Source organism: Haliotis asinina, chromosome 4, assembly GCF_037392515.1.
Source record: "Haliotis asinina isolate JCU_RB_2024 chromosome 4, JCU_Hal_asi_v2, whole genome shotgun sequence".
NCBI lineage: Eukaryota > Metazoa > Mollusca > Gastropoda > Lepetellida > Haliotidae > Haliotis > Haliotis asinina.
Genome location: NC_090283.1, coordinates 42,626,657 through 42,770,835, shown reverse-complemented (window position 1 = coordinate 42,770,835; position 144,179 = coordinate 42,626,657). Strand labels below are relative to the sequence as shown.

The 144,179-nt window shown below is 40.9% G+C and overlaps 2 protein-coding genes and 1 pseudogene across 7 annotated transcripts; all 3 read right to left on the bottom strand.

The window, feature by feature from the left end:
• Positions 1-22,725: 22,725 nt before the first annotated feature.
• On the bottom strand, positions 22,726-48,518 carry LOC137281578 (sucrase-isomaltase, intestinal-like). 4 transcript variants are annotated; one of them, XM_067812897.1, is made up of 25 exons: positions 48,360-48,518; positions 43,560-43,707; positions 43,279-43,362; positions 42,366-42,582; positions 41,600-41,760; positions 40,561-40,729; positions 40,236-40,332; positions 39,672-39,790; positions 38,880-39,005; positions 38,160-38,291; positions 36,582-36,719; positions 35,700-35,819; positions 33,091-33,175; positions 32,395-32,524; positions 31,470-31,606; positions 30,454-30,488; positions 29,967-30,098; positions 29,379-29,527; positions 28,598-28,682; positions 28,275-28,331; positions 27,719-27,843; positions 27,262-27,350; positions 26,495-26,544; positions 24,254-24,412; positions 22,726-23,476 (listed from the first exon to the last, which is right to left on the bottom strand). In XM_067812897.1, the coding sequence occupies exons 2-25, from the start codon at positions 43,697-43,699 to the stop codon at positions 23,414-23,416; spliced, it is 2,799 nt and encodes a 932-aa protein (XP_067668998.1). In that variant the 5' UTR covers positions 43,700-43,707; positions 48,360-48,518; the 3' UTR covers positions 22,726-23,413. The 4 variants fall into 4 exon arrangements, 3 of the variants coding, with proteins under 3 accessions (XP_067668998.1, XP_067668997.1, XP_067669000.1); XM_067812896.1 differs by lacking the exon at positions 48,360-48,518 and adding an exon at positions 48,298-48,353; XM_067812899.1 differs by lacking the exon at positions 48,360-48,518 and adding an exon at positions 44,497-44,655.
• Positions 48,519-60,391: 11,873 nt separating this feature from the next.
• Positions 60,392-81,846, bottom strand: LOC137281580 (amine oxidase [flavin-containing] B-like). 3 transcript variants are annotated; one of them, XM_067812905.1, is made up of 14 exons: positions 81,813-81,846; positions 72,160-72,229; positions 71,713-71,807; positions 70,164-70,301; positions 69,711-69,815; positions 68,843-68,934; positions 68,131-68,272; positions 67,671-67,820; positions 67,053-67,212; positions 66,536-66,680; positions 65,895-65,952; positions 65,618-65,715; positions 64,863-64,974; positions 60,392-62,660 (listed from the first exon to the last, which is right to left on the bottom strand). In XM_067812905.1, exons 2-14 carry the CDS (start codon positions 72,206-72,208, stop codon positions 62,463-62,465), a joined length of 1,542 nt encoding a protein of 513 aa, XP_067669006.1. In that variant the 5' UTR covers positions 72,209-72,229; positions 81,813-81,846; the 3' UTR covers positions 60,392-62,462. The 3 variants fall into 3 exon arrangements, with proteins under 3 accessions (XP_067669006.1, XP_067669005.1, XP_067669007.1); XM_067812904.1 differs by lacking the exon at positions 81,813-81,846 and adding an exon at positions 81,012-81,088; XM_067812906.1 differs by lacking the exon at positions 81,813-81,846 and adding an exon at positions 72,698-72,741.
• A 5,330-nt stretch (positions 81,847-87,176) lies between these two features.
• Positions 87,177-95,635, bottom strand: LOC137280957 (uncharacterized; annotated as a pseudogene).
• Positions 95,636-144,179: the final 48,544 nt, after the last annotated feature.

Sequence of the window (144,179 nt, the reverse complement as noted above, 5' to 3'; positions counted from 1 at the left end):
CCAGCAGACCGGCCAGACAAAAGACAGACCAAGATCGTGAAGACCGAGGGTTACCACTGAGGCTGAAGATCGCTACATCCGACAGATACATCTCTGGAACCGATTCGTCACGGCGACGTCAACAGCGGCGACGGCACTCGGCCATGTCATCAGTCCCCGAACAGCACATCGACGACTTCGGTTTACGAGCTTACCGCCCCTTCCATGGAATGGCCCTGACCCTTTTACACCGTCAACGCAGAGTGCGATGGGCACGTACAGTACGTCGGTGGCAGCGACGTGTTTGGTCGAGAGTGCTGTTCACAGAGGAGAGCAGATTTTGTCTCTTCAGGAATGATGGCCGAGTTCGAGTTTATCGACGAAGAGGCAAACGTCTCGCGCCAAGCTGCATTAGAGAGGTTCATCCGTTTGGAGGCGGAGGCATCATTGTTTGGGGCGGGATCTGTGGTCAAACAACGACCCAGCTGATCGTATTGCGAAGTAATCTGACTGCCCACAGATACATTGATGAGGTACTGAGACCAGTCGTCGTTCCTTTCCTCCAACGACAGCCAAGAGGATCGATATTGCAACATGACAATGCACGACCCCATGTTGCCAGACTTACAAGAGACTACCTCGAGAACGCTAACGTCACTGTCTTGCCATGGCCAGCCAACTCTCCAGACATGAACCCTATTGAACACCTTTTGGATCACCTTGACCGTCATTTGAGATAGCTGGTGCCCCCTCCAGGTAACCAACAGGAACTTGAACAAGATCTGATCAACATTTGGAACGGGATCCCTGCTGACGTCATCCGGCGCCTGACGACATCAATGCGGAGGCGTGTTCTTGCGTGTATTGATGCCCAAGGTGGTCACACTCGCTATTAATGACTCAACTCTGTGATTTCTGGGGTTATTGTGACTTTCCATGGACATGCCAGCTGACTCCATATTTGTGCAATTTTTTATTTTGACCCCCCTCTCTCTTAAATTGTCTTTTGTGGCCAACAGAGTGCCGATATTTTGATGTTTATTTCAACAGAATATTGGAAAATGATTTCTGTTTATAAACCAATTGTCAGAATTCTCATATTTGTGTTTGTTTTTATTTTATTGACTCGAGAATTGGGTGAAACCTTTCTTTTGCCTGTTAGTGTATGTAATTCATTTCAAGATATCAACACTTTCTTTCAAGATATCATGAATATGCTTCATAAAATTCTTAACTCATTTCGCGATATTATTCATTATGGAAAATATCAATAATCATCTCTATTCTATCTTCACTAAAAATTCATCTTCAGTTCAATTCAAGATATTTTACTTTCTTGATTAAAGTGTGGAAACAGCTTCCATGCTGATGCTTTATTCGTCTTTCGTAAATTTCCACCAGACACACTTTATCAGAACCAACATCCCAGAAGTTATCACAGATTGCCTTTACAACTGCCGTGTTATCCGATCTGAGATAGCCCCAACTAGCCGAACCTGCCAGATTCTTGGACCGAAAATAACCCACAAGGTCTTGAAACAACGACCAAAAAGGCGAATTAATGTCACCAGTGAACACGTTTTGAAAATTTATTGAAAATATTATGCAACATTAGGGACATGTTTCGTAATCCTACATCCCAGGGCTGTTAGCGTTCGCCAATTTATTGGAGACAGGGTCAAAGGTTGTCTTAATTGTGTTTAGACTTCAGGAATTCATATAAACATTCTTTTTTATGAGCATCATAATGGGGTTTTATCGCGTGTGCAATATTTCTGATATGTTTCCGCAGACATGATCAGCTAGACAGTTTGTTCGTAGGCGTCAGTGAAAATTATCACCTAGGAATAGTTACATTTCGAATGTCACGCAACATGAAAAATGTATCTATCAATCCAAAACATAACGCTACTGTGTTGCCAATAAGGGCGTCGCTGTGATGTTTGTTTCTACCTTCTCGTTGCAAAACATTCATCTGAAAATATCCATGAGAACACGGTTTAAAGCTGTTTTTCACTGAAGACGTGAATATCTGTTATTTTGCAGGTTGTCCTAGTACAGCGGAGTGTTCCCTTCTAATAATGAATAGCATTTTTTCTCACCAACAGCTTTCCGTGCAGCAAAGACCGTTTTATAATACAAGGCGCGTATTCCTGATGTACCACACTTTTTAAACAAACGTTTTACGTAATGTACAGGTCAGAATGAGTATAAACTACTATGTTTTTAAGTGACGGCACTGATTGTCTGACACGGCATCCAATATTTTGTACTCTTGAACCACCGCTGGGTGGTTGAAGGACAATAAAGAATTCATTAAGTAAAGTGGACACTGAATCTCCAATCAGCTCACAGTTACTGGGCCGTGCTCCGCTTGTAATTTGCATCGGCGTAAAATGCCAATTTTCCCTTAAGCTATTTTTTCACATTGGAGAATGTCAAATTTACATTTCAATAACCTGAAGAAAAATCTGTAGAATTACCAGCATATTCGGTGAAGTAAACTTCCCATGTTGCAACGCTTAAAGTCTCGTAACGTAGTTTTGCGTGTACTGAGTGACCTCAGTGACCTCGGAACGTGCAGCATCCTGACTGATATTGACATGACCCTGACTGATATGACCCACAGAAGGTGACATCAATTAATATAGGTGTACGTACCCCTGGACGCTGCATATTCTTGTGCCTTTCTACACAATAACGAAGTGTTGCAATGGTAACGAATGGATTTACAAAATATGGTTACACTTAATGTATATTATTGCAGATCTGTTGTCAAAATAGAACTTAATATTAACAAATACAAAGGTTTAACGGCATGTTGATAAAACATCAAAACTGCTATGTAATGTGCACGACCTCAAGCAACATCCAAAGAAGGCATTAATTTTCCTGTGGCCTAACGCACCATTCAGCAATATTCCAGCAGTCTTGCGACGTTCTGTAAATAGTCGAGTTTGGACTAAACGATCCGGTGATCAAGATGATGAGCATCTATCTACGCAGTGTAGGTACCATGAAAAGTCAGAAGGTCTAGCTCCTGATCCCGCTAGTCGTCTCTTACAACAAGCACAGGTTGCTGAAAATCAGTTCGAACCCAAATCTGTCCGCCACGCCGGAAATCCGGGTCCGATTCCCCACACTGCCGCGAAGTTCGAAGCCCTTGGTGGTGTCCCCAGCCTTGATATTGCTTGTATTTTGCTAAAATGACGTAAAACTAAACTCATACATTCACCAGATTGTCTGCCACGTGTATATGTGAGAGAGAACGATATCTTTCTCTATTCAAACACTCAGTGACCGTTGTGGTGTTGGTCACAGCCCGAGAAGCTCTGTCTGTCGCACACCATAATCACTTCCGGCTTTGTACATAATCACGCACACCATAATCACGAGCCGTGATCTCGGTAACTCCCGATCAGGTCTCGCGAAGCCGGGTTAGATGAGATTTAAAGCCAGTAAGTCATTTGCTATTTAGGCATGAGTTCTGCAATTCGAGGCGAGGTTGTGGTAGTTGATGCGAATGGTAATGTTTTGGGCAAGGTGAGGGAGGGGGATTGGCTTGCGGCCAAGAGATGAGGTTAAGCTTGAGTCACGTCCGCGAAAGTCTGTCACGCCATAATGATCGTCTCAGACCACGTCCGTCCTCGAATGTTTGTCGGGGCCCGCCAAATTTTAATCACCTTGTTATTGTAAGGTTCTTTATGTGAAACATCAAAGGCGTAAAAACAACAAAACATAATTGAATCGTTGGCTTGCTTAAGAGTGGCTTGATTTTTGACAAATTGGTCTTTATGTTTTCTTTAGGTAAGTCATATGCGTAGGATAGGGGAGGAAGAGAGATGCTGACTCAGCATTTTATTTTGCTGTGCAGACCAAGGATGATTGATTGAGTGAGTGAGTGAGCACATTGTGCCCATGTGGAGAATGGAGCACCTTAAGCAACAGACTTCCCCACATCTGAATATATGTCATCGTGACCTGGCGACGTTGATCGTTGTTAACGCTATCGGCCGCTTATTTACCTTGCACAAACTGCGGTACAAACTGTCAATAACTGCTGGCATCATAGTCAAGGGTAAACACGGGTGCTAGGGATGTCCAATATTGCAATGATACAAAAATTTGCGAATTAGTTACCGTCTTTTTTCCAGCATTTCAGACACTGATGTATCCTAACAACGCTCCAGCAACATGTTCATACAGCATCGAAACAACCACATACAATGTCCAAACAACCTCCCTACAACGTCCCCATAAATGTCCCCACAACCTCACTACAATCTCCAAATAAGCACCTTAGAACACCCAAACAACCTCCCCATGAAGTCCCCGGAACGTCCAAATAATCCACCTTAATGTTCTTACAAGCCATATAGGGCAAAACAAACTAAACGTATCACCGCAGTTCAGCGCATGCCGTTATGTATCACTATACTGTTTCATAGTGTATCTTGTAAATCACTTACCAAACATAAGCTTCACATAAAACCTGTTGTGTTGTGTACTCAGACGAAACTATATTTTCACTTCTTATTCTTCTTTATCTTATTCTTCACTTGCAGTGTCAGGTCCAGACTCGATTAATTACGTTAAAAAAGTAGTCCGCCTACCTGTGTTCTCGATAACTAACGTTTGAAAAGCTTCCATGTCACTTGAGGGAATCATTAGCAAAGTCTTATCCAAAGTTTCAAATATGTGGGTAATGTGGTTAACGAGATATTAGTCATCACAACATATTGGGGTATAATATACTGGACAGAATAACTTGGGGATATTGCTATTTTTATGACTCATGTTTTATCAGTGCGTCAATGACAAACTGCATCATGATTCAAAATTTCAACATTTATATATACACCTAACCATCTGTGTCAAGTATATTTCTGACAAAACTGCAGAAAATGAAAAACGATCTGTCACTGGGGTGGAGGTAGAGTTTCCGAAACAAACTCAGTCAGTTAATTTGGAGTCACTTTAACATGTGGATGTCGTTTCCAATTTATTGCTTTTAACGTGCTTTAATATCTATTATGAGAGGTGTGATGCTATATCGCAGTATCGATAATCGTGCTACTTTTTTGGATGATGAATATATCGATACTTTTATTCGCATCGTGATACGTATCGTTTACCTTAAAATTGTTAATTTCCAATAGAAATTGGGGTTTATGTCAAAATTTACACTGTTTCATGATATCAAAACATGCGCTTTTAAAGAAAATATCTAAAGTTAGCATATAGTGATGTGAATCGAATCGTATGATATCGTTCCAAGATATCGCGATAGGTATCATGTCGTAAAGTGTCGGTATCGTCACACCACTGTCTGTTATATCGGTGTTTGATTCTAGCGGACTTCTACTCATATCAAACACACAAAACGTTTCTTGCATGTTTGTTTTGTGATGTATTTATTGCAGCTTTTACTTTTTTGAGGGGATTGGGTGGGGGTTGGGGAGGGGGAGAGGGGGGTTACGAAGGTAAAACGTCAAACAAAATGGGGATCGTGAGTCTGGAACATACTATTGGCAAAACCCAGTTCGTTTGATGTTGAAACATAATATGTAGAAAAATAAAACATAAAACAGCTGCATTTGTATCATTTTCTAAGTGAGGCTGATAACCTTTTGAACCCCGCTCGGGCTATCGGTCTTTATACATCTGGAATATTGTTTAGTGCAACAAACAAACAAGCAAAAAACAAACATGTCTGTAATAAAATGTGTATCTTCAGGGATAATATTATATACTATTCTATGCAGCAGAGTGGCGCACTGGCAGTTGAAACAGTTAAGGAGTAACGAACTGACACATTTAATGTGTAAATAAATGAAGCAGTTAAGGTGTAAATCAATGATTCGTAATTCTTTCCGTTGTGATTTTAACCAAGTCTGACATAATACAAGTGAAATGTACAACCACTGACGTAACCACACCACACCACGTTGCACCCTGGCAACAGCGTCCCTCCTAGCAACTCTGCAGATAGTGGAACTCCCTGTTTCCTACATGGTGCAGCGCACCCTTCACAGCATGCGTCAGATTTGGGATTAAAGGACATGACTTTTTATTGCTTTAAAATGCACTGATTCAATTTACGCTAATTGATTTATATATCCCCTTCAAGGTGCGCCATGCCAGGGTGAACGTGTGTGGCGGCAGACGCCGGCATGTGTGGTGGTCTGGGGTACGGTGCGACGACACTTGAAGCATATTTCCGTCAGAAGTAAAAAACCTGTATTGGTTAAACTGACCCTGTTATAGTGAACGGTCCGATATAACATGTCTTAGTCGACGGTCAAACTGAACCTGTTATCGTGAACTCTCTCATACAGCTAGTCTCAGTTGACGGTCATGCTAAGCGTGTTATTGTGATCACTCTGTGATCACAAACTAATCTCGAGTCTGTGTTCTTGTTAATCGCCTCATATAACTAGAGCTAGTCGACGGCCAGCCTAAATTGTTGTATAGTGAACGGTCTTATATAACTAGACATAGCTAAAATGGATAGAGTTATCATTTAAACGCCCGCACGTTATCAAAAATGAGCGGGCCTCTGTAACTTGACAATGCCCGCAAAATGCTTGACGACGGGCCATTATTAACCTCGTTTGAACAGGGTTCATTTTTGACCATATATCTGGCTCACATTCGTCACATGTACCTGTGCTATTATGCACTTTCCCACCTGTGCCAGCCATAACAATTGTACCATAAATGATAACATACAGCAATGAAAATATCGACTTGAAGTCTAACGTTGTTCATCACTGAAAACAATGGCGGCTGGTAGTATGGGCAAAGGTCAAGGTCGAATGGCGTCACTCTCAAGAGTAACGTCATCTGTGTTGTTCTATGAAGTGTCTATATTTGTAAAAAGTGTGCCAGTGACCTCCGTGGTTTGTTGTTGGCAGTATATGCTTCTAAACCGATGGCCTTTTTACTCTTGTTTTATTACAAATTCTAGTGCTCTGTTGTCTCGTTATTAAGACCTCGGGCTTCTGCAAATGACAATGGCAATGAAAAATAGCGTTACCCTTATATTAGTCAACGGCCAGAGTGAACCTATTATATATATAATGAATTGTCTGATATTTCTAGTCTTAGTCGACGGCCTAAGTGTTGTCAAAGGTTTGATGTCTGCCGTCTACCAGAACCATTCTCATAACATTTACAATGGTAAAGTCATAATCATAATTGAAAGGTCGTTCACATGGTCTGTGGAGCCTGTCTGAGTAACAGCCTACGAACTAACAGAACCAGTATAACAGAAAAGTTCACTGAAAACAGTAAAGTCAAAATCATACTTTAGAGGTCATGCTCCTCTAAACAATTCATTCACATGCTCTGTGTACTTTGGTGACTCTTGTAAAATTCGACGATCTTATTGAACACTTCACAATCAACCATTCTAAGATTATTATTATTGTTATTTACAGTGCATTTACAAGTAAACAGTCCATCTCAAACACTGCATATTTCAGTGATCTGTGTAATAGAACCGGTCACATTCGACGATCTAATAGAAAAACTCACGGTCAGCAGTTAAGCAGAACCTGTGATACATGCAGTCCAATAGAGCAAGTGAGCAGCATCGTCGGTATGCAAGTCTAAAGCAGTCAAATATGCGGCGGAACTTGTACGTTGGGTCGTATAGTTGAATGTATTTTTGTCCAGAGTTTTTTGCCGAAATTTTTTAGTGCTTTTTTGTCTCGTTAGTTCCCCTTCACATCATAATGCTTTCACCGAAATCAGTTATGTGTTTTTTAATACTAGCCTGCAGTATCTCAAATCCGCTGAGGCGGATACACACAGCTCCTTGTGCAGTTTCCATGGTGGGCGAAAGAAATGGATGAGGCAACTGTATTCGCCTCGATACTGAAACGAAAGGAATCACTGCCCAGACACAATAATCACCTCGCTACTTTGATAAAAGGGAAATATTTAAGGAGAAACAAAACATCTTATGACCTCATCACTAGTGATAGGCAATTAGACTGAGCTAGTAAGGTTTGACGCCACCATTAGCGGTATTCAACTTCAATTCCATGTTGGGAACGAGAACAATTAGTTCACCTGTAAGACCTATAGGGAAAATCGAACCCGAGTACTTCGACCTACCGCTGGGCTAACCAGCCACGAGTGGAGACGATAAGAACGGATCCATGGCTAAGATGAAAGTCGATTCAGTCTCTATGTTCAGAAACGATAGCAGAGTTTCGAGGTTTTCGACTTTACAGTAGAGTGGCGCCACACTGCGTTCATGATGTTTATCCGTTCGAGGGAGGAGGCGTCATGGTATGGGGTAGCATTTGCGGCCAGAGAACACCAAGGATATCATTCGAGGAAGTACAGGTATACAGGGATGAAGTATTGAGATCTATTGTGGTGCCTTTATTCGAAAACAGACAAGAAGAGTCCGAAAACGCAAGGCCGTATTGCTCTAGAATACCCACACAACGTTAACGTCAACGTATTGTCTTGACGCCATTGCACATCCATGGGATCATCTTGATAGTCAGCTGAGACAGCGTGTACTACTTACAGGACAGGATTTTGAACAGACTCGCTTCGACTTATGGAACAAGGGCGGTAGTCCATTGGCCAAAGTGTTCGCTCGTCACACCAAAGATCTGCGTTCGATTCCCCACGCGGGTACAATGTATGGAAGCTATTTCTGGTGTTCTTCGAGTGATATTTCTGGAACATTACTAAAGGCGGCATAAAACGTCACTCACTCGTCACAATTCTTTCGGAACAGGAATCCTGCTGACGTCATAGGAGACTTTTTGAATGAACTATGATTTGTGTATTTTTTCCTTTTAACCCTTTGACCCTTTCTTTATGCATCGCAGTAAGTGCAAGATCTGCATTACACTTTTCAGTCAAAGTGTTGGAACATGATTTCTATTTGTAAAATGGTCATCATAATTGTCCTTTTTCTCTATTGTTTGCTCAAGCGAAGTCAGTGATACCTATCGTCTTGCCTGGCAGTTTAAACTGTCATTTTGGACACTGAATCCACAATCAGCTCACGGTTACTGGCATACTGAGGTCCTGTTAATCTGGCAATCATCGCCTAAGCAAGATTGCGAGGATATATCTATACACTTCGTTCTATTTATTTGGAAACTTTAATTTTACATTTCATTAGCCTGTAGAAACATCTTCATAATTACCAGAATATCAGCGTCAGAAAACAGGCCTGCTGACAACCTGACGTCATTGTAATGGCAGGTAATTACCTGTGAATAACAGAATATGTTAATTGTGGAAGGGGGCCTGTCTGCACGTGCCGCCACATCCCAGGGTGCAGTGAGCGTCGGTGACAGCACTTCCGGTCTCAATTAGTTTTGATTAATTAAAGCGGAAACCGGTAAATGATGTGGGATAAATCGGCAATTATGCAACAGATGTACTTCCATGTTTTCTTTAAGGAAATTTCCTTATCGATTGCCAGCGCATTTGTATAATCTAATCACTGGATCTGTGCGATAAAGTTGAAGGATGCTCTCATCTCGCACCCTCTTGCAGATTCCTTAGAACAGGTGGCCCCTCATTTTATGCTTCGTCTCTGAAAATCTAACATATTAATAGAAAGCAATTTATTTGAATTATAAAGAAAATCCAAAGAGATACTAGATTCAGAGAGATCCTGTGAGATATGAGTTCCAGAAATCTAGACTCGCTTCATTAACGGCCATTACTTTATAGAAAAGGACTGTGGAAGAAAAATAGAAACTAATGATAAAAAGTAAATACACTAACCTGGCCTCTTGTACACTCGCTGTAATTAGAGATATCGTGGAGGAATACTTTCTGCAGGCAAATGAGCCAACATTAGTCCCATTTGTGTCTGGGATAGCGTCACTATTGCTGAATACCAGAAAAGATATTCAAGGAAATATACTCACATTGAGCCGTTTAATTGAATCTTCTCTGCAATGTTATCTCGACTGAGAGACGTGTATGTAGGGGTCTGGGGATATTCTCTGTAGTGGAATCTCGACGTGAAGATGTATACTTGGGGGTCTGGGGATATTCTCTGTAATGGAATCTCGACATGAAGATGTATACTTGGGTGTCTGGGGATATTCTCTGTAGTGGAATCTCGACGTGAAGATGTATACTTGGGTGTCTGGGGATATTCTCTGTAATGGAATCTCGACGTGAAGATGTATATTTGGGGTTCTGGGGATATTCTCTGTAATGGAATCTCGACATGAAGATGTATACTTGGGTGTCTGGGGATATTCTCTGCAATGGAATCTCGACGTGAAGATGTATACTTGGGGGTCTGGGGATATTCTCTGTAATGGAATCTCGACGTGAAGATGTATATTTGGGGGCCTGGGGATATTCTCTGCAATGGAATCTCGACATGAAGATGTATACTTGGGTGTCTGGGGATATTCTCTGCAATGGAATCTCGACGTGAAGATGTATACTTGGGGGTCTGGGGATATTCTCTGCAATGGAATCTCGACATGAAGATGTATACTTGGGTGTCTGGGGATATTGTCTGTAATGGAATCTCGACATGAAGATGTATACTTGGGTGTCTGGGGATATTCTCCTGAATGGAATCTCGACATGAAGATGAATATTTGGGTGTCTGGGCATATTCTCTGCAATGGAATGTTGCTTGAAAGACATGGACTGGGAATCTGGGGATCTATTCGGCCTTGGCACCTACACAGAAAGACATCCAATGTCTAATGACAACATTTTGGTGGCAATAAATATTGAGTACATTGGATAGGCATAATATGCAGAACTACTTCCAGTCACAAATATTGCGAATCTCGCTTATAAAAGCAATATGAAACACAGCCGTACAATACTGTGTCACTTCATTACATGGATGACTGAAATGGAGACTTCAGTATTATTTTCAAACCAAACACTCACTGCACATGGAGATATACTGAACATCATTGAAAAAGCACCACCCCTAAAATTGTGGATTTCTAAGAGCAGAAGTGAGCAATCTATGTAAATTTTACATATTTGTGTAGACCAATGTTTGATAAAGAAAAGAAGCAAAAAACAATCAAGCAAAACAGTGAAGATTTAATGCAGCTGACAATGAAATAAAGATGGGGTCAAAATGGAAAGTCAGTAGCGTGTATGACCCCCGTTAGCAGCAACACAAGCTGTGCAACGTCTCCCCATTGAACGGATAAGTCTCTGAATAAAGTCCTGAGGCACTGCATTCCACTCTTGCTGCAAGGCATTGTCGAGTTCCCCGAGGTTGTTGATCTGCGGACGACGTGCGTGGCGTTGGCCGATGTAATCCCACAAGTGTTCGATGGGTGACAAATCTGGTGACAATGCAGGCCAATGAAGTAGAGGAATGTTGTTGTTAGCCAGATACTGTATCGAAACACGTGCAGTGTGGGCTCGTGCATTGTCATGTTGAAATGTGTGCAGATCTTGATGCTGGTGAAAGAAGGGAACGACGTTGTTCTGAAGAATGTTGTCACGGTAGTAAACGGCATTCACTCTGTCACGACAAACAATCAGAGCGGTTCTGTGGTGATAACTTATCCCTCCCCACACCATAATGCTCCTCCACCCCACCGATCGGTTTGCACAACACAATCCTGATGATAACGTTCACCCCGTCGACGCCATACCCGTAGACGCCCGTCAGCATTTCGCAAGTGAAAACGCGACTCGTCGGAGAACACCACACCATGCCAACGTCGTAACAACCACACACGATGCTGTTCAGCCCATTGTCGGCGTTCACGGCGATGCCTGTCAGTCAGGATGGGTCCAACGTAAGGGCGTCGACAACGTAACCCTGCCGCACGGAGACGGCGTCGGACGGTGGAAGCGCTGATCAAACCACGTCGACCCTGGACAGCGTTGGCGGTTCTGGCAGCGGGCAAGGTTCGATCCCGAATATGGCGCCGTACAATGTCTCGATCTTGACGAGGGGTGGTAACACGTGCCTGACCTGGGCGTTGCCGGTCCCTGCTGGTTCCTGTTTGTTGGTATCTGTTAGCAAGCCTCAGAATGGTCGAATGATGACACCCAAATCGTCGTGCAATGTTTCTGTTTGAAGCGCCGACCTGCAACATACCCAAGGCCTGTTCTCGTTCCTCTGGTGACAATCTTGGCATGGCGAAAAAACTTTACTTACGAAAGTACTGCGAAAATGAGAACGGTTTTGTGCCGAAGGTCATTTATACCCCTGAACAGCATGCTTTCTGCATGCAATTTGTGCCCTTCGTGTGTGATGTGCATGAGTTTTGTTGTTTTCATGTGATGTGTTCGATGATGTGTTCGAACGATCCGTTTTTTACTGTAGAGCGTTATTTACGATCTAGTGTGTTATTATCAAAATTCCCACCATTAATTTTCCATTTCCAAAAGATTCTACTTCCTTATTTCAAAATTTACAGGTGGTGCGTTTTCAATGATGTTCAGTATATGATAAACACTTACAATATGTTATGGATGTCAAAATGGGGTACACAGCTACTTGCCACTTACAAAGTTATTGAATCATAAAAAAAGCAAAAAAAAAATTTTTTTAATTCGTTTTTAACTTTAAATTTGGGGTGAATTAAAAATGACCGGGTTCTGCTGGTGTTCGAAGGAACCAAACCCAGACATGACTGAAACAGTATCAATCACATAAACCTTTGGTTCTGCAACACATACATAGGCTGAATTTGCCAGTGGTGCATTGAATGGTCAGACATATACATGCAAGTGTACTACGGTTTCCAACTACGGTTTACCAGAACGGTCCAAGTCCACCAGTATACGGGAATCGTAACAGCGTGCTATCAATATACTTTTAGCACAATATGTGTATCGCCTACACTAGTCCTCCTAAGAACTACAATACTGCTACGTTACGCTGAGATTTGCCACGTTACAGTTTCCGTTGAGCAAATATTTGCGGTTTAGTATTTTTTACAATTTATTGCCTTACTGTGAAATGCTTACACATGTAGAGAATCAAACAGGGTAATGATTTAACTATGTTGATTGAAAGAGGAAGCGAGTCCTACAATTCGTCCTTGCCTGCTGTGAGGAGATTAGGAAGTGCGAGGAGTTAGGATGTCCGCGTCGTGGGGTGACTGGGTTCGGGAGCGTGCAGCGCAGTGGTATGGCCAATACCTCATATATGAGGCCTTATTATGGCATGCTTTGGAAGAGATAATTAAGCCTCAACGACCTGATCATCTCGAGGAGAATTTTATTATCTATATCAGCTTAGGGGAACCGTTTTAATGTTCGACGTTCAAATGAGTTAGGTGAAGAATTTGCCTTCGTTAAGCTCTGTTCATATTAATGAGGGGAATGAGCGTGTACTGACTTCTTGTAAGAGGATGCAAGCGCACCGTGAAATAACTTTTGAATATGATGAATATGAATATGTTTTGCATTCCATAAACAAACACTTTAAAGAAAGAACATCTTTGAACAAATAGTTTCCTTTTACTTTGCAACCAAAGTGATACCTGGCGTTTCCATGGTGATGCAGATGTTATAGACAGCATCATATTTAGCGGTCGTGTGCAGTGAACTTGTGTTTACATTTTAATTTTAGGCAAGCTTTTTCATTCCATGATAACGTATGTCTCATAGATCAATTAAGACTATTTTACCAAATTATCTCCATCAATCTATCAAGAGATATTTAGTCCAACATACGTAGGCATGATGACTAGACCAGATGAACATGGCCCGGAAGTCGTCAAAATGAAACCAGTACCCAGCCCTTCACCTTGCACGTCTCCAGTGCGTGTTTTCTGTGGCACTCCTGAGAGTGAAAGCTTATGAAGTAATAGATTGCAATGATCTGTGAATCTCATCTGTGAAAACCAGAATGATTATTTCATTAATTCACGCCCTTTGTTTGGAGCAAAGGCCCACGTACATTTAATATATTATACACTAACATGGATAAACACCTGCATCTCTTGGAAGACAGGGTCGATTGCAGTGAAGTACCTCTAAAACGAACTGATATAACGAACTGTTTTGGTGTTTCTTTTGTTGTTGTTGTTGTTGCTGCTGTTGTTGTTGTCTCGGCCAATGATGTACCTATAAAGAACTATATTCAACAGTGAAAGAAACGCAACATTGTTTTGGTCAAGTTTTTAAATAGACATAAACAAGAACGCTTATTTCTATATGATATCATTTTTTTTTCAAAACTTTTCTTTCACTTCGTTAAAACTCGTCTGCTGTAACTGCTGCTGAATTTGAACATTAAGGCCGCATACTATGGATTATATGTACAAGTACAGCGGTGGTCACATGTGTTGAAATACCACATGGGCAGTGAGATAGCACAGTGGTTGAAGCGTTCCTCCTCACGGTGAAGACCCGGGTTGGATTTCCCACATGGATGTGTCAAACCCTTTTCCGGTGTGCCTTGTCGTTATACAGTTTGCATATCCCAAACCAGGACTCACTCACTCACTCACCTCACTCACTCACTCACTCACTCAGACCGTGCTGACCACACGGACTTAGTACAACGGTAATATTGTGTACAGGTCAGCTTGTGTGCACTGTAATATTACTGACCACGCATCTGTGTGGCACGACTGTCATATTTCTGACCACAAACAGTTGTGGACAGCTGGTGTGCTGCTGGACGGTGTGACATAACGGTATTATTTCTCACTGTAATTACAGGTTGGCACATCTGTAATAGTGGTGGCTGGTGTAAGCGTGGTTTATACGTATCGGTGTGGCAGAACTGTAATACTGACGATCACACATCGGTGTGTTATTACTTACATATTGCCCGCCTCAAATTGGCGTGGTATGTCTGTAATATTGCCCTCAACAAGTCGATGTGATATCAATGTAATATTGTCGACTACAGGCGGGAGAGATATATGAGAGAAACAATGCTGATTACATTGCGGCATGGTTTTAATGTACACGTCGGTATGGTATAACTCTTGTATTGCTCTAACTGTGATATTTCTGGTACAAGTGCCATATTGCTGATAACAGGCTCGTGTGGTTTAACCATAGTACTGCTGACGACATGGTATAGCAGTCATATTGATAACATGTTGGTATGGTTTAACCATAGTACTGCTGACGACATGTCGACATGGTATAACAGTCATATTGATAACATGTTGGTATGGTTTAACTATAGTACTGCTGACGACATGTCGACATGGTATAACAGTCATATTGATAACATGTTGGTATGGTTTAACTATGGTACTGCTGACGACATGTCCACATGGTATAACAGTCATATTGATAACATGTTGGTATGGTTTAACTATAGTACTGCTGACGACATGTCGACATGGTATAACAGTCATATTGATAACATGTTGGTGTGGTTTAACTATAGCACTGCTGACGACATGTCCACATGGTATAACAGTCATATTGATAACATGTTGGTATGGTTTAACTATAGTACTGCTGACGACATGTCCACATGGTATAACAGTCATATTGATAACATGTTGGTATGGTTTAACTATAGTACTGCTGACGACATGTCCACATGGTATAACAGTCATATTGATAACATGTTGGTATGGTTTAACTATAGTACTGCTGACGACATGTCCACATGGTATAACAGTCATACTGCTGATAGAATATCACAGAAAGTGCTCATTAACCTTGAACACTCTAGTAGCATATTCTTGTGTGCATACAAGGAGCTAGCTGGCTATTGTCTCTCATAACACATTACAACTCAAGTGACCAGGGGACCAGCATTGTGCGTGATTATTGTTGGGCTGTGCAACATAACCGCTTTACCGCTATTTGCCGTTTCAGACATCAAAACAACACACATTGAGATTTACTCACCGACAACCGGTATTTTACCTTGCGTTCGGAAAACTTCGTAACATCCGGAGATTTCCATGTTTCATTTGTGCCAAATATTATTTACAGTTTTATGATATTTTTGTCGTGATCAAAACTGATCAAGCATTGTGATTTTGCTGTGTTTTTGTCCTATAAATCAAACATTAACATGATTATAAGTAGTTTGTTGTTTAAAAATTACTTCATGCAGTTCTGCAACATATATCGCAATATAGACTTCAACATCGCAATATGTCGCATTAGGAAACTTCTCTTCAGTTTCTACCCCTAGTGATGATCATGCCCTGAGTAGCCCTAGATGCATGTTTGACTATTGTTGGTGGGTGAATAATACTCTCATTGTTTCTATTGCTCTAATGTACTGACAAAAATAGTCAGGGATATTTGTAAATTTCGAATTTATGAATGATGATGCTTTTCTTCATTGGCATACTGATGAAATGTCAGTCATAAAAATTCCAATATCCCTAACTTATTTTGTCCAGTATAATTACCCTTGCATTGTACCTCCTCAGAGGCTTACTCCCATATACCTCTGATTTTCCAACATAGTATGTTTATCTTCTTCTTGGAAGTGTGTGCATTTCGCATTCAACGACTCCACGACGGGAGACTTCATTAAATCTACAATACAACACATTCATGCCACATTACACTTCCAGTGATAGCATGGCAGGCGCAAGGGTGACCTATGAAGCTATGGACTAGGAACCCTATTTCAGTCATTTTCTCAGTGCTGACTACAACTGACGTTTGGTCAAGTTCATTTTGCACAGATAGAATACGTCAGCACATTAACTTTACTACCTCTTCACTGGATTATATCAGTATTGGTTCCCCCATGTTCGTGGAGAAATTCATCTTCGATACATATAATTGCAACTTCAAACCTTATGCAGATGATCATGCGTCTAACTCATGAAAAGCATGTGCAAATATCGTGCATGTGAACAGCTGCGTTTTGGTATAAAATGTTGTTAATTCGCCCATTTTCATCGAGTTTTATCATTTATTGAACTCATGACAATAATCTTTTCAATGTTGCAAACTTGTTTCACAATACATCAGTTCAGGTGAAAACAGACCTTGAAACAGGATGGAATATTTTGCAAAATCTAGTTTTATATCAGTTGACTTGAATACATGACACGTGTTGTGGATAACACACTTTTCATTCTTTACACGACGTTTCAGAGGTAACTCTTGCTCCTACATCAGGCAATTATGACAACATAATTACAAGAATGTGCAAAGATAACAATATATTTACAATAATGTGCAAAGATAACAATATAATTACAATAATACACAAAGATGATAACAATATAATTTCAATAATATACAAAGATAACAATATAATTACAAAGTCAATAACACTGGATTTATGTACAAAGAAAACACACTGTATCATAAGGACAAAGCCAAGAGAGGGAACGGGGTGCGTTGATGGTCAAAGTAAACACCATAATGGAAACCAATAAGATGAGATTAATGTACAATGATAACAAAATAATGTAAGACAAAGCTGACAATTATAGGACAATAGAGTGTACACTGGGAAGGTAAATGCCTTGGTCCCGGTTCATGACTGGCTTTTTTCTCTGGATTTCGATGCTTTCTTGAAGTTTCCTCTTTTGGCGGTGATTGATGTCGGTGTGTAGAATCTTGGTTTTTTGCCAGGAAATATGGTGGCGGGGATTATTCATGAGATGTTCCGAAAGAGCAGATTTCATGTCAGACTGTCTCCATAGGTCTTGTCTCCTTTTGTCTTAGTGGTTATGGGGCGTGAGGTCTCTCCTAAGTACGTGTCTGCGTTGGCTTGTTAGCTTAGCTAATCTTTGAATACAATCGTTAATTACATCACATAGTTTTATCACAGTGACATTTCAACATGCATCAGTATGCGTAAAATAATTGTTTGCGTATGTATGTGGTTATACATTATGCACAATTTAATGTTCAGCCAAATGACCCGTGCAGATCATCTCTTCAGCAAGCCATTACGGGATAGTGTCTTAAAGATCTTTACCTTGGTTGATGCTTGTCATTTGCACATATCAATACTCATGATATCAATCACTGGATTGCCTGGTGCACACTCGGTTAATTAGATACCGACATCGAGTAGCTGGGAATTGCAGACTATGGCGTCAAACCACAACAAACGAGTACATCTGAGATTAGAGTCTGTATTAGTCCTTTTTATGCACCATACATAGTAATTACTGATATCAACCCAGCCACTCTCCTCCCGCCCATTCCAGACACAAGTACGCTCTGTGGGAGAAAATATGACGGGACGTGAGGATGGTCAAGTTTCATACAGCTCTAAACTTGAGGTCCTGCTACTGTGTCTCTGTTTATTCGTTACTATGCATATGCATGTCTGGAGGGGAGGTGTGGTCCATCTGCAGTAGAAAGCTGAGGAAACAACACAAGCATATACAGAAATATTTGTGATAATATATCGAATGTCGATCAAAAAACAAATACGGGTTGAACCACCTCACCCTGCTTGTGTATACATACGGATCCAAAAACGAGCCACGTCAGGTTCGCACGTGCAGCATGTTTCTCGAGACTTCACAGCTATTTGTAAATCAAAAGTAGAAACGTCCTTCAGATGCAGTTCCACAACCCAGGCTTCTTTTAAGGTAGGCACTGAGCATGCACCCACCACCACCACCACCCCGGCCTCACCACGAAAAGCAAATTATTTCATAACAGTTACGTTTATTACACATTCCAAATATCACCTCTATACCAATATCTGGAGACATAGGCCTAGATGTGAGTGAGACGCTACACAGTGATAATATTTTCCACCAGCATCACGTCAAAATCGTCTACTCCCATTCGGTGGCCGAATCGAACACAGTGCATGGAAAACAGTAATTGACTACAAGAATTACTAACCTGTTTTCATGCAGGACAAGCTATTTCATAAATGAAAAATGATTTTTGGTACGAGAGGTGAAACGGGCCATAGCATTGTTTGTAAAATTGTATTTAGTATGTGAGCACACGTGTGTACCATGATATCGTGGGAAAATAAATACAAAATAGAGTAAATCATCACGCTCAAGACTAGGGTGTAATTCTTCATAAGGGTACAATGTAAACAGATCAGACACAAAGACCATTTCTGTCACCCCCAGTTCTAGCATTTCTGGAATATTGCTAAAAGTGTAAGACGATATTCATTGATTTACATGCTGATGAGCAGAGGTCACACATACCACTGGACGAATATCATAAACCTCCGAAAACAATGTATGAGGTTACAAGAGGTTTGTAACGTGATGCAACCTCGGATTCCATGGCATGTTCTGGTATGTCATCACACAATTACAGTCTGACTGGCGGGTTGCTGTACGTTCATTAATTATTGCTATGAAGGTTTGTTTCCACAGACCACATGGCGCAAATATTTGACGGGTGATGATGCATGGAACAAATGTGCCCCAACAACAACAAGCAAACAGGCCCTTGATTGAGGAGCATACTCTTTGCAGGTATCTAGGTTATATAGAGAATGTGTCCAAATCAGAGATCGTATATATGGTCTCTGGTGTCAATGATTTTCACTCATCTGAGAGAAGACAAGGGGAGGAAACATACATACAACTCTAGCTGTGACGTGTGGGATGTTACACAACCGGAGTTCAAGATGTGAAATGTTACCCCACTGAAGACACAGGTCTAGATGTGAGATACTACATCAAGGAAGACACAGGTCTAGATGTGAGATGTTACACCAATGTCGACACAGGTCTAGCTGTGCGGTATTACACCACTGTAGACACAGGCCTAGATGTGAGATATTACATCACTGTAGACACAGGCCTAGATGTGAGATATTACATCACTGTAGACACAGGCCTAGATATGAGACGTTACACCACTGAAGACACAGGTACAGATGTGAGAAACCAATGTAGACATAGATTCGTGACGTTTTTTCCTTAAGAAAATGTTTTTATTGGTTCCCGAGATTATAATATGACCGATATACAACGCCGTGATGCTTATGGCTTTAAGTCATACAACTACATGATGCACGGGTGAGATATCAGTATATTAGTATATTCATGAACATGCATAATTCATTGAATAGATAATGTATAGGTAATGTCAGGTACAAATCAATACAGTTTGAGTCATCTAAGTACCTGGAAGAGAAGGTTCCATTTAAGATGAAAATGATTTATTTTCATTTTTTTTTTGTGTGAGTGAGTGAGTAAGTTAGTTTAGTTTTACGCCGCACTATACGGCGGCGGTCTGTAAATAATCGAGTCTGGACCAGACAATCCAGTGATCAACAACATGAGCATCGATCTGCGCAACTGGGAACCAATGACATGTGTCAACCAAGTCAGCGAGTCTTATCACCCGATCCCGTTAGTCGCCTCTTACGACAAGCACAGTCACCTTTTATGGAAAGCATGGGTTGCAGAAGGCCTATTCTACCCCGGGACCTTCACGGGTCTTTTTTTTTGTGTGTGTGTGTGTGTGTGTGTGTTTATGTTATATGATTTTCCATAATCAACGTTTATTTTAGAGGTTTTATATATAACGTTACATTTGGAAGCATATTTTTATAATGCGATGTGAGACCTTACACTAATATAGATAATGTCCATGTGCCAGACGTTACACCGCAGATACATCCCCTAGTGTTGAAGGCGGTGAAGGGGAAGGCGAACGTCGAGGACGATTCCCTACATAGGTGTAGCAGAATCACAATGAGTGAGTGAGTTTAGTTTTACGTCGCACACAGCAATATTCCCGCCATATGACGGCGGTCTGTAAAATTAATAATCAAGTCTGGACCAGACAATCCAGTGACCAACAGCATGAGCACCGATCTGCGATTGCAACCGATGACATATGTCAACCAAGTCAGCGAGCCTGACCAGCAGACGATGGACTAACGTACGGTGTACACTGGAAATAAGATAGATTATGAAAACGACCAAGACGATTGGGTGCAAACTATCCGTACAGACGTAATGCTAAGCATGGAAAAATATTTCATACACTATAAAACCTTAGATTGAGATACTTGTTGCCATTATTTGTGCAAAATAAGATAATCATACTTGGACAACATTTATATTCAAAGCAATTCACAACGCCTCGTTTTGTAGTTATTTAATGTGATATTTGTTTCAAAGGGAATATATGTATATAGATGAACTTTCCGTTTACCAGCTTACTATACATACTTGCTACCCTGACAGCATTAGTTACTAGTGACTTATTTAATATATGTTATGTGTTTTAAATTAATTATTTTATGGCTACACTAGATGTGATTAGAGACCGTTTAAGATAGTTTACTAACCTGATGAAAATTTAGTAGATGGCTAGGCTTTGTCTGTCACACAAGTTTTGCCAGTCGTGTCTGGTGACTATATGACGTGTCGGGGTGCGGGATGTTCATGCATAGAAAAAAGCATGCAGGTTTGAACGGGCCAATTGTATCGTGTTGTCATGGTTAAACACTATTGATTTTATTATTGAAACCAAGCAATTAAACTCTATGAACTCTGTGAACTGCTGATATGATCTGAAATCAAGAATGTGTTTAAAATACACAAATTATTATCTATTTTAGTTAGCCACTGTAGTAAGCTGAAATGAAAGTAATATATTAAGACATATTTGCATTTTCATGTTTCAGCGTCTGTTGGATGCTGAAATAAATATGGAGAATTAACGGTTATTTACGATTCTTCAAATTAATAAAGCTATCTAATTATACCTACAGACATACAAATGCACAGACATACAAACGCGCAGACATACAAAGTATGCCCCTGTCACACAGGTACAGTATGTGAAGCCTATTTCCATTATGATATTGCTGGAGTATTGCTACAAGCGGCATAAAACGAAACTCACTCACCCTTCCGATGAGTAATGTGTAATCACTATACATGTACATAGAAGAACGTCCCTCACAGCTATCATCATGAAAGTTTTTCCAATTGCGTGACAATATTGTTCATGGGCGTCCTCTGGCATCAAGGCAACGGGAGTGACCTCCCTTAAAGGAATAGGAGGAGGTGGAACTTTTACGGCCGCATTCGTTCGTACTGACAGACTTGAGGACGAAGCAGTGTGTGTGTGTGTGTGCGCGCGTGCGAGCGTGCGTGTCTGTCTGTGTGTCTGCTTGCACAAATAAGAACAGTAGTTCAGTCCAGAGATCCTTGAAAGAACCATTCAACATACTGCGAGAGAGGCCCTAACCAATACTTTGTCATTGGCCATCACAGCAAACGCCCAACTGAGATAGTCGGCACGATATTGTACTCGTCCAAGTGTCACTGCACGCGTGGAACCGGTGGTCAAACACACACATCTGGATATACTGTAAACGGTATCACACACCATACCGACGTGTACATTAAAACCATGCCGCAATGTAATCAGCATTGTTTCTCTCATATATCTCTCCCGCCTGTAGTCGACAATATTACATTGATATCACATCGACTTGTTGAGGACCCGTGAAGGTCCCGGGGTAGAATAGGCCTTCAGCAACCCATGCTTGCCACAAAAGGCGACTACGCTTGTCGTAAGAGGCGACTAAAGGAATCGGGTGGTCAGGCTCTATGGCGTCAGCCTGTAATTAATCGAGTCTGGGCCAGACAATCCAGTGATTAACATCATGAGGATCGACCTGACCAACTGGGAACAGATGACATATGGCAAGCAAGTCAGTGAGCCTGACCACCCGATCCCGTTCTTACAAAGGCACTATATCGTCCCAGAAGGGAAAAAAAATAACATTTCAGCTCAGTAAGAAAGAAGACCAACCCACCAAGAAAGAACAGTATACTGATGCATCAAGAAATACAGCAACAAGTCCGCAACAACTGGGTCACCTTTTCTTTGTGTAAAACTAGTTTATTGAAATATGTTACAAAGGAATGTATAAACCAAATTACATTCATGCGTTCCACATCCCTGGCTCAGTTAAACGTATACTTAACAAAACAAGTGTGTTATTCCAAACATGAGTTTATGCCTGTATAAGCATTTTGACGCCGTGGAGAGGTTTGATCGGTTGGACATAAACAGATCTTTTACAGGTCAATTTATACCTCACAGAATATCACAATATAATCACCATCTATACGTACATCCGTCAACCAATGTCTTGTTGCATAAAGTTGTATCAGATACATATATACTCTTCAAAAAAAGATACTTAACATTCGAACAATATGAATTTAGGAACGCGTTTTTACACAAACCAATCAATGATGAATACCATGTCTCCACATGTTGGGATTCAGCAAGGACTGGTTTGTGTAAGAATGGTATGGTAAATTAACTCAAACACACCAAGAGAAGTTTCTTATCCTAAGAGTATATCTATGATAGATCACTTCAGTAATGCATGTTAGCATTCCATTTTTTTCAGTACAGGCGAGGCATGAATCACTGCCTGAAAGAACGCTGAAAACAGCTTTGAGATCTGGCGTTACACATCAGGCGCTTCCGATAATGAGGACATCACTGATTGGCTGACGTTTGCCGGAAGTGAATCACTCGTCTATCTGACTGGCTGCTACGTCCACGTGATAGTGTGGTTGCTAGTGAGGGTCATGTTCAGGTTCAGTAACGAAGTAATCTGTGGATAGACATTCTGGATCAAATTCCTGTATCATCTGAGAATGAGGTTATAGTTGCAAACTGTTTACCAATGTCTTGATTTATTTTGTATGCCATGTTATGCCAACCAGTATTAACTTTAAAATTTGTAGTGACAAAGTTGATTCCAGAAGTTAATAAAATATTGTGTATTTGTGATCAAATAAATCAAAATACCATGTCGTTTTTGGTCCGTTTCCAGCCAAAACCATCCATTAGTGTACACATTACCTTCGTGCAGTTTATATTTAGCTCCCTTTAGAGCTCCTTCCGCTCCAGATGTTGGAACCAGATTTTTTCAAAACCGTTACAGCACTAAATTTGGTGTGTGTTTTCCAGACATAAATGCCTTCATGCGTGTCGAACACGGAAACGGTGCTACAATTTGTTACAGATTTATGGCCCTTGTATGCAGTATGTATTTTCAGGTCATAAATACCTTGATGGAGTTACTTACAGAGTTAAAGCCCCTGCCATGCAGTTCTTGACAGTGCTTGTTGTCCCCAATGGAAACAGTTTTTCTCAGTAATCATTACTGATAGTGAAACCAAATGTATGTGTTTTTTGGACACGAATGTCGTGGTGACATTTAGAAAACAACAGGAACCAAATAGAAACAGAACGCTGTGGCGAGGGATATTGATGACCATGCTTTTTTGTTTATATTTGATCTGGCTTAATTAAAACTAGCAACATACTAACATTTACCCTCATAGTTTACTATATGGGTAGTATAAATAACTTGCGTGGGACTCACCGCGTAGGACTGCCGTATGTTGTCGACGGGCACCACGTGCCCGTCCAGACTGACGGACAGTGGAATGGTCTGGAGGCCGTAGATGTCCAGCTGGTCTAACGGCGGAGGCGGCGGGAACACTGACACAGACCCTGTCTGAACCACGTGTAGCTCACCGTACTGCAGAAACAAACAGGCTTGGATTGAGTCTGGACTCAAACACATACTCAAAGCTAAATAGTTCAGTCCTACTGTTGACTCGAATACAATGTGTTTTGGGTAAATCTTAATTGACAATAGTTACCGCACTTAAGATTATGCAAGACAGAAAAGAATCTGGACCAGACAGTCTGGTGAATATTATAATTAGCATCACTCTGAGAGAATCAAATGAATCAATACGAATCAAATCAACGAGGCTATCAGTTACTACCCTAAAAGTACCGTTGGGAATAGGAAAAAACCTGTTTTTTGCTGCTACTCTGTATCCCTAAATTTTACACAATTGCAAATAGCATATGTCGAAATAATCCACATCGGCCTAACTGGCATCAAACTGTAGATGGCACTTAGGTCTCTCAGCCAGGTATGCCGAAGGTCTGTCGACTCAACTAGCATCAAATGCACGTGCTACCTACGGACACATGAGTCCATTGGAAAGCTTAATTTAGCCATCTTATTAAATGCCTTAAAATAAATAGATGTCCTGTGTGCCTCCTTCGCACTCTATTTTACATAAAGTCATGGTACGATCTAAATAAATCTCTTTGGAAAAAACAAACAAACAATAAAGAAAAAAAGAACCAGCATTGCTCATTTCTGCAGTAATCTCACCTCAGTAAAATCCTTTTTCTACGTTCACTCTTCCCCTACCACTCAGACTATAGTTAGGCCGAACGAACAGATAGTTCACACTTTCACATATTAACTACACCAAATGAATTCCGACAGTACTTTAAGTTGCTCGATAATCATAAGTTTCTCAAAATCAGTTCTAACCCAGAACTATTTTGTTGATGAGTCAGGCGGTGGCATAGTTCAACAAAGACTGGCCAGACGTAGGATTTACTTGATGTAGAGGTTGTTGATTGAAGTTGAACTATCACAAATGTAAGAAAATATACAGCGCCAATAGATGGTATATAGCATAAATAAAAATGTACTCTTGATGTTCAGCTATTTTAATGAGTTATCAAAGTTTTCTGCCGTGAACAATGGATTAAGCCAGCAAGCAAAGACTCTTTTTGTTTTGAAAACATGCTAGAAATGTGATGCCCGTTTAACAAAAAAAATACAGATATAACAAAAATAGAATGTCTAAATTATTCAAAGTAATACTTATACAATGTTTCCAAGCGACATCATATGTTCACATTGTTCTATACTCCTAAAAAAAGTAGGGGAACTGTACTTTCAATGCACGATTGTCGAAACTGGGAGATATATGGGATTGAATCAGTGCTGATACAATAATGGGTGTTTTGAGATTGCATCACCTCATGGATTTCATTCAAGGCAAAGCTGTTCGTTCAGTTATCCCCCTTGTTAGGTGACTGGAGTATGACATGAAAGTTTCAGGTTTACAATTTTCAGTAAGTAGTGTGTGATGTCACCCTGAAAACCCTGACCATGCACAGATGCAAGAAAATTATCGGAAAAATGGCCTGCAGTGATTTATCCACCTACCTGAAAAACGCCAAGATTCATAATGACACCCCATGCGCGTGAATGAGGCTCCCACGTTGTGCACGTGCTTCTCATGCATTGTGTTTGCGTGTGGCGATAACGTGAAATGATGAATGTCATTGTCACGTTCCTCAATGGGTTTTCTTTCTACCAGACTTCAAAGTTCAGGTTGCCCTACTTTTTCTGAATAGTATATATATATGATACCGTCACCTGATCGAGTTATGTGTGAATTACGTTCCAAGTTGTCAGCAAAGATGTCCAGCTCCGAGATTTTACTGGAGCTTCGCAAATTATGTTTCTTTGAATTGTTAATGGTCCTCGGTAGATGTATTTCCAAGCTGTTGATGTCATTGTACTGTGTTCGAAAACTCATTTGGCTCTCCATGTCACTCACAGTGCAGAGTGTTGGGGTAGTCCAGTGGTGAACACCACGCCAAACACCCGGGTTCGATTCTCACTCACTCATTCACAGTGCCCAGCTATACACTTATGACTCCGTATCCATGAGCAGAGATTTTATGTTCTATCTCAGATCCGCTGACAAATAATATTATTGTTAAATGCTGAGCTTACCTTGGGCATGCGGAACTTGATCAATAAATACTGGTCTGTTTCGTAGGTATCTGGAAAAGTAAATACATGGTCTGGTTGCATGGATCCTGATCACGAAGTGTTTCATAAATTCTTTGTTTAGACGTACTCACGTAATGTAGACAATTTATAGCATGGTCGGTACTACAAGTTAAACTTGGAGTGAGAGACCTTACAAAGTATGTCCCTGAAGTATCAGGACAATCGGTATAGCCCAGTGATTAAATCCACTTTCGACGCTACGACATTAATTAATTAACATTAACTTACGACTATCTTAGCGCCATGAGAGCTTCGAAATGTAGCCCCCAGGATTTCATTTCCCGCACGGGCAAAATGAGTACGGATTGTGGCATAATTCAATGTGCAGAGTTCTGTCTCGGTGACGCGGAATTTCCGCGTTTGAATCCTAGATTCGCACTGATGATGATATATAGTATGCTCCTACCAGCCGGATGCCTGTTATTTTTTTCGAAGTGGTATAGACAGCTTATATATACAACAATTTGGACATTTCTGACGTTCTGCGATTAACCTAAATTCATTAACCCAAAAGTCATTATGTTCTGTCATTTGATTGGCTGAGAAACATGATCAAATGGTATTAGAATCCCGGAATATTCCTAAAAGCGGCGTAAAATCAAACTCACTCACTTCCCGATCATCCCATAATGGCCTCACCTATTGCTTCCCGATCATCCCACGATGACCTCACCTATTGCTTCAGTATCAGACAACAATGACCTCACCTATTGATTCCCCATCATCCCAGAACAGCTCGCCCTCTGCTCGACCCTCTTTATCCAGGGCAACAATGGCACCCATCTTGTTCTTTCGACTACAATACAGAATGAAGTTACGAACAGCACAAATAAATTGGTAGATAAGACAGTGATGCAGGTTATCCTAAGCATTCAGTTATTCACGCCTGTCTGCCCAAATGTGCATGTTTGCGCGCCATATGTGTACAACCTATCGACCATTTCTTCGCTTTGCGTTGCACCCTTTTTGATAGCTTGTATATTTCAGCACTGCAAAAAAGTTATCTATTTGCTGCAGATATAACGCTCTGTAATTGTCTTGTAATCTGTACCTATGTGTATCTGTTACTCTCTGTTCACTCACTTTGTTTATCTATATCTAAAACATGCATCCCGACACATTTGTTGCTATAATCCGGCGAGCTGGTCCTGAAGACCTACCTACCTTGAGTTAGTTGTGCTAGCCGGCACCTGCCATGGAATCACGTGACCACCCCTGACGTGAAGGTTGAACTTCTCCAAAGGCGTGTCAAGGTCAAGGTAATCCTTGTTTACCGCAACCGTTTCACCCTTTTACATGCAACAATAGGGATGCAGCATTAAACCCCTTTCCCGGGAGGGCATGCATACTTTAATCTTCAACCAACTTGTACCGTTACCATTATAATGAACATACTTCAACAATGGAACAGCGAACGCTCAATGAGTAAGCGACCATCCCAAGGCACATGTGTACAAGACCTACGTGTTCGAGAAGCCTGAACGTGGGATAATGGTTTCGACGGTATACCAGTTTGGGAATATTGGCATATTCCATGCTCAAAAGCTTACGGAAATGAACGAAAAGGGACGGAACGATGACGGACACACAGGGACGTTTCAGGTACCCATATGGTTGAGTGACTGCAGCTGGAGGAGATCGCGCATCAGCACACATTTTATAGAAAGTTGTCAGGAAGTTGTCAGATGACAAAAGGTCACCAGAAGATATGCTGACTCACCTGGAAGTAGTCATACCAACGGCCTTCTGGGAAATATGCTTTCACGGTTGTCTGCCCCTGGAGAAATGACAAGTCAGCTTTCTCTATTATATGCTTTGAAAACATATTGCGTTTGGGTATTTTTCTAAAATATGCTTAAACAATCGCGGGAAACAAATGTGTGTTTTAGCAGGATCATGGCTAATATTTCGTTTTTAGGTGAATATAACTGAAATGTTAACTGGTCTCTACAGAAAGTCAGAGAGCACTATTTTCAGTGTACACTGTATATGTTATTGGTTAATTGATCAGGTACAGGACAGGTTGGCGTTACATGAAGTCACCTTGTTTAGGACTGGAGACACCAGCAGTGCAGGTCCCAGCAGGAATTGTTCATCAACACTCAGACAGACAGGGTCGTTAGGGAACCTGTGGCAAATACAACACTCAGACAGACAGGGTCGTTAGGAAACCTGTGGCAAATACAACACTCAGACAGACAGGGTCGTTAGGGAACCTGTCTAAGTGAGTGAGTTTGAATGAATAAAACGTGTTACATTTATACTTACTTTGCCACACTGTGTCATTGCAGACATTCATTTTTCAATGATTCATAGATCTTTGAAGCGAAATTAGGAGCGCCTTCACCGTCCAGTTGTCTAGGCAGGCAAGTATCAAAGTATGTCAGGGACCCGCTGCTCTTTGGACATGGACAGTCGTAAGTCGATGTTAAGGTATGGGGGTTAAGATTACATTACCTATACGACAGCTTTCATAAGCGGACCCATGGTAGTTGAAATCCTTTCGTACTGGCGCGGGTAGTTACAATATTCATCTGTAGGCGTCCGTTTCAGCGCTACGGTTGTCGTAATTTCAAGTCTTGGCGTTACGATAGTGGCAGTGCAACAATCACATATGAGTATCTGGTTCATGATCCATAAAACGTCCATAGCGCTACGACATTCGTAAGATAATATGTTCAGTTACAAGTCATAACATTACGAACGCTTTGTGGATCGTGACCATGTCTAAAGGCTGTAAACAGGAATAAACTAGGGATACCACCACTCACTCGAGAGAGTGAGTGAGTTTAGTTTTGCGCCGCGCTCAGCAATAACCACTCACTCGAAAAGGAGGGGCCTCATGACAGTGTCTCCCCGCGCATGCGCATTGTGCATGAGGGTGTACAGGTAGGGTAGCAGCTTGTAGCGGGTGATAAGTGCCTCTTTGGCAAGACGGACGAATCGGGCGTCCCAGGCAGCGGGGTCTTGTGGCTGGAGAACAGAGAACCATTCCAGTCTGTCATAATTTGTCGTTGAGCAAATCTTGACGCAAAATATTAGCTTTGTCCCGTGATGTACATAATTATGTGTGTCTCACGAGGACAGAACACCTGTGTAATCGACCGTTTTGTGTCTATCACATCATCACAAAAATGTAGAAAAACGCGACACCTACAGAATACATGTCCGATAACTATGGTCATAAGAAAGTTGATGTACTCTCCAAACATCCATTATTATCATCTCAACACCGATTGACACCAACATGACCAAATTTTTCAAAAGTAAATTAAAAATGAAGTTTTACAGACTATTTCATGTTTCTTAAACATTTTAAAAAATACACGAAATCTTGACAATGTCTCGCAATACCTATGTTCCTGAATCTTCTGGAAGGAATACAGGAAGACAGTCCCTGACCAATACCCACCTTGAAGAAGTCAGGAGCGTCCCCCAGAGCGTTGTGGTTGCGGGCGAATGGGTAGAAAGCGCCCAGCTGATGCCACCTGACGCACATCTCGTACTCCGCCTCGTACCAAAACCCGCAGATGTCGGCGCCGTTCTGTAAAAACAAGGGGAGATAACTCACGTGGAGAAAATCTGAATGGCCGGATTCCTGATACTTATTCATGTCACTTGCTGCGGTGAGTAAATAAGTTGGTATAGGCCTCTCCGGCGTCCGTGCAAAACGCCCATCCCGAAGGTCACTTCAGACGCCAGAACATCGACGTTAGTGAATGAGTGAGTATGGTTTAAAGCAATATTTCACAATATCTCGACAGGGACACCAGAAATGGACCTCACACACTGTACCAATGTGGGGAATCGAAAACGTTGACTAGGTATCTTTTACGTTGAACAGGTAAACGTGTGAACGTATGGAAGAAGACATGAAAGTTCAAACCAAAGGTACTCACCAAGGAAAACCCGAAAAGACCGAACTCTAGGATTCCTGAAAATCATAACAGGGCATCAAGTACAAGAATCCGGTACTGGTAAGGACTGGCAGAGAAAGGATGGGGAGTGTGCCCATCAATTACGTACATCTAATACTGTAAACATCGGTACGTTTCATCCTACAAGTTAGGGCTGAATCAGCTTGTGATGTACAACCAGCCTATCTAAAGTGGACCCGTGAAGATTCGGGTTAGAACTGGTATTCAGCAGCCCATGCTTGTCGTAGGAAGCGACTTTTGGTATATGGTGGTCAGACTTGTTGATTTGATTGACACATGTCAGCGCATCCCAGTTGTTCAGATCGATGCTGATGCTGTTGACCACTGACCACTGGACTGTCTGGTCCAGACTCGATTATTTACAGACCGCCCCCACATAGCTGGAATATTGCTGAGTGCGGCGTAAAGCTCAACTCAATCACACACTGTCTGGTGTCAAGTTTAATAAATACATCGTTGATATTTAAATCTTTGATGCCGAGGCAACCTCTCCGATTTCACGTATAACAGATCGTTGGTGGTTATATTTGCGACGTGCGACTAGTTCATCAATGTCACGTATAACAGATCGTTGGTGGTTATATTTGCGACGTGCGACTAGTTCATCAATGTCACGTATAACAGATCGTTGGTGGTTATATTTGCGACGTGCGACTAGTTCATCAATGTCACGTATAACAGATCGTTGGTGGTTATATTTGCGACGTGCGACTAGTTCATCAATGTCACGTATAACAGATCGTTAATGAAACAACCGATGATGTACAGCCCATACCATCCCATAACTCACGGCTACCCGCTTGAACTGGTAGCATTTGATTTACCATTAAATACTTAAACCTCTGTCATTCGACTGGTCACGGATATGTCAACCTGTGACTTACCACCAGCGAGTTTAAATCCCCAGTACGTATGTGTATCCCGACATATTTCACAGATTGAAATATTGGGTTGCGACTTGTTGGGTTGTGACGTACCCACAATGGACCACTTCATCTGTTCCCAGCGAGACTGGTTGTCCCCCATCCACTTTGTAGCATACTTCCCTGTCCCCGCATAGGATGAACGGGTCATCGTCCAAGGCCGCTTGCCGGGGAATATGTTCTTCAGAGCACTGCAGGAAACATCACACACGTACTGGAGGACGGACGTACTTGACGGTTACGGATGTTTAGACTGTGAGCTGTTTGCATCTACATCGAATCTACATTGTGCGAGTGAGCGAGCGAGTGAGTTTCGTTTTACGCCATATAGCAATGTTCGAGCTATATGGCTGCGGTCTGTAAATAATCGAGTGTGGACCAGATAACCCAGTGATCAACAACATCAGCATCGATCTGCGCATTTGGGAACTGATGACATGTGACAAAGAAGTCAGCGAGCCTGACCACCCGTTCCCGTTAATCGCCTCTTACGACAAGCATAGTTATCTTTAATGGCAAGCATGCGTTGCTGAAGGCCTATTCTACCCCTGATCCTTCATGGGTTACATTGTAGGAAGACCTTACATATCCGGTCACATAAGCCTGGATGAATTATTAGTGTTTGGAACATAGTACTGACCGTCAGTCTCGTTACGTGAAGTCCATTTCTGGTTTCCCTTGCCGTGATATTGCTGGATTATAGCTAGAGGGACGTAAAACTAAACTCATTCACACTCAGTCTGATTATGTATAACGCCAGCCTCTGTGTTTATATCTCTGTATATTGGCGTGCCCTGTGAACTCATGTATATGTATGGATGGATGGATGGATGGATGGATGTGTGTGTGTGTGTGTGTATGTATGTATGTATGTATGTATGTATGTATGTATGTATGTATGTATGTATGTATGTATGTATGTATGTATGTATGTATGTATGTATGTATGTATGTATGTATGTATGTCCCGTGTACTCACTTGTATGTCTGTATGGCCTGTGTGTGGGCATACAAACTGTGTACGTCGTAGTGGCTGCCGAGATGTTGTATGGCATCCATACAGAGAGTCTTGTCATACATGCGCCCGTCCTCCCCTCGACCCAGGATATCTGGAATGGCACATTATTACCGTGTCACCGAGAACAAATAATACGTCATACACAATTGCTAACATCGCCATTCGCCCTAATATTTTTGGGTGCTGCTAGACGACTTCTTTCATCTATATGGGGAGTATGACGCGTTGTTCCTCTTATTTGGAATGAATGGCGGGTTGGTCCTCTTTCTTGGGATGCATTCTGGGGTTTTCCACTTACTTATAGTCGATATATGGAGGGTTGCTCAACTTACTTGTGGTGTATGGCGGGTTGTTCTACTCAGATGTATGGCGAAATGTCCCACTTACATGGGGTGTATGGCGGGTTGTACCACTTACATGGGGTGTATGGCCGATGGTCTATTTACCTTGCGGTATGTGGCGGGTTGTACCACTTACTTGGGGTGTATGGCCGGTGGTCTATTTACCTTGCGGTATGTGGCGGGTTGTACCACTTACTTGGGGTGTATGGCCGGTGGTCTATTTACCTTGCGGTATGTGGCGGGTTGTACCACTTACTTGGGGTGTATGGCCGGTGGTCTATTTACCTTGAGGTGTGTGGCGGGTTGTACCACTTACTTGGGGTGTATGGCGGGTAGTTCCACTTGTTGTTCTCACAGCCGTCTACAGATCCGGGGACAAAACTTGCAGGTTCGTTCATGTCCTGAAGAAGACATGGGCATATCAGTCTCCAGGGCACAATCATAATTCAAGTAACCGACTCATCTAAAGGTAGGAGATCAGATGGTGGACACACAAACACTTGCAGACTCCTCGTTGCAGACATATACTGAGTCAAAAAAGAAACTTCACAAAATGTAATTTTTAAAAATGATGAATAATGTTTCTATGATGGATGATACATCTATGTATCCGAAATGGGATACCTATCTTTCGACTCATGGAAAACGTTAACAAAACCCACTCAAACCCATCTATTCGTCGTGCAAATGACGTTAGTGCCAAATCAGGTTTTGCACGTTCGGTCGATCACGTTATTTTCGCCTCGAAGTTTTCTTCATTGGCACGTGTTTGCATTTGCCTCAAGAATTGACATAAACACTCTTAAACCACAGTTCTAATGGTACTTTAAATGTCACGATTGTCAAATGTGCAATGTGAACGCGCTGTTGACATGTTGCAAGCGGGAAGATCAGTTATTGACATCGCAAGAGCAATGGATGCAGCCGTCGTACTGTGTATTACTTGCGAGGTCGTCTACAAGAAACTGGCACCACTTCTGATCGCCTAAGGTAGGGACGTCCACGTGTGACGTCACGAGCAGAAGACCGCCAAATCGTCCTACGTCACCTACGTGACAGATTGCCGGCTACACGAACCAGGACTGAGATGTTTAGAGGTCGACTGTCCTTACATACCATTCGTAATCGGTTGCGGGCTGCCAATCTCCATTCTCGACGTCCATATCGTGGGCCAATATTGACGCCGTTTCATCAACGTCAACGTCTGCTGTGGGCCCAACGTCACCTCCGATGGACCCCGAGAGAAGAGACTGGAATCGATCTAACGTGCATTGTCACTGAACAAAGTACTGTGTCGACCCAGTTCACTCAGCAGCAAATGTGTACCTTCTAACGATGTGTCGGTGTGACAGCGGTGCTTAACATGAGTTGTATATACCCCAGGGAGCTGATTTGTTAAAATAATTCATGAAAGAAAGACATCCGTTGATGAGGGGACGCTCAAACGCATTCAGCATGCATTGCGTGGAAATGAGCTCTACACCAATGCCCTGCCCTGCCCTTATCTTATCATATCCACCAACAACAACAACTGACGCCAAATGAAGCTTCAGGAAGCCCGAGACATACAGAGACAACACCATGATCACCATGCACGTTTAGCGTATCACTGGCCTCCTCATGTTGTCTTTTCAGCATCATTGCATTCTTTACCCAATCATTGCCATGTTATGTTAGTGCATCACTGGCCCCCTGATGTTGTCTTAGTGTATCACTGGCCTCTTCGTATAATTGTGCTATAGTCCATGAAGCCAATTACCTTACCGTTTCAGTACATTGCTGGCCTCAAGTCTGTATTATACCCTTTAGTCTTCAACGTTGGTAAACATGTTTTCTTTGCAGCGCCTCGGTATATATACCCCGCTTGGTACTCCCACTATTCACCCGATGAAGAAGCAAGCATACCAACCCACCCACCCACCCCCCACCTTTGTTTTTTCCACAATAAAGAAGTTATAAATCTGGCTTTTCGTAGGCTACGATCGTTTAATTTGTGGAACGCTGTCCATTACCCCGTTTCTTAACGTGATCGTAAGTCCTAAGTCCAATACTTTAACATAGACTTACGACTATCGTAGCGCTAAGTTGTTCGTAACCCCCATACTTTAACATAGACTTACGACTGTCGTAGCGCTAAGTTGTTTGTACCCCCCATACTTTAACATAGACTTACGACTATCGTAGCGCTAAGTTGTTCGCAACTCCCATACTTTAACATAGACTTACGACTATCGTAGCGCTAAGTTGTTCGTAACCCCCATACTTTAACATAGACTTACGACTATCGTAGCGCTAAGTTGTTCGTAACCCCCATACTTTAACATAGACTTACGACTATCGTAGCGCTAAGTTGTTCGTAACCCCCATACTTTAACATAGACTTACGTCTATCGTAGAGCTACCATTGTTTTGAGGAACAGGAGTTTTCTTTGAGGATACAAGAGATTTCTTTATGATCTGTGTCAGGACGATGGCCCTACATAGTACCTACTACGTGGGCAGTATCTATGTTGATATGATCAGATCTTTGGATGGTCTCTTTGAAGTCTTTACCTTCAACGAGTCTCAACGGAAAGAAATACGACAAAACCAACACACGTGGAGTAATGGTTGACGTCTATAGTCAACCGTTTAGCAAAACCGTTTTGCGCCGCGACCAGTGCAAAACCGGTGCAAAACAATGTACTGGTCGCTTCCAACATACTTTCTTTGAGAAGATGACTTATACTCCCAGAACATATAGAGATCAAACAAATAATTACCACTTGAAGGAGTGAACGAGTGAACGAGTAACTTTGTAATTTCCTTATATGAAGCATTACAAATATCTGTATGTATCTACCTTCTTGAGCTATCATTCGGCAGGTAGGACACATCTGAAGGTCAAGTAAGGTCACTGACCCTGTTATGAACTAAATTACTCACGATCCAGAGGGAATCAAACTCGATACTCTCGTTGTCATGGAAATACCGCGCCCACTTCTCCCACCAAGCCTCTGTAGCCGGGTTTGTGAAATCGGGGTACCCGGTAGTGCCTGGCCACACCTGAAACAACCTCACACAAGTGTTCACCAGGTATTACTAAGGTCGGTAAATAATGACCAGACAGGAGAGATTTGTGGTTGCTATTGTGAACATCGTCCCTCCTCATCTCAGGTTGACGTACCAGCAACTGTCACTGGTAACATCAGTGAAAATTCGGGTTAGAATTGATTTTTCAGCGCTACATGTTTGTCGTAAGTGGCAACTAAGGGGATTGGATGCTCAAGCACGCTGACTTGGTTGACACAAGTCTCCGTATCCCAACTGCGTATATGGATGCTCATGATGTTGATCACTGGATTGTCGCACCGACGCCATGCAGCTGGAGTAGCGTCAAACAAGAAACAAACACATGGCATTCTGGTCCATTATTGTCGCCTCTCACGACAAAATGTAATTTGGACCAGGGTTGCATCGCACAATGCAGCTTCGGGGCTAAGGAAATCGTTCGTAGCGTCAAAGGGGTGCAACCGGGGTGGTACGCCCAGCTGTGAAACCGTTTGCTCGTCACGACGAAGGTCACGGTTCTATGAGTCAGATGGATGCAGTATGTAAAGGCCATTTCTGTATTTTTGCAAGCAGTGGTTTTGCTGGAACATTGGTAAATGCGGCATAAAACACAACTCACCTCCCTCTAACCTGAACATTATCCTCACCTAACATGGCTGAAAGGGTGTTCGACTATCCCTGTCGAGAAAGATAGGGATCAAAATTGGGACAATTGTTGCTCTCAACCACAAGTAATTGACCTTTCCAAACACTTACTTCGGCTACGATGGGACCGGAGTTGTTCGGATTCATCACCAGCACTCCCTCTCTGGAACCATCGTCGAATACGTCGTAACCTGGACTGTTGTGTTTTATGAGGCTGCTGATGTTTGGGTCGTTGCCCAAACCTGGATCCTGTATTGCAATTGCAGGATATTTAGTGTGGCCCATGATGATCCAGGTTAGAATAACTGTTGATCCTCAGCAACCCATATTTGTCGTAAGCGGCGACCTAGTGGCCTGGCTCGCTGACTTAGTTGACGCATGTCGTATCCCAGTTGATATCCTATGACGGGTCGATCAAGTCGTCGAGCCTGACCACAAGATTCCTATAGTCGACTCACGACTAGCATGGGTGACTGAAAAACATTTCTTACCAAGATCTTCACCTGTCAACTCACAAAGACAAAACTTTCACTCAGGAAGGTCACAAGCCTACTCATTACCACACGTGTACTCACTGCGTCAACACTTGAGCTCACAAAATCTACACGTATTCCCATCACAACTGCTCGTCCACTCCCAATCATGCCAAACTACACGACTACTCACCTCAACGACACGTGCACTCACATCCTCCACACGACTGCTCATCACGGTTACACATGCACTCACATCCTCCACACGACTGCTCATCACGGTTACACGTGCACTCACAACCTAGACACAATTACCCAGTAGGACGCTACGTGCACTCATTTCTCCACATGACTATTCATCATGATGACGCGTGCACCCACAACAAGCTCAACACGACTTCTCACCTCAGAGACAAGTGCACTCGCAACCTCTACACGAATACTCATAACAATGTCACGTACTCACACCCTCCACACAATTACTCACCAGGGCGGTAGGTGCACTCGCAACCTCCACACAATTACTCACCAGGACGGTAGGTGCACTTGCAACCTCCACACCATTACTCACCAGGACGATACGTGCACTCACACCCTCCACACCATTACTCACCAGGACGATACGTGCACTCACACCCTCCACACCATTACTCACCAGGACGATACGTACACTCACACCCTCCACACAATTACTCACCAGGACGATACGTGCACTCACACCCTCCACACAATTACTCACCAGGACGATACGTGCACTCACACCCTCCACACAATTACTCACCAGGACGATACGTGCACTCACACCCTCCACACCATTACTCACCAGGACGATACGTGCACTCACACCCTCCACACCATTACTCACCAGGACGATACGTGCACTCACACCCTCCACACAATTACTCACCAGGACGATACGTACACTCACATCCTCCACACAATTACTCACCAGGACGATACGTGCACTCACATCCTCAACATGACAACTGACCACATGACTACTCACAACAATGACACGTGTCCCCACATTGTCCACCATATTATTCACCACGGTGACACGTGTTCTCACATCCTGCACGCAACAATTCATCACGATGACACGTCCTCTGACAACCTCCACACGACAACTCATCTGGACGACACGTGCACTCACATTCTCCTCACGACAACTCACCAGCATGATACGTGCACCCACATCCTCCACACAACTACTCACCACGATGACAACAAACTTCTGGTCGTGGTCATGAAGGTCACGCACAAGATCGGGGAGTCCCGGGAAGGTCTCGCGGTTGTAGCTGAAGACGAACTTGTTAAACATATATTCCAGGTCGGCCCACTGAGCGTCCTGTAGGAACACAGATTGTTTAAGCAATTTGTGACATTTTCACATATGGATCGAACAGATATCAAACCATTCACGTTGATATACCTTCTAATAATAACCACTTTACACAGTAATACCCGTGAAGATCAGGGTTAGAATTGATCTTCAGTAACCCATGCTTGTCGTAAAAGGCGACTAATGATATCTGGTGGTCACACTCGCTGATTTGGTTGACACATGTCATCACATCCCATTAACGTCAATTGATGCTCATGCTGTTGATCACTCAATTGTCTGTTCCAGACGCGACTGCCATATAGCTGGAATATTGCTGAGTGCGGTGTTTAGCAGCAAACTTGCGAACACACACCAACAGCTGTTGAGGTCACAATGTCTTCATCATCCGAATGGTAGTTTTACACCGCATTCGCCAATATTCCTTAACAACCCCATTATCAGTAGCATCACTATCACGAATCCATTAATGATGATCATTTATATAAACATTGTTTTTATCAATAGAAACAACAACAGCACTACTTCTATCATTTATATATTATTATTGTTATCGTCGTTGTTGTTATCATCGTTATCACTATGATCACTCACATATGGTATCCCGATTTCCCTGTTCCGGTCGATGACCATCCTCAGATCGCTGATGTTGGTGTAGCCCCAGCGGCAGAGGTGGAAGCCCAGCGTCCAGTAAGGGGGCATAACAGGCCTACCGATAGCCTGTGGACATGGAAACATCATATTGTACAGCGAAGCAAGCAGTTATATACAATGAAACACTTATGTGAATCCATGCAGCCTCATCATACACTGAGCATATTTAGTTGTACGCCTCTAGTAGCTATATTCCAGTAATATCAAGCCCGGGGAAGCAAGAAATGGGCGTCACACATTGTAACCATGTAGGTCTTCAACGAACCTAGGTGTTAGGCGTGGTGAGCGATGTTTTAATCACTAGACAGGCCACGCGCTCCCCTCCCTGTGGAATATTACAGAGTGTGGTGTAACACTAAACTCACTCACACATTTCAAAAGCAATATTCGGAGATCGAATCACACATCTGATGATTGTGAAGATTTGAATTGGTGTTTTCTGGATGACAACCCGTGAGGACGATTGGAATGTATCTTCAGGTCCATGATTGTCGTAAATGGTGTCTAATTGGATCGGGTATCGGGTGGTCAGACGCGCTGGCATGTCATCGGTTCCCAAGTGCGCAGATTGATGCTGATGATGTTGATCACTGGATTGTCTGGTCCAGACTCGAATATTTACTGACCGCCGCCATATAGCCGAAATATTGCCGAGTGCGGCATAAAACTCACTCACTCACTCACGAGACTGTTTTGTGTAATCGGATTAAAAACACATTTAGGTTTAGTTACCGCCGTGTACTGTTGAACCGCCTCCCCGGGGGAGGACCCGAGGAAGATGTAGAAGTCGAGGACGCCGCCGATGGTTCTAAAAGTGATGGCTGGATGTGGAGATGGCTGCAGGAACACCTCTGTTTATAAGGAAGTCAGACATTGTACTGTTAAACAAAGAATAGGTAAGTAATTCCACCTGATATACAGTTTTCGACATGTGGAATTGTACCTGTGATCGATAGTATGAGCACATACGTTGGATCAGTCATGATAGTACTAGCAAAAGTAGATGTAATAGGGGATATATGGAGCATATATTCTTCTTTTCCAACACATCTGAACATTTTTTCATGACAAAATGTTATTTTCTTTGAACATAAACTAATATTTGGTACTACCACACGTATATCGTGTTTATCATAATGACGAATGCGTCGTTTTTCTCAGTAGAGATGTCTCATTAACAAAACATGTCACAGTACAAACTACTTATATCCTGATATCAGAAGCACTTTGGGGCTTCAGAAGACTTCTATTTGCAGGGCGTAATCATATCTATCACTGGTTGAAAATGTGTCTCACCCATGGCGTTGCTGTTCTTGAGGAAGACCATGTGGGCACTACCGTCGTCCTCCACGTTCATGTAGGTGGGGTGAGCGCCGTACAGGTTCCACTCGTCCTGGAAGTAACTTGTTACATTGTATTACTACACGCATGTATTATATCGAGTCAAGCGAGTGAGTGATTGAGCTTAGTTTTACGCAGCAGTCGGCAATATTCCAGCTATGTGTACATGATCGAATCTAGACCAAACAATCCAGTGATCATCAGCTTGAGCATATAATTAAGCAACTGGGAACCGATGGCATGTGTCAACCAACTCAGGGAGCCTGACCACCCGACTTACAACAGGCGCCACATCTCGGGTGAAGATGCTCCACGTCTTCCAGGACAGGTCATGACGGAGCTGGCGATGGTTGTGTTCACCGAAGCCGTATACGTTGCTGGACGCCAGTCTCGTAGTCAGCTGCAGGTACTGGCCGGAGTAGATGAACCCTGGCAGGGAGGTGTTGAATCTGAAGAGCGAGTGAGAGTGGTTTTACGCCGCATTTAGGAACACTCCAGTAACATCACTGCGGGCAACACCAGAAATGGAACTCACGCATATGGCAAGTCGAACCCAGGTGCTCATCGTAAGGACGAACGCTTTACCCGTTAGGCTATCCCAATGCCTGACATTAAGATATTTCCATTGAGTAGTGCGGCAGACATGTTCATTAACCTGTGGGTGTATAGTAACTGTCACAATGACATTTAAATATCCACAGTTAACGCTGGGTGTTTGCCATTAATACCTCAGTTTAAATGGAATCAAGTTGGGACGTGTTGCGAAAGAACATGGACTGAGTGAGTTTAGTTTTACGCCGCACTCAGCAATATTTCAGCTTAATGGCGGTCTGTAAATAATCGAGACATATCAGACAATCTAGAGATCAACAGCATGAGCATCGATCTACGCAATTACGATACGATGACATAAGTCAGTCAGGTCAGAGAGCCTGACCACCCGATCCTGTTAGTCGTTTCATGCGACGAAAATGGGTTACTGAAGGTCAGATCTAACGCTGATCTTCATGGGGCGAAAATAACAGCGTTTGTATGACACGTAATCAAACAACACAAACACGTGTACAGGATATGTATAGGTTAATCACCCTTTCAGGGTAGTTATTTAAATAAAATCTGCGACGGTGGTAAAATGACTTACACCATGAGAACTTACTTCTCCAATACGTCTATAACGTATTAGGCATGATGTAGATTATGAAAATAGATGCATTTCGGTGGGTTTTTTGTCTAAATAGAAATGATTGCCTTGTGTCAGCTAAACAGTGCCCTTAGTCAGTCAAGAACTTTTCCTAGTGGCGTAACCCAGGTTGACCTACATTGTCTGGTTGTTGGACACCCGGGTGATGATAACGCCAAACACTGGAGTATCCACGATGGTTACATTGTACAGCCGTGTCGTCTCGCTGGCCTTGCTGGGAGACGTTATGTTCAGGACGCTATCGGGTATCTCCCATCTGGAGTCGTTCTTGGGATAGAACTGGGGAAAATCACAAGTACATAATACTTATAATGGGAGTACGCGATGTACTTTTAACATGTTTGGTGCAGGTGGTGAGCTCTCGAAATGGTTGGTTTCGTGGTGTACTCTTGAAATGGTTGGTTTACGTGGTGTACTCTTGAAACAGTTGGTTTAAGTGGTGCACTCTTGAACGGAGTGGTTCACGGGACGAACTCTTGAAAAGGTTGGTTTACGTGGTGTACTCTTAAAAGGGTTGGTTTACTTGGTGTATTTTTTAAATGGAGTATTTACGTGGTGTACTCTTGAAATGGCTGGTTTACGCGGTGCACTCTTGAAATGGCTGGTTTACAGGACGTACTCTTGAAAAGGTTGGTTTACGAGCTTAACAATTGAAATGGTTGCTTTACACTGTTTACTTTTGAAATGGCTGGTTTACATGGCAGAAAAGAGCTTTACTGCATGTATATATTTATAACCTTTCAAAGACGGTTTCACTATGCAATTTATGTTATGCACAGTTACTTTTTTCCGTTAGTATATATGTATGTCACCAATGCGTGCTAACGATGTTCACGGCCATTGATAACTAATTAGAAGTGTCACTGACGAAACCGTCAACATACCCTTAATCTAAGGCGGGAGTCGGTGTGGAAGTCCACGTCGAGGTATATATTATCGAAAGACGCCGAGCGGATGAGATACTGAGGATGCGATGTGCGCTCCAGTTCCACGCGCATGCCCATTGGTGTGTCCATCACGTCACCCACCATTCTGTAGCCATATCCGGCGGGGAATTTACACCAGGGGGCGCCCTTGTCAGATACCGGAGACCATAAGCAGCTGTACCAAAGCAGAGCTCATTTTGATTATGTGTGTTTATAGATGAATGAATGAAATTTCCTTCAGTAATTTTACAATTTTACTGATAATATAGCACCATATGCCCCATCGTCTACAAATAGTAAAAACAGTCATCTTCTAACGCATATATGTTTAGTGTGTTTCAGAAAGTGATGTACCTGTTCAGTATTTTCTCTCTGCATATCCCCCTATTCTATTTTTCTCATGTCCTCATACCCACCTTCCTTTGCACTTCTCTCTGCATACCACTTGTTCCACGCACTTACTCTGTACATAACAAGTTTTCCTTTTTATTTACTTCTACATAGCAGTTTCATTGCAATTCTACTCTCAACATACCCATGTTTTTACGCTTCTCTCAACATACATATACCCACCCTTCTTTGCACTGCTTCTCTTTACATATCCTCTTTCATTGCAATTCTACCCTCTACATGCCTTTTCAATGCGCTTCCTTCTTCATACTCCGTTCTTTGCAATTCTCCAGTCTACATACCACTTTCTAGTTGTACATCTCCATTCTACATACATGTACATCTATCTACCTCCCTTCCTTGCACTTCTCCAGTCTACATACCACCTTCTAGTTGTACATCTCCATTCTACATACCTCCCTTCCTTGCGCTTCTCTTAGCTACATACCACCTTCTAGTTGTACAGCTCCATTCTACATACCCCCTGTCCTTGCACTTCTCCTCTGTACCGTCAGACTCTGGGTGACAATCAACGATGACATCAGAGCGCTCGCCTAAGCTGGAACTAAACAGCGAAATACACACATTGTGGAAGTCATCTTTCCCGAAATATTTTAAGGAGTTAATGAGAGAGATAGACAGAGAGAGAGAGAGAGAGAAGGGGGGAGAGAGAGAGAGAGTAGGGGGTCGAAATAGGACGGATACGGGGAGGGAGGGTATATACTGGAAACACCGCGAAACACACTACTGTAATGCACGCACACTGGTGAATTTTCCTTTTCCTTGTTGAAATGCAAGACGAGCCCCACAGTCAGCGAGATAGCCAAACACACAATCAAGAAAAAGGCAAAGGCAATTTTCCTCTTGGCCGTGGAACTCCCAGTAACAGCATCGGCAGTCATATCTCAGTCTGAAATATAAAACAGTGAAAAGTTGAGGTTGTAGTTAGATATGGAGAAGTATCATTTGTACTCAAAAACGACCAGCCATACAATTCCATCAGCAATTTACAAGGAAGACCAGTGATACATTTCCATCGGTAAAATATAGGAAAAAACAACTGTATGAGTTCATTAGCAATATGCAAGAAAGAACAGTTATATAAAAGTAAGAGCAGTTGTACAATTCCATCAGTAATATATAAGGAAGACCAGTTATGCAATCCCATCAGTGATATACAAAAAAGGCTCAGATGTGCAATCCCATCAGTAATATATAAGAAAGGTCATTTGCAATATTCCATCAAAAAAGACAAGTTGTGAAATCCCATCAGTAATATACAAGAAAGACTAGTTGTACAATCCCAACAGTAATATACAAGAAAAGTCATTTGTAATATTCCACCAAGAAAGACCAGTTGCAAGACCAGTCATGTCACACATACTTTAAATGTATTTGGGTCAGATATACGTCGGATCTGTATGTTCAGATTGGGGTTGATACACACCCGTGGTGAAGTGAATAAAGCGTCTGCCCGAAAAACATAAGGCCGTCGATCGATCCCCTTTTGCCCCTTGTCACAAGATGTTGGAAGGCATCTTGGAAGTGGGGGGGGGGGTGGGGGGTGGGGTGGGGGTGGGGGGGGGGTAGTGCTTAATAACATGAATAAGTACTGAAGGATTCAGGGATCCATATTAAACTGCAGCATTGTATTTCCTTGGACAATCACAATGAAACACACACGCAAATACAAAATCACCTGGACTCTCAGCCTCCTTATTGTCCAACCTCACCTCACGGTTGTAGTAATGTCATTTCACCTAGGGGTGGTTGTGTGTTCGGAGAGCACCGTTACAACCGCATTTGTGTTAAGGTGGCGGGAGACATTACTCATCTCGAGAGACTTAACTTCAAATATAAAAGTCAGTGGCGTAACCTAGTTTCAGAGTTAGTTCGTCACGACAAAATATATCTCTCGCCGTACATGAGCATTGCGCCATTAGCTATGCCATTGCTAGGATATTGTGAAACGCGGTACACAGTCATCATACTCACTGACGTACAGTCGGATCACAGTATCTCGAACTTGGCTCCAACAAATAAAGAAAATATATGTTACACCACACACGAAACCATATGATTGTTCTTTGTAATATATTGTGTATTATTTGAAGGAATTTACTTTTGTGTCGTTGACAAACTGTGCCCGGTTGCGATTTGATTTGATTTCTGTTCAATGTAAACAGATAATTACACACTATAAAAACAGAAAGAAAAAAACACTAAATCACTTGACTCCAACTGTTAGTAACTCGAAGATGTCAGGACGTTTGAGATAGCTCACAACGTGCATAGCTTTAAAAATATTAAAATAGCTTTAAAAATATTAAAATTCAAAACTTCGAGGACAAAGTACAAGATTCCACATTCGCCCTTCTGCTATGGATGACTCAAATCAAAAGCCTTATTTTCGCTTTTCAGTTCAACAAAGCTCAAGTGCAGTGGAAAATGTCTTTCATACTCTGTCCTTGAGCCTAGCTGCGTCACAATGAAAACACCAACACGAAATGTGCATACAGTAGACCAGTATAATATACAGTGTCCAAACTTAGGGTTTAATGTCGCCATTAATCTTAGCGTCTACAGGCAACAGCATGTGTTTGACGACTTTTGTTTTTGTAAAAAAAACCCCGAATATTGTGTCTCATTTTAACTATTTACTATATCTTATTTTAAACCGAAACTTGCACAAAGATACGATAGAGATCATATTGTGTCATGAACCGTGACTAACTGAGTGAGTGCCCCTGAGTACCGCTTTGGCTGTGTTATATTTCATGTAATTTGCATGTCCTTTTGTCTATAACTTCTATCATTATGTGACACTTAAACGAGATTAAAATAGCATGTGATATTAGAGGAAAATGTGTTATATGCGCTAACGACGAATTGACAGTTATAACGCAATATTTACTGTTCCGTATCTGAAAGTCGAAATACGACGGGTACATTATGTGCGATTAGGGGAAAGAGTAAACATGTGTTATTGAAAATACTTAAAAATATGCAAACACAAGTGTAGATTCAGTTAATAGTGTATTACTCAGATGTAGGTGAGTCAGCATAGCTTTGCTGACATGCATACAGTTATCTCAGTCTTGTCAAGCAGTGAGATCGACATTATTTACAGTCGCTCATTTTTTATACGGGTGAAGTGGCTCTAGTTATCTGTGTCAAGGCCGTTGACGTGGAGGTTGTGTGTGTACAGAGACGACGTGCCTGAAGAAAGACATGGGGATCGTATACCTAGCACTCGTGGTGCCAGCAAGTGAGAAACAGGTTTCCGCGCACCTGTGCCACATTTTTATGCTTCAAATACGTATTACATGGGTAAAATAGATCTTCGACTTGCTGACAATCGACAAGATGAATGGATGTTGCTATGGCACAAGAGAGTTCTCATATCAGCACGTCTAGTCTTCTTTAGTACAGGTCTCGGTCCCGAGTGAGTGTCTCTGAGTCCGTGGGTGTATGCGCATGCGACGTGGATGCGTCCAGTTCTAAATGCAGATCCGGATCCAGAGTGAATGAATGCACGTGCGTACGTGCGTACGTGCGTACGTGCATGCATTCAGTCCAGAAGCTCGGATCTCCCAACAACTTTAGTCACAGTGATAGCGGATCGTGATATATTTTCATGACCGACAGGAGGTCAACATTGTTTTCTCACAATTGATCAACTAGCCCATAATTGAACTGCAACAACAGAGGTGTCTAAATAACAACTAAGAAAAACTTGTATGAAGAATATCAACACGAGCCAGTTACAACACTGATCAGATCCATAGTCCATTCGCTCATTTCTCCGATTCGTCACTAGGATTTGTCACTAGGATGTGTCACTAGGATTTGTCACTAGGATTTGTCACTAGGGTGTGCCATTTTTTATTTTGATTTTTGAATGGACGTGCTAATAAACTATCGAACTTATACCCTTAAAGCGTTACGGTGTTAAACGGTCAAACTGACCACACAGCACTTCAGAGATGATTCATGCATGGAAATTTCCAAGGGGTTTTCTCAGGAAAGTGGAATTAATCCGTCAGTGTTAAAGTCACATCAAGAATTCGTGACGTCAACATCAGTCTTACGTTCATGTGACTGAATGTGACTCACCTATCACCTGATGGAAGAGATAATTATCGCGCAAACCTCGCTCCAAAAATATTTGCTTTTAAATGCCAGTTGTTTCGTTTAATTTAATTTAGTTTAGTTTAACTCCTTTTCTGAAAGTATGCATGCATTTGTTAACAATCCACCGAGAGGTGTGTGTGTGGTGGAACGGTCCTTCTGAATCGCGTGATTGAATGTAACACTTGGGATTGCGCTCTCGTAGTAAATTACAGATTCTTGTACATTTTGGGGTTGAGTCCCATACGGGGATTTGGATTTGCCCCCTTGGAGTCAACGATCTAACCCACTCAGCCACTGTGTGCGGACAACTGGTGGACTAAATCACATATTTTGTGTACCCTTCTGACAAGCTGAAATGGGCATGGCTCCAAAGTGGTTGGCAATGTCATATTTGGGATTTCACTTCATTAAGCATTGTGTAATCTGCTTGGTTGAAGAACTATTATTTTACTTGAAATTTCATAGAGTGAAATAAAGTTCATGTTTAGCCTCAAAATTGGTTTTCCGTGTTGGAATGACACTCCATATTCATAACTAGAGTGACATGAGCTAATACTAATAAATCACAGTGATATATTGGATTTTGACATTTGCCAGTTATGAAATAATAGGACAGTTTATTGTAGCATAGTATAAACATGTGTCATTAGATATCGCAATGATATATTGGAGATTTTCATGTGCCAGTTATGGGATAATAAGGAGAGCTTAACGTAGCATAGTATAAACAAGTGATATTATATATCAAAGTGATATATCAGAGATTGACATGTGTCAGTTCTCTACACATTCGATGTGTTATCGTGACATTAGAACATTGTGAAAAGCTGTCGTGTTTGATGGCTTGCATATCTGAATGGTGCAACATATGTCATATTTGGGATTTCACTTTCTTAGTAAAGTACAAATTCCACTGTCGGAAGTCGCGGTGGCTGAGCGGGCTAGGCGGCTGACTTTGTGTGCTGGCGATTAGGTGCCTGACTCTGAGGGTGCGGGTTCGAATCCCGGATGGGACTCAACCGAAAAAAGTACTAGAATTTGTACTTTACTAAGAAAGTGAAATCCCAAATATGACATATGTTGCATTTGACCACTTTCTAAATGGCATCGTGTAATCATATCTGAATGGTGAACATAACTATGTATGTTGTAGCGATGTGGTGATCAAACAGTCGTCCTGTGTCCTTTCTGGTATTTGCAGAAGCCTGAGGTCTTTCTTTAACTGCGAAGGGAGGCAGCTGACAAGACCGAGGGCTCCTACAAATGATAATGCCCTGAAAAGCAGCCTTACTGTCGTTATAGCTAAATGCATGGAATGTGTAATTAAATTGTAATAAAAACAACGGTTGTCAGACTAGTCACGTACCTGAGTGTTAATCTGCCTCCTATGAACACAGACCAACTAGTTGTATCAGATTAGTCACTTACCTTGGTATAACGGCTGTATTTATCGGGGGTGAAGAGACCGGACGGAATACCTTTCTAACTCCGTTTTGTAGCCTGCGTGATAGACAGTGCACTTACTCCCAAACCCAGCGTGTTTGTCGGTAAACATGGCTTGACACTCGGCCCTTTAGCTAGTGCTATGGGAGTGGCGGTGTACATCTATATTTATGCAACGCTGCTGTAAGATACATTGTATCTGCAGCTGTTACCCATATGCCAAATGATATGGAAAAATGTGGATGATTTTAATTATATTTGCTGCATTTAATACGTTCGTGTTGTGTGTAGAAAGCCGACCAATGCGTCACAGTTTGGTATATTCACGTTGGCATCAAGAAAGCTGTGGTATCTCCTCGCTCCGCAGCAGGCAGGAGGTCTGCTTTAGTAGGAGATACACATATTGGATTTGACGACAATAATATGAGTCTCAATCAGTAAGCTGTTCTACAACATGTATGTCACGTGCTCCTTTTGTCATGTAACAGGATCCGGCTTGACGTAAGAGGCGACTAACGGGATTGGGTGACCATTCTCACTGACTTGGTTGACGCATGTATCCTTGAAGCGTTGTCAGTTTTTGTTTTTTTGTTTGTTGTTTTTGGGTTTTTTTTAATCTGTTTGAAAATATCTTCACCATGTGAAGAGGAACATAACTATACACATAAAAGTGAATTAGTGTAGTTTTGATCACATACGACCTCAGTTGGAGAGAGTTATAAATGTGTTTGACACATCTTGAGATTGTTGACATTATGGCCGTAGAGATGGATTACCGACCACAACCTACTTAGAGTTCGCATACATAAACAATTACTTGATCCTTCTTCTGACCTAGTGCATGTTATGTGGGATCGGGTACTCCCAGTACCCAAAGTGCTCACGGGAATAGAAATACAACGGTTTTGGTGTGTTTTTTTCCACGTAGTTTTGAACACGACTAAAGTTCTCTTGCCGAAAATGTACTATTTATTTTTTTTAACGGTTCATTCATAGTTTTGATTGTCTAATGCACAATCTCTTTTGCGTTAGACGCGTAAATGCTATTTCCCACTGACACATGTCATCGGTTTCCCATTGTGTAGATCGATGCGCATGCTGTTGATCAGTGGATTGTCTGGTCGATTATTCACAGACCCCCGCTATATAGCTGGAATATTGCTGAGTGAGGCGTAAAACTAAACTCACTTACTCACTCAGTAGTATACTCTCATACCCAGTGTCTGTTTATGTGAGTGCGTGAGTTTAGTGTTATGCCACAGTCAGCAATGTTCCAGCTATAAAGCGGCCGTCTCTAAATCATCGTGTTTGGAACAGTCAGTCCAGTGATGAATAGCTTGAGCATCGATCAGTGCAGTGAGGCACCGATGAAATCTGTCGACCAAGTCAACGAGCCTGACCACCGGATCCCGTTAGCTGCCTCTTACGACAAGCATAGTCACCTTTTTGGGGCATTTATTTGCGTAATGAACAAAAGACGATTTCGAGGTCTTGGTAGCAAATGTAAAACCCGCGGAGGAAGGAATTTGAACACTCTTCTCCAACGTAAAGTCAAACACATATAAGAGCGGGAATTATCAGCTAAGATACAAAAACAAACATCGATCATAGGGTTAACTGATAACACGCTGATTGATTAATTCCTTTTGTTTTGCTCACTGGATTTCTCAAAAGGTAGTGTTTATATGTGTAGATTTACTGTTGTATACCGATCAAACCCTGTCGTAAAGTACTTGTGTAAAAACAACATCCTTTCTCAAAGGATTAACCACAGACAGACAACGTGCACTAGATCGTGCTTAGAGCGTGTGTGAAAAATGATTCACATAAGCAATCCTATAAAATGTCTAAATATTACAGTCATGTTCACTACAAATATAAACAGGTTGTCTGCTTTTCATGAAGTTTCAAAATGCATACAAAAAGGGTAATAAACTGTTTAGGATTATAAGACAAAATATTAACACGCGCATTTATTTTCATTCCTAACATTTTCTACCACTGGCAGATGGTTCAATATCCAAATGTTTTTGTGTGTTGTCATAAAAGATCAAGATGGAAATATTATCAAGTGAAAAGATTTCATTTTAGGTGATGAATCTATACCTACGCTGTCAATTGCGAATCCGTGGGCGCCACAAAAGTCAAGAACCAAACGAGAATTCGGTTGATATCATTCTAGACAAAAAAAAGAAAGAAAACCTCCCAAAACTGGGCGGTGGGATAGCTTAGTGGTTAAAGCGTTCGTTCGTCCCTCCGAAGACTCGGGTTCGATTCCCCACATGGGTACAATGTGTGAGGTCCATTTTCTGGTATCCTCCGCCGTGATATTGTTAGAATATTGCTAAAAGCGGCGTAAAACCAAACTCACTCACTAGAAAAAAAACCAATAGCAATAATTTTTCTTAGAAGAGAGTGATGCCGAATTTGCAATTTACACTAAATTTATCGTCCCATGATGAACTCTCTGGGTGGATTTGTACACAAGAATAGAGCAAAATCATATTCTGTTCTGCAAATTGATTTGTTACATAAATTGAAAGCAGCATTTTCTGAAATGTGAGTCCATCTAACAAAATTAATGTAAGTAGTTCTTTCCTAACCAAGACTGATATGCCTCCAGACAGTCTACCATGTGATGACAATTTATCTGCATCTTTGTTTACAAATTTAAAATCATGAAAAACATGGTATAAATCAAGATCTTAACATCAAGATTCTGAGATTCCAATAACGTCAAATGCATTGATATAATTAACAACGTCAGTGGCGGTTAACTTACATTAAACTCAGGAATGTTGTCACCTGAGGCTGAGTAATCCTGATGAAGCGTCCTACAAATCATTTCAATTAGTGTCACTCACTCGGCCCTGGTCATACTTCGCCCGTATATCCCACGCCTGCTCTCTATAGTTCTTAATATATTTTGTTGTCAACCAGCAGAAATTAAATAACCTTTTGCTATCAGTGATTTATAACAATCAAATCCATCCATATCATCACCGCGTACCATCTGTCACTAAACACTTATCGCATCAAACATATCTTCCAATATACCCGAGTACTCAACCCGTATACCCCACACATTGTGCTGTCATCCCAGTCGCAAGTCCGAACTACGTACCCTACTGCACAATGACAGGGTGTTTAGGTTATTGTGACATGCATTTTAATCAAGAAATACCCTGTCGAACCTGTTGCGTAATTACACGGATCGTGCACAACTCACTACAGGGTATGACATCTGAAGTGGGATTGACAACGATAGGATTAATTGTAAAGTTTGATTTGTTGCTCGACTGTTTTGTGACTACGTTCTTCGCGTGCATATTTCTCTGATTTCCACTGTAACTATGCCATAATCAAGACAGTTTTGCTGGAATGTGTTGAGACGGGACAGGACACACCTACCTGGAGGTTCGACTTCCTTGTTATACATGTCACTTAAGAGTCACATGTTTCTGTGCGAGTTGTATCGCAAAAATATCCACCGAGGCATGCATTCTGTAACTATGACACAACACAATGTACACGGTTGGAAATGCATTAAGCAACACTAAATTCTAAGACCTATAAATCGGAAAATTTAGAAAGAAGACAATTTGCCCTAAGCGATACATGAAATTGACATAACTCAGTGTGCCGCACGAGGTTTAAGCATGTAAATCAATAGCAGACAGATCGTATGAAACGTCCCACCTAGCTCATCATCAGTGTCCTGGCACGTCATAAAATGTCCGAGGCTTTGAAATGGCAGATTATTGGCATGGGGAATGGTATGTCCCTTCGACAAATTGAACAGCAAGTTGGGTGCCGCCATTCAATCATTTCACGACTCATCAGCAAGCACAGGGCCATTGCTGTTGTTAAAGATCGCCCAAGACCAGACAGACCCCGTAAGACGGCAGCAAGAGAGGATAGAACACTATCGAGACTTGATTCTAGCTCCTTCTTACGATAATGGTTAGCGGGCAGAATCCTCTTTGATAGAACTGCCAGGAATTGCTTTAAAGCAGCTTGATACAGGGCCAGAAGACCAATAAAGCGCATCTAACTGTCTCCAGCTCATAAAGCAGCACGTCTTGAATGGTGTAATCACCGTGTACGCTGGAATTTTGAATCATGGCGGAGGGTCCATTTATCCGATGATATCTTATTGCATATGGTGGATGGTAGGACACGCATGTGGAGAAAAGGGGCACAGCTATGGTTCCACGATACATCCAAGAGACGGCTCCTTTTGGTGGACATTCGGTCATGGTGTGGGAATGCATTTCCTAAGCTGTACCTTATGAAGGTTCGTGGTACCCTTTCTGGGCCTCGGTATCAACAAGACGTCCTTGAGACCATCCTTTTGCGTCAAGGTCCATCTTTAAGGATGACAACGTGAGGGGCACGTGCTGTAACCGAGTTCTTTAAGCCATTCCATGGCCAGCTATGACTCCAGATCTCAATCTTATTGAGCATTTGCGGGACATTTCGAGCCTCCGCGTGCGACAAAGAGACCCCCCCCCCCAAATATCTACATACGATGCTGGCACCTGTAGCTTCAAACTCGCAACTTCTCCAGCTGTTAGTGCGTCCGAATACTACTGTGGTCCCTTTGAACAAACGTGACAACACGTGAAGTATGGGTTGCCTCTCCCTCGCTGTGATGGGGTTGGAATATATGTAAAACAGAACACACAGCCATTTCTCTTTCTCTGTCTTTCTCTGTGTCCCTCTCTGTCTCTCCGTCTCTCTCTGTCTCTCCCTCGCTGTGATGGGGTTGGAATATATGTAAAACAGAACACACAGCCATTTCTCTTTCTCTGTCTTTCTCTGTGTCCCTCTCTGTCTCTCCGTCTCTCTCTGCCTCTCCCTCGCTGTGATGGGGTTGGAATATATGTAAAACAGAACAAACAGCCATTTCTCTTTCTCTGTCTCTCTCTGTGTCCCTCTCTGTCTCTCTCTGTCTCTCTCCGTCTCTCCCCTCCCTCCAAATATCTACATACGATGCTGGCACCTGTAGCTTCAGTCTCGCAATTTCTCCAGCTGTTAGTGCGTCCGAATACTACTGTGGTCCCTTTGAACAAACGTGACAACACGTGAAGTATGGGTTGCCTCTCCCTCGCTGTGATGGGGTTGGAATATATGTAAAACAGAACACACAGCCATTTCTCTTTCTCTGTCTCTCTCTGTGTCCCTCTCTGTCTCTCTGTCTCTCTCTCTGTCTCTCCCTCGCTGTGATGGGGTTGGAATATATGCAAAACAGAGCACACAGCCATTTCTCTTTCTTTGTCTCTCTCTGCCTCTCCCTCGCTGTGATGGGGTTGGAATATATGCAAAACAGAGCACGCAGCCATTTCTCTTTCTTTGTCTCTCTCTGCCTCTCCCTCGCTGTGATGGGGATGGAATATATGCAAAACAGAGCACGCAGCCATTTCTCTTTCTTTGTCTCTCTCTGTCTCTCCCTCGCTGTGATGGGGTTGGAATATATGTAAAACAGAACACACAGCCATTTCTCTTTCTTTGTCTCTCTCTGCCTCTCCCTCGCTGTGATGGGGTTGGAATATATGCAAAACAGAACACACAGCCATTTCTCTTTCTTTGTCTCTCTCTGTCTCTCCCTCGCTGTGATGGGGTTGGAATATATGTAAAACAGAACACACAGCCATTTCTCTTTCTCTGTCTCTCTCTGCCTCTCCCTCGCTGTGATGGGGTTGGAATATATGTAAAACAGAACACACAGCCATTTCTCTTTCTCTGTCTCTCTCTGCCTCTCCCTCGCTGTGATGGGGTTGGAATATATGTAAAACAGAACACACAGCCATATCTCTTTCTCTGTCTCTCTCTGCCTCTCCCTCGCTGTGATGGGGTTGGAATATATGTAAAACAGAGCACGCAGCCATTTCTCTCTCTTTCTCTCCGTCTTTCTCTGTCTCTCCCTCGCTGTGATGGGGTTGGAATATATGTAAAACAGAACACACAGCCATTTCTCTTTCTCTTTCTCTGTCTCTCTCTGTGTTCCTCTCTGTCTCTCTGTGTCTCTCTCTGCCTGTCTCTCTGTCTCTCACGCACACATACACACACTAAATATACAGCTTTAATATACATGATCATATACATGATCTACACTGAAATATTTGTGTTAGTTGATTGTATTATGTTTAAACAACGCTTGCATTTTTGTCTCAGAGAGTATGCCTTCGCACTTTTATCGGCAGACTGAGAGAATTGCAAACTAACAGAGTTACCTCCCTCCGATCGAAATCTTTCTCGACAAGTGCCGTGAATCCTGAGTGAGTTACCGACAAAGCATAATTTAATCGACCGCTAGAGCATGAGTATCAAACCACCTGACAGGAGACATCCGACTTGGGTGACATCAGCGATTAATTGCCAAGTTTGTCTGCTGGCGTTTCAGTGCTTCAGTATGAAGCTGGACACATCCTGTTCTCAGCATGTTTAGAATGTTCTATTTTACTGAGAAACTATCTTCCATTTTTTTTATTCAAAGCATATTTTCATCATAATCCTTAACAATTCCCTACAAAACTGACATCGCTATGTTCATATACTACGAACAAAGTGTCTTCAGCAACTCTTGCTTGTCCTAAGAAGCGAGCAACTGGTTGTCTTGATGGGCACTAGTCATCGTGTCCCAGATGCTTATTGAATCTGTTCACCGGACTGCTTGGTCCAGACAAGAATATTTATAGACGGTCCTTATGAGAGCGGCCCCTTACACAGCGCACGAACACACACACGTGTGCTATATAAGGAAAAACAAAGCCAATTCACAACGTACAATATTTCGCTATTGTAGTTCTAATCTACCTGGTATAACCGTGAATACATTAGGTATTAGATGTATGTAGTTTACAATCAAGCCCACTCAAAAGTAATGTCAGTATCGGTCATGTTTCAGTAATTCACCCCCGACGTCTATGGACCAAGCTGCACCAAGCCATGATTATCACTGGAGTACTCAAGACAGCCTTCACCACTGTTATGTTTGTTCTCAGTGATGACATCCCTCAATACTTTCGGCTGGTTTCAGTGCACTGTACCATGTCGACATCTACCATTCCACTTCATGTGTAAAGCCCCGTGAAGTCCAGGGTAGAATAAAAAAGGCGACTATGCTTGTCGTAAGAGGCGACTAAAGGGATCGCGTGGTCAGACTCGCTGACTTGGTTGACACATGTCATTGGTTTCCAATTTAGCAGATCGATGCTCATGTTGTTGATCACTGGAGTTTCTGGTCCAGACTCGATTATTGACAGACTGCCGCCATATAGTTTGAATATTGCTGAGTGCGGCGTAAACACAACTGACTCACTCCAACACACTCCAGTTTCCAATTGAGCAGATCAATGCTCATGTTGTTGATCACTGGATTGGCTGGTCCAGACACGATTATTTACAGATTGCCGCCATATAGCCGGAATATTGCTGAGTGCGGCGTAAACTCACCTCACTCACTCATCATACGTAAAACCTGACGTTCCCATATACGACATGTTCTTCAGCGGAGGGTTCTTATTATCACACTTTTTTTCATTTGTATAAAATTTGACATACCAATGTCTCTAAGCGTTCCATGTAAACCAGCTGTTAAGTATGAGTGATGTCTGTTTTCCATAATTTGCTCGTAATATTGAACTCAAGTAAAATATTATTCCAAATACTGTAAATAATTTTATAGATGTAAGTCGTACAATGATATCTGTGCAGTTTTCATGTTCGCCACTTCATTTCACGTCACGGCCGAGGTGACTTGTTACAGATCACTTTCCACCGATGTGCATATATACTGGACAAAAATAGTTAGGGATATCTGTAAATTTTGAAATTTTGATTAATGATTATTTAGTCACTGACATACTAATAAAATATCAGTCATAAAAATAAAAATATGGACAACTTATTTTGTCCAGTATATTTTTAAAAAAGAATAAGCGTTTACACCTCAGCCCTGAGATGAGATGAGTAGAAATGGACAATCATATACAAAACAGGAGGATTTGAAACATTATTGTTGTTGAAGAATCTATAGGAAACCATTGTTTTCAAAGCGAAAAAAGCAGACTTCCGGAATTCGCCGGGGGCATGGAGTCATTAGATCATACGTACTTCTTCGAATCCAAGAGTTTGTTTACACCCAGATTTACATGCGCTGTGTTGTATTGTAACTGCACCTCTTTATAATCGAGATGTGCACAAAGAGTAGTTTGCGATTATTTGTATTATCACTTCGTATGAACCGCTCATTTTGTCACTGGTTTATCATCCAAGGTATAATTTGAATTGCATCACAATGGTTGGGACTTCGGAGCCGAAACAGCAGTTTGTTTCTGGAACTTGACTGTTACTGACAAGGTGCCTTAATGATAATGATGTTAAAAGCCTCGCAACATAATACACATGCATGCAGTGAAGGCAAGAATGGTCTAGGCAAGGAGACGATGCCGTTTGGTTATATTGAAATCTGTTTGAGATTTGCAGGCGTGTACTTTGATTCTCGTGGACACTGCATTGTCATCCAGGGCAGTACTTCGAATATCTAATGTCCTGCATCGTCACCCTCTTGCAGCTTATTCCATGTCGGACGTCGACATACAGACGTTCTTTATCATGACAACAAATGCCGGATTCACTAGGACAAACGTATTGGTGAGCTGTTTTTTTTTCCAGTATGTTTGGGGATTTGCCTCAAAGTGAGGAGATCACCATAGCCTACTGTGAAGAAACTCTCTCTGGCCTCAAACATTTTCTATGGATAATTATTTTGATTTTATTGAGTCTTGTATTGTTCTGGGTCTATAAACGGAACAATATATACCTGACACGTGTTTCTTGAAAAGTGTCCAGATAACTAGATTAGTATTATATCTACCTACATATCACTTCATAGAGTTTCAAAGTGTAGTATTTGAAGCAAAAACGTTGTTCAAAGCGAGGCTGTCTTTTCCATACATTCTCAACAAAGGCACTTGATAACCTGTGCATTTGCCATTCGTTATGTTGTTGGGTAAGATCGCCCAGATACGTGTCTACAGCTGGTAGCTATTTCCGGTTTTGTTTACGAGATAAATATTCTCTGTAATCTTAATCCATGCATATATTACATTGCCTATCAAAAATAGTTTTGAACTGAAAAGGTAAACAATCCTGTCTAGCAATGTTTCTTGCAAATGTGAAGTCTTCACTGATACAGTCGTGTTCTCTTTTTCCTTGTAAGAATTTCACGTGCGTCCCAGACACGCATGCTAATGAAAATATTTGCGTCATTTGTTAACATAATTTACGCATGACGCAGGACAAAATGAATCCTTGCAATGTGATATGTAGGTAAATATGATACTAATATGTGGATTTAAACCCTAAAGAGGATACATGTTAGGCATTCAGGTTGTTTTGAGAGCCCGAGCCAAGGCGGATCGGGCTTTTGTGATAATGTATATATGTTGAGAATGTATGGAAAAGACGGCCTCACTTTACGCGACGCTTTTGCTTCAGATACTACACTTTGAGACTCTGTGAAGTGATGTGCAGGGAGATATAATACCAATCTAGTTATCTCGACACATTTCTAGAAACGTGTCGAGTTTATAGTGTGTTTAGTGTGAGACTCTGTGAAGTGATGTGCAGGGAGATATAATACCAATCTAGTTATCTCGACACATTTCTAGAAACGTGTCGAGTTTATAGTGTGTTTAGTGTGAGACTCTGTGAAGTGATGTGCAGGGAGATATAATACCAATCTAGTTATCTCGACACATTTCTAGAAACGTGTCGAGTTTATAGTGTGTTTAGTGTGAGACTCTGTGAAGTGATGTGCAGGGAGATATAATACCAATCTAGTTATCTCGACACATTTCTAGAAACGTGTCGAGTTTATAGTGTGTTTAGTGTGAGACTCTGTGAAGTGATGTGCAGGGAGATATAATACCAATCTAGTTATCTCGACACATTTCTAGAAACGTGTCGAGTTTATAGTGTGTTTAGTGTGAGACTCTGTGAAGTGATGTGCAGGGAGATATAATACCAATCTAGTTATCTCGACACATTTCTAGAAACGTGTCGAGTTTATAGTGTGTTTAGTGTGAGACTCTGTGAAGTGATGTGCAGGGAGATATAATACCAATCTAGTTATCTCGACACATTTCTAGAAACGTGTCGAGTTTATAGTGTGTTTAGTGTGAGACTCTGTGAAGTGATGTGCAGGGAGATATAATACCAATCTAGTTATCTCGACACATTTCTAGAAACGTGTCGAGTTTATAGTGTGTTTAGTGTGAGACTCTGTGAAGTGATGTGCAGGGAGATATAATACCAATCTAGTTATCTCGACACATTTCTAGAAACGTGTCAAGTTTATAGTGTGTTTAACATGACGGGCCAAGTCGGACTGAAGAGAGACTAAGCAATTGGGGCTATGTTGGTGATTTTGGTTCCAAAGGATTTTTTTCCGGCAGTCGTTGGGAACGGAGAGAGAAAATGGCTTCACTTTTAGTTTACTTATGAAGTGGTATTTAGGTACATGACTTATGATATAATACCATTTTGTTTTTCGTGTGTACTAGTAAATATGCGCATATGCATATATTAACATGGAGAAAACGCACAGTGTTTCTGAAGATTTGATGGCAGTGTGTGCTAATGAAATATAGAAATATCACAGACTAATTGACCACGTTTCACAATCGTCAGTTGGCCATGGGTCACACTGTCAAACGAACGTCCGAGACCAGTATTTTGTATGGTCAGCAGATAGAGATAGGCTAATCGAATTCAGTGTGAACTTCACTCATCAACTCATCAATAAAGTAACTTAACTGTGCAGTAGGCACCTTATCGTCAGTCGAATTAGGCAATGGGATTAAGATATAGCAACTGAAATTCACAGCAACAAGTATATCGTCAGTTTTATCAGTAAATGGGATTAGAAATGATAATTGGAATAGGTATAAAACAGGGATGGCATCATTTTGTGACTGCTGAGTATTAAACAAAATTGTTTGTTTTACTCAGGTGAGAAACTTTCCTTTCTCCTACTTTGACAAATCGTTACCACTGATATTCTGAAATAACTGTAATCTATTGATGATGCTTTATGTTCCGACCCTTGCCACAACCGTTAGGTATATGTGAAACGTGGCGTCGTTAAATGTATTTCTCAACTACTCCGTATTTGATAATGTTTAACTTTACATTGTTTTGTGGCTATTTTGGATTGTATAAAGTGCGTCGAACATTGCGTTATCAGCACTGTGCTGTCCGTACTGCACGAACGCCTGTTAGGTTGTATGTGACATATTTTATCTATTATATTACGCTGTGAACACTATGCCGTTTTGTAACTATGTACTATGTAGATTGTATAAACGCCCTCTGGCTTGATGTGTAGAGTATTCAACAATGACATATTGATTAATACATGTGATTACGTGATTAATATAGTGTGTATAACGAATCTGTGTATGATGTTTATCTTCTTTGCACGCTGATTAATAAATATAATTGCCACATAGTACTATTGAATTATCATGTAAAAGTCATACTGTGACTGTTGTGTATTAAACTCCTTGTTTGTTTTACTCATGTGTTGTGTTGTGTTTGGGTTGGTATAGTCATACCTCTTGCCAAGCGAGCCAATTCCCCAAACAGCTTGTGTGGTATAAAATTCATGACAGTTTTTGTGTGTGTGAATGTATGCTTTGTTTGATCCTTCATAACATGTTATAAAATTGTGTTTTCTTTTAATGTACATAATCATGTCATATTTGACCACTAAGACTCGTCAATATCAACCTCTCTTTAACAACAATATCTTAAAAATATGAGACCGTAAAGGTTCATTAGGAATCCCAATGTCATTGTTAACTACACATTTTCAATAAAACCATGCTTTTGTGAAGCCAGTAAGTGTATCTTCCCAAATGTGCAGATTTCGTTTGAATATTCTACAGTCCATTTTTTGTATTACCCGGTGGCCCGGTCCGACTTGTCTCAAAAATGAAACGTACAGCTTTGTGGATTACAGCTTCTTGTTTATTACGTTGAGAGACGTTTCGTTGTAGTTTCTTACATTGATGCAAAGCTAAATGTGAATACAACCAAATTGTGAGATGAATCACATACATGGCATGTTGTAACAAACAGCGGATTAATATTGATAACAGCACGTGATAGAATAAACAAGTGGTGCATAATTGGAAGAGGCCAGTAGGGAACAAAAACAACAAAGAGCACCAGTGATGATTCCAATGACGAGTGGGATTAAGTAGTAACAACAAATAGACACAATGCTTAGATAATCAATGTTTTGAATAGTTCTTCATATGCCGATGCTATGTAGTATCCTTGGTCTCTATTCATCAAAGGTTTGTGGCGGCGGATATCGATGGCGTCCAGCAGTTTCCTTTTTGTCCTGGTTTTTGGTTGACAGGACTTCGAATTCGTCGAACTTGATTCGATGAGTGGGGAATTTTGGTCTGAGATTGCTGATTTGCTTGCTAAACAAGTAGTGAGCCGACTTTTCTTGGCCCGACTTTCAGGCCATCCCGTTAATAAGCGGCTGAAAAACCTGTTAGAGCACTACTGCACCAATCAAATGTCATGTGTATGTCATTTCTCAAGCTAATGGAACTTGATCTGGAAGTTTAGAACAACAATGTTTTGAAACCTGTCAAGTTCCTTACAACTGTGCACATACATGTGGAATATAACCAAAATATAAAAAAAAAGAAATTAACCGTTTTGCTGGAGTCGCATATTAGTAGTTGCCAGTGTAGATATGACACAACTATTTGGATGATCAAGTTCTTTATATGGACCAGCAAAGTTTTCATGTTTGAAAACGGTGTCAGAACCGAAACGTCGAAGTTGTTAGAATAAAGAAGTTGATCATCTATATAGTTGTGCTACCTCTAAAGAAATTAACAAAACAAAACAAAAGAAAGAACATTTTGGGAAATAGAACAAAGGTAGATAGATTTGAAATTTTGTTCAAAACCAGAGTGTTCTATGCATCAGAAATATAGCTGAATCATTATTGTACAGCTATTGTGTGATTATTTCCCCTTAGCTGGAAGCGGGCAATGAACACTCAACTTTTCTGTTCACGGATGTACTCTCGAGCATCTCTTGTGGATTTTGTAAGACATTTTCAGCTATGAATATACTGAAGTCATGTGAATTCACACAAATGACATCTTAATTATATGAATATTTGTGTGACCACTTCAAAGATGTACAGTGACTATGTCTCATGAAGATTTGTGTGACCACTTCAAAGATGTACAGTGACTATGTCTCATGAAGGTTTGTGTGACCACTTCAAAGATGTACAGTGACTATGTCTCATATATCTACAGAGCATGCACATGTGCGAGGAAAAGGTGCATCAGAAATGTCCATTAACATAATGTTATGTATACTGTTATACTTAGTGAATATTCAATCAAAACTGTCACGTTAATATAAAGTAGCTATATGTTAATGTTCACAAAACATTCAAAGTAAACAAATTATATAGCTGATTAATTACAATAAAATACATAAATGCTTAGGGACATGTTAAGTGATTACATTAGGCAAATGCAAGATCCATCTGATTACAAACACCCTGCTTCAAACAAATGCCAAAACAACAATACAATACTTAAACGCTTATGAAAATCCTCTGAACATTTAAAAACATGTATTTATTGGTAATTGTTAAGAAAATATTTCCACTTTTAGTCTTAACAGGTGATGGAAAGGATATTGATAAATAAATGAAAGCACTTTGATGCGTTAAACAAGGATCAATGAAAACATTTCTTCAATAATATTAGTTTTAAGGGTGTGTGGGTAGACTATTACAGCATAAGCAGATTAATAACCCGAACCCAACATTTGCTGATTGATTGCGTGTCACCAGGAAACCCTATCACACACAAAGGTCTGTCCACTAGGTTTATCATGCTTAGAACCGACCTCCATCACAGATGTCATTTTGTCTCAAGAGAACAGTTAATGTCAACATGTCAATCACTGGATTGCCTTTCACTGGCATATAGCTAGACTGTTTGCTTGGTGTGGATTTAAACAAAGATATCAGTACCCCAGCATGTGGAGAATGACTGCCACTAGAGCAACCCAGCCAGCCAGCACTACGCTGACAACCACGGTAGTCACAGACGGCATGTTCCGTTCCATCCATGAAGTTGTGAGGGGCCTGGCAGGGTAGTCCTCTGATTCTGGTTCATCTTGCATAATCTCTGATTTTTGTATCTTTCCCTCAGCAAACAACACCTGCACATAACAAACTGTTTCTTCAAGTAATCCGTTAAAATGAATGTGGATGTACTGTTATCATCCCTGAAGTTGAATTTACACAAGGATATTGTGAGCACGATTGATTCACTAAACAGGGATCACCCATACATCCGTAAGCTCCCACGACATGTCTACACCTGTAATTCCCCCTCGCCCATCCATCCACTCCATGTCTACAGCTGTGATCTCCCATCTCACGTGTACACCTGTTATCTCCCAGTCCATGTCCTTACCTATGATCCCCCGCCCAATGTCTACACTTGTGATCTCCCACACCATGTGTACACCTGTGACCCTACTCCTGTCCACACCTGTGACCCCCTCCCGATGTCTACACCTGCACATGTGATTCCCCACTCAATGTCTACACCTGTGATCTCTACTCCCCTCCCTCCACACTCTAAGTCTACACCCGTTACTCTCCCACTACATGTCTACACTTGTGATCCCCCGCTCCATTTCTACTCCCGTTACCATCCCGCTCCATGATTACACCTGTGATCTCCCAGTCCACGGCAACACCTGTGATCTCCCACTTCATGGCTACACGTGTGACCTCCCACCTTGTGTCTGTACCTATAATCTCTGATTCTTTGACCTTTCCCTTTACCTGTGACCCTCATGTCTACATCACTGTCACCCCATGTCTACACAAGTGACCCTCATGTCTACGCCAGTGTCACCCACGTCTACACCAGTAACCCTCATGTCTACATCAGTGTCACCCATGTCTACACCAGTGTCACCCAAGTCTACACCAGTGACCTTCATGTCTACACTAGTGTCACCCATGTCTACATCAGTGACCTGCATGTTTACACCAGTGTCACCCATGTCTACACCAGTAACCCTCATGTCTACATCAGTGTCACCCCAAGTCTACACTAATGACACCCATGTCTACACAAGTGACCCTCATGTCTACGCCAGTGTCACCCACGTCTACACCAGCAACCCTCATGTCTACATCAGTGTCACCCATGTCTACACCAGTGACCTTCATGTCTACACTAGTGTCACCCATGTCTACACCAGTGACCTGCATGTCTACACCAGTGTCACCCATGTCTACACCAGTAACCCTCATGTCTACATCAGTGTCACCCATGTCTACACCAGTGACCTTCATGTCTACACTAGTGTCACCCATATCTACACCAGTGACCTTCATGTCTACACCAGTGTCACCCATGTCTACACCAGTAACCTTCATGTCTACATCAGTGTCACCCCAAGTCTACACTAATGACACCCATGTCTACACCAGTGTCAACCATGTCTACACCAGTGTCTCCTAAGTCTACACCAGTGGTCACCATCTCTACACCAGTGTCACCCATGTCTACACCAGTGGTCACCACGTACATCTACAACAGTGACCCCTATGTCTACATCAGTGTCACCCACGTCTACACCAGTGACCTTCATGTCTACACTAGTGTCACCCATATCTACACCAGTGACCTGCATGTTTACACCAGTGTCACCCATGTCTACACCAGTAACCCTCATGTCTACATCAGTGTCACCCCAAGTCTACACTAATGACACCCATGTCTACACCAGTGTCAACCATGTCTACACCAGTGTCTCCTAAGTCTACACCAGTGGTCACCATCTCTACACCAGTGTCACCCATGTCTACACCAGTGGTCACCACGTACATCTACAACAGTGACCCCTATGTCTACATCAGTGTCACCCAAGTCTACACCAGTGACCTGAATGTCTACATCACTGACACCCACTGTCTACATCAGTGACCTGCATCTCTACACCAGTGTCACCCAAAGTCTACACGAGTGACCCCTCTGTGTGCACCTGTGTAACCCATGTTGCTCCATGTCTTCACTTGTGTCACCCATGTCTACACCAGTGGTCACCACATCTATACCAGTGACACCCATGTCTACACCAGTGGTCACCACATCTACACCAGTGACACCCATGTCTACACCGGTGGTCACCACAGCTACACCAGTGACCTCCCTGTCTGCACCAGTGTCACCCATGTCTACCATTTGCCGCGATGTCTACACCCAGTAACCCCCATGTCTACACCTGTGTAACCCATGTCTACACCAGTAGCTCTCATGTCTTCACTAGTGTCACCCGTGTCAACGCAGGTGTCACCCATTTCTACACCAGTGCCACTCCCTATCAACATGTCTCACCCACCTCTCTGGCTGCTCTCTCCCCAGCCTGGATTGCTCCCTCCATGTATCCCAACCATTCTGTAGCTGTTTCTGTTCCAGCAAAATACACACGGTGGTGTGGCTTCCTGATCTCCCTGAAGAAAACATTTCTTCATACGCATAACATATGTCTCCACTGAAATAACAGTAATGATTCTGACAATCATCTTTAGTTGGCATGACAAAGCAATGTACACTCGTATGATCAGACTCAACAGTCAATGGGTTTATATCAGAGCAAGGCATGATGACAGGTACCTAATGTCGTTGTAGACTTGAATACTGCATACTGCATTAAGCCCGTACGTTCCATTCTATACAAGCACTCAAGGGAAGTGCAAACATGAAGCTGCCTACCACATTTTGATACGCGTCCACTCCCTTGGGAGGGGCAATGAAGTAGTCGCTTTGTGAAGGAAGCACTTCTGTGCAAGCTGAAACAGCATTATCTCACAACGAATACAATCCACACTTCAACCCGTCCGTAGCATCAACGACAAAGCACCACCTGAATACTGAAACAGTGTTACAAGTCTGATTCACGTCCGCCCATATTGTGCAAGAGGATGGTGTAATATGTTATCAAGTGTAATATCATTTCACTTTCTTCCCACACTGTGTTAGTACTCTGGAGTGACATGTGACTATGTCATGCCCCACCCCACACCACCACCCCAACCCCCACCCCATCCGTCTGCACCCAGAATTCTGGAACCAGTGTAACGTGGTACAGCTTACCTTCCATACTCTGTCAGTACTCCAGGAGGAAGTGTGACCGAGTAGCACTCCCCAGAATATTCATCATCCATCCAGTTCTTCTCCACATATCCCACAGGCTGAAGAAGTATTGTTTTGAGCAGTAAGAAAAGTCTAAAGATGACTGATGTCAAATTGCATGAACCAAATATATTCTTCTCTTTTCTAGAATGTACCCATGAAACATTAAAGAGCATAAATAACATGACTAGATATTGCATATCTCACTGAAACTATTCACAAACATCAAACTCATTACCTCCAAAAACTTCTTGCTTTTGAATAGTTCTGCAAATTGCTGGCACAATTTCTGTTTTCTGAAACGATGTATAACAATGTTATCATGATAAAATATACTGGACAAAATCATTTAGGGATAATAGTACTTTTATGGCTAATATTTTATCGGTATGCTAATGAATAAATACACCATCATTCAAAATTTCAAAGTTTACAAATATCCCTAACTATTTTTGTCCAGTATATACTGAAATACTATTCCAGCAACTACAAAACAGACTGTCTCATGTCTGAAGAAACCATTACATACACTGTAAACAACCGCTAGAAGGTTTTAGATTAAAAGACAAACTACATGCTGTTCATGTATATAATCATTTACGTGTGATGATTATCCCAATATCACAATGTTCATCCTCCACAGAAGTGTTTGAACATTGGATTTAACAACCTGTGTAGTTTCTAGTAGTAGTCGTAGTCGTAGTCGTAGTCGTAGTAGTAGTAGTAGTAGTAGTAGTTCGGCGAACATATTGTACAATTTGACATGGCACACTGATGGACATGGATGCTGACCATGTTATAAACTGGTGGTTCTCCTGGAGCAGACCCTTCTATTTGCAGGCTATTTTGATAGAGATGACTGACATAACATTGACCCACCTCTCTTCCTTTGTAAGTTGACTCAGGCTACGACACTTGTCAGCCAGGATGAAGGCCATGATCGAAGCATGGGAACCGTCTGGTTTTGTGTCATCAAAGCATGCAGCAGATGGCCCTGTATCACTCGAAGCCATTCCACTCAGATCTGTAAATCAAACATCACTAGTGATGAGACGATATTGTGCCACTTTGATCTGTAACGTTGTATATCACTAGAAATGTAGTATTGATGTGTCATTTAGATTTGTAACATTACCATTGACGAAAACCTCATTTGTCCCTTAGATCTGTATCATTATGCATCATTAAAAATAAATGCAGCAATGTTGTGGCATATACATTTGTACTCGTAACATAACTAATTGGAAACACTCCATTGCATGTTAAATGTGTATCAAAATACGAGTGATGAAACATTGCTATGCCATGTAGATATTTAGCTCTTCCACGTGGATCTGTAAAGTCATCAATAACAGCAGACCAGCTATCAGTTCCATATATCGTGACATGTGCTCACCAAGCTCTCTCCAGAATGGGGTGCTGTAGAACATGTTTGTCTTGATGATGGAGCCCATGGGGACTCGCTGAATCAACTGGGCCTTGAGACCAGGTAGCGGAGGAGTGAAGTGCACTCTGGATATCAGCGGCAGTGGCATGGCGCTGATCACGTATTTACACTGAGGGGAAGAGAAAACACTCCTTAAGTCACCCGAGACAGTTTGGTATTTTATAATAACAGTGCAAGCAAGTTGTGTCGAACACGTTGGGACCAAGGGAACAGTTCAACGTCGATATGTTCGATACATCCATCAGCATAGAGTAATGGTACAGTGAAGGAAATTTGGCAACGACTGAGACATGTGTTCGACACAACCGTGTTCGAGACATTAGGGTTCTACTGTATTTCAGTTTTGATAGGTTTTGTATCACTATCGGTGATATGCAGTTACAGTGACATTTTTTGCCCATTTCCTTGTCATTGTACCCTTATCACCATTTCTCAAGCAGTTTATGTGAGTGTTTCCGATGCATCTTATACCAATAGTCAGGTTTACAGAGCTTTATGCTTCAACCATTGATCCAGGGAGCATGATGCAGAAAGATAACACCAGTGTGGCAAGTGTGAATTACCGACCTTGACGACTTTCCCATCAACGGTTTGGACAATTGCTCCTGCACCATCCTGTGTGACGCTGGTGACTGGGGAGTTGAGATGAACATCAGCACCGAGCCAGTCACTCATCCCCGCAGACAGCTGCTGGGTCCCACCAACGATCTTCTTCTCCTTGGAAGACATAAACAAGGGGTAAGCACGACAGATCTTGCATAGTTCACGATAATTTGACTAAAATTCATTGCGTGGTACATCATTGATTAGGGACAGCCTGTTTCTACTGTATCCACATTGTATCCATTGTATGGATGGAGTACAGACTGAGAGTATCAGGCTATCTGTGTTCCATCACTGATGAGAGACAACATGCTGGCATTTAGGTCACTGTGAGTTAAGGGCTGACTGATACTAACATTCAACCTACATCATACTGACATTGAGGTCATTGTGGGTGGAGTTCAGACTGAAATTAACATTCTACCTGTGCTCCGTTAGTGATGAGAGATATCCTGTTGAAACCATGACCACCGTGGATATATTGGAGGAAGTATAGAAGGGACAGCTGATGGTCCTCGGATGTAAAAATAGCGTTGATGAATATCTTGAGTATTCCTCTCACTTCCCTGAAATATAACAGAAGGTGCAAGAGCAAACATCGTCTTTTTAAAAAGAAGTCAGTCTCTAGTTCTAACAGTGATTTTTACTCTTTCTAAATGCTAATTGTAACCACCATCAGGATGAGAGGCATATAGAAGATCCTACACGGCCTTCTGTATAATGTCATATTTATTGTACGAGTTAATGATTTGGTGTCAAATTAGCGAAAGCGAGTTTGATACTAAAACTTTCACGGGTATAATCAAAGTGGTATTTTACGGAAGCCACTTTAGTATTCTGAGCCCTTATTCTCGAAACGTTCGAGGCCCTAAGAATTCTTAACTTTGACCGTAGCCAATGTGTTAAGAATGGGCTTAAGACGTTCGTAGGGATACGAACGTTTCGAGAATAGCTAGCCTGTTTATTGTTCTCCAAAACAAATTGATAAAATCTGCCTACAGAGTGATGACTCTCTGCTTTCCATGAGTCAAGCAAGGTCTGATACTATTGTGACAGTGGTATTCATACTGTGACGTCAGAACTGTAAACCGTTATGGCGTCACACCTCTTACACTATCACACTAGTTATATAATACCTGGTCCAGCAAATAGAGTCGATGAACTCCTGTACAGTGATTGAGTCCCACTCCTTCGCCTTGGCTGCCTTCCAGGGAGCTTCGACGGGCACCTGCAACCAGCACACTACTATGTTCATTCCATTGTCACCTGGTTCATGTTCATAGATCTTCAAAGGGTGACAAGAAACAACTGAAATTCTTAGTTATCCAATATGGCGGGTCATGGAAACGAAACGTCATTCGCGCACCGATAATACTGGTACATATGATCCCCTGGTGCTCATGATTTCTTCTTACAAAATTTCGAAGTTGTAGTAACCGTTTTTTGGCTAAGATGTTTTCGCAGTTTGCGTTAAGAGAGAAACTAAGATTGTTTCTTAAACTTAAGCCTTCTTAAGGAAATTTAAGTGAAAAACTAAGAACATTCTCAGAAGCATTGTGAATTCTGCATCCAGTTGACTGAGAGAAGAATTAGAGAAGAATGAGATGCACACCCGACTCGTTCTCCACACACCTCAAATATTAACTGCTTGGAAAAGACAATGTACATTGACAATGTAAGATATTGTGTGAATGCTACTTTTCCCAAAATTACTTCTCCTCAGGAGTATGAGAATGGGAATGCAATGGCAGGTAACTCTCAGTAGAATGTCTTCCATGAAATGACCAAAACTGCTGCAGTACTCAGGTACTTCTTTGTGAAGATTTGGACATCAGTTCAAAATATTCTGAATATTCAGAGGTTTCGAAATATATTATGTAGATATACTTTGAGATGGAAAGGTAGCCAAACAGTAGAAGTATTGGTTTTGTCAATCGTTTTTTCTTGAGAAGGCAATTGTAAAAAATAGATCATAAATCATCAAGCAATTGCGTTGCAGTGCACCTGTTTAGCCATCTTGTCAATGGTTCTCATTGCATTATTATAATCAAGGTAGCTGAAAGGATTTCTCAGACTTGGCATTCTTCCCTTAAAGGCTGACCAGGAACCCTGAAAATATTCAGACATCACATGACACAAGCATGGAAGTAGTATCTTTGTGACTGTCCATTAAATCAGTTCCTTACAGTGTATCTAATTCAAGAAAATTCAAAATTTACGTTATGTCCACAATATTGGTTTGCTCTTTGCAAAAGTCAAGGTGATATGTTTTCTTCTTACGGTCATTGAAACGTTAAATCCTAAAAGACTAGAAATGTTGAGAATATCTTAATAATCGTTGTCATTTATAAGATGTTGTCTTCAGCCTCACTAAGGGTTGTCAGACTCGCTGACTTAGGACGTAAAAATACAAGTCATAATTAATGCCAACAAATGGGTTCAAGATATGTCACTAACATGAGTATACAGGATAGTCTTGTAATCCTCATTGACATTGTATACTTGTAGTCCAAGTTCCTTGATGAGTCTGTACACTCTGTTCTGGGTGGGTCCAACGTAGGCCGCGCCCACATCCACCCAGCCGTGAGTTGGGTCCTACAATTAAACAATCCACTTCAACAAAACATTGATCACAGATAGAAAATATATCCTGATTAAAAGGTAAGCCCGAGTTTCACCTATAATGAAAAGTAATTAATCGACACATAGACAAAACACACAAACGTATCTTCTTGTTGGCAATGTTAATAACATCATTGCAATGGTTTCTGAAATTACGGTCAGTAAAACAAGTGGTGGATAACCTACGGCAACATCCAGGTAGCCCGTATGTTAACGACTTAATAATAAACTAATGTCCAAAAGAAACGCTAGCAAATATTTTGCTGGTCTGAGAAAAGACTAAAGCTAAATACGGTAACATTAAATGCTATATTGCAAAATCAATCATTCAGTACTTGATGACAACGAGAACAAAAACTAGGCCGCTCGTGATCTAAGATCACATTAATGACACTGGGGTGCATTGTCCAATGTTCGATCACCAATGCAGAGTCGACTGGGATTTTCACAACTTTCTGGGCAGCACATTTTGTTCAATGACAGGTGTGGCCACCTTTAGCACTGATGCAGGTCCGACCCCGACGTCGAACTGAGTAGCTGAGTCGTCTGACATCTTCATTAGGGATCCGACGCCACTCCTTCAGCAGAGCAGCAGCCAAAGCGTTCCTCGTCAAAAGTTCAAGACGTCCTAGTTATTCCCAAAGGTGTTCAGATAGGGACAGATCTTGAAGAGCTGGAACTTGCTTTCGTCACCAAAGTTCACTCTTCGCCAGTTTCACTGCTGCCGGTGTGGCACAGCGCTGGTTCATCCCAGTCTGGCATGTTGATGTTGACACGCCAACGTCATGCCCTTGGAAGGTCGATCGGTATACAGACTATGAATGCGGAGTCGTCTGGTCCGACTGTCTGCTGACTGGATGGTGTCAACGTGGTGTATCGGTTCCCCAAACGCAACACTCGTAAATACTGGTCTTCGTATTGGGTATAGAGACCTTCAGCCTAGCACTCTTTGACCTATCGACAGTACTGTCAGTCTGTCGTAGACGTGTGACCAGTCTTCCGATGGTGGGTTTGCACCATGCCATGGCCCTAGCCACATGCTCTTGTGTCTGTTCCATCTGTAACGTACCATTTGCTGTCTCTCTGCTCTGGTGTTAAGGTGCTGTAAAATACCTTTCAAAATACTTCATCGCACATGTTGCTATTTTTGAGATATTGCTGTCATCGTGCACACTACCTTCCAGGAAATGTTGAAGGATAATAACTAAACAAAGATGACCTGTTCTTGTGTGTGCATATTCGGGTAAATTGACTTCAATGTGTTGAGTGATCTGGAGTTCATTTCAGAGTTGAAGGAGGCACAGAAGAATGAAGACAATTACAACTAACAATGACTTTGATAGGGAGCTGATGGGACTAGACTAAGCCAGACCCGTGCCTGTACCTTGACTGTGTAGGACCGTCCTCCGACACGGTCCCGGGCTTCGAGGACAGCAACACTTAATCCACTCTTCTTGAGTAAACAGGCAGCACTCAGTCCTTTAAGAAAGACAATAAGAATTCACATGAGCAGGAAAACTGTTAACTTGGATACACAGGGTCCACTAAACATATGATATCAAGTTTACCACAGTTTGCAATATGAGGAATCATTAACAGCAGGTGCTGCTCAACAGAATTATGTTACAACCTGGTGAATGGAGAAATCGTCAATGATCATGGTGAAAGAATTCGTGTTAATGTTTGTGAATAAACGTTAAGGACTCCTGCTAACAGCATCTGCTAAGATGCCTTCAGCTTGTAATTTGTGTAATTGTCGTAAGAGAGTAAACCTCGTAAACTATCTCCCTAACAGAGAGTCCTATATGCAATTTCAACACAGTTTCCTCACCACTGATACCAGCGCCAATAACTGCAACATCCACACGAATGCCGTCCATCTTCAGATGCTCAGAGAAACTCTATAAACGAAGATAAAAAATCAAAATATTGCCACTGCTGTCGTCTGATAAGTAAATCAGTGATTATAATAGAACTACCCAGTTCATCAGGATGTGTTTTGCTGGGGCTGGATATTTAACACATTTCGATTTTTCTAGCTTAGTGTAATGCCTCTCAATAAATACTAGTAATTGAGTCTGAACCAGACAATCCTGTGATTGGTATCATGGTCATTAGTCTAGACAGCTGGCATACGATAACAAGCATCTACCAACCAACGAACCAACTGACCACTTGGCCCCACATGTCGCTTCCTTCAACAAATATGGGTTACTTGAAACCAATTCCATTCCAGATCTTCACGAGTTTAACATGATGTGATCATATTTTGATTGGAAGTAATATATTTCTGCATACATTCCTGACTACGAGCAGAGAAACGTAAAATAGCTGTTAAACCTTCCACATCTGCAAATATGTGGACATACCTTATTGCCCGCTTTCCCAATATGATATCTATTGGTCTGTAATACCCTTACACTATGTGTCTTATCACATAACAAGAAGACTTCTTCATCAGTATCAACCGCCACAGTATTGTGTTCCTATCTTCTCCATTCTTCTCACAAACAGGGGTACATTAGCTGTTAAATGACGACTGATCACTGTTATGCCCCCTATGAGTGAAATGAGACGAAAGATATTGGATGTTAAAACGAACACTGAGCGCAAAAGAGAGCATTCGTCTATTCGTAACACGCTACAGTCAATCAGAATACGCATGGGACAGTATCGTTGTGAAAAAGGCAAATTGAAAACAGATACAATATAAGAATGATTCAGCGTTTACAATTTCCGTCTGCGCTACTGTGCGGAACGGTCTATTTTCTCGCACTGTGAAATTTCAAAACGGGTCTATTATTATCCCTATCAGTAAGTATTTCATATTATCAGACAGGTTCTTTTGTCGTCAACTTGTGTTAAGGTGCATTTAGTCTGAAAATTATGTTGAACTACTTTCGATTGGACAGTTCTTGTTGCGATACCCAATCGAAACATGTGCACTCTTAGTTTCTTGTTGAAAACCGGACAGGCAGGCTTTTGTCCGGACTGGTAATTTTGTAAACTTACCAGTCCGGCTGCCTACGTGGAATTTAGGTAGTTTTAAACACTGTGTAATGTGACATGCTTATATGAAGTTGTCAAAGTGTATGTGCAGCGAGAATCCATGACTGACACAAAATCACGCAGAAAGGAAACGATAATTATCGGCATTACTGGTTTCTTCTCTGGCAATGAAAACGATATAAACATATGACAATACACAGATTGTCACTATCATCCTGAGTTGCTTCAACCCCATATTTATGTACAAGCGATCCCTGAATCAAAGAAAAGGGCCTCGCAAAATCCATCGGTAGACATGTCACACATTAGTATTGTACAGGAGTATACACAGTTGCCGTATACCAACGATTACACTTTCACCATCATAAAGTACAATTTGCGTATCGTTCAGACATTCTTTCATGTGATTGATTGGATCATTTACGTGTATTCTTTTTCGTATCATATCCGTCCATGTAGGATATACGGTTTATATTTTTTGAGTGTCTGAGTGAGTTTAGTTTTACGCCGCCATCAGCAACACTCCAGTGGTCTGCAAATAATCGAATCAGGACCAACCAGTCCAGTGATCAACAACAGGAACATCGATCTGCTCAACGGGGAACCAGTGAGATGTGTCAACCAAGTCCGCGTGCCTGACCACCCGATCCCGTTAGTCGTCTCTTACAACAAGTATAGTTAACTTTTGTGACATGCACAGGACGCTGAAGATCTATTCTACCCCGGATCTTCACGGGTCTTTTTCTTTGAAAGTACTGTTTGTTTCTTACTTACATAAGAACCTGACATGCTGAGTGAAGAATACCATAATACCAACATGTACTTCAGAAACAGTGTTAGATTCTAACCTTTTGTACAATTCATGGAAACTGGAGATGCCTGTTAATCAACATACCTATGTCGTCTTTTTCCGATGTCGACAAATATATAAAACAACAGGGGCTTGTAATGCTAAAACCTGCCTATTTTTTAGAGGCATTTTAGAAGTTGCAAGGATGAAGGAAAACGAAGTTCTATTTTACTCTGATGAGTACGACGTTTCGGCGTATGTACTTACGCCGTTATCAAGCATGTGATACATACATTGCTGCTTGCGGAGTATATACAATTACGAAGGCTGATGCACACTGGGTATCTGGAAGTGATCTGAGCAGATTGGGCTGATGTACAGAGTGATGGATTGTGATGTGATGTGAGTTTGATGTACAGTGAGATAATAGTAGGTAGGTTGAAGGATGCAGTTGTGATTATAATATGCAAAGGAAATCGTGGAAGCCGTGGGTGGATTACCGGCAGTGATCTTTGATTGAGGGGTGATAGGCTGGGGAGATGAACTAGCCTTTGTCTCGTTTCATGGTGGGGTTGAGGGGTGGGTGATCATGGATTCAAGGATTTGTTTTATCTTGTCGTCTGCTCGGTTGATTTTCAGAATATCGACGTTACTCCATTGGATGTCATTGTCAGGGTTATCTTGGGTGTGGCCGGCTATGGCGGATTGAGGGGTGGGTGATCATGGATTCCAGGATTTGTTTTATGTTGTCGTCTGCTCGTTTGATTTGGAGTCAGGTTTTGTGGACTGAGGTTTGGTGTTTGTGTTAATTGGTCGTGGGAGCTGGCGGGATGGGGCTAAAATAACCTTCATTGTAAATGTCGCGATTTAAGCCTTATTCGCTGTATGTTTTGAAATATGAAATCGGATAATTACTAGGACTATTGAATTTCACAAACAGCATCTTAATGATCACTGATATTACATTTTCATATAAAAAGTAATGATAATTCTGAAACGTAGTCGATGAACCCAGAATCGGATGTCATGTTTTCGAAAATACATTTATAGGAACGCCGAAGTGCGCATTCCGCCATATTGGATAGTGTTCATAAATTAATATCTTAAGTGTCTTTCTTTCATAACGTTTATGTTGAGATATGTAAAAGAGTATGATACCTGATACCCACAGAAAAACAATGTTTTAAATGTCCAGTAAAACATAGGTAGCATACGATCGATACGACTAGACATATATGCCACGTTCTTCCACACTTTAATTCCCCTCACAGATTATGATATATTAGCTGATATCTCTATCCCCAAGACCGACTCCAACCATCGTCTGCTACACCTGTCCTGGTTTTACTTTCGAGACGACCCCTCCTACATCTGTCTTTTTCTAGTTGTAGTGAGAGTCCGTGGTAGCTACATATATCGGTAATCAAGCGTAGTTTAAAACCGAGGGGGCAGACGAGAACGGAGTAGTGACGTCAACATAGTTACGTCATCCGAAACATGTATATTATCGCTAGATAAAGTACTGTTCATCTTTTCGCGAAGCTTCTTAGAATTTCCATTACTTCGTGATGTAAATAAACATGCTAAGTCATACTCTGTATCCCTTTGTATTTATCCTTGCTGAACTGCACAACACACATCGTTTCAACACCATGCACATTCTATACATATCATCTCCTCGATCGTGAGAACACAATGCTTAACCCTCACGCTGTTCACCCCAATGAGAGATCCCATTTATGCATGTACATTCAACATCAAAGCACTCAGGTAGTAAAGCTACCTTATTCTTATTGTATACATTACATACATTTGTCTCCTGTACGCAGTCAATATGATGTCATGCTGGAAATATTTGTACAAAGAGCGCTTTCAGAGTACATAGCATAACATCGAAGTTATAACACCACTTTTATGAACCACGCCCAGCCCAGACTACTTCACCAATTCATCATCCCATAAACAAGCGTAGAGGTGTACCACTGGCAGCACCCTTACACGTACATGCATGCTTTGAAACTGAAATATTGAACAGTAATGCAGTGGAAGCTGTCAAAAGTGGTATGTGTCCAATCCGGAAAGTTGTCAACACCAGCTTAAAATCTCAGTCCCATCCGTACCTTGTACATTTACCATCAGCTCTACAATCCAACACTTTGTCTAAACCGGGTAGTTTTTTCAGTCCCAATGAGACAACGTCTACCGTATATGTATTGTACAAAGTGAGAGGCGTGAGTAACACCTACCAACAAAGCTATGCCACTACCAAGGCCACTTTACAAGATTCACATCCCATAAGCAAGCGTAGAAGTGCCACTTGCAGCACCATGATATATGAGACCAGTATATGGAGGACAGCTTTGCCTATAGTGTATAACACGACGTTTAAGGCCTACGTCTTGCCCCTTTTATCACCTGATATATCGGACCAGTATATGGTGGACGGCTTTGTCTATAGTGTATAACACGACGTTTAAGGGCTACGTCTTGCCCCTTTTATCACCTGATATATCGGACCAGTATATGGAGGACAGCTTTGTCTATAGTGTATAACACGACGTTTAAGGCCTACGTCTTGCCCCTTTTATCACCTGATATATCGGACCAGTATATGGAGGACAGCTTTGTCTATAGTGTATAACACGACGTTTAAGGCCTACGTCTTGCCCCTTTTATCACCTGATATATCGGACCAGTATATGGAGGACAGCTTTGTCTATAGTGTATAACACGACGTTTAAGGCCTACGTCTTGCCCCTTTTATCACCTGATATATCGGACCAGTATATGGAGGACAGCTTTGTCTATAGTGTATAACACGACGTTTAAGGCCTACGTCTTGCCCCTTTTATCACCTGATATATCGGACCAGTATATGGAGGACAGCTTTGTCTATAGTGTATAACACGATGTTTAAGGGCTACGTCTTGCCCCTTTTATCACCTGATATATCGGACCAGTATATGGAGGACAGCTTTGTCTATAGTGTATAACACGACGTTTAAGGGCTACGTCTTGCCCCTTTTATCACCTGATATATCGGACCAGTATATGGAGGACAGCTTTGTCTATAGTGTATAACACGATGTTTAAGGGCTACGTCTTGCCTCTTTTATCACCTGATATATCGGACCAGTATATGGAGGACAGCTTTGTCTATAGTGTATAACACGACGTTTAAGGGCTACGTCTTGCCCCTTTTATCACCTGATATATCGGACCAGTATATGGAGGACAGCTTTGTCTATAGTGTATAACACGACGTTTAAGGGCTACGTCTTGCCCCTTTTATCACCTGATATATCGGACCAGTATATGGAGGACAGCTTTGTCTATAGTGTATAACACGATGTTTAAGGGCTACGTCTTGCCCCTTTTATCACCTGATATATCGGACCAGTATATGGAGGACAGCTTTGTCTATAGTGTATAACACGATGTTTAAGGGCTACGTCTTGCCCCTTTTATCACCTGATATATCGGACCAGTATATGGAGGACAGCTTTGTCTATAGTGTATAACACGACGTTTCATGGCTACGTCTTGCCCCTTTTATCACCTGATATATCGGACCAGTATATGGAGGACAGCTTTGTCTATAGTGTATAACACGACGTTTCATGGCTACGTCTTGCCCCATTTATCACCTGATATATCGGACCAGTATATGGAGGACAGCTTTGTCTATAGTGTATAACACGACGTTTAAGGCCTACGTCTTGCCCCATTTATCACCTGATATATCGGACCAGTATATGGAGGACAGCTTTGTCTATAGTGTATAACACGACGTTTAAGGGCTACGTCTTGCCCCATTTATCACCTGATATATCGGACCAGTATATGGAGGACAGCTTTGTCTATAGTGTATAACACGACGTTTAAGGCCTACGTCTTGCCCCTTTTATCACCTGATATATCGGACCAGTATATGGAGGACAGCTTTGTCTATAGTGTATAACAAGACGTTTAAGGCCTATGTCTTGCCCCTTTTATCACCTGACATATCGGACCAGTATATGGAGGACAGATTTGTCTATAGTGTATAACACGACGTTTCATGGCTACGTCTTGCCCCTTTTATCACCTGATATATCGGACCAGTATATGGAGGACAGCTTTGTCTATAGTGTATAACACGACGTTTAAGGGCTACGTCTTGCCCCTTTTATCACCTGATATATCGGACCAGTATATGGAGGACAGCTTTGTCTATAGTGTATAACACGACGTTTAAGGGCTACGTCTTGCCCCTTTTATCACCTGAAGAAGGGACAAGACGTAGCCCCGAATACTAGTCTCATATATTCACCAACTTCTAACGCCTCTCACGAATCTCAACTTACATACACACGCATGTCATGTATACACTGTATATGTCGGCCATCATGGATCGGTCAAGGAATGCCGCCAAGTTCTTTGGTTCTAATTATAGCACGCTTACGCCAAGCCGTAGAACCGTCACGCCAGGCCTAGCTACACCGTGACTAAGCCTTGCTTGTGCATGTCGTGTAAATGGAAGGTGCCCCTAAATCTAGTGTAGTGCTTCACGTCTGACGTAAGGTAAGCCTGAGATATGCATACGTGCCGCTGATAGTAGCTTACATATAAATGCAAGTATACACTCTATATGTATATATGTATACATCTGTGCACGCTTACAGTTTCTATACATCTTATACAGTGCAACGCAATAGCAAAGCAAACCTCTATATATCATACAAGAAGTATGAAGATTGAATATCATAGCAGCATGTCAGTTGGCCAAGATTTCAGGCTGAGAAAGCTGTTGACGCAGGAATGAACCAGTCTTTGCTGTCTGATGATCCGCAGCTTAACATGTGATTGATTCGTAAGAATAATGTTACAGTACCAAGGATGGATGAACTTCTCTGGGATGCCTTTGAAACACTTTTACATGTTGTGTTCCCTTGTAGCAGATGACAGAAGAGACATCATTCATGGAAACTTGCCTGTTGGTGTTTCGATACGAGATTTGATGCAGAAAGTGAAAAGAAATGAAGGCATCTGTGGACATTCCCTCAGAAACATGGATCAGATTTCAGTTCTGGCTGAAAGATCCAAGGTCCCCACCACCACTACAATAGTAGTATTAACATCAAGTTCAGTCAAGAAGTATCTACAAGAGTTTTGCTGAGAGTCATAATTGCATGACATTCTTGAAATGTTAAAAGGAATTTGCAGTCTTACACCAGGAAGATGTTCTGTTGTACTGCATGGATGACGGACACGGAGTACGTGTCAGAGCACCAGATTCTCCACTGGCTTCTCGTGACAGAGTTAAGCGGGTAGTGATGTTCAAAGGAAAGACACCAGTGGCTCTTGATCATGCCTTTCTCAGATTCAAGTTAATCCCTTCTGTACTTCTGGTGCGTGATGTTATAGAACATACTGATGGAAGCATTTACAGAGGGCAAGTGTTTGTTTCTGTCAAGGACAATCTCTTTGATGCATCCACAGCTTTGAGACATATGGAGTTTCCAAAAACATTGTCTGATAATTCCCTCAAACCAACTGAAGTTTTGTTGACAGATGGAGGCCCTGACTCCCATTATTTGGTTCTTTCAAAGCATCTCTTGTTGCACACTTTCTTAGCCGAAGTCTTGATATGACTGCTCCATGATGACGTTATGTCAATCTTGCCAAAAGGATTGAGCAGGGTTGACCTGGGTAAAACAGCATGGCAAAAATATCGCTCATGTGCAAACACGACAGAACAAGAAAAAGCCAAACTGTTGGATGGTTATGAAATGTCCAGTGGGGAAGCAAACAGCCTGTCAAAAACGCTTTATCTGAGCGTTTCAGTTACCTCAGCTTGAAACATGTGCCTTTCAAGATAGTTTATTAGGTGTCTCCTGAAGAGGTACCTGAACTTGTCAACCAGGCCAAAGCCATACTGTCAGAACGTTTACGTTCAGACACCACAACACAGAAACAGCTTACCAAGCACAAGAGTCTCATGCAGGATACAGTTACTCATTGAAGAGAAAGACAATACTCCTTTCAACCGGAGCAGTGCCAAAAGAGCCCATCCAATGAAAGTTTGAAAGAAGAGGCCAGCTTACTGATACTTTCAAACAAGAGCCTGAATCATGACAGTCAAGATGAATATTGTGAAGCAGCAACTGTCAATAGCAGATCTCACACTGAAGGTGGAAAGTGAAGACCCGTGTACAGTTTGTCAGACTCCAAGGATAAGATTACAAAAGTTTATGCCTCTTTCGTGGATTCATGGAAACAGTGTCGACAAAGCAAGGTTCATGCCTGTTATGGACCTCAATGACAAAGATGCCATAAGGGCTGCATCATACTAAGACTGATGATGGCCAGGAACAGCGAAAACACACAGACGAGTGGTTGAGTACAGCTGAATACTGAAAAGGGCGACTATGGTAGGGTGAGAGGTGACTAATTGTATCGGGTGGTCAGACTCCCTGATTTGCGAGTCTCGATTATTTACAGACCGCCGCCATATAGCTGGTACATTGCTGAGTGCATCGTAAAACTAAACTCATTCATTCTCTTAAGAAACCAAGGGAAATTTATTCTAACAAGAAGTTAGCATTAAGAAATAGGCCCAGTTTTCGATTTAATTTCAATGGCAAAGTTTTGAAGTTTATTTTAGATATGATTCATGGAGTAGTGAATTTACAGCTAGAAAAGACAACGAATGTTAATATCAAAAATACTAATCAGAGCGTTTTTGAAAAATCTATAACCAGGCAATGAATATTTTCATAGATTGAACAAGTATTGAACAACTTTATTATATTCCTGAATGTTTCAAAATAGTTAACATAATATTTCAATTGTTTCCAATTAAGGCAATCGCTGAAAATATTTTGAAAACTGTTATGCCAAACCTTTAACTTGATTTACTTCTCAACAGGATATCCTCTATACTTGCGGATCACCCGTCTTTCCAGAAGGACATGAATCTGGGGACAAGATGGTGGTTATCAGAAAGCTCTCTTGCGACAGCCTTGTCAAAATCCAGGGACTAGATTTTTGATGCTCTTAAAATAGCGTTAAGATAGTCGTAAGTTAATGTAAAGCACTGAAGACTATCTGAGCGTTAAGAAGAGCTTTACAAGTCTAGGCCCAGTACTACACATGTCAGCTCTTTCCACCTGTGTCTCCTGAATACAGTCAGCATGATGTCATGCAGGAAATATCTCTACTTTCAAGGTCTGTTACACACGGCGACACAGTCCAGCGATTTCTATGTACAACATAACAGTAAACATTACTGCGTCTCTGATCATCGCTAAGCCTCGTCGTAAACATAACGTATGAATGCGTTTCTGCCAGCCAACACTAATTAATAAGATCCATATCGCATACACAAACGTAAAGGTACAAGCTTGTGTCTCACACTGTCATTACAATGTCATGCTGGCCAAATCTGTCCAAACCTTGCCTGTAAAATGTATCACAAACGTCGGCACAACCGAAGGGTTTCTGTGTAACATGACATGACAGCTAAGTGATATCACTATGTTTATGAAGTACGTCCTGTCAAGAATACTTTATAAGATGTACATCCCATAAGCTGGCGTAGAAGTACCAGTGGCAGCACCCTTACACGCACATGCATGTTTTGACCCTGAAATGTCGTACTGTAAGTAACACGTGGAAGACAAAATGAGAGGCGAGAGACATACCTACCCGGACCTGGAATTTTCTGCACTGTTGACGTAACTTCCGGGGTATGCATCTATGTTTACGTTCCCTTGTATATATCATGTACATGTGACAACAGGTCGAGGTTTCTAATGAATTAATACACAGTCACGGATATATGAGAAAGTGAAACTGAAACCCCCTTTGTGGAAAGGAGTTATCGCTGAGGAGGTGCACATGTACTTTCTGAAAGAAAATGCAGCGTCAACAGATGTCTATATCAAACTACACAAAAAGCATATGAAATGCCATTTGAAATGATAAAAACGTTTTTTGTAACGAAACATATTTACAAGGCACAATATTTCCAAACTTTAGTACATGCATTAGGAAATTACATATCACAGACATTGTTCTCCAGGTGTAACAATCCCAAAGCATTGCCTGTATAAAATATTCACTTATTATTCATTTAGGGTGGCGATGGGAAATCCCAGCTTCTAAAGCGTTCGATCGTATAGCCAAAGACCCAGGTTCGATTTACCACACGTGTACAATGCGTGAACCCAAGTTCTGTTGTCCCCTGCCGTGGTATAGCTGGAATTAGGGCTCCGACGTGTAGGACGGGTATCACGGATACACGGACCAGATGAGTAATGAGTTGGACCCTGGTATACGTCCCAATACTGGACCCACTTTGATCACGTGACTAATAAATGAAGATTCTGGATAACTGAATGTTTCTTTGACATAGCCTTATTTACAACGAGATTGTTGTCTTATGCTTGAGACTGTGGACAAAACGTGCACTGAAAACTCACAAGATATCATCTGTGGACAACTGCGCATGTTGCGTGTAACATAGGTCGGAACTACGTCAAGTAGGTCATTGTTGACATGTAAAAGACTGAGGAAAGTAAACATCCGCCTCGAGTAGAGTCAAAAGCCGTCCAGTGTCCTCTGATTTTGAGGAAAACGATGTCAGCGCCAATTCCTAACAATGTGTCTATATCTATATCTGAACTAAAGCAAAATCTAACACAAAATATTTATTCGATAAAAGTGTTAGCATTGTTTTTGTGTGTGTGCTTAATCCAGTGTAGTTTTCAAGGAAGAAAATACGACATGGTATCAGTATTACGATGGTCTGCATTGTTTAATACCTCTTTACAATACTTTGTTACTTGTACGTTTATTGGTATACACTATGTATTTATACCTTGTATATATCGTTGTATATTGTATGTAGGTTGTTAGAACCGCAGCTGTTTGTACCTTCATGTTTCTTATGGAAGGATGTCTGTTGTTCAGATGTTTCGACATCTATGACGTATCCACTCCATTCAGACTTAGCTACACTGATCTACCAGATCCAATGTAGTTGTAAAGAGACATATATTGGTGAAACTGGTCGACCACTGACTATCAGGTTAAAAGAGCACAAAACATCAGTTCAAAATTTGGATCAGAAGTCTGCCGTATGTGAACGCATCATGCACAACCGCAATCACAAGATTGTTTGGGACAACACCAGGACATTAGTTAGGAACGCCAGTGACTTAAAAAACGGAAGCTCCTAGAAGCCATTGCAATCAAGCGGAACAAGCCCTCAATCAACAGAGACGGAGGTGTTTACTTACCCAATGCATGGAACCACCTTATCCTCGGTGACTAATCTTTATCCAAACATCTTTACCTGTAACTCGTTAACCTAATCAACACAAGCCTGCACACCAATCAGTTGAAGCCTGTACATAAGTTGAAGTCTGTACATCAATCAATCGAAGCCTGTACATCTTGTTACCCATTGTCATCGGTCTACTGTTATGTGTACATATACTAGAACCCTTTAGTTGTATCCTCACCTCACCTGAAGAAGAGACTAGAATCTGTCTCGAAACGTTGTGACCTTGTATAATAAAGAAGTTGAACCATAAAGCACTTTTAGTTTGATTCCTCCAACTTCTAAATGCCTTTGAAACAACGTATGGGGAAAAGTAATGAATCCCTTAAACTGCGATTTCACGGGCTTTTGTCATCGCGTTATTTTTCAACTTTATCAGTTGAATTTGCATTTTTGATAATTAATGTCTTTAAGGCCATAACGAGAGGTATCAGAAACTGCAAAGTGTCGCGTTGCCTGTGACCTTAAAGACACTGGATACCTTCAGAATAACGGTGGGTAAAGAAACGCACAAAGAATAACAACGCGTTAGAAATGAATATAGAATTGTGTGACGAAGAAATGTTCATATGAATATGACTGTGTAAATAATCACATGGCCACAAGTAATAACGGTAAATTATTTTGGTGAAAACTGAACTCATACGTTTTGTCCTACGTTGGCTAAAAGTAGTATTATACTTTTACGTAAGAAGGGAAGTGTGAAAGATGTTGATAATTATTGAGGTTTATCCTTGACACATTAGGAAAACGTTTAACTGCGGTTCCGAATGATAGATTAGCTCAGTCTGCCGAACGGTATAAAAAGGTTCCAGAAGCACAGGCTGGATTTAGACGTGGTGGCTGTACTGTTGATAATATGTATACTTATAAGGCTTGATTAAAAAGGCTTTTGACGCTATTAAAGGAAACTTTTTCGGTCTTCTATAATATAGAATGGTGTTCATGGTCGTGTATTAGTGTATTATTTGTCCATTGTTATGTTCCATGTTTATGTGAGAACTTTCGAGTATGACAGAATCGACCACTCTAAGAGGTATATCGGTTGGTCAAGAGTTTGTGGAAATAATGTTATTACTACATGCGGCTGACTTGTGTTTAGTTGATGATAGTGTCACTTGATTGCAGCGAAGATAGCTCTTCGTACTTTCTGCAATAGGAGGGGTTTTCGGGTTAATTTAGATTAACAAAAGTCATGGTTTTCAGAAATGGCAGTATATTAAGGCATTATGAAAAATGGTTCTTTAGTGGCACTCAGATACAGGTTACTACCTAAGAATGAAGGTTTTTATGGATATCAACTTCTTTATCAGGTGGATGAAGGAGTAAGCATTAACTCCGAAACGTTGTGTTCTCATATAAAGAAGTTGATATCCATAAAAATCTTCATTCTTATGTATTTCACTTCTAAATGCCCTTCAAAGACAGGTTACTGCGTGCTTGGTTATTTTGTTGTCAAATAGATTGTCTTGGTCAGAGTGTGTAGACACGTTAGCTTTCAAGTGTAATAAGGCCCTGTTTTTCATCAAAAAGCTACGTTTTAAGTTCCCAGGAATGCCGAATATGATGCCGAATATATCCAGGGCCTAGATTTTCGAAGCACTCTAAGACAGCCGTAAGTGACTTACATTAACATTAACTTACAGTGATTGAGTGAGTGAGTGAGTTTAGTTTTACACCGCTATTAGCAATATTCCAGCAATATCACGGCGGGGAACACCAGAAAATGGGCTTCACACATTGTACCCATGTGGGGACAACGTGGGGAATCGAACCCGGTTCTTCGACGTGACGAGCGAACGCTTTAACCACTAGGCTACCTCAACACCCCAACATTAACTTACAACCACCTTAGCGCTAAGAGAGCTTGGGAAATCTAGGCCCTGTGCTAGAATGATCATATTCTAATTTCTGTAAGTTGGTGCGAGGTGTTAGCAAATATATTTCTAGTAATGCTGTTTTGGCGGAGAGTGGTAGGCATCAACTGCATGTAGAGTATCATATTAAATGTGTCCAGTATTGGTGCACACTTTTGAGGATGGATAATAGTAGGTATCCCAGCAGAGTTATCTTGTAATAAAAGAACTCGATGAATCTGGCAGGACAATATGGGCAAGTGGTGTAAGGCACCTATTTTTCAGTTTCGGGTTTGATGTGTGGATGTTTCAGGATATTGGCATGGTGGATATGTTATTTAATACTTAATAGGAAGCAAGGCATGTGTGAATGTAATGTACGAGCAATGTTAATAACATAAGTACATCTGATGATAGCCTATTCAAACAACTATTGGTTGCAGACAGGGTGTGGATAAACGTTTGTGTTTCTGTAAGAACTGTAATGATATGGTAGATAAAGATGTTGTACACTTTTTGTTTGTGTGCCCAATGTATAATCTGAAAAGGTCTAAACATACTCTTTAAAAAGTAAGGGAACTTATTCTTTTTATTTACGATTAAAAATATTTAGAAGATTTACCGGAGTCAGTCAATGTTGATGTGATAATATTGAATGTTTTGAGAGTGCATCACCATTTGCACTTCCTTACAACCATAGCTATTTGGAATGTAGGCGCTTTTGAAAGATGATTGGTGTATGGCATGTAATTTGCATGTGTACGATGTTCATTTTGAAACAAACGACTAGAAACAAGCACTAACAAATGTGTGATGCAAGATGAGTGTCACAATTAATATTCTAAGTGATTTCTCGACCTTCTTGAAAACCGTCAAACTCAAGCATGGGATCCCATGCGCATGTATGGGATACTGCGTTTGTGCGTTGAATATTAACGTTGCATTCGTTGCATTCCACAAACCGATTCACTCTCGGTATCACGCTCTACACCCTGTTCAATCATCACTTTTTCTATTACATATTCAACTGCAATATTTCTGTGACTGTAGTCGCTTTCCTGTTTTTAAAGATGGGAACAGATGTCTGTCTACTCGTTTACATCAATTTCAAGAAACCGTGAATTTCTTAGCATCAGTTCTATTAGGTCCGGGGTTGCACTGGAAACACCAGTTGCACCTTCTGCTCGCTGCCTAAAATCGGAAAGCATAAACTTTCTGAGGCTTGTTGTTTACAGAAAATCAGTACACTGCTGACAATTTCTCCACACTGAGATGTCAGACGGCTTGTCCTTGTCTCAGCTGTTCACAAATGTTGACAATCAACTGAAAAAGGTGCACCTCTTCACAATAATAGACCCAACCAGGTTTGACAGGGTCATGCAATGCATTAGCATCCACTTGACCAGGAAAGCTGAACGGCTTTTACTATATGTAAGCACAAAATGTCACACTATACATAAACATAATATGTTCATGGCTTTTCACACAACCACTCTTTTTATGCACCACATACGTACATACCCACAACCGCTGTCTACACTGGATTGTACTACACTGCAGGAAAGTTAACCATTATTTTTCTGTAAATGTCAGAGGCAATGATAACGCGCAGTGGTTAAAGCATTCCCAGCTCCGCTGCACACCCGAATTCGATTCCGCACGTCTACTTCTTAAACAGCTTTTTCATATCCTACACCTGTGTGTATAAACGAAGGTTTTGCACAAATTGTGAAATGACAACCGTAATTAATATTCATAAGGTGATCTCGATGTGAAAGTGTGTTTCGGTGTGGTGATGTGGACATATTATGGTACTCAGGTCAAGATATGCACCGCAGTGTTTTATTTATAAGCATAAAACGTACTGAACAACATATTGTGATTTATTGTTCAGGTGTATGGGGTGTGAAGAAATACATAGAAACATACACACTACAAAACAAAGCATGTACAGATGTCTTGGTGTTCGTAAAGCCACTAAAATTGTAGTTAATTCTGTGATTCTCCTCGCTTGGCTGTTCCAAGAATGGGGCGGGCGGACGGTGGAAAATGGAAACAGGCAAAAAAAATAATAAAATAATAATAGATAAATACTATCCGGTATTCAAGTATGAATGTTTACTCACGAAATGCACCGGCAAAAACAATATAGTTTGCCTCTAAATTTTTTATCAATGTGCATGTTCAATGGTAGGGTGCTTGGTTACTGTAAGGGTGGAGTCTTTGTGACTTTTGCCACAGAAACTTTATGATTTCTGACAGAGATACTTTGAATTTCTGACAGAGATACTTTGAAAAAAATGCAATAACTTTTCGATTCTATACGTGATATCATCTTGCAACTTTATAATCTACGTATATAGTAATAGTACAGACATCAATAATTTGCAATGAAAGTCATTTTGATGACTTGCATGATTATCAACGGTTTTCTGAGTATTATAGCAATAACGGATCTTGAAGGAACATAGCATTGAGGTAAACGTGGAATTAATTCCCGTTACAGTTGATCTTGGGATGTACATTTTACCTTCACCTCGCCTTGTAGATGGTATATGTAATCACAAAGACTCTGCCACAGATCATAACGTTTCTGTCTGAAAAAAACACAAAGACTCAACTCTCGCTGTAACCAAGTCCCTACCAGTGATACACGATATTGTTTAGTTGACCGATATTTTTAAGCCGATCTCCATGTATGAGCGTGAAAAATCGCAAACTCCTAACATTGTCGGATCGTAAATGACAGTGGATGGCAATCTTAAGTCGTGACAGGGATTAAAGGTGCAAGAGTTCAGGATGAAGATTCGTTTTTCGTTTTCGTTTTTCAATGAAATTTAATACATTTAGCTCATTTTTAAAATTGTTTTTGTCAGGCATTTTGTTTCAATGAGCGGTGTACAATTGAGAATTGGCAGCGCAAAGTTTAAAAAAATATTTTCTTTATTGTATGGGCAAGTGGGATTTCTAAGGGCAGCGGAGATGACATACTCAAATTAACTACGGACGCCCTTAGGTATCTGCTACAAAACGGTGTGTTCATAGTCAGCATCAGTATCACCATCACTTCAGTGCCTTGACAATCGTGACTTTTTTCTCCTCTGTCCTGTTGATGTCATTGCCCAGTACAAGTCTCATGCTGACAATGAGGAGACTTGGGTTATACACTCCGAACATCGGCCACAGTGGTTCACTTGAGTCGACATTCTCTACCGTCGACATGACTTTCTCCTCCTTCACATCAACGAAGACAATCTTCTTCCTGACATCGTCATAGACAACACCGTAATGTAGTGTGTGTGATGCCCCTGCTGTGTTAGGGAGAGTGTCAGGCAGACACAATACACACTCCCCCTCCTTCCATATCCACCTACATATCCCTCCGTGTACAGTACATTGGGAGACGTTCATACTGTAGGAGTGAGGACGTCCAGCTATACAATGATGCACGTCCCTCTCCTCCTCCCTACTTACTCCAATCTCCAGGATGAGCCTATTGTCTGAGAGTGGTTCGTCCACTGTGACCCAGTTCTCCACCTCCCAGTACTGGGGACAGCCATCCTGGGGAAGGGGGACAGTACTGCATGTGCCCTCATACCTCTTCAGTCTCCCCACCCCTGCAGGTCTGGTGTCCGACTTCCTGTTGACCAGCTCTCCTTCTGTGTTGATGTGGACTTTGTCGTTATTGACTCTGTCCTTGTCATACTTCAGTGTTATACCTACAAACGTAAGTCAAGTGAGTCATGTAATGACATCTACATTATGAAATCTACTAGGTGGGTAAGTCTCAATATCATTGGCAAAATGCTGTATAACGAATGTACGTGGTGCAATAACAAAACAGTAGGTGGAATATCAAACAGTGTCACGATTGGAGTGTCACATGACCTGGTTTCAGTCATTAAAATATTTCCCGAACATTCTGCCTCATTATACTTTCCAGAATGTGGTACAATTCTGTTGAGGCATTGATTGTTTGCTGTTTAACGCCACACTCAACAATATTCCAGCTATATGGCTCCGGTCTGTAAAATAATGCAGACTGGACCAGTTAATCCAGTGACATCCATGAGCATCGATCTGGGAAACTGGGAACCGATGACATGAGCCAACCAAGTCAGCGAGCCTGACCACCCGATCGAGTTAGTCGCCTCTTACGACAAGCATAGTTGCCTTTTATTGCAAGCATGGGCTGCTGAAGCCCTATTCTACCCCGGGACCTTCACGGGTCTCTGCGGATCTGGGATACGATGACATTTGTCTATCGTGTCAATCAGACTGGCAGTTCCCATTAGCTGTCTCTTACCATAAGCATGGAAGATCAATTCTATCTCGGATCTTCACGCGGTTCTAAATGAAAAGAACATCTGAAATCAAAAGCAACTGAATGAATTGTAAACATCCAAACACACTTGGAAAGATTTTCTTCTTTATGTGACGTGACCAATATGTTTGAAATTCTATTGATAGTGATGCACCTCAGATTTTACCTTTTTCAGTTTCGGAAGCCAGTATGGAGAAGACGAAGAAGTTTGGGAGGTTTCAACAGTTTTGTGGATAATATTCTGGTGACTAAAAATGAAAAAGGCACTTTTCGCTCTACTACGATGTCCACCAAGTGGACAACAGCGTGAGTGAGTCTATGAAAGCACTGACTGGCCAATTTGATGCGGTGAATTACATAGTAGCGTCCATGAGTGAAATGCTAATCTTGAAGAACACAGTGGACCAAAACGATGCCGAATTAAAGAATCAGTTGGAACCAATTCAAAACGAAGACACAGATCAGAGGAAAATTGAGACGTCTCAGGCAAACTCTATCACCGCTTTCAAGGCCAAAATTGATAAACGTCCGGAGACGACAAACTGAGCGCCCTCAACATTGGTAATTCAGAGCTGAAAGCCAATACAACATTCAGAATGTCTGAGGAGATGTCTGCAGAAACAAGGGGCAGAAACCTGGGCCAAATGTTATCACGCCTGTCATAATGCAATTTAATCACTCACTTTATGGTGAACAGCATCGACCACGTCAGCAGTGGTATGGCACCATTTATGGTGGCAGTATGTCATCTTTTTGCCAATCATATTCACGATTCGGTGGTTCCTGTGCCCATTCGGCGCATTCCTTCAGGGTAAAAGGTCATTCTGGGTTATGTCTATATAACACCACAAAAACGTAACAGTAATTATGGGGTTGAACGACTGGAAAGTTACATTAAAAGTATTAAGTGCTTAATGTGTTTTGAAAAACAAGAACATTTGAAAATCTGAATAAATAAAGAAAGCAACAACATTAGATCTCAATTTAAACAGACTTGAAAACTAAAACTAAAATTGAAAACCAAAACATGATGCAGTTTTTTCCAGTATAATACTGGCAGAAGCAACCTTCACTTGTTCAACATCTCCCTTATCGATGTGCTGTTGTCTTCCAACCAACAATACCTCGGTCTTGTCATCATTAACTTTAGTTTTCTTTCAGCCATCCATGACTTTATTTAAGTTTCTACTTGGTGTAGGGTGTCTGATATTGATTCTGATATATGTATGCTAATATTTATGTTTGTATAGCGCCGATATCATGTTCAGCTGCTCAAAGTAGTTTTTGTTTTTCCTCGATCTTTGGATGTCAGTGTCAACGGCACATTGTATTTTCACTCTCATGTCCCTGTGAATATATGCCATACAACAACATTTTTCTTACACATTACACTAATGCACTTGCTATCATTGTGAGGTGCTAATATTTCAGTTGTATCATAAAGTGAACCAAGGTTACAAAGCAATAAACATAACAAAGTAATTACTATGGGAGAACACAATTTTGTGTCGGGGACAAATTAAATGGCTGTGTAAACAAAACGTCAGATGAGGTAAAATGGGGTTTAACCTCGCCCTTAAGAATATTTCGCTTAAACGATGACGTGCATGCATGTGTATGTGTGGCGCCTTCTACTAGCCCAGACTGAAGTTGGTTTCATAGTGCTACGTCATCAAGATACCATGCCACAGTTAAGCATGAATATCTTACTCAGACTCAGTATTCTGACTCCGAGTCGACCAGTCCTTGTGTACCAATTAATGCCGAGTGCCAGACAGGAACCAACAAGCATCATATTTAAACGTCTTTTGGTATGACGCGACCGGGATCGAACCAGCGGCCTTCCCTTGTCCAGGCAGACACTCTAAGCACTACACCATGTAAGCGGTCATAAATGAAAGGAAACAATTGTAGTAGCAGACAAATAACATTCCCCACATGGCCTCAGTGATGAAACTTCCAAACTGGGCCTAGAAATGGTACCCAGGAAGAGGTATTGCTATTCACAAACTGTTCGTCGTGAAATGGGATGCTTCACACCTTAGGTACGTCAAAGCTATGTCATATACATCTGTGCAGTTCTAGAAGACTCCGGATAACTGACTGCCAAAATAGATACACATAGTCCTTTCCACAGCACTACTTACATTGACCATTAATGTATACTTGACTACTTGCTATTCCTTATTCACATCTATTGTTAGATTCTACAGAAACATAAGAGAAATACAAGTGCACAGGGACTTAGCGGGTTGAAGAGGTGTATAGGCATCCTCTCAATAGATATAATTATGTACTCACAATGCAGTGCCATGTCTGTATCTGGCACGCTCGTCTTCAACATATGAACGCAGCCTCCAGTTGGGAAACCTGCAAGGGTACAATAACATGGCCTGTCCAATAACCTCAACATGACTAAACGTAATACTTTCAGAAAAAATATGACACGTATTCCTGCCGATAAACATAATTAAACAACGACTCAGATCAATCGGCCGGAGTGTCAGTAATATGAGAAGTGGAAAAGAAAAGGAAGAGAGATCAGGTTGGGAAACGTTCTGAAATATTCCTGTACGTACCAGTCAGGGACGTTTCTGGACGATCAATGGTTTCTGAGGCGATCTCACGGCTTTTGTCTTTCTCAGCTAGCAGCTGCAAGTATGAAAAACGGCTTGCTGTTAAAGAAATTCAAATTGACATTCACGTGTGCAGTATATATCTGTAAAACATTAGTGCAATGCACTATATTTGATCATACGAAAACATGAGTCTCATTAACCTATTCAGACAAGGCACTACTCTTCAGCCGGTCCGCATTTTCTGCGGAAAAAGTGAAAATAGACACCACAAACAACCCTGGTTACACCGTACTTATATTCAATGGCGAGGTGCAGGCAGCATGACCTTAACGAAGACGTCACAGTCTGTCCCTACTTGATGCGGTCGTAAAATGATTCACAATGCATCTGGCTCACCAGACCGTCAAACTTTTGTAGCATTTTCAGATTGCTTTAATTTAAGATCTGAATGATAACCAGCTTGGACAAGTCAAACGATAGCGAAATCAGTGGTAGATGCTTCTTAAAGTGTACTTATTGAAACTGACAAATTAGATACATTTTTAATAATAAGAACACATATTCTCATATATAATATATGTCTGTAAAATATTAATATAATGCAAAATTACCGATACAGGGTTATAATGAGGACAAACAGTAAAGTAACGTTGTGATGTTCTTGAATTTGTGATCTCAATGATAACCAGTTTGGACAAGTTAAACGATGCTCCCTACGTATTCAAACAATATTTAAAGCAATCATATCTACCATTCCCGTGATTTAGGCAAATTATCTGAGTGACATACCAGTTTCATGTTGTTTGCTGGGGCATTCACCTTCTCAATTAGCTGATAATGTTCTTCTTGGTCTGAAGCCAAATTTGTTTTCATTTCTGCAACTTCCTAAAACATAGATTATACTTTTAGTAGAATATGGAGGCTGTCTATGTGTACAGCAATATACTCTCATACGTGGACCCATCGCATATTAGACGTATCCTTTCCTGTTTCTGTTTATGAGCTTCAGAAATGTCATCGGTCTGTGTTGCCTTAAAGTTTTCTGAAATGGTATAAGCAATTAGTGTGAATAATGACAGACAAAAACACATGAATCAAGTTTAAAGGATTATCATGTCATATCATATCATATCATATCATATCATATCATATCATATCATATCATATTTAGCTGATATAAGACCGCTGGTTTGGTATGCATACCATCACTCTTCGTCTTTCAAAGCACTGATAGTACCATATCCACACATATCAGACTTCAACCATTCGCGTTGAATGCAGCTGTAGGCACATCGTAGTATGTTTGAGGTGAGGCAGTTTCTTGTTAAGTTTCTGTGTGTCGTGTTAACTGAGACTGAATGCTCATTCGTTCTTTCCTTCGTTCGTTCGTGTTCGTTCGTTCGTTCCTTCATTCGCTCGTTCGTGCCACCTGTTGCTGGGTAACGCTAAGCGCGCTTCTCCCGTGTGGACCCGGTGCAGAATGTGTCCACAGTACCCAATTGCTGGTCATAAGAGGCGACCAAATTGGGCAATCTGCTGAGACTAAATGCTCATTCATTCATTCATTCATTCATTCGCTCGTGCGTTCGTTCGTTCGCGGGTGGCACCCGTTCATTCATTCATGTTTTCCCTTTAAAAATTCTCTACAGTATATTTTGCCTATATAGGATTCTGACAAGATTACTGACAACGGGATCCTTCTCACATCCTTTAATCCCTTAAAAGATAATACCATACAAGTATTACGAATAGCAGGTCACACTGATAATATGTTAGTTCCTGTCAACCTGAATGCCAGTTTAGTTATTCACAGTATATACGATTACCAACATGATTTTTTTGCAGATTGAAATTATGGTATGAAATCACAGACCACACTCATAAAAGACGTATATCTCGAAGAGATTTCCGCGCCAAGGATACTTTTAGATGGCCTTAGAATAATTTGGTTTAAAAGACATGAGAATAAACATTGTCGAATCATAATAAGACAAGGCTATGAGCCATCTATAAGCACCGATGGAGTTCGTATTGTAGATGAATACACAATTATTAATATCTCACCCATTTACCTGTATGGTAATCTAACCTTATAAGCGTGTAGAGGGATTTTGACTTAAACCGATATGTGAAATAAAATGTCAGCTAGAACAAGAGCGTGATATTCGGGCATCGTCACATAAAAAAATACAATAGAGCGTTAAACTACATAGATGGTGCTGATACCACCGTAACAGCAACTAGCATGGGATTAGGTGCAGTTGGAGTTGGGTTGAGGACAACCATCGTGTCCACACCGGTAGTATTAGGATTAACAGCTATAGTGGGAGGAGGTTTAAATTTATATCCCGCAAACTGAATCATAAAGCAAAGAAACACGATGAAAGTAGAATTCTTGCTGAAACAACATTAAACACGATAGAAGATCATACTTCCATCGCACTGAGTGATATAAAATCTCAGAGGAAGAGTTTCGTTTGATCCTAAATGAACTAGAAAAACACAACAAAATGAAAGAAGTGATTCGATCAAAGATTCATAAAAAAGTTCTGCTACAAGTGAGGACGAGAATATATATATGTATAAAACAATGGATACACCAAGCCCAACAAACATTTATTATGAAAAACAACGACATAATAGAAGATACAGGTTAAACTGTTTTGCTGAAGTCAATTATTTAAGTTGATATGATTACAATTTGATTCCCTGTCTTACATAAACTAGTACCTTACCCCACAGTCTTCCTCTCACTAGTAAGACTATTTGGTACTTTTTACAGGGAAGATGAAAAGTAGTCGTGTTATGGGTTTGATAAATTAATATGAGTCAGGGAAGGATGCCTTTTTATATTCTATGGATTATATGGGCTGGTCCCGTACCCCTACTGTTTATGCTACTCTTCCACCTCGTGACCAGCATGGTCTCCTCTCAAACATCGACAACAGGTAGATGTGTGGCAACTTGTGCCAGACAAATCAAGAAGATACCGATTATGTATTCTACAATTTGTTTCACACACTAAATTTTGAGGAGCAATATCCCTTGAGTTATGCACGGAGTGATTTCTCGATAGTCTGAAGCTGCTGTGCGTGTTATGGCAATATTCACAAAGTAACCCTTCACACTCCTGACACCAACACACAGCCTGGTTGCCATCATTTTCATGTGGACAGAGGAGTTCTGTGGGTCGCAGTTTAATTGTCAAGTGGAATATTTCGTTCTGTCTCACTTCATCCTTCTGGAGGGCTGTGTCTGTGAGGTTGACCTCCCTCTGACACGTAGAGCATGCTATCACACCACCAGCGGCAGATGTCACACACGTCTCACACACAGCGTGTAGACAGGGCAGTAGGTATGGGGCGGGGCCTTTCAGGGTAAACTGCAGCTGACAGGCAGTACACTTTGGGAACATGTCCATTCTAAAAGACACAAAACGATTTTGTGCAAATACAGCCTTCAAGAAGTGTGTTGACTGTGTGTAAATAATGACGTCCTTAACTGCAAACCAATATTAAATTTTGAAAATCGATCTCCGCAGTTGGGCTATGATGACGTATTACTTAATAGAGCAGTATGTCATTTTCATGACATCACATTTTCATATGTGTTTTACATAAGTCTCAGTGCTTGTTTATCACTGGCTGGTTAGTTGCTTTTCTAAGGCCTTCTACAACATGTACGATACGACAGTGAAATCAGTTGGCCATATGCTGCTCCGATCCCAAATCAAGGAGTCTGGTGTGTCGCTTCTTAGACGCGTTTCGTTAGAAAATTGCGCTTGATGAATCTAAGAACAGTGCAGTGCAAACAAAATTCCTTTTAGATGTGTTATCTACATCAGAGTGTTGGTGTGGCCTAGCTGTAAAACCGTTCACTCATCATGGCGGGTTAAAAACCTTGGTTTCATTCTGGTGACATCTCTGTGACATTGCTGGAGTTTTCAAGAGAAGGAAGAAGAGGATAACCACCACTACACCGCTCTACCTTACTCATTCCCTTATCCAACTACAACGCTCTACCTTACTTATTCCCTTATCCACTACAACGCTCTACCTTACTTATTCCCTTATCCACTACAACGCTCTACCTTACGTATTCCCTTATCCACTACAACGCTCTACCTTACTTATGCCCTTATGCACTACAACGCTCTACCTTACTTATTCCCTTATCCACTACAACGCTCTACCTTACGTATTCCCTTATCCACTACAACGCTCTACCTTACGTATTCCCTTATCCACTACAACGCTCTACCTTACGTATTCCCTTATCCACTACAACGCTCTACCTTACGTATTCCCTTATCCACTACAACGCTCTACCTTACTCATTCCCTTATCCACTACAACGCTCTACCTTACTTATTCCCTTATCCACTACAACGCTCTACCTTACTTATTCCCTTAACCACTACAACGCTCTACCTTACTTATTCCCTTATCCACTACAACGCTCTACCTTACTTATTCCCTTATCCACTACAACGCTCTACCTTACTCATTCCTTTATCCACTACAACGTTGTACCTTACTTATCCAATTATCCGCTGCAAAGTTGTACCTTTTAACTCTCTTATCCACTACAATGTTCTATCTTACTCCCTTCCTTATCTGCCACAACATTGTACCTTACATATTGTTTTATCCGACCCCTGAAGGTCAGAGGTAGAATAGGCCTTCAACAACCCATGCTTGCCATAATTCAGCAAGCCATGCTTGCCATAACAAGGGACTGTGTTCTAGGAGGCGATGCTCAGATCGATGCCAGTGCTGTTGATCACTGGGTTGTCTGGTCCAGACTCGATTATTTACAGACTGCCGCCATATATCCCATTACTGTGCCACTTTGATCTGTAACGGTGTATATCACTAGAAATGTAGTTCAGCAATCACCTTTTCATTGAAAAAAAAATATATATACAAGATACAGTTTTGGTACCAGTTGAAGCATCCTCAAAGTATCTTGGCACATACATGCAAGGTTTGTCCCTGAAGATCAAACTGTGACTGTAGTGGAGGGAATTTAGTAAGAGATGCGACACGTCACACCTACCTGGACAGGTACCATCATTCACTGTTGAGTCACAGATAACGTGCAGGTGATAACATTGGGCGACTCTGATCAGAAGATTACTATAGCTGATACGTGCATATACATACATGGTAATAACTGTCAAAACATACCTGTGTATTTCAGTGGAAAATTCTAGTCTTTGTGTCGTGTTAACTGAGACTGAATGCTCGTTCGTTCGTTCGTTCGTTCGTTCATGTTTTGCCTCTCAAAATTCACGAGTTTGCCTATATAGGTGTTTGGGTTTAGATTCATGCAAAATGTATCCATCCCCTTTTTCCTCAATGAGGAAAACATTCTGACTTTGAATCATAGATCCTGCTTATATTATCATATATGCCCACAGACGTATTATCTGCACAAGACGACGACACGAACAATGCAACAAAATTCCCCATTTATTTCCGGGCTGAAATGAAGCAGGAAAATGCAGCCTGTAACTGGGTGTGACATAACATCTGTTAACCCGGTATTAGCAGCAACAAATACTGCTTATGATGATGGTAGACTATGACTTAAAATGATTGCTCTATATTCCTTCATATGTGTGAGTAAGTGAGTGAGTGAGTGAGTGAGGTCACGTCAATATTTCAGCCATATCGCCATTACATGACCGATCTTACATTGTACAACTATTGATTCACTCCACATTAATCTTATCGTGGCCCGCCAAGCTTCGCAATAGAATATTGACCTTCATTAACCCATACTCGTAACAGGTACCTAACGGTGATCGGGTGGTCAGGCTCGACACATGACACATGACACCGGTCCTCATTTGCACAGATCGGTGTTCATGCTGTTGATCACTGGATTGTCTGATCCAGACTCGATTGTTAACAGACCGCCTCCATATTCGTGAAATATTGCTGACTGCGACGTAAAACTAGACCCACACACTGTTTGTTGTCGTATTTAGCTGAATACGCCGTTGAAGTTATCACACAATGGCTGTTCAGCCTTATGGATCTGAGATGAAAACGACATTTATAAAATACCCACACATTTAATTGGTTTGGTGCATTGTAATGAAACTAGTATTGAGCGTGATGTTTGATATATCTCAATAGAGTTTGATGGAGCAAGGCGGGCACATGAGGACATCACTTGACGTGTTTGTTATCTGATAAACAGCATACCTAGTCTGCCACTGCATTTATCCAGCCACACTGTACCGTCTCTCAAGATAAACGACTGCTTGCCATACGGTTGCCATGACTGATAAATGCGTATTGTTTACAGATACAGAGAGTCCATTTAAACTGATGCTGTACATACAGTCTTTACCATACCTGCTGTCACCAGGTCACCATACTTCAAACCATCTATACATCCTAACTTTACGATATAAAACGCAACTCGTAGGTTGATGTTCATGATGTTGATCACCGGTTTGCATGGACTCAGTTATTCCACAGATTGCTGCCATGTAACTACAAATTGTACCCACAGCAAGCAAACAAGAAACGGAAAACGTTACTCAATTTGTTAAAATAACTTGATCGAATAATGTTGTTTTCACAAATGAAAATGTTAACATATTCACAAAACTATGACTGCCTCCAGCAATACAGGACCAATAGAACCACTAAGCAGGTTTCATGATCCTGTGTGTGGAAGCAGTTGTTGAACTGTGTTGAGTAGTATGCATACAACTTGTTCAACGTGACCAGATCAAGTCAATAATAATGCATTGCCTGACCGTGTCACAACTGGTTCGTCTATTATTGTAAAGGGGTGCAATTTCGTCAGATGAGTGTCAACTTGTCCGAACAGGAATTCCACGGAACAATACAGCAGTCCCCATGGTTCCAAGCATGATGCTTCCTTCATTTGCTGGTTATAAATGGCCCATTTTACGACATCTTGATGTTAATTTTTTATTTTTTGAAATACTACCAGCTACTTGCAACTTATGCAACTGTGATAATCTAGCAATTCTACTGTCCATTAACGACACTGTTTTATTCCTTATGTATTTATTCTACATTTTCAAATTCTCGTCACGAAATGGCTGAAATATTGCCGATGTGACACTAAACTTAAACAAATTAGCTTGCGGGCGTAGTGGTAGGTAAAGACACAAAACGCAGCTGCTGAGGTCGTAGGCATTATTTAAATCATCCAGGGGATCCTTCACGAAGCAACCATTACTACGGTTAACCTAACTTCCATTCTTTAACAAAAGGCGCCTATGTTGTTGCGACTAACGGGATCGGGTAGTCAGGCTCGCTGGCTTGGTTGACACATGTCATCGGTTCCCAAATGCGTAGATTGATGTTCATGCTGTTGATCACTGGATTGTCTGGTCCAGACCCAATCATTTACGTACCACCGCCATATAGGTGGAATATTGCTGAGTACGGCGTAAAACTAAACTCACTCACTCTTTAACATAACACTAAGGTTGCCGTAGTGGCTTACGATCACCTAAATGAAAGGACACCCGAGGCATGACGTGTCTCGTCTTATTTGTTTGCTGTTTAATAGTCACATAATCATAACATCAGAGCCAATCCGTTTGTTCTTTGCGTTACTTCTATGGTGCGGATGAGTCCATTGTATGTATGCACCTCGTCATCTACATCCCATCAAACATAAAAAATATATAATTTTCATAGACACACCCTGTTTCAAGCTTCACGTGCATGCTTGCATTGAGAATGCTTGTTCCAGGGGTCGGATTGCTTAAAATGCAGTATGTACATAGCCTCTTTTGACCTCTTTGACCTATGTTATGTTCGCAAACACAGTTAAAATTTGATGGGGCATAAATTAAGGTATATTTTACCAACCAGTGCAATGCCCAAGCGCCCACTGCCTCTGAGCATAGATGGCAAATTATTGATATGCACCAGACTGGTTTGTCATATCGTGCTATCGTGCAGCACAAATGCATATTCATCACATTGTCGTCAGGCAGGCTAATGCGCAAGTATCCTACTTCATATGATGTGACGCATGCACCGACGTCTGCATGTCCCAGAAAAAGCAATGACAGGGAAGAGCGTGTTCTCGTACGCCAAGGCACACGATGCCCAAAGTTCCCTTATACGTCCAGTCTTCATGCACGATCATGCCAGACCACACCGTGCTTGAGCTGTTGTTCAGCATCTCCAAAACAATGCCACCGAGACAATACCATGGCCTAGAGGGTGGTTCGGAATTTATGACGGGGACCATACATGTTGGGATTTGTCCTGAATCTGTGACGTCTTCACAAGCAGTCCATCGTGGATCTATCACGACACTTTCCCCTTATTTACACGATCAACACAATCCAGGTGGGTACCTGAAAGTTCCATTTTGGCTTCTGAGTATAGGCTGGATCTGATATCTGTGTACACTTGCACGTCTCAGATAGTTGTTACATTGAAGCAAGGCATGATTGTGTTGCATGTTGAAGAATTTAACTGAAGAACCAACACAGCATACGAGAGTATTGTTCCAAGAACCTGAAAAAAACAATATTATGTATGACATGTTTTGTTTGTATGTCATTCTAGAAGTTGAACATCCATAAAATTTTGTAATCTGTATGACATGTTATCTATGTGTATATAAACATTTTTTTTCTTGGCATCGTTAGTTTGCGGAATCGGTTCGTGCAGTTGGTGCTGAAACTGTTCTTACCGTCAGTGTTGATGTTCTGTCTATGGTGAAGGTGTCAAACATGGTTATACCAACAGGTTGACCAGTAACTCGAGCCAGGAACAGATGAATCTGAAAAAAAGATTGAAAGCAAATACAAACTGAATGTTTGAACACATTAGACGCAATGAATGTATGATATGTTTGTCATGGCAAACAACTAACACGGCCTTGTATACGTACGATGTATATATAGTGATAGTGCAATTCATCAGTAGACACGTTAAGGAACCCAGTGGGATAGATAATGCCTGAGAAATGTATTGTAAACCCAGTCTATGACATTATGATTATATTTATTTATTTATTTTAGTTTGCTTACATTTGTATATCGCGAATACCCAGCTAAACTGATCAGATGCTTGTCCCCCGATCACTGGATGCCAAACTCAAACGGCACATTATATCATCAAGCTCAACTCCATTGGGATAATACACCATTGCATCTACAAGGCGCACCGAGTTAATGTGGTTTTCCTATATCTACGGGGTACCAATGCACAGCTGGATGGAGGGGGACACATAGTCACAGTACTTTGTCATTGCACATTGCTGTACCCGTATATCGATACTTGCACGTATTCATGTGGCCACCATCTGGTCATTTACCAACGGATTCGTGGGTTCTTTTAAAAACACAGGGTTGTGTACTGTACACTAGGGGTTGTTAGAACTCGGACAGTGTCTGCACACAACGATGGCGCCAATGTTTTACACCCAGATACAGATGGACTCGATCCCGAGATCTAAGGTTCGCTGGGTCACGTCCACCACTTCCCCTATGACATGATAGTCAACAGATAGTTAGGTGGTTGTTGTATGTCCATATAACCAGTCAGTACTTCACAAACATAAAACTGCTTCGGAAGCTAAGAAACAGCACTAGTACGAAGACTGATATGTTGAATCGAACGGAATAGCACTGAGCTGTGTTGTTTAATTATATACACGTGAAGTATCACCAAAATTCAAACAAGAACAGTTTGTGCAAAACATTGTAAAGTCATTTTGGGAATGAAAAGAACAGTCAGGTCAGTCTGGATATGGACGTTTCGCGTTCCAAGTCAAAAGTAAGACAGAGGAAATATGATTTCAATTTCACGATATAAAATATTTGACATACTGGACAGCAAAGCATACAGTAATCACATAAATCTGCATTTGGATAAATTATTTTGGTAATGACATAAACAGTTATGCAGATCAAAAGTGTGCACGTCTGTTGGTGACAAAGACTCGAAAGCTTTCTTCAAAATGCACACCTGTCGAAGCAAAATCGAAAATCATATTCTGATTTTCCCAAACTGAAGTCATAATTATAGGCCACAACGATAAAAACTCGGCTCTTCGCCTTTTTATAAATTCCAGGTGTATATTATCTGTACAATATTGCTTTTATGGCACTGCACACAGCTGATGATTCCATCAGAGTCTTGTGGACAACACTGATTGAACGACCCTTGAAACGTGTTAAACAGGGTCACAGCTAATTACATACAACATTAACTTTGAAACAAAACAAAACGATCAAACAAACAAGCTGTAAAATAATACAAAACGAAACACATTTTACTGTTGTAACAAACACTAATTGAAACTCACTGTTTTGTAGGCATTTTCGTTCATATCAGTGACTTTGAATTTAAGCAGAACATGTCTTGCAGAGTGTGCCTGGAACAGAAATTGGACAGCATGGAGAATACAAAATTAATATCCCGTTAATAAATATATTTTAGAACATTTCATAAGTCGCATCTACTCTTCACCATCGCTCTGTTATTTTGACATGAAAATGTATCAGATGCTCACAGTGAAGAACGTAAGGCCATGGCTGAAATTTCACCCTCCACACATTGTACTCTTAATGAGATTCGAACTTGGTGTGACGAGCGAACGGTTTAAGCACAGGGCAAACACCCTCCCACAGCCACTCCAACACATTATAATGAATGCAATCTGATTGTTGTATTACTTTACTGACAACATCATGCAGAACAAGAAGTAATGTTTTTCAGTGCTTTGAACCTCCAAGTCTGCATGCTTTATCCGCTTTATCACGGTCGCATTTATTTGGTATTTCCGTTTGCAAAGAATCAATCTTTCTCCAGGCATGATTTACTTTGCTGTTTCAACAATTTGGAGCGTTTATTTCCATAATAGGAAAACATTAATGTTGAAAAATGATATACAGAAGTAGTGATACTTTTTACATGAAAATATGAAAGCATATGAAAATTCAATCTCGTCCAGACAATCGGGAGCCTGTGTTAATTTCTCTGTATATATCTAACATGAGAGGAATGTAAACATCATTAGGCTATTTCATCAGTGAGTAAATATGCCTTCCAGACCGCTGTTTCGGATTTCAATCCACAGGTAAAAGTGTTCTACGTCACCAAACGAATTTGGGTGGAGAGAGGTTGACATTTGTCAGCAATAACAGTAAGGCTGCAGTGTCTGTATCGATACGTGTTCACTCACCCAGTGTTAATGTCACGTGTTGAAAATGTGATCCATAAATGGCTTCTAAAGCTGTCCTGATTTACCGATCAATACAACAGAATGGCGAAATTTAATGTCCTAATGGATTTACAACCAACACGTTCTCATGTCGACATCGAAAGCAACTTAAAAGAAGCTGATTACAGCAAAGGTACAAAATAGTTTCCGTACAAATACTGAGGAGTTATGATGAGATTGTATTTCGTGAAAATCATAAGGGGAATCAAATACAGAACGTCGAGTTATTTTTCTGGAAATATCAGAAGAGACGTTTTGTAAGATCTTTATCAAAACTGAACTATATAACAACGTCAGAAATTAAACTATGAGTGAGTGAGTGAGTGAGTGAGTTTAGTTTTACGCCGCACTCAGCAATATTTCAGCTATATGGCGGCGGTCTGTAAATAATCGTGACTGAACCAGACAATCCACTGATCAATAACCTGAACATCGATCTGTACAATTGGGAATCGATGGCATGTGCCAACGAAGTCAGCATGCCTGACCACCCGTTCCCGTTAGCCTCTTACGACAAGCATAGTTGCCTTTTATGACCAGCATGGGTTTCTGAAGGCTTATTCTACCCCGGGACCTTCATGGGTCATTACACTATGAGAAAGGAGTGGCCCCATTATTCACCAAAATTACAGAAATCTCAATAATGGTTAAAATGAATTCTGGTTCAAGTGTTTATTTCTAGTAAGAAGGCCCATATACAATGCAGAGTATACAGCTGTATATACAGTGTATATTATATATATTATGGTAGTCATATACTGTCTATGTGATATCTGTCTATTATCTAATGTTGTACATGTATTTTCTCTAAAATTTATATGCATGCCATAGGAATTTACTTAAGCTTTTTAAAACTACTACATTATCCGTCGATAGAAGGGATCTAAATTTGTACATATTCGGATTTTGATGATACACAGAACGGAGGTACTTAATTTGCAGCGTGCTATATAATGTACAAATGAATACAAAATGGTACTCGTCTTCAGTAGCTAAATTACAACATGGACATAAACGATTTATCTATTCCTAACCATCTCCCTTCGTTACATTTTAATCTTAATAAGCCACATCTGAACTTAACAAATATATTCCTAAGTCGTTTGTCAACAGTACAATCTAGATATTTCTCAGGAGCTAAAATGCTTTTATATTCACGATATAAACAATATCGTGAGCTATTATTCAGAGTACAAGTCCAAGACTAGAAAACATATTAATAGCAACATTTTAAAGGCATTAATAAAGGTTTAAACCAGTTGATGAAAATGGATGTTGTTTATAGGACGAAGGATTTTCAGCTTCATGAGCTAAGTAGTTTGTGGAAATACTTTCAGGAAGAGCAGGTCATGACATAAGTTCATTTAATTGTCAGTAAGGTCGGCTAACTGAAGCAGTTGGCTAATTCTACACACTAATTAGTGAATTCATCACTATAAAAGTCTGCAGTAGATTGACGGGTGTTTCTTACCTTATCATTCAGATGGGATCCAGATACAGTATAGATAATAATCTGTGACAAACTAATTGTCATCAATACCAGAATCGTGCCACTTTCCTTTCGGTCAAAATCGCCTATGCTGATACAGTACAGCGTGAAGCAGAACACCAGAATCCCGAAGAAGAAGCCAAACAGAGCTGTGTATTTGATGACTTCATCAGCCTGTGACACCACATCACACACTCTCTCGTAGTGTTGACGCAAACCCTCAAGCTTTTCCGACTTCAAGTCAATATCTACCTCCTGATCACACTTCTCGTCTAGGATCACATACAAACACGATGTTATCCTTGAGAATTCTCTCCCAAGAATGACGCATACCTTAACCATCAAAAAGGAAATGAAAACCATGCCCATCACGGACATTATGGCGATGGAGGTGTAGACGACAGCAAGAAGCCGACCCTCTAGTGTGCCCATTTGAAATGGGTAGACTCTGATTGAATCACTGAAAGCTGGTGCTGCATCTGTGAGAGGCAGAAACATATTCCTATGAGCATAAATGACGATAGATGTTGCAGCTACCGAAATGAAAGTCAGAATTAACGGCATCGTTAAGAAGGTAGGACGACCTTCATCTGAGCAGACTGCGCTGAGTTTCTGAAGAATCTGAGGGAGGCGTTTTGGTAGAAGAACGCTGATTACAAGACCAATGACAAAGAGCCAAATATATTGAATGACAAAACAAAGTGCCAATAAATTCCTTTGGTTCAAACCCTCGGTTGGTGTTAATAGTAACAATGTCTTTATGGCCCATACACTGTACACTGTCACATATACCAGCATGTCAAAGGTGGACACTACGTTCAAGAGTTTCTTTCTTCCAGACTTCCACTTGAGAACAGTGTGACGACCAAGGGGATCACAGTACATTCCAACAAGTCTTGCAAAAATCTCAATGTAACCAAATGACTTCATGCTCTTAGAATTACCACCATCCATTTCACTTGTCACGTGTATTGTGTTCAGAGGCATAGCAAATCTGGCAGCGCGTCCTGTAATACACCAACAGACTAATCTGTTGGTGCATTACCTTCATCAGTTTATATGTATTGTCAGAAAGGATCCTTTTACTATGACCATCCATTATAGACAGTATTTACAATACAGAGGACGCAGTTCAGCTAATGAACATCACTGAATACAGAATACACAGAAAGCACTTAACAGTCGTAATACTGGATCCGATATTGATCTCTATGGCCATTAATCCATTTGAGTGTAATGGAATTAATGAGTAAGGAAGTGATAATTACCAGTGTATATTGCCATTTTTGCTTTTCACACGACTTGACTGAACGACAGATTGATGCCAGAGAACGCTGTTTTGTGTTTCTCGTGCCCTGCGACCAAGTTTCATCAGGATACGGTATAACATGTTCACATTTGTCATAATTTAGTTCTAGTTTTAACTAAAATTCGAAAAATATTGTACAATGTTTTATATGACTTTATTTTACTCTAACTAACTGTACTTGCGCCTGGCAGCTGACATATAATGACTTATTACCTCAGGATACAAGCAGTCGCAACTGGTCAAGCGATGCTACATACAATTAAATGTTAAGTCACTTTGCAACTTAGTCGTAACACAGGGCTTTGTCAAATATAATCTATCAAAGGAACCAGCACAAACTGTGCCATCAAAGCAGCATATTGATAAGCTTTGATTATCTAACGTTCACTACTTAGGCATTCAGCGCTAGCATCTGTCATCCAAAACTTGCTTAAGGTAACCAGCATGTCACATATTCTATCATCGAAACTGACAATTAAACTTGCCCGTACAGACATGCTTTCAAATGTGGACAGGAGACCTCGGGTATACATACAGGAGGGTTGCACACTAGAATCATTCCTGCTTTGCCTTAGATCCCTCTCTGATTCTTTTTGACGGCGTGGAGATCCCCGAGTTAATTCCCCGTAATAGTTCTAGGCATAAACAGGCCCCATACAAAGCCTGTTTCACGGATAAGGACCGGCGTAAAATGTCCACTTCTGGCCCGGAGTAGATTCTCGCCTATCCCATAGGTTTTGGAACACTTTATTTAGCTTGACCAGTTTTGTAGCCCTTTTTTGTAGGCAAAAGACAGGAGACCCCCCGACACAGGTCTTAAACCACATGTGCAATGTTACGGAAGAATGACCCTTTACTTGGAACTGGAGTTGAAGTCGGAGACAAGATCTCACCTCAGTCTCTTATGTTTGGAAAAAGAGATATTTTGCAGTATTGTTTGTTATCGCATATGTCGGGATATATTTGTAACCCCCTCTGCCGAACAAAGATATTATGGAGAAGGTTTTAATACTATACATGAAACCAACACATTTAGTCGGATACCTGAGGTATTTAAGGGAGAGGAGATAAGGACAGATTGGCAATGGATAAGGGGTAATGGGCAGTGGGTGATGATTGTGATGGAAGTCAGATGAATTAAATAGCATAGATGGGTAGCAGCACAGATAATTACATTTGCCGTCCTATTGTACAATGCATGGTGTCACAAAACGTTGAAATGAGAGTCTAGAAATTTCGAGAATTCAGAAGACATCATTTCTGCATCATTCATAAACTCTAGTTTCACTTTGTTGTTGTGGAGACCACAGGCTCATTGTGCCTTTCCAAATTTGACTGTTGAAGAAGTATCACGACCTTAAATAAATGACAAGTGGTTCAGTTACATTACAATCTACACATATGATTGTCAAAATGTCATCTTTTCTCTGAGATGAACTATTCATATATCGGATTATATATCGGATATATTGGCGGTTTAATGGAAACTCGCTTATGCGGCAACTCACACATCCACAACGTCGGCGTGGCATTTCAGCAGCTGCGCGAGTCCTGGGCTGTAGTCGCCCCAAATAACACACAGTCTGAGGGTCAGTAAGCAGCAGATGAGCTTTGTTGCACATTGCCCAATGGGTGCCGCATGTGACGTCCACATCAGTCAATTCCGACAGGTTTGTAGCTCCAACACCCACGAGCAGACAGTTGTTGTGAGGTACAGTGTCAGCACAGACAACACGAATCGATTGCACGCTTCATCTGTCAATGAACAACTTCAACAGACTTAACCATCTATCACTTGTCCCACACCCACCTGTCAATGAACCAGTTCACCAGAGATTTAACCATCTATCACCTTTGTCACACCCATCTGTGTATGAATAACTTCGCCAGAGACTCAACCATCCATCACCTGTGTCACACCAATGTGTGTATGAACAACCTCGCCATAGACGTAACCATCTGTCACCTTTCACACCATCTGTGAAGGAACAAATTCACCAGAGACTTAACCATCTGTCATCTGTGTCACACCATCTGTGAATGAACCACTTCAGTAGATACTGAACCATCTCTCACCTGCTTCACATCCGTCTGTGTATGATCCACTTCAGCAAAGACATAATCATCTGTCACCTGTCTAATACCCGTCTGTGTATGAATGAAAATACAACAGACTTAACTATCGGTTACCTGTGCCACACCCGTCTATATGTGAACAACTTCAGTAAAGACATAAACATCTATCAAACCATCAGAATAACTTTGTGCTATCAAAAACCATCAGCATCACCTTATCCTATCGAAACCCTCAGGATCACCTTGTGCTATCAGAAACCACCCGAATCACCTTGTGCTATCAGAAACCATCTGAATCACCTTGTCCTATCAGAAACCATCAGATTCACCTTGTGCTGTCAGAAACCATCTGAATCACCTTGTTGTATCAGAAACTACCAGAATAGCCTTGTGCTATCAGAAACCATGTGAAAGCGTTGTGCTATGAGAAACCACTTATCCACTCTGAATCAGTATATGTTTTCCCAAGGTAACTTTCCCACTTTGTGTAGGTCTAACATTTTGTAATATTAGGTTCATGCAGAATTTCATTAAGTACCTTACATAAAGATTTATTCTTTGTGTATGTTTGAGATGTTGAATGGCAATATTGGTCCTTTTCACTAAATGTTTCCTATTGATGTTTTTTGAGTGAGTGAGTGAGTTTAGTTTTACGCCGCACTCACCAATATTACAGCTATATGGGGGCGGTCTGTAAATAATCGAGTCTGGACCAGACAATCCAGTGAGCAGCAACATCAGCATCGATCTGCGCAATTGGGAACCGATGACATGTGCCAACCAAGTCAGCGAGCCTGACCACCCGATCCCATTAGTCGCCTCTTACGACAAGCACAGTCGCCTTTTATGGCAAGCATGGGTTGCTGAAGGCCTATTCTACCCCGGGACCTTCACGGGGCTGATGTCTTTTGAATAACTCAACATAGCTTGTTTAAATCATTGATAGGAAACTCATATAATTTTACCATGTTCATCAGTAGAATCGTTGAGACATATCATACCCTTTATATGCCACGTTGCAGTATATACTGTACAAAAATTGTTAGGGATAAATGTAAATTTTGAAATTATCAATAATGAAGTATTTATTCATTGACACACTGATGAAATATCAATCATAAAAATACCAATATCCCTAACGTATTTTGTCCAGTATATATGGGCTTACCATCAATTTTGATGGAATTGTTATACCAAACTGATTCGCTCACAGTGTCTTCAGTAGCTGTTTCTTTAGAGTCAAAACAGTTCAGTGTGTGCTCCATAATAGCAATATCTACATCCAAAATTGGTATGTTTGGAGCAATATTTTCATAAATACATGCCAAAGTCCTCATATTCACATTCACTGCAGATTAAACAAATATGTTTCACCACTTAGATTGACTAGTAAATCATCTATTAACCCATCCCAATTTCTGCAATTTTCCATAGGTGCACCAATGCCACCATATTCTGGCTGTAGTGACATTATCTCCTTTGTCTGGTTTAAACTTCCAGATAAACTGAAACCATTTTTCTGAAAATTTTCTGTCATATGCTTTGGTGGAGTAGGTATACTGCTCAAAAGATGATTAAGCATAGGTAGAAGCAAAGGTTTTTAGGTTGAAGCAAAGGTTTTTAGGTTGAAGCAAAGATTTTAACACTACATTTCTGCCAATTGGTGTTAATGTTCTCTTTGCCTGTTACCTGTGAGGGTCCAGGGTAGAATAGGCTTTCAGCAACCCATGCTTGCAATGAAAGGCGACTATGCTTGGCGTAACAGGTGACTAACGGGATCAGGTTGTTATACTCACTGACTTGGTTGACACGTCATCTGTTCCCGGTTGCTCAGATTGATGCTCATGCTACTGATCACTGGATTGTCTGGTCTAGACCTAATTATTTACAGACCACTGCCATGTAGCTTAGATATTTCTGAGTGTGGCATCAAACTAAACTCACTCATTCACTCAATAACTCTTTGCCCGCGATTTCTTTTTCTATCTTAACAAATTTATTTGTGTAATTTAGGCTAACCATATTTTCTAATTCCACATCAAACGTAGTTTAAATTGCGTTTGTGTCCAGTCGAAATTCCCATCTTCACATAGTTATTATCTAGACCTTTTTGACCATATCCATATCAATTTAGTTTTTTCAAGCATTAACTTTTAACCTGAAAATCTAGCAAAACACGACAAGGTGTTCATGGTAGCACAGAGACTTTTTTCAGATCCATCTAAAGTAAGCGTAGTGTCATCTGCAAATTGTGCCAAAAGAGATTTTGGTGGCCTATTTTAATTCCTTGGGGGTTTGGGTTTTTTTGTTTGTTTGTTTTTTGTTTGTTTGTTTTTTTGTTTTTTTGTTTTTTTGTTGTTGTTTTTTGTTTTGTTGGGGTTTTTTTGGGGGGTGTTCACTTTTGTTCCATTCTCTCATTCGAGAATTTGGAAGGGTTTGAGGGTTTTTCACTATGTTGGATCCATTTGGCTTCAGATCTCATAAAGAAGACTTCCGTTCTTATTTTGTATAATTTCCTAGTTCAGATCCAGCTCCTTTAAACTGTTCCCTTATATACTCTGCCTCTCTATCAACATTTTGTTCTCCTAGCTTACTCTCAAGACAGTTTAATTCATTTTTTTCTTCCTATGTGTATAGATGAAAAAAGTAATGATGCTCCACTTTATTTATCAGTAACATTTCCCATAGTAATTGATCATTAATTGTAAACATTCTTTCATCTTCTATTTATATTCTTCTAGGGTATCACTTATATTTTTTCATAATTCCACATATTTCATATCCTTTGTCAGTGAATTATTGAACTTCCAAAAGCCCTTCCCTCTTTGTATATCTGAAACTGTAATTGACACTGAGTGACACTTTTGAGGGATCTGAATAAATACTTAGGTGTATATTACTTTCCTCTACAGAACTGAAAGCATTATGGGAAAAAACAGTCTATTCTAGCTTGCTTTTGTGGTTATTGCCAGGTGAACCTTCTTAGAGGGACGCAGTTCTCAGGTTGAGTCTTTAAGATAGGAAGTCTATTGCCTGTAAACAATTCCTTCCTTGCTATAGGGTTATTAACATGTGTATACTTACAGGTATCATTATCAGGATTAATCACCAATTTCCAAACACAATATGTAACAATATTTAATTCTTCAGATTTTTCTGTAACATTTCTATAAATTCTGGTTTATCAGAGTTTTTCCATCGAAGTTTATATCTTATCATTGATATTCACATCCACTGCTACACAGTTGCCATCATCTTTGTCTGTTTTAGTTTGCATAACCTGAAATTTATTGCTGAATAAATTGCTGTCCTCCTTGCCTTACTGTTAAATGGGCTTATGTACGGTAGTATCCACTATACATGCCCATTGTATCCCCATTGTTGTGTTATTAGTTGTTCCTGGACAGCTGTAACATGATCATCTTGAAGACAATAGATTTCAGCCTTTTTCTTTCTCAAGAATCTGAAAACTTGTATCCTTTTAAGGTTATTTTTAAAACCTCTTCAATTTAATGATAATATTTTATTTCTTCCCTTTGGGAAACTGTTCCGCCCTTTTCACATGGTAGATTTGCTCCAGGGGAATATGCCAACACTGAAAAAAAGTTCATTGAATCGATTGATTGTTTTTGTACCTGTTATAGTTTACTGAATGCATATTTAGGGTGAGCTTTGCATGTCCGTTTGCAGTTTTGGTTTTTGATGGGAGTTGGGGGTACGGGCTGAACTACTATGCTTCCGTTTGTTCCAAACCGAAACAGCCCTCATTAATGAACATATTTACATAAAAAAAAACACTGTCATGTATCTCAATGGTCAGCGCATACCGTGACTCCATCTTGTTCACACAATGCCATAATGTTTACTCTGTGTCTCCTGATAAAAAGTAACGTTTAGCTACCTCAAGCGTCACTTACACTGGAAACAAAATCACGTGTAACTGATGGCCTTGACCTCATCACAAAACCATCCGGTTTTGGGGTTGGCGTTTTTGTTCATTTTTGTTTTTTTACAAACAAACCCACGTAGTCAGTGGGGAAGGAAAGGTTCACCGTGTCTCTCTTCAGACGGAATCTTAGTGTAAATCAGGATCTGGTCGAAGAATGACTGGGTAGACCTTAGTATGTCGAACACTTCACTAGCACGTTCAGTATATATCTCTATAGCGATTAAACTCTGAGTAAAATGCTAGTACATTTGCGTTCACCAAGAAACGCACACACTAACCGATCCGCGAATTAGATTACAACTGGATGTTATCACCAAGCTTGACAGTTTTCTATGTCCTTTCTATATTCATGTATCACATGAATTCCCCTCTCATATATTCGAGTTTGAACCTTGAGTTCGGTTTTTCGCGGGGTTGCTTTTGCTGCTCGGTATTTCTTTAGAAGGACTGGTAGATCAGAACCGATTGTTATTTTTCTCTGTTTTAACAGTGTAGTATGCTTAACGCTCGAGTGCAGCACACCTTGTCCATCTGACATGTGTACAAATGTAACCAATATTGGTTTGGGGGACTTCTTGGTGCGCTCATTTGTGATGTGTGATGGTAGGCGATGTATGTTGACAACATCCAGTGGCGTGGGCAGGCCCGTATCGTTTAACAGTTTTTATATGTTGATTTGGGTTCTCACATCAGAAATACCCTACACTAACAGGTTTTGTTTACGGGAATACAGTTGGTACCTTAACAGCTTTGTTTCCATCTCTTCCATACGAGTTCAACCGGCAGACTATCATTTGTTACATCAGTGTGCTAACACATACCTTTAATTGTTGCCCGCGAGATGAAAAACGAAGCGCACTATACTTTAAGCAGATTACTGACCCAGGTTGTGTCCGATGAGCAACTTGATTGAAACTTCAATAATGAGTGAAGGACTGAGAGGGTTTCTCACAACTGTCACTGGTGTGTAACTGAACCCCAGTCTTCAGGGGAAGCACGCTTCAACTACTTGAGGTCTGTACCCGGGAAACTTTGTACAGTCCACCAGCAAGTAATGGTATGAACAGGGGCTTGTAACGCCAAACACTGCCATCAAGGTATGTACTGTCACTAACGGGGTCTTGGAAATACATGTGGGCTGAAGAACGTTTTAACCACTTAATGTCTATATCTGTACCCGGGAAACTTTTATGAACACCCCCCCCCCCCCCCCCCCACCGCACCAAACAATGCTGTGTCCAGACCAAGCTGTATTCCACCCTGCCGCCTGAACTCATTAACACTGGTGGTTTCCTTGTGCCAAGAGAGTTATCTTCTATACTTGACAGGTCTACGTTGGTAAAAATCTGGTACACAAAATATCTGCCAGTTAAGATGTAAAATTAAGAGTCTTTGGAAAGTTTATTGGAAACCGACGAGTGACAAGCTTAAGGGAGAAGATTGCACCACAAACATGTTCAGAGTACCATTTCAGTATATTTTGCAAATATTGGTCCCTTCTAGCCTAGACGAATACAAGATCCAGTTGATTTCCTCGCACAGGCAGATAAACGTATCAACCTGTTACAGGGTAGGAACGTCACCTGATAGACATACAGAGATTCTACCGTCAGTGTATTTAATGCACACCATAGGTGGTACTACAAATCAGTTCATTAGATCAAAATATATACTCACAACACAAAGTATTCTAAAGTTTAAACTTGGCAGTTATTGGTTTTCTTCAACCTATCTATTTTCGTATAGATCCGTGAAGGTCCGGGTTAGAATACTGATCTCCAGTAACCCATATGCTTGTCGTAATAGGCGAGCATAACGGGACCGGGTGGTCAGGCTCGCTGACGTGGTTGGCCCATGTCATCCGTTCCCATTTGAGCATATCGATGCTCGTACTGTTGATCACTGGGTTGTTTAATCCAGACTCAATTATATAAAAACCGCCGTGAAACTAAACTCTAGTTGCTAGACTATAGCTTAAACCGGCATAAAACCAGAGTCACTCACTCACTCGAGCATGCCCAGTTAGGTACACAGTACCGGGAGACACGCATTACAGCTACGTTTCAGCTATCGTGGCCAGGTTTCCTGGATTGATGGTGCAAACTTGATTATACCCAGGTTGCCGTGATATTCAACTGATTGCGGCATAAAACACGATAAATCTGTCATATAATTACGTAATTACATGACATATCTCCTCAGAGCGAAACACAAACAACAAAGAAATATGGTACAACAACGATGAGTGTGTCTTAATACAGGCACTGACATGTAAACAGTAGTGTAATACATAACATGACATCATAAACAATTAACCTGTGTCTGTGTTCTTGACTGGTAATGTGGTACAGTGTGTAGCTTCCCATTCTGTTGTACGGGGGGATAGCGGTCACACTTGGACTTATCAGCTGATTCTATCAATGTTCATGATGTGACTCACAGGATTGTCCGGCCCAGACCGGATAACATTCCAACAAGCATGGGTTACTGAGGACCAACTCAAAATACGTACGAAGGGTTGATGTTCTTCGGACAATGATCCCTAGGCACCAAGTGTGTAGACACTGTTATACGTCAAGCTTAGAATCCAGATCGCTCCCTCAATGTCGGCCACTTAATGGTGAAAAACTGAACTTACGGAGCTTCTGAACTGCTGAATGACAAAATGAATGAATACTGAAGTCATTTGTCTCTTTTGTTCATTATTATCATGTTCATGTTTCAGTTAGAGATGAATAACACATGAACAAATATGGCCGGCTATATTATATCATTACACATATAGCAACTATCAACTTAGAATACGAGATTAATAAATTTATGTTACCTCAGTATAGTTCCACATGCGCTGCGGTTTGCGTAAAATAATAACTTAATCACGAATACTGATTTAATTTAGAGCTGCGAGTAAATACAGGTGACTTCAAATACAAATAACTCGAATGTGTAAAAGTAACCAGTGGCCGTATGCAATGTAGCCGTCTCAATTCACAATGAGTGAGTGAGTGACTGAGTGAGTGAATGAGTATGTTTTAACAATTAACAATTAATTCCAGCAACATCACTGATGGTATATCACAAATTGACTACACACATTGCACCTGTCTTCTAAATAGAACCGGGTTGAAATGTAATGAGCGAAAGCTTTACTCACAAGGCAACGCCAGCTCCACCATCAGAAATGGGCTCCAAACACTGGCAGTGGGGTGAGTAAACGCTTTAACCAGTGCGTTGTCCCACCTCAGATATCCTTCTCGGCTCACAAATTGAATGCAGGCATAACACGCACGCACTCACGCACAAAATACTACTCTACAACAATTTATTCACATTTCACTCCAAGGGCCGCGCACTCTCAGATACAAATAAGAAGTAACCAAAAGGAACATTGAGCGAAGACTAGTATCAGTCGAGGCCTAAAGTATCTAAATCAACCACAAAATGCCAAACAAACTTGAAGTGGAAGTCGCGGTGGCTGAGCGGGCTAGGCGGCTGACTTTGTGTGCTGGCGATTAGGTGCCGGACTCTGAGGGTGCGGGTTCGAATCCCGGATGGGACTCAACCGAAAAAAGTACTAGAATTTGTACTTTACTAAGAAAGTGAAATCCCAAATATGACATATGTTGCATTTGACCACTTTCTAAATGGCATCGTGTAATCAAACAAACTTGACATGGTAAATATTCCGTTGTATTTCACAAAATATCTTGCTTGGGATCAAAGGGAAAAATAATCCCATAACATTTTGTCTTATATTAGAATACCGACTTCTAAATGCCTCTCAAGAACCTCACTTGAACTGAGAAATTTGGAAATATTTATTCTTGAGACTAGACATTCTGTATACCAATGTTTTGGCACGCACGCACGCAAATAGAAAGTTATTGTGCTATGAAATTGGCCTTCAGCAATCTTTTTTCTGTGGAAATACTACAGCATATATATCAGCAATGTTACTTTTTGATGGCATGTACTGTACCTGTAAATGAGTGAAAAATTGTAAATAAACAAATGAAAAAGCATAAATTATTATCTAAAAATACAAGATTTGAGTGACTTAGTTTGTATCATTACTTGTCAGTTAAATAAAAATCCAAACAGCATATCTATACAAGTTCGCACAGCTCAAGCGGCATATATTTTTTCTTTCTTTTTTCTTTTTTAAAATGCAGACGTCTATGTAATTTGTAAATGTGTCATATATCTTAATGGTATACCTCACAGAGCTGTTACCTATTTCTGACTTCCAAACCGTTAGTGGACAAACCGTCATTAAAACTATGTCTACTATATTCCTGTATGCGTCTATATACGCATACAGCAAAACATGGGAAAATGATACACTGTTAAAAAGTTTAAATGGTATATTTGACAGAAATATTACACTTTTGTCTCTTGGTGATTTCGTTCACAGTCAGTTTCCTTTTCTCGTCTATTCAGTATAATATAAATATATGACAACAGAAACACAGGGATGAACTTTTTACTCAAGCCAGCCCTATATAATTCTGGTTTCAAATGTGGTGCAAAACCTTAAAAAATGTATGAAACCTACAAATAAACCATAGCTTTGAAACATTTTTTATGCATTTTTTTGTCATTTTAAGTTTTTTGAATTTTTTTTTTGTTCCCAAATAAATGAGTACAAAAATATGAGAAAGCATAAAGGTGAATATGTGTACACAGAAACTTGTGGGCTCAATACAGATAGATTGCAATAACTACATCAATTATCAATGTCAGTAACATGTTTGGGCTAAACAGTCAGTCAGGGTAAAATTTCGGGATGAGAGGAAACCTCAATATCTTCTAGTAATTGCCAAGTTTTGGAACTGTTTTTTCAAAGAGCAAGTGTAAATATACCTCTTGGCAGATAAGATTGGGTTCTTAGCTAAAAAGCCAAACCAAATAATTTTTTTGTCAAAATACATGTTTGGATACTTGTGGTAATCCACTGTTCAAGTTTCTTCAAAAAAGTTTTGGTTTCATCACAATCCCAATATATATCGCATAAGGTCTCAACAGAATCATTGCGAAAAGAACACATGGTACTGAAATCACTTCTGCCTAAACTGTCCCATCTCTACTCCACAATACCTAATCCATCTCAGAGTTTAGTTGAACAATTTTTCAAAGGAACTGTTTTCAATTTACTTGGGGTGGAAAGACTGAATACAATAAAGAGAGAGAAAATGTACTGTGCTCTTAAAGATGAAGGAATGAAAGTACAACAACATTAAAACAATTCAGTCTCAAAAACTTTCTTGGATAAAAAGAATCTTGTTAAAAACATCAATCCTACAAAATCTTTTTTTCCATATATCTCTGTCCACTACCTGTAAGTTTCTTTCAAAGCGACCCAAGCCAAATAAGAGAATATGCAGATAACATGAATAATCCTTTTTAGAGTGATGTACTTTTGGCTTGGGCAGATTACACTGAAACCTTATTGAGACAATCACCATGTGTTGAGGAATTTCAGACATTTCCTTTGTTGTTCAACAACAAACTAATGGTTGGTAATCAAATACCCTTTTACTCAGATTGGTACAAGAAAAGAGTAAAATCTGTTAAAGATCTACTGGATAATGAAGGAAAATAATTAGATTTTAATGAATTTAAAACTAAAGTTCATTGCAATGTCAATTTCTTATCTTATCAAAGTATGATCAGTTGTGTGAATCGCCTACAAAAATATTATTATCTTGCTACCCTTAATTCAGACTTCTTAACATTAGAACTGCCTATAGCGCCTGAATACATTCATAAACTTACAGTCTGATAAGGATATCAAGTTGTTTCATATCACTCTTCTCCCGTCAAATATCAAGCAATCAGCCTTAAATTTAAAATGGGAAACTATACTTGAATCTAACATTGATGAATCAGATTGGAGAACCTACAAAATTATTCCATTTGGATGTACTGGGTTGCCAGAGTACAGAATTAAGATGGTTCCAAATGAAAGTTATTAACAATATCTAACTATTAATTATTATCAACATAAAATAAAAGCCATTGACTCATCCCTCTGTAGCTATTATAAAGCTTCCACTGAACCTATTTTACACCTTTTTTGGGAGGGCTGTAATTTGAGAAATAGACTTTGGAAGAAAATTGAAGAGTGGCTCATGTCTGATGCCAGAATAAGAATTAAACTTACCCCCCAAATCATACTATTTGGATTAAAGGAAAGTCAAAATGATCCTGTGAATATAATTTTGTTTCTTACTAAACGAACAATCTTTCGCAACCAAAAACATGGAATAATACCAGATCAAAAGAATATTTTTAGAATCTGCTGCCAGTACTATTATGTATCAAAATGTATCGCTTTTATAACCTGTTTACAATTTACAACATTTTGGTCATCACTACATACTTCATCTGCCTAGTAATGTATTACCTGCTTTGGATATAGTCCATATCTAACACTGAACATAAGCAACGACTGTAGAGCAATATACATGTATGTCTATGACATTAACATCTTCACATACCAGTGAATACATATCAGAGCTTCATTTAATGCTTTGTTACTTGCACTGGCGCCGCCCCATTTTACCAAATGAACCTATTTATGAGTCTAACTTGCACAAGGTGCAAGTCAATCTTTGAGAAATACATCAACAATAAGACTAATATTCTACGCATACATATGTCAGCTCCTCTTTCTCCTACACTTTGAATAGCTATGGCACCGAAACAATGCTGTTCATAGACACTTCTCAGCTATGACATTTCATGTAAACAGGTATAAGCTTTGTCTCTGTGTTGCTATGGTTTCATGGGAACTACATCACGGAAATAGGTTTATATACACTGAAACCTCTGATGTTTTACTCACTATACTACTCTTGGAATTTGGCTGGTGCAACTGGGTTCTTGTCATAGGCTGCACCTGGTGTAAGTAGGATAGGATCTTTTGAATTCAGCCCTGCATATTCTCTTGGAAATATTAAGACCAACTGCAATTGTTACCTACCGTTTGTTGATTACAGCATGTAACATGTGACCTGTATTTTGAAAAAAATGTAAAAAAAAATGTAAAAAAATACTGTTTCCCATTTTGTAATCGTAGGTGACTCTTGAACCTTTTCTTGAGGATACGAAATCCTTCTGGGGGGAATTTACCAAGATCATCATTTATTCATTTATGTTTATGTATCCATGTTTCTCTATAGATTTTTTCCAAATTTCAGGTATAAAGATCTATAACACATCCAAGATCTAAGTGAGTACCTCTTATATCAAATTTTAGCTTCAAATAATGAAAGGATATAAACCTATATTCATCACATAGATCTTTAATTGTCAATATTCCTCTTTTGGCCCAGTGTCTAATAATGTGGTTAGAGTTTTTGAAATTGTTATTCGACCACTAAGGCTGAGATAAGATGTTCTCTCCATCTGTAATATTTTTGGTACCATATCATTTCCATGCCTTGAAAACATATTTCGAAAAAGGATTATCAACTTTAACTATATTCTGAAAATTAGTTCCATATTTTAGGATATCCTTAAAAGGAAAGTTGCATTGGTTACGTGGATTTGTCTTTTTTAAGCATAGTTTGAGAGTAGATAATTTCATGGCATTAACAAAGGTTTTGATGTGAATCGTGCGTGAACCCCCCATTCTGTAATCACTGTTTAAAGCGTTCCATTTGATTTTGTCATTTTCGTCATTCCAGTTTAATCTAAACCGTCTGAGACAATTCAATGACTGACACCATGAGCTTCCATCTGCACAATTGTGAGATGACGAAGAGCATCAGCTAAGACAGCAACTCTGACCAAATGATCCAAAGCATCTTTTACTTGTTCTTTATATTTCGTATTGGCTTATTCACTAAACAGAAGTAAAAACGTCCAACAATTCTTTTTAGTTTGTTTATATATATTTGTTCATATCAGTTATTATTGAGATTGCAAATTGCTTACTACTGGGCATGCCATAACTGACTTAAAACTGCAAAACTTTCGTTACATCCAGTGTTCACGAAAAATTACTATTTCTGTATCCACGCCAACAGCGATTGTTTACAAACACACGCCATGTGCGTTTCTATTTATAGCCTTTAGAATGTCTATTTATAGAAACCGGATATTGTGTTTTGCCGTGCTGTGTTTTGATGTTGACACGTGAGTTCTTTCTTTTCCTTTACATATCAACAGTACACCTTCGTCATTTTGTTTCTAAACGTTTTCTTTTATGTAGGCGTTAATATTTAAACTGTAAACACGTTTATACACACTGATATGAACGTTTAGACACGCAACAGAGCCTTTTCGAGCAACGCCTTTCTGCGCTTTGACACTGGTTCAAGGTGTACTATCAGTCATAATGGTCAGTGTTGGACATCAGCCACCCCTATATTCTACACTGAAAGTCACAATGGAAGGTAGGGTTCACTGGACAGTACTGGACACCAGCCACCCCTGTTCTGTACAATGTCAGCCTTAGTGGGAGGGAGGGTTCAGTGGTTAGTTATAATGAAAGCTGGAGCTCACTGGTCAGTGTTGGGTAGGAGTTCCACCATTTCCCCCATCACAAATAATATTTAGTCACTGATATATCTTAGAATTATTAACCAAACCTAACACAACAATTACTAAGGGACTCTCAAAAATAAGTAGAAGCCCCCAAAGTAAGTTTAATATATACAGTTTGACTTCTTACAGTACAGTGGCAGTTACAATAGGAGGTAGGATTCACTGGACAGTGCTGGACACCAGCCAATGTTGACCTCACTATATTCTCGATGTCCAATGTTAGAATAGTTTCCATTGCATTTTGAAGGAATTATTAGCAAAGGCATGTCAACAATTTCACACAGGTGGTTAATATGGTAAGATAAATCAATTTGTCTTCACAGCACAATGGTTGTATAATGTTTCTTTAAAGGGGCACTGATGCGGAGCAATTTCCGTGGACTGGTGTAAACTTTTGTTATTGTTTTTCTCCCGTGAGTACCCGGATGATATCCCAGAATTCGTGACTGGTTCGTGACTTTTGCTGCGCAGTCCGTAAGCGCAATTGATAGTTTAATTATAGACAGATCAACTGAGGTGAAGTCATTTTTACTTCATTGCAAATGTATTATGAAAACAAATGAAACACTTTGAAGGTTAATCATCTGCCCGTGGCAGAAATGGTAAAAAACTATTAGGACGGAAAACGTCTCTATATTTTGTCTCATAACCCTAGTTAGTTTATTGTCATATTTGTATGATTCTGAAAATTAATAAAAGAACACACGATCTGCTTATACTCATAGTAAATTGCTAACATAACAACAACATTTATACATTGTATAGAATGCCAATGTGGATCCTATTTCACACACATACGCGATCTAGTGTGTTTTTTCTGTCATACAGATTCTGCTGAATGCTACAACAAATAAATTAAAACAAAATGCAAAAAAATGAATGTAAAACAGACTAATTTTATAGCACCGATGTCAATCTACTACCTTGTTCAGGAATGTATCCATCAATATCCACGTAAAAGAAATCGTATTCCATTCATCTGCAGCTGGTAAGTAATCCTGCTCTGTGTCGTGTGTCTTACAACTGTCTCATTTGCGAAAAAGTAACACATCATTTCACGTCTTTCGTTGGTGGAAACCAGATAAACCTCTGATTGGTCTCCCAAGATAGCACACCTGGCAGCTAATTGTATGATGTCCACTATTCTAAGTAATTTAGTTAACCAATAATGAGCAATCAATCAATCAACGCAAGGGTGGTTTATTCTTTGAAGGGAGGATGTTGTTTTTGCACTTACACTTTACGACGGTGTAGTCATCTACACACACTGCCTTTTGACAAATCCACTAAAAGATAAAAGTAATTAATCAATCGGTGAGTTATCGGTTAATCCTTTGATCGATGTTTGTTTTTGTAACTTAGTTGATAAACCCTCTTGCATCACTTACATGCACATATTACATAACATACAATACATTTGCCATCACAGACCTTAATTTATAATGTTGAGTATTTACTCCAGACAGGAGAAATGCCAAATGGGAACCTTTGTTAAGTAACCGAAGTTGTGTTACTACTAATTATACCTGTTATAAATTCATGAATTGACCATCAAGAGAATGATGACAAATAACACGTGTAGGTTTACACCATCAAACGCGAGTTACAGCAAGGAAGATGTAATCTCTGTGTCGCATGCAGCCTGAAAACACTATTGGGCCGAAACTGTTTTGAGGATACCAACGGAATTTCGTTACATAAGGAATACACACGTGCATTTGCTGTGTACTTTGGTAAATAGGTGAAATAAGGGTTTTTTACGTAAGAAAATTTTCAGATTTCTCTACCAAAGGCAAAGTCATCGTTTTTTGTTTACGAATTCAAATAAATCAACTGTGTGTTTTTATTATCATAAATAATAAACCATTGTAGCTACCATAGCTACCAAAATTTTCGTAAGATATTTGCTATCACAGCTCAACCAACACTCAGAATTACCTAAATATAAAGCCTTGTAATCTTCCGTACTTAAACAAATGGCTACGTGCCTGTAGACATCATATTTTCATGTAACATGATTAAATATCAGGTTAAAAACACTGAAAAAGGATCAAATTGGATCAGTAACTATACCATCCAAGCATCCGAAAAGAACTACACTGCTGGGATATTTGGTTACGATCAGACAAGGAATACCATGGATATTTTTAAAGAAATGGCATATGATGGGCATCCGGCCTCCCGACTGTTTAGGTGAAGAAATTCTGCTAATATGGACAGGAGCCCAGTTCCTTTGTTCTTCAAGGTCGAAGGCGCGGGCGCTGACCAATTTGCGGTTTGATTTCGTAATTAGACCGTTGGCGAGAAACATTATTCGCTCCGCATCAGTGCCCCTTTAAACATTGTAGAAAGTGAAAAACAATCTGTGCATGTCATTTGGCACTTCTTGGATGATGGTATAAACTCAGATAATATGATATAAGATATGTTCAGAATAGTATCGATGACTTCACATCATAATCACCATTCAAAGATTTGGACTCCTTGATTTATATGTAAAAAGCAATGTATGAGACAACACTGGATATTTGAGCTCTATATGTTCCCTACGAGAGGATTCAACGACAGGATTCTGGGCTGAAATATCCCTTTGGCCTTTTCTGTTTTGGATTTATATTCAGACAAAGCTGTTTTTAAAGGACAACCCTATTTTAATCTTTGAAGAACATTTTGTCCAGATATTCAGTTTGGCACTGTTTATAAAATACAGAGAGCTGACACTTGTGTGACCATTCAGTATTGCGTTTGAATGTATGAATAAGTGCAAACATTAGAACAAGTTATTTCCTTTTGATTACGCCATCTGAAAGTGAGTAGTGTATCCAAAGCAAGCTCTGTCAGTAAATATCATGGTACGAGTCAGTTTAACAAGTGACTGTAGTTTCAAATTGCATTTTTAGTCACTATAATGTCTACGTGTGATTCTAGTGCACCTCTGCTTTATCTCAAACATAAAAAAATGTTTCTTTCATGTTTTGCTTCCTGACCTTAGTGATGTATTTATTCCCAATTTTGCATTTTTGGGGTGTACCAAGATAAAGAGTCAAACAGAACGGGGATTGTGAGGCTGGAACATGGCAAGAACAATTTCCTTGACCTCGACAGATAATACATCGAAAAATAAGACAAAAACAATTGTGATTTCATAACTGTCCAAGGGAGGCCGACCAACTTCGGGATATCCATTGTATTGTGCACAATCTTAAATAGAGGTAGGTTTCACCGTTATGGTGTCAGTGTTGGACACCATCCACCCCCCTGTACTGTACACTGTCAATCTTAAATAAAGGTAGGGTTCATTGGTCAGTGTTGAACACTAGCTGCCCCTGTACTTTACAATGTCAATCTTAAAGAGAGGTAGGATACAGTGGTCAGTGTTTGACTCCAGCCACCCCTGTACTGTAACATGTCAGCTTTTATGGGAGGAAGGGTTCATTTGTCACTGTTGGACATTGTCCACCCTGTGTACTGTACACTGTTAGTCTTTAAGAACCCATGCTCACACTACATCCAAAGACAACATTATATCGACAATATATGCAATATATGCATACATTGTGTGACAATTTAGTGTTGCTTTCATTCTCAGACTTGAATGTGATCCATATTTAGCCAAGCTTCAGTAAGTAGCCAACTGCATCGAGGTACTGGACTGCGGTCTTCTGTCCCCTCTGCAGCTGATCTTTCAGTCCCAGGAGTCTGTTCTCTGACTCTCGGTAGACTCGCTTCTGTGCAGGGGGTGCAGCTCCTAGGCCGATCTGGGCAATCTTGGTCCACTCAATTTGTTCAATCCAAGCTATCAAGTCAATGAATTTATACAAGATCGGGTGGAGACATGGCAGAGAACGGTTCATCCGTGAATGAAATCCTTCCAAATTGGTATTGGTCCTTGGGCCTGCTACAGTAAATTAAGTGGTTCCACAGTCCTATTGGAAACAAAGCATCGTAGTCTACCCATGTTGACACAGCATAGTCGTTGAACTCGTCGGCTCTGGCTATCTCTGGTGCTGCATTCATCGAGGGGGTGGGGATTGATGTATAGCATAGGGGGGCTTGTGACATGGTATTATAAAGTTAAGCTCTATATGTAAATAAAGGGGACAAAAGAAAGAAAAATGGGTTAAAGTTGGGGTGGGGGTGGGGGAGGAGCGTGGTGATGATATTTCCACAAAGTGGAGAGTGTTGTGGGTTGATATATACAAGTATGGTGAATGTTTACAAGAGGTGGGGGATGTTGGATATATACGTACAGGGTTTAGACGTGAGATTTATGTACAGGTGTGTGGGTGGGGGAGGTATTGTAGCAGAGGGAGGTGGTAGGGATGTATGGGGTTGTGTGTGGGGGGGTGGGGGGTAGGTTTGGTGGATTTGCTTAATGTAGGTATGGCGTAAATATATGTTGTTGGGGAGGTTGTAGGGGAGGGTGGGGGTAGAGGTGTTTGGTTTGTTGTGGGTAGCGGTATGGATTTGGGGAGTAGCGGGAGTATGACTTTAAGTGATTATGTAACGATAACTGGACTTTTGGTTACGGCAGGTTATGGTTGAGGCTATAGACTGTGAGCCGGCGGCTTGGGACTTGGACCGAGATTACTTTGTAGCGGGGGGCGCGGACTTCAGAGAAGACGACCGTGTGTTGAGAGCTGGTGATTTGGATCCCCTTAGGAGAGGTATTTAGGTGACTTTAGTAACTTTTAAGGGGATTGCTTGAGTGGCCTAAATTTTGTGTAGTAGTTTTGATTTTAGTAAGAATGTGGCTCTGGCATTGAAGGTGTTGGATGGGTTATGGGGGTTCAGTAGTTTGTGTATGTTGTAGTGGAGTGTGATGGGTATTGATTTATGTAATTCTGTAATGTTTGTGTGTTGGAGGTGGCGACCTGTGAAAATGTGGTGTATGGTTTCTGGTGTTTTACAGTGTGTGCATAGACCATCTGGGTGTCTGTTTTGTAGATAAAATGTATGGTTGAGGTTTGTTATGCCTGAAATGAGTCGTGTGATGAGTATGTCAGTGCGGTGTGAGTCTGAGAGTGTGGGGAGTTTTGTGCCTGGTTTTGTGATGATACTTTTGACCCAGATGGATTTGTTTGTGTTGATGTTTTGTTGATAGCTTTGGTGTGTTATGTGTGATTTGATGAGATTTTTTATTTCAGATTTTAATGTATGTAGATGTATTTGGGGTGTGTTGTGTGGGGTGTGTAGTGGCGAGTTTAGCTACTGTGTCTGCGATGTTGTTTCCTTGGTTGTGTGTATGTCCTGGTATCCATAATAGAGTAATGTTTTTGCTTTTTTTGTGGCAGAGAGTGAATTAGATTTGGTCGTGATTGTGAGTGCAGTCGGACAGGATTAGGAGGTTGTGGGGATAAGGTGAAGGACTGATAGGATGGCTGTAAGTTCTGCTGTGGTGATTGCTGTGTTGTTTGCATAGTGTAGGTTTGTGGTTATTGGGGGTGATTGTTCTACATGGATGCCTATGCCTGTGATTTTGTTTGTTCCTAAGGATGCGTTGGTGTAGATGTGGGTGTGGTCTGGGTATGTATTGTTGAGGTGAGATTGTATAAGGCTTATTTTGATGCCAATGTCAGATTTTAGGGGGTGATCTTGAAGTATGGATGCTAGGGTGGTGTCAGTGGTAGGTGAGGTTTGTCATGGATGTAGGTGGTGATGGGAGGTGTGTTCTGTTTGGTGTTGGTGTAGCAGATTGGTAAGATGGAAGAGTAGTGGAGCGATGTTTGGGTTCTTTTCGAATTTTATAAGGGTTGATTTCCTAAAGCTGGTATATTTTGTGTTGAGTAGATTATAGATAGGGTTGTGTTGGGCCCCAGCCAAGTAACTGAGTGCTGTTTGGTTTATTCTAACCCGTGAAGGTCCTGGGGTAGAATAGGCCTTCAGCAACCCATGCTTGCCATAAAAGATGACTATGCTTGTCGTAAGAGGCGACTAATGGGATCGGGTGGTCAGACTAGCTGACTTGGTTGATACATGTCATCGGTTCCCAATTGCGCAGATCGATGCTCATGTTGTTGAACACTGGATTGTCTGGTCCAGACTCGATTATTTACAGACCGTCGCCATATAGCTGGAATATTGCTAAGTGCGACGTAAAACTAAACTCACTCACTCACTCCCTGGTTTATTCTTGTACTGAGTGAAGGTATGCCTGTAAGCAGGAGAACTGTGTTGTGGGAGGTGCCGGTACTAGCGCCTATTGCAAACTTAAGGGCCTTATATTGGATAGAATTTAGTTTTTTATATTATTAGAGGAGAGGGGGTGCAGGACTGGGGCGGTATAGTCCAACTTCGACTGAATGAGAGTTCTGTATATGTGGATTAGTGCTTGTTTGTCGACACCCTATGTTGTACCCCTAATGGTTCGCATAAGGTTAAGATCGTTTTGACATTTTTTGACAAATGGGGTATCCATGTCATGTGTTGGTCACGAGGTTCTCCTAAGAATTTTGTTTCCTGTTTGAATTGACTTTTTTGATATTTAGGTGCAGTTTTGGGGTATAACTTTGCATATGTTGTTTTTTCAATAATATGCCCATGGTTCTGTTAACACTGATTCGGAAAACCCACTTTTTGGACCAATGTTGAATATAATTTAACATTCTTTGGATTTTTATTGATGCTTGGGCAGCAGAGGTTGACGAGGTCCAAAATGATATATCATCTGCGAATTTTGCTGTAGAGATATAAGGCCATTTATCCAGAAAAATGTCCTTGATCATAAAGTTGAATAAGGTTGGGGATATCTGTGGGGGTTCCATTTTCTAATGGATAAGGCTCCGAAAGTGTGTTGTGGGTTTACATAATTATTTGTCTTTGATTGAGGAAGCTATGAATGAAATTTAGAATTCTCCCGTTGATGGCATTTTCCTGTAGTTTTTTTAGGAGGCCGTTGTGACAAACCATGTTGAGAGCTTTAGTGAAATCATTGAAAATTTCCAGAGTGTATTGTTTTTGTGCATGGGCTATCCTTACATCTTGTTCTAAATGTAAAATATGTCTATAGTTTGTCGATTCGGAGTAAAACTGCTCTGGTCCTGTCTAATGAGGTTATGAGTTTGAATATGATGTTTGAGTCTGTTGTTTATAATTATTTCCATTGTTTTGCAGAGGTGGGACGTTAGCAAGATTGGCCTAAATTAATAGGGGTTATTTGATGGTTTGCCTGACTTTAGGATCGGCACCACCTTTGCTGTTTACCAGGGGGTGGGTACGGTTCCTTGGGTCCAGATGTGATTAAATAAAGTAAATGTAAGATTGAAGATATTAGTTGGTAGTTTGTTTAGTATAGTGTAGGTGATGTTATCTGGACCCAGGGCTGAGGCTGAGTTTTTGTGTTTGAGTGCGGATTTTAGTTCATGTAAGTCTATTGGTTTGTTGATCTGTAAGTGGGTAAGTGGTGATTCTGGAGTGAATGGCGGGTGGTTTTAGATGGTGTTTTGGAAGTGTTGTGTGTAATTTGTGGAGCTGCTAAAATGAGCAGCTACCGTATTTGCTTTATCGTTGTTTGTGGCTATGTCCGCAAGGTTTGGATGAATGATTTTTTTGGAATTGCCCTGTTTGGCTTTAGATTTGTTCCACAGTTTCCGAGTACATGTATTTGATTTGTCGAGCCTGAGGGTAGAGCAGAAATCTTGCCCTGATGATTTGTTTTATTGAATTTCGTAGTTTTTCAGGCAAATGTAATTTTGATGGGTCCCTCTTTGATTGATTGAGGGCCCTTTTTCTTACCTTTCTGGCATCAATAATTTCCACCAAGGGACTGTTTTTGGTGCAGGGGTGGGCCGGAAGGTGGGAATGCATTTGTTTGAGATGTCTATAATAGTGTTTGTGAGGCTTGAGTTAAAGATGTTTATGTCTGGGTTTGTATGTTGGGTATGTCGACTTGTTTGCATAGTTGCATGAATTTGTTCCAATCTGCTTTTTGTAGGTTGTATTTTATTTCAGTGTTTGTGTTGACATGTGGAGAATGCTGAGTGAGTACGTTATGTGTGGTTATTTTGTTGGGGCAGTGGTCACTGCCCCAGGTGTCTGTGTGTGCCTTCCATAGGCAAGCTTTTGCTAGTGTTGGTGTGGTTATTGTTATGTCAATGGCGGAAGGGAGCTGGTAGGGGGACAGTGGGATTCTAGTTGGCTGGTTTTCGTTTAAAGTGATAAGGTTGTTGTTGTCTAACGAGTCTGATAGAAGAAGTCCGTTTCTGTCAGTGAAGGATTTGACGCCCCATGTTGGATGGTGTGGGTTTAGGTCTCCTAGGATGAAAGTGTTGGGCGTTATAAATTTTGAAATTTGGTCTAAATCATGTTTTGTTAATTTAAGAATTGGTCTTATGTTAACACTTATAAAAGTTAGTTCTTTATTTTGGATGGCTGTTTTTATTGCCAGGACTTCTAAGGATGTTGTAGGTATAGAAATTTCCACATAGCTTAGTTTATCTGTAATGAAAATCCCCAGGCCCTTACCAGGGGCACCTGCGTTGTTACTTGGCCGAGGTCTGTCTTTCCGAATGTAATGGTAGCCTGGAATTTCGAAGGCATTTTGGGGGGATAATTTTGTTTCTTGTAAGAATATTAAATCGGGATTTAAGCTCATGACCGTTTGCTCGGAGAACATAGCAGTTCCATTGCAACAGAGCCATGACTGCAGAAATTTGGAAGAAGATTTTCTAAAAAGTCACAGGTGGGGCAGCAATTTTGATGAGATAATGGAGAGCTAAGGTAGATTAGTGGGTTGGAGTTTCAGAAAGGAATTTGATGGTAATGAATAGACTGGCTAGGTTTTTATGGTAGATATCGAGTTTGCGAGCAACGTTCTGTAGTTTTTTTTGCATTTGGGTTTTTCATGAGGATGGCAGCTGTGATGAATTCTGATGAATATTGCTGAGGTTTTGGTTTAATTTTTTTAGGGTGAGAGTGATGTTTTGTTTGGTTGTGATGGTGGTGGTGTTTGTGGGTGGAGTGGGAGAGGATAGGGGTTGGGGGGTTGTTTGGAGGGTGGGTTTGTGGGTTTGGGGTGGGAGGTTTTGGTAGGGGTTGGGTGGTATGAGTATGCTGAGGGGTTTGTAGAATGTGAGACGTTACTGGATGTAGAGAGGGAGAGGAGAGAGTGGTGTGTAATTGGGATGGATGCAGGTTTTGGCAGGTCGGTTTGTTTAAGGTGCGTGTTAGTGTGGAGTGTGCTTTATGGGACAGGTATTTTGATTTGCAGAGTGTCCGTGTATGTGACAATGTATGCAGTATGTAGAGTGCGTGCATTCTGTTGTGTATGTCCGACCCGCAGTTTGGGCATGCATAGTGGTAGGGTTGTGCATGTTTTTGTGGTGTGATTGTACTGAAAACAGTGTCTGCATTGTGTAGTTTTTTTGCAAAGAGGGTGGACTTTGTAGGTGAGTGCGCCGAAAGTGATGTGTGTTGGGAGTGTAGTTGATTTGAAGGTAAGGAAGGTTACTTGTGTGTTAGGTTTGCTAGTGGTTGGTGGTTTGGTGTTTATTGTTTTGTAGTCTATGATTTTGGGTTGTGATGTGATGGTATTGGCTATTTGTATGTACTGTTGGATGTCTGCTTGTGTTTCCCTTGTGTTGATGTGTATGACCCCCTGAGTTTGTGATTGCCACCTCGGTGTTTATCATTTTATTGTTTTGCGTTTCTTTGATGATTGGGTGGGTGGGTTGGGGTTTGTTGGTGGTGAGTGGGGTTGGTTTGTTTCTTGAGTGGGGAGGATTTCTTCTAAGTCTAGTCCGAAATTAATGGGGATGGGGTCAATGTTGTGGGGAAAGGTGAGTTTTGTAAAATCTTTTTTTGGGGTTGAGAATAGTGAGTCCATATTGGTGGTTGGGGTTGGGGATGAGTGAGGGTGGTGGATGAGGTGTGTGTGTGTCTGTGTGTGTTTGTCAGGGGGTTGTGACATATGACGAGGGCAATATTACAAAAAACACAAACAATGGCAATAGCATACAATGGATAGCTTGAGGAGAAGAGATTGATTGATTGATGGCGGTATTTACAACTTGTTATTTACAGATAATAGATTGGAAACTTGCCAAGCGGATGGGGCAGGAGCCCAGAAAACGGGGGACTGGCCGCGCTGGTCGTGATTTAGAGTTTAAAATCCTTTTGAGTTTGAGTGTGTGTGTTAGGATTTGTATAGCATAGTGGGGTATAATGATAAATTGATACGGGACATGGTGGTAGGGGTAGGACGATAAGGCGAAGGCCTGGGGTGCTTAAAATTGGCGATGGTAAAAGAAATGGTGAAACTGGGTTAAAACGTTAAAATTGGAACTAAGATATATTTTGGTATATAATGAGGGTGGTATGTGATAACAAAAGAGGTAAAGTGAAAAGTTTAGTGTATGATATGATAAAATAAACTTGGTTATTTACAATGGTTGCGGGAAGGGTTGTGTGAAGGATAACGGTTGTGGGGTTTGTTTATGTATGTTGAGTATGTGTAGCCGAGTGCGGATGTCAGAGAAGACAACCGCGCACCTCCTGGTGGAACCGTTAGGAAATTGTCAGTTTGTTTATACAGTGATCAAGATGGCGGCCATGGCTGAGCTGGCTATGAAGAGATGATGTTATATTTTATGAGCTATAAGAGAGTTTGGAACGAAAGTGGCGATAGCTTGGAAGATGGGTTTGGGATTTGAGGGATTGACAAGAAGGTGTATGTTATTGTGATATTTGACTGGGATTGAGTTGTGTAGTTGGGCGATGTTTGTGTGTTGTAGGTAGAATTGGGTAAATATGTGTATTATTGTTTTGCAATGTGGGCAAAGTCCATCTGGGTGTCTGTTTCGTATGTATAGGTTGTGGGTTAGGTTGGTGTTGCCTGTGATTAATCGTGTGATGAGGAAGTCCATGTGTGGTGAGTCTGAGAATGTACGTGATTTGTTGATGGGATGTGTGATGATGCTTTTAACGCAGATGGACTTGCTTGAGTTTATGTTTTGTGTATAGTTAAGTGTAGATGTGTTTGTTTTGAAGAGTTGTTTGATTTCAATTTTGGAGGTGTGGAGTTGGATGGCAGGAGATGGGTGAGTGGTTGTTGATTTTGGTGCTGTGTCTGCTGTGTTGTTACCAGTGTTATGTGTATGTGCAGGAATCCAGAGGAGTGTGGTGTTTTTGTTTTGTTTAGAGAGTGTGTGGATTTTGAGGGTGATTTTTTTGTATCAGATCGGGTCAGGATTTGAAGTGTTTGTTGTTTAGCTGTTTGATAGCTGCTAATGAGTCTGTCATACTTAGGAAGCTGAAGGCTGGGAGGGTAGGGATGGAATGGAGGGCTGTAAGTATGGTGGTAAGTTCTGCAGTGTTGATACTGGTGTGGTTTGTGTAGTGTAGGTTGGTGGTGATTGGGGGATTTGTTTGTATATGTATGCCAATTCCTGTGGGTTTGTTTGGTGCGATGGGTGCGTCCGTGTAAATGTGGGTGTGATTAGGGTAGATTATATTTGTGTATTTGGTTTGATTTGGTTATATATAGGGTTATGTTGGGCCCAGCCCAGTAACTGAGTGCAGTTTGATTTATTTGTGTACTGATTGAAGGGATGCCTGTGAGGAGGAGTGTGGTTAGGAGTTGCCAGTCCTGACCCCTAGGGCCAATTTGAGGGCTTTATATTGTATGGAGTTGAGCTTTTGTAGGTTGGTGGGGGAGAGAGAGTGCAGGACCGGGGCAGCGTAGTCCAATTTCGACTGGAAAAGGCAGTGGTATATGTTTAATAGTGTTTGTTTGTCAGCTCCCCATGTGGTGCCACGAATACATTTCATTAAATTTTTAATCATTTTCTAATGGAAAAGGGTCTGAAATGGTGTAGCGAGTTTTGACTATTATGTCTCTGTCTTTAAGGAAATGCTGACTGAAATTTAGAATATTTCCGTGTATGTCGTTGTTTTGGGGTTTTTTGATAAAGCCGTTGTGCCAAACCATGTCGAATGCTTTACTAAAATCTATAAAGATGGCCAATATTTATTGTTTTTGTGCTTGTGCTGTCCTGATATCGTGATCCAAATGTGTGGATGTGGTGTTTTAGTCTGTTATTAACTATCGTTTCCATGGTTTTGCATAAATGAGAAGTGAGGGAGATGGGTCGAAAGGAATCTGGGCAGTTGGTGGGTTTCCCTGGTTTCAGGACTGGCACCACCTTGGCTGTTTTGCAAGAAGTTGGTAGTGTTCCTAGGGTCCAGATTTTATTGAACAGGGTCAGAATAGGGTTGTGCATGATGGGTGTTAGTTTGTTTCTTACAGTGTATGCGATGTTATCTGGACCCGGGGCTGAGGCTGTTTTTTATGTTTGAGTGCATCTGTGAGTTCGTGAAAGTTTATACTTTGTTTATGGGTAGGTGTGAGTGGGGTGGTTCGGGGGTGAAGGGATGTTGGTTTGTGAGGATTTGTTGAAATTGTGGGGTGCAGTTGGTGGAGCTACTGGTTTCCGAGAAATGGGCTGCTACTGCATTTGCTTTTTCTTTGTTGGTGGGGAGGCCCGGAAGGTTGGGATGAATGATTTTTTTGGAGTTACCCTATGTGGCTTTAAATTTATTCCACAATTTGCCTGAATTTGATTGATCTAGCCTAAGGGTTGAGCAAAATTTTCGCGAAAGTTCTTTTTTAGCAGCCATGATAACATTTTTTGTATTGTTTCTGAGTTTCCTTGGCAAATATATTTCAGAACGGTCCCTCTTTGCTTGGTTGAGGGCCTTTTTTTCTAGCCTTTCCGGCATTTATAATTTCGAGGCTCCACCCGTTGACTGTTGTTAGTGCAGGTGTGGGCTGAAAGGTGGGAATGCATTTATTTGTTATGTCGATTATAGTGTTAGTGAGGTTCATGTTGAATGTGTCTATATTGTGGTCGTAGATGTTGTGTGGATTTATTTGGGAATATAGTTGTTTTAATTTATGCCAGTCTGTTTTTTTATGTTTTATTTGGTTTCTGTTGGGGTGGGGTGAGGGGAGTAGTGGTTTTGGGGGTGGTGGTGTTGTGATTGTAGGTGAGGTATTGTGATTTTGATAGGGCAGTGATCACTGCCCCAGGTGTCCTGATGCGCCAAGATTTTGTGAGGGTAGGTGTTGTGATAGTTAGGTCAATAGCACTGGGTTGTTGTAAGTGAGATAAGGGTAGTCTTGTGGGCTGATTATCACTTAGGGTTATGAGATTGGATTTATCTAGCCAGTGAAAAAGGATGAGGCCATTACGGCATGTGAAGGGTTTGGTGCCAGATGATTGGTGATGGGCATTGAAGTCTCCGAGGATAAATGTGTTGGGGGTTATGAATTTTGAAATGGAGTCTAAATCTTGGCTGTTAAGCTTGATTGATGGTCGTCAATAAACGTTAATGAAAGTAATTTCTTTATTTTTTATTGTAGTTTTGATAGCCAGGACTTCTAGATCAACTGTTGGAATGTTAATATCAGTAGTCACCCCCAGGAGGGGACCAGGGTTATTTACGAGCCGAGGACGGTCTTTCCGAATATAATGGTTGCCTGGTATTTTGAAGGCATTTTGGGGGGATAATTTTTTTTCTTGAAGGAATGAGTGGGAATGATGGTTCGGTGTTGGATATGTGTGTGTGTGTGTGTGGTGGGGGATTGATTTGGGGGGTGGGGGGGGGGGGTGGGGGTAGTGGTGTGGGGAGTACTGGGCGTTTGTTTGCTGGTTTGGGCTGGGGTTTGGGTTTGGGTTGGGTAGGCAGGTTTGGTAGGTTTAGGGCGGGGGACTGGGTTGGGTTGTTCGGAGGATGGTTTGGTGAACCGAATAGGGGAGATGGTTTGTGGTGCTGTTAGTTCAGCTGATACATTACTACATGCTGTATAACCGAATTCTGTGACTAAGGATGGTAACTCCAACATGTATTAGTTTGATACCAATAGTGCTGGACTCGGAAACCAGATCCACTGTCAATTATTGGAGGACTTGTGCTGAATATCCACCTAGAAGCCACGTGAGAAAAGCGCATGCGCAGTTAGTCATATGAGAGTGTGTTAATTAGTTGTCTTGATGGAATTGGATTACCTGACGGAAGTTTTTATAATAATTCTCCGAATTTATGTTTTGTGATTCAGTTTTCAACAATACAAGAAGAATTGTGAACTCCTCCAGCATCGATACCTACTGGCCAAGTCTTGTTTATCCAGTCAATTTGGCTAACACCAATAGTAAATCCAGCCAAGACGGGTGAGTGCAAGTAGCAATGGCGACGGAGCAGCCAAGCATCAAAGAGTCAAGTGAGGTGAGTCATGGAAAAGTGTCACCCAAGACTCTAACATCGTGTCTGTCCTACTTAATCAGCAAAGAGAGCTAGGAGAACAAATGAAAGCTCTGACAGAAACGATTGCCACTTTAAAGGATACATTTGTGAAGGTACCTCTGCCTAACAAAAACGCAACAAGTTGTGTGGGTATTGAGGCGAACTGCCATGCTGGACCTGAGAGACAGACCATGGGGACAGAGGGGACCGAGGCACTCAAGCGTGACTGCGGTGATTCCAAGGGTGGGGAGGAAAACATGGTTCCCAGTCCACCGGCGGGGCAATGAGAAAGAAAAGCACATTATCTGCCTTTGGGCAGCTATCCTTACCTTACAGTATTTTCTGCTCACAGATGCAAGGAAAGCATGTTGGACTGTTAACTGATAACACTATGGTGGAGGCATATATAAAGAAGTAGGGAGGGCAAGGGTTACCAAGAGGTACGGCCATTATGGGAGTGGTGTATTGCTCGATCCTTGTGGGTGTCGGCGGCTGGTGTGGACAATGTTGTGGTGCACTGCGAGTCACGCAAAAAACTGTTCGGATGATAAGGAATTGTCCTTAAATGACAGTGTATTTGTAAATATTTGTGACATCTATCCAGATCTCAATAGAGATATATGTGCATCTAGGTTGAACTATTAATGTGAGAATTATATATCATGGTGACCACACCCTGGCGCATAAGCAGTGGATTGTTTTTCTGTTAGATGGGATCCACATATTAACTACTGTTTCCCACCTATCAGCATCACAGGACAAGTGTTGAGAAAAATCGAGTGAGAGAAAGCGTCTGTCATCCTGACAGCACATCTGTGGCCAACACAGGATCGGTTCCCAAAGCTGTTGAAACTGACTGTAGATTTCCCGAGGATCTTGTCAAACAACAGAAGAGTTCTCAGTCTGCCAGCATATCCGGGACTGCACCATCCATGACACCACAAACTGAAACTGACAGTTTTCAGATTGCACAACAAGACTGCAAGTTTTCAGATTATCAGGAAAAGCTGCTGTGATCAGTCAATTCTGCCTGAAATTGCAGACATTCTCCATGCACTACCCATAAACAATATAGGGGTTATCACAAACAATGGTTGCAGTTTTGTTGTAGAAGGAAGTGTGATCCATTTTCTCCTGATCTTGTGACTGTGTTGGAATTCCTGGGTGAATTATATAAGAGAGGGTAAGGCTATAGTGCAATTAGTACGGCCAGATCTGCTCTCACGACAATTATAACCATTGATGGATCTCCTGTTGGATCACATCGACTTGCACAATGATTTGTGAAAGGCATTTTCCATCTGAGACCAGCATTGCGTAAATGCACCATGACTTGGGACGTTGTGAAAGTTCTTGAATCTTTGCAAAACTATGGTGATAGTGGCGGTTGATACCATTTTATGTGAATCTATATTTGATAAAAATGCAGTGTAATTATCAATAAACAATGTTATTGTCATTTCTATTTTTTGTCATTTACATAAATGTTTGCATCCACTCTAAATCTCTCACGTGGCCCCTAAGTGGATATTGAGGTGTAAATAAAAGCTTAAACGAGACTTACCTGTAAGGTGAAGTTTGAGCTTGACTCCATCAATATATCTTCATACTTAGGGGTTACGTGCCCGTCCTCCCTTTCCCAGGGGTCCAGATTCAAACATTTTTCCGTTAAAAACTTACTAACTGCGCATGCGCTTTCTCTCATGTAACCCCTAAGTATGAAGATATACTGATGGAATCAAGCTGAAACTTCATGTTACAGTTAAGTCTCTTTTAAGCTTTTAATTATATGTGAAATATATACAGCAATGACAGCTATTTTATTTGCCCGTTAAGATTATTAACTTTTTTGCATATCTAAATCTTTACGTGCTGTAATTTTACTTTCTACTTCCAATTTGGTTTGCTTATTTACACAACAAATCTCATATTATGTGCACAATAGATGTAAAAGTATTCATAGACAGACTGCAGTAATAATTGCTGTAGCAATGAATACCAAAATATGAATACAATTCTAACTTTACAATGTTGAACACTGAAGCTGTGATAGTACAGTCCAGCGTCATCCATACCAATAGTCTACCATCATGTATATTCTGAAAGTCTTGCCTTGTCACGAATAGTGAACTTTTTCTGTTGTCATCATTTAAATCAGTTCAGAAAACTGTTGTGCATATACTGCAATTCTGAACTTTTTAGGAAAACAGCACCTTTACAGCATGTGAATTATGGAACCCATAGCTTTTGAGATATTGTGAGAAGCATGTGCTTTAAATGTGCATCATAGTCTGCTGGGGCTTGAGTGTCTGTTTAGATGAATGTGGCGTTTTCCACAAGATAAAGCTTGTTCTCCATAGGAAGCACGTTCCAAATAATATCACATATGCTGAAGAAACAAAAGATAATTACCACATGGAAAAATGAATTATATTGACAATTGGTAGTGCACGGTAGTTCATGTTGGTGAATACAATAGTGGCTAAATGTAACCAGACACATCTCAGGAACATGACGTTAGAAACGGATTCGGGATTCAGGATTGGGGATTTGAATCCCGAATCTGAATTTTTTGTTCACATTCAGGATTCAAATCATGTATTTGAATTTCTGTTCACATTCCAGATTTTTCTTTTCTAGATTCAGCATTGCAGTATGTATGTATGTATGTATGTATGTATGTATGTATGTATGTATGTATGTATGTATGTATGTATGTATGTATGTATGTATGTAATTGATGCATGCATGCATGCAGGCAGGTAGGTAGGTAGGTGTGTAAGTATGTATGTGTGTAGGTAGGTAGGTAGGTAGGTAGATAGGTATACATGCATGCATGCATGTATGTATGCTTGCATGTGCTTGCAGGCGTGCAGGCAGCCAGGTCCGAATGTTCATACGTACCTATGTGTGTGTGCATGCATGAGTATGTTTGTATGTATGTATTCCTTTTGCACATCTGGAATTTGGAACTTCAGCGCCCTTGTAACTATGCTCTTTCACCTTCTTCTGTCGAACAATTCTATCCCCATGATGCTGTGCACCCTTCCTTGCTTGCAAGCGTCAACCCTCCATGACAATCGGAACAAGACCAACAGTGTCAATATGCATTATTTCACCCCTCCTAATGTACTAGATGCTCCTTGTGAGTCTGAGCCTAAACTGCAATTTTCCATGGTTTGAACCTCAAGTTTGAGTGTTTTCGCACTCGGGTTTCGGCATTTGAATCCCAAATCTGAATTTTTGTTCACATTCGAGATGTTTCCTTTGTAGATTTGGCATTCATTATGTATGTATATGCAGGTAGGCAGGTAGGTAGGTAGGTAGGTACGCAGGTAGGTAGGTACGTACAAAATGCTACAGGTGTTAAGTCATAAATACAAACAGAATGATCACCGGACTTAAACCTGATTGAAAATCTGTGGGATGCCCTCGACAGATGGGTGCGCCACTGTAACTCACAGCCCGACACTTCAGCAACTCGCACAGGCACTACAGGCAGAGTGGGCTGTGATTATGCAACACAATATTCTGAGACCTATTTGTTCGATGCTGAAGCGATGCCGTGCAATTCTGAATGCTCACTGTGGTCACACTAGGTATTTACTTCAGCGCTACCACACGTCTCCATGTGACACTCAAACTGACTTTCCTTGACTTGGTGCCAAAGAAGGATAAGTCTGCATTCCCAGTGTGCAGTGGGGGTGGGGATGGTGGTGGAGAGTATATTATATTTTTGGAAGAACAGTCATAGCTCTGTTTTACATAGAAATTTCCGTGTCTCATGAAAGTTACAGAGTGTCCTTAAACAATATGTTGACATGTCCTACAGTTATTTCAGTTACATTTGGACACAATTCAATGTAAATTTCTTAAATGTATATTTTGCTTTGGTTAGGATCTTTGTAAGATTCTGATTTTGTCTTTTGATACTCATTGTTTTCTTTGTTTTATTTTTCTAGAATTCCAAATCAATGTTGAAATCAAGTACTCTAAGCCCCCATGGTCCCAAGCGTGGTCATCTACCTTCATCTTCTGGCAATATATAGCCTGCCTTTATTTTCAGTTGTTATACATTGTTAAATATTTAAATGATTCTGGTTATTTTACTGTCCTTTGTTCAGGGCATTTCATAATTTACCTTAATCTATAATAAACATATAACATATAAACATTAGTCACCATAAGGCTCAAATATTGCAGGAGTGACTTAAACTTTTAACTCACACACACACACACACACACACACACACACACACACACACACACACACACACTTCAGTGACAAAAATAAATCCTGAATCTGGAGAAAAATACTCAAGATTCGGGATTCGAATGAGGTTCAAATATGGAAAGAAACCCAGGCTCAAAGGAGCACCTACTACCTTAGAAGGGGTGAGTGAATGTATATCGACACTGTTGGCCATAATTCCAAATCTGGACAAAATATTCAGATTCTGGATTCAAATACTGCATCTGAAAAAAATATTCAGATTCTGGATTCGAATCCCGCATCTGAAAAAAATATTCCGAATATGAAGAAAAGCCAAACCTGAGGCTGGAAAAATGAAGGTTAGAATGTTCATGTTTTTAAGATACCCAGGTTTACTAGGGGCCCCTAGTAACTTACAAGGGGTGAGATAATGTATATTGACACTGTTGGTCATAATTACATAGATCATAGATACATAGATACATACATAGATACATAAATACATAGACACACACATAGATGCAAAGATACATGCATAGATGTATATCTCATACATACATACATACATGCATGTATACATACATACATTCATGTTGCTATAGATCTCCTCATTTCTCCTGTGGTGAACCATTCTGGGTCCATGCAACACGCTCTTGTGTGAAAACTTGACCACATGACTAATCTGTGATGGTGATTGCAAGAAGAGATAAACTTCCAAATGTTGAATGTGAATGCTCCAGGAGGTTAATCTACTGTGACTGTCGCATGTGCCATGAGATGCAGGAGACAGACAATTCACAACCTTGGAACACTTCTACATGAAGAAAAATCAAGAAAGGCATTATTGTTTTACATCAGCAATGGAAATCAGTAATGCATCTGTAGATGGCAACATTTCCTGCAAAATGTTGGTATTGTTGTCACTGAATGGCCATCGAGATGATTCTGGAAGAAGTTTTCATACCTTGAGGCATCAACTGTATAATGTTCGAAAAGATTAGGCCATGTTGGTGAACTGCTGACACAGGATGCGTAATGCTGTGCCTGTGTTAGGCAGTCAATGGGACCATGTTCCCTTATGCTGTGCCTGTGTTAGGCAGTCAATGGGACCATGTTCCCTTATGCTGTGTCTGTGTTAGGCAGTCAATGGGACAATGTTGCCATGCTGCGCCTGTGTTAGGCAGTCAATGGGACCATGTTCCCTTATGCTGTGCCTGTGTTAGGCAGTCAATGGGACCATGTTCCCTTATGCTGTGCCTGTGTTAGGCAGTCAATGGGACAATGTTGCCATGCTGCGCCTGTGTTAGGCAGTCACTGGTACAATGTTGAGGGTAGATCACCATACTAGGGACCATTCGGACTTACTGTACCTCTGCTACCTGCTTGGTTCCTAACTGGATTTACACCATCCCCTCCGCTGATGGCGACTGTTTGCAAGATTAGCCACAAATTACAGTGACAGTCCCCAGCTGAAATGTGCACCATGGTACACCATGGTCACCAAGGTTTACCACGGAATTGCTAAACCATGAGGCAGTTATGTTCCTTACCATGGTACACCATGGTGACCATGATGCCCATGGTGACCATGGGTCACTATGGTGTACCATGGTCACTTAAGACCATGGTCATCAGAAACCATGGTTGACAGTGGTGGACCATGGCTGACCATCAGGAACTACTTGAATCACATCAGTGTCTTCAACATTCATCAAATGAAACCCACAGGTTTCAAACAGAAAGCAATTGGGGCCCAAAGTAATTTTCTTGACAACAGCAAACACAGTTTGACTTGAAACATTCAGAATGAAAAACAGAATTTTTGCAATGACGCCATTGTGACATCGAACAGCATAGCACACCCTTTTCTTCATGCGTGTATACTCTTGTGAGTAAAACTTTTGCTGGTTTACTAAAACTCTGTTTAGTTTCCTAACACATGACAAGTCCTGGGCATCTGTGTTTTGCAAAATCTCTCTCTCTGTATTTGCTGTGGCATTGGCCCAGATCGTTGGCTGTCCTGTGATGTGGCAGTTCTTCATTTTCTTTAAACCTCTCCAACACTTGTTGGTTCCATCTTTCATACTGTAAAAGAAATCAGTCCTCTGTTGGACTACACCCTCCAGATTGATATTACTAATTTTCATTCTGAGTTCTTTCATGTGGAGATACTGATTGGTCGCATATCCTGTGCCATGTACTGCCTTCAAAATGTCAGCATTCATGTCTTCAAATGGGAAGCAACTCCAACACCACAGTGGTCCCAACTTTCTCACAAAGGTCACCAGATGAACACCCATTTTGTGAACGTTTAATCCACAGCTGCCATCTCCATAGAGTTCTCCAAACTTAGAGTAAAATATTTAAGCAGTGACTTGGCTCTCACCAGATCTTGCTGCGTAATCCTGTCTCCAAGGAGAATATATGTTCCCTCAGACAGATGAGGAAAGTGCTCCAAATACATATCATCCAAAATACCATTTAAACATGGAATTGAATAAAACAGAAGCCATGCCTGCAGTTCTGATGCTTTTTAGATGCATGTAGTTCTTCTCAAGGTCTCTTGGCAAGCGCTCACCATAATCTGTTGGGCCAATATTTTTCAAACTTTTGGAAACAGTAGTGATGCCTTTTCCAACAAAACAGGGTTTTCCATTACTTGTAGGTGACAACCACATATACAGCAGTTTCTTAGAAACTCCCAAGAGGACTCCATGCATATAGTCTGGCACTACTCCATTCACGACATCAAACCATGGCATTGATGACAGGCCTGTCATGCCAGAAATACCCCTAAGGCGATTTGTTCTAGTAGCTTGTGGTCCCTTGAGATATTTGATATCATCAGACTGTCTATTATCAGGTCTTTCAAAATGTGGTTTGTATGGATAGTGACGAGCATACCCTCTTCCATGAGTCACAGTTTCCCCTTCTTCCTCACATGTACTGCATCTAAAGCTGCTATTGTGCATGGTTATATTTAAAACATATGCTTTGGCTTGAAGATACATTGTGGAAAGTAAAATTGCCATTTTCACAACAAAGGGTTTTCTAGCATTAGACAGCTGTGTTGGTATTCCATTCTCATATAAGTCACACATTTCCTCACCAAATGCATACAGATATTGTTCAAATGGTGGATTACCTTTGCCTTGCCAAATTCCTGCTATCACAATATTTTCTCTTGCAAATCATCTGTGGGATGGAAGCAATTCGTTGATAGCCAGAAATATTGGCCAGAGCTTCACTTTAGATGAGCTGTAAAGGGGAACTCCATCAGTAGTAAAAACTGTGCTGATATTGTGTGGATGTGCAAGGAACATTCTTTCCTCACAAAGTGCTCTGCAACCCTCTCCATCAACTTCATCAGTCAAATAAGTAGAATGACATGACTTCACTCTTTCCGTTCCTTCCCATATACATTTCTTTTCGAGGAGTCACTTTAACTGTACTGCCGTATCTCCCATTATAAAGACATTTCTGGGTTCTCTTGATGACCTAGTCTGAAATGAAAGTGGACCTTTATATTGATATCCTTGGCAGCCATCTATGGTACACTGATACACGTTTGGGTCATCTGGAAAAACATAGTGAACAGTAATGTGTAGATTTGATTTTAGAATCGTAACCAGTACATCACTCAAAGTTAGCATGTGAAAATTGCTTGATTGTGGGCACAATACTGACAAAAAATCCATCAGAGCCTTTGCTTGACAACCACTGACATTGAATCTCAGTAAATATGATACCATGCACAACGTAGTTATCTCTTGTGGAGAACAGCTGTGGCTGAGAAACATCATCATCAGCAATGGCTTCACAAATTTCAGCCTCACTAGAGCCATCCTCCTCTTCATCATCACTGGATTCATGTTCATCATCTGGGCTTTTGTGACAACTAGAACTACTACTCTGATCAAACTCGCTGCCTGTATCTGTGGTTTCCAGGTCTTGCATGTTAAAAGGAACATTGCCCAAAGAATTACTGCAACTTGAAGCTGAAGTTGAAGCTTCACAGCAACTGACATGTGTTTCCGTCTCAGGCAGATGGACGGGCAATGATGGATCATCAGGTATCAAAGTTTCATTTTCCCTTGTAGAAGCTTGTTGACGCATTATGGTGCACTTTGGTACTGGCACTGTCGAATCAGATTGATATCGACAATAAACCCTCTTTAATGGACCTGCAACCAAATTGTAAATGTTACAAGATATAAAGGTCTTCAAAGGTACATATTGTCTGCATGTCATTTGAAGAAAATGTTGTTTGTTAAAATGTAATATTTATTGTCACAACCGTATTTTGGGCCACATTCAAACAGAACTTGAACACATAATGAGGGTATGGGTTGAACACTACAGTGATTAGATTAATGTTGGCAACACATAGGGACAGTAAGTGATTTCACTTGAAGGCTATGTTACCTTCAGATTTATCAAAGTTAACTCTTTCTGTGTGGGGGCTCTTACAATAAGCAAGGAAAAGCAATCTTTCCAAGAATCCATGAACATGAATCTTGGTGGACACCTGAGACACATGGAAACTTACTTTTCTTATGAAGACTATTCAAGTGTGTCAATATGCGTTGTCTCTTTAATAGCATCTTGCCACATATTTGGCAGATGTATGTTTTTCTGCCATTAACTGACGTCACCCTGAAACAGTCTTCTTTGCTGAAAGTCTCTGAAATCACTTAGATTAAATATGATAACAACATGGAAACAACATTTTAATGACATTAAGTAGATAAATATTCATCACAAATTTTTATCAAGTTATCCCTATAAGAAAATTACTGTATTGTTTAATTACTGGAGAGTACTGAAATTACTCCCCCCCCCCCCCCCCCCCCCCCTCCACAGATAAGTGGTTTATATTACACTTTAT

Coding starts and splice junctions, on each gene's coding strand:
- LOC137281578 (XM_067812897.1), bottom strand. CDS start 43,699: ATGACTGCCGATGCTGTTACTGGGAGTTCCACGGCCAAGAGGAAAATT. Junction 38,292..38,879: donor GGGAAATCGGGATACCATAT/GTGAGTGATCAT, acceptor GTGTTCCTACAG/GACGCTCAGTGGGCCGACCT. Junction 31,607..32,394: donor CAGGCCATACAGACATACAA/GTGAGTACACGG, acceptor TGTTTCCTGCAG/TGCTCTGAAGAACATATTCC.
- LOC137281580 (XM_067812905.1), bottom strand. CDS start 72,208: ATGGACGGCATTCGTGTGGATGTTGCAGTTATTGGCGCTGGTATCAGT. Junction 70,302..71,712: donor GACGGTCCTACACAGTCAAG/GTACAGGCACGG, acceptor GTTTAATTGTAG/GACCCAACTCACGGCTGGGT. Junction 66,681..67,052: donor CCCATTCTGGAGAGAGCTTG/GTGAGCACATGT, acceptor TTTGATTTACAG/ATCTGAGTGGAATGGCTTCG.